Here is a 144,179-nt window from a genome sequence, read left to right as displayed (position 1 = left end):
ATCAGGCAGTACTGCGGGCGCCTCCGTGCTGCTGCCTCCTCCCTGCTCCATGCAACTCCTGTTTCCCTCTTGGCCGGCGGGTTCAGAGGAGGAACGAGGCGAGGTGGAGACGCAGCCAACAGTAGTGGTGGGCTCAGGTTTCGCCCGCCTTGGCTCGTGTTTTCTTTAGGAAACACTTACAGGGGCTCACGGCCGCACCAGAGGAAGCGCTTGTCTACATCTCTTCCGGGTCAGCTGGCTAAGGTCACACCGAACCCCCCCGGCGCGGGGAGTGGGGGGGGGGGGGTCCACCATCAAAACACATGTGGAATGTGTTTAATGTCACCAGCAATTACTCCTAGGAGTAACCTGCCAATGTAAGAGCCCTCAAATGAAAACCCGGTGGAGGTGCGAGAGGAACTTGAGGGATTTGCTTTTCCTCTCCACAGCTACCGCATGCTCCTGCACGTGTTCTTTTACTATTGCTGCTGTTATTCCTATTAAAGCCTGCGTTTTCAACCTGCTCCCCTATAGCACCGTCCCCATCCGGGTCGACCTGTGTGTGTGTGTGTGTGTGTGTGTGTGTGTGTGTGTGTGTGTGTGTGTGTGTGTGTGTGTTACAGTATGAAAGCTCTCTGAAGAGCTAATGATATTCCGGAGGAAATGAGAATATGAATAAACAAAGCTGAGGCAATTTCCTGGCATAATGCAAAGAGAGAGAGTCGTAGGTGGTGTTGTTGGTGTGTGTGTGTGTGTGTGTGTGGATGTGGCAAGTGGGAAGCATCACACATCCTCTAGCTTCTGTTCCTTGAGAGAGGACCTTGGACAGCGCGCACGGGAGCCCTGGAAGCTACTGGGAAGCACTTCAAACTAACAGTCGCTTTCTCAGTGCCAGCAGAATACACCCAAAAGGCAGGGTGAAATTATTCTCACACACACACACACACACAACACACACACAGAAGAAGAAAAAAAATTATTCCTCACAAATAGATATATATAACCCTGTATTTACAAATGCTTCAACAACATAAGAGAATATATATATATATATATATATATATATATATATATATATATATATATATATATTCATTCATTCATTCATCTTCAGCTGCTTCTCCGGGGTCGGGTCGCAGTGGCAGCAAGCTAAGTAGGACACTCCAGACATCCCTCTCCCCAGCAACACTCTCCAGCTCCTCCCGGGGGATCCCAAGGCGCTCCCAGGCCAGACTGGACATGTAGTCCCTCCAGCGAGTTCTGGGTCTACCCCGGGGTCTCATCCCAGTTGGCTGTGCCCGGTAAACCTCCAAAGGAAGGCGCCCAGGAGGCATCCTGACCAGATGCCCGAACCACCTCAACTGGTTCCTTTCGACACGAAGGAGCAGCGGCTCTACTCCGAGCTCCCTCCAGATGTCCGAGCTCCTCACCCCATCTCTAAGGCTGAGCCCAGACACCCCACGGAGGAAACTCATTTCAGCCGCTTGTATCCGCAATTTCACCCTTTCAGTCACTACCCAAAGCTCGTGACCATAGGTGAGGGTTGGAACGAAGATTGACTGGTAAATTGAGAGCTTTGCCTTCCGGCTCAGCTCCCTCTTCACCACAACGGTCCGCAATACTGCATTAGAACGTCCGCATAACTGCTGATGCTGCAGACGTTGTACCGTTGTATATATATATGTATATATAATAGCTGTGACCAGTTGCAGCTCTGGGCTTGCAGACAGTACGTGTGCTCCCTGTGATTGCCAGGAATAGAAGAAGCACGAGCAGACAGCACTTCAAATGAAACATAATTATCGTCTTCTCCTGGAGCAAGCGTTTCAACTCTTTAGGAACAACCCTATACCGTCTACCCTTGTACCATAATAACAAACCCAGCCTTTGTTTGAAAGGTTCTCTTCCCATCCTTCCCTACTAAATATGGAACAGTTAACCGATGTTTAGATGCAGTGCTCACCAAGAGACAATGTACGGATGCTTGCCACTCTGAGGTTGACGATTTGAATCTCCGGACCGGTTGCGAGAACGTCACAAGGGGAAAGCAAAGGAGTATCGCTTTCAATAAACAACTAGCGTCGAGGTGACCTCTGAGCAAGGCACTCAACCTCCAGTTGCTCCAGTGGAGCTGCTCGGTGGCCAGCAGCAGAGGAGCGAGGAAGCTCCTGGGTGAAATGGGGTGTGCATGATCGTGTGGGCGGGAAGCAGGGCATTGCTGGACACCATCAGCTCTGCTTGATTAAGAAGAACCTCTTTTGCAGACAGTTCAGTCTGCAGAGAAAGTCATTGGTGTCAACCTGCCCTCGATTCAGGACACCAACAGGCAGGCAACATCACTGCAGACTCATCACACCCTGGTCACAACCTGTTCCAACTCCTCCCCTCTAGTAGGCGCACTGTACAGAGCACTGTACCCCAAAACAACCAGATATAAAAACAGTTTCTTTCCACAGGCTATCATTCAAATGAACGCTTAACACTGTCAAATAAATCCAACCATGCTGTGTATACTGTACTGTACATTGTACGTATACTGGTACACTCTGTCATGTACATCTACCTCAGGCATGTGTGTAAGTAACCTGCTAACATCTATTTCAGCATCGCTGGTATATTCTCTGCACCACTGCACTTTATCCCCTCTCATTTCACCTGTATAAGTCAATCCTGTTGAATATATCTGAGGATTGTTGTGTTGTAGTGTTGTTATTCTATAAAACACCGAGAGAGCCACGAAACCGCAGTCAAATTCCCTGTGTGTGCAAACCTACATGGTTTCACCAGGTTTCACCCACCTAAGGAACTACAGAGCAGGAGCCATCTCTTTGCTTTCAGAGCCCCCCCACCCCCCACCCCCCACCACCACCCATCCCACCCCTACTTGATCAGGTCAGACAAGTCCCTCCATTCAGAGCTATGCGGTAACAACCGATATCCCCACAGAGGGGGAAAAAACAGGGAGGGAGGAGGTAGAGCGAAAAGGAAAAGAAGGAGAAGAAGAAGAAAAAAAATCCTATCTGAGAGATTAACTCTCAGCACCCAACCGAGCCAGAGCCAGGTTCACTGGCTGGCTCGCTCCCATCCTGCCCACTAGTCTCTTGTTTTGAGGAAAAGCATGTCTTTGATACTCGGCTGGAAGGAATCTGGAGGCGTTACAGGTTTCTTTTGTGCTCGTTGCTGCACAGAGAGCCTATATGCATGTGTGTGTGTGTGTGTGTGTGTGTGTGTGTGTGTGTGTGTGTGTGTGTGTGTGTGTGTGTGAGTGCGCCAAAGCTGGGATATCTTCTCTTCAACCCCCCCCGCCCACTCCTCCTCTAGCTTCTCATTTTCTTCCTCATTTTGCCCTCCCCCCTCCCCAAACACTGATCAGTGAATCATAAAACTCTCTTTATTGTTCCAAGTACGGTACGAAACGCTAAGAAATCTGCCATGAAAGTTCATATTTTTTTAAAAAGAAACAAATAATATTAAAAAAAATGGAAAAAAGAAACCTGAAAACAAACTGACCTCCGTGTGTTTTTGGGGATCATATCTTCTTGGGTGGTGACAAAAGCAGGACTTCAGATGGATTATGGAAGGTGGAAAGGGGCGGGGTTTGGAAAGACGGAGGGAGGAGAGGGAGAGGAGGAGGAGGAGGAGGAGGGGAGGGGGGTTGACTCCCCTTGGAGATTTTCTTAAACTCATTGCATCAGCTTTTTTCTGCTTCATGGACTCCGAGCCCCAGGGGCTTTTGTAGGGGTAGAAAGTGACCTAAATTGACACTCAGTGTGGTTGTGGTCAGTTGATTGTGGTTAGGCATTTTTGGCATAAATAAAACAAGATTCCTGAGGCCTTCCTAAAGCCCCTTCGCGAACAGTGCCTCTTTCTGAGCACTGCTTCACGTGAATGCAAAGTAGCCATGGCTGAGGCCATGCGAGCATGCTGGGATACGCTCACACCCTGTAAGGTTAAGAAGAACAAAGAACTACCAAGGAGCGCAGTACACCACGGCTGGGTTTGGACAGCGGCGGGAAGTGCAGTGTCATCAGTCAAAGTAAATAATGGCCAAGAGGAAACACAAGAGATTCCCACTTGAATTTTCTGGAGACGAGGAACCCAGCGTGGCACTGGTGCGTCACGTGGAACTCGGCCGAAACGCCGGTCGGCCTCGGCCGTGGTCGTCGTGAAGACGCTGTCAAAAGGCCGCACGCAACTGCTGACCTTTCCTCCTCAACAGCACTCATTTCTCCTCAGATATGATAACGACATCGAGTGGGGTGGGGGTGGGGTAACTTGGGAAAAGGGGTCTTTTCACATGGGTATGAAGGGCGAAAGGAAAGTGTGAAATAAGCAGTGATGCAGCGACCCTGCAAAGCTCGACCCACGCATGCGACTCAAAGGGCTGCACAATGGCGGGACCGAATTAAAAAAGGAGAAATCTCTAAAAGAGCACGACTGGTGCCATGCAAACTGATCAGCACCAAACAGACTATCAAAAGCTCCCGGGAGTATCAAAAGCACCACAGGTCTCTCCCTCTCTCTCTCTCTCAAATCGGACTCCCTTTTCTCTCTCTTTCCCCTAATGTGATCAAACGGGGATACTTTCCCCCAGAGGAGGCTGGAGAAGAAGAAAGACTGGGGGAGACGGAGAGCAGGAGCTTTTTTTTGCACCATAGGAAGCCAGCCACCAGCCGCACAACCACACAGTGAGCACAAAAAAGGACCCCCCCCCCCCCGCTCCACAAAAAAAGAGGAAAAAAAAACACACCATGCTGTCTCTCAAGCTTTCTTGGAGTCCGATGGCGAGGGGTGCGGAAAAAGAGAGAGAAGAGGAAAAAGAGAAGCAAGGCAAACAGCAAGGGGTAAAGGGCCACAAAGAAGCTTGGTTGCCTGGGAGAAGAGAACCCGCCAGGCCAACAATGTCCATATCAAGCGAACAGCCACATCCCGAGCCCAGTGGAGGTGCACATCCAACGCGCTCGGAGGTCAGCGGAGGATGGATGAAAAGGAGTGCAGTGGTCCTGTCCTGGCAAGGCAGCTGGGCTCAGTGCACAGAAGCATGGCACTTGACGAGAGGTGCGTGTGTGTATGTGTGTGTGTGTGTGTGTGTGTGTGTGTGTGTGTGTGTGTGTGTGTGTGTGTGTGTGTTAGGCGGTATGGACAAGGAGCAGAGGACAGATTTGGGCTTTCAACTCCCTTCAACTCACTCACCATCTATAAATCTATAAAGCAAAGTTCAACTTTGGGAAATTATATGGACACCGATCAGCCAAAACATTAAATCCACCTGAGGCCACTGCCATCAGGGAACACTGCTGCCATGAAGGGGGGGGGGTGCCTGGTCTGTAACAATATTTAGGTAGGTAACATCCACATAAATGCTGGGACCCAAGGTTTCCCAGCAGAACATTGCCCAGAGCATCACACTGCCTCCACCGGCTTGCCTTCTTCCCATAGTGCATCCTGGTGCCGTCTCTTCCGCAGTTAAATGCAACCAGCCGTAAACATGATGTAAAAGAAAACGTGATCCATCAGACCAGGCCACCTTCTTCCACTGCTCCGTGGTCCAGTTCTGATGATCATGTGCCCATTGTGGGTGCTTTCGGTGGTGGACAGGGGTCATCATGGGCTCTCTGACCGGTCTGTGGCTACGCAGCCCCATACGCAGCAAACTGTGATGCGCTGTGTGTTCTGACACCTGTCTGTCATAGCCAGCATTAACCTTTTTCAGCAATTTGAGCTACAGTAGCTCTTCTGTGGGATCAGACCAGACAGGCTGGCCTTCGCTCCCCATGCACATCAATGAGCCTTGGGTGCCCAAGACCCTTTCACCGGTTCACTGGTTGTCCTTCCTTCGACCACTTTTGGTAGGTACTGACCACTGCATACCAGGAACACCTCACAAGACCTGCCGTTTTGAAAAAGCTCTGACCCACTCATCTAGCTATCACAATTTGGCCCTTGTCAAGTCACACAGGTCCTTACACTTGCTCATTTTTCCTGCTTCCAACACATCAACTTCAAGAACTGACTGTTCACCTGCAGCCTAATATATCCCACCCCTTGACAGGTGCCATTGTTTATCAGTGTGTGTGTGTGTGTATATATATATATGTATACACACACACACACACACACACACACACACACACACACACACACACACACACACACACACACACACGCACACACACTGTAAATATCATCCCAACAACAATGGAGACGATAGGAAGAGAAAAGGCGGCAAACTAGATGGTGTGGCCCCACACCAGTGTAGTCCGTCCAAGGCCTGCATGACCCCTACAACCTCCTGGCTCAGAGAAAAAGTGCATGTTTGTACCCTGGGCCAAAACATTTCCCACAATACCACAGGTGGAAAATAAATAGTCTGCATGAGGGCAAGGAGAGAGAAATGCAAACTTTAATTGGTGTGCAAGTTATTCCATGACAGTATAGTTCCAAATAAAGGTGCAATTTCTTCTTTTGATCAGCCCTGCCAGTGTTTATGGAGTAGCTTTTAAGGTCGACCCAGGCCTCGGGACAAGGCTAGTCACCAGAATTTTTCCCAAACATTTGTTCAGTGGCAGGCGTAAGTGCTAAGCAGTACACAAACACAGTGTTGACTCCACCCTCTAACCCACCCACCCACCCACCCACCCACACACACACACACACACACACACACACACACACACACACACACACACACACACACACACACACACACACACACACACACACAACACTACCACCCATCCACAAACCCGACTAGCCACACTGCCAGAGGTAGGAGCTGAGTGAGGGAATGAAGGAATTGAGATGCTGAGTAGACTGAGCCAGGCCCCAGGAACCCAGCCACCCCTGAAGAGTTAAATATCAAACCTGTTTTACACACAATCACTTCCTGCCATCGCTGTTACTAGGTGGTTTTGTAAAGTAAAGGTAATGGACAACTTCTAAAGTTCAGATCATTTCCCAGTCAAGAGGGCTGTTCCATCAATGAGCAGATAGAGCCCCCCCCCCCCCTCGCTCTTTCCCTGCCTTTTGCATGCTGTGGCCTGTGGTTCATAAATTACACAAATCAAGACCAACAAAACCCCTCCCTTAACCATGAACCTGTACACGGATATTTTGGAATAGATTTTTTTTCTGCCCGTGAGTTCATGACTGGTGTTATAAACCTCCAGGGATCCACGTTATTTGATTTGTTTTTTATTAGAAACAAGGAACCACTTAGCTGGCGGTAACCTCTGGGGCATTTGGCTCCACATCTGACAGGATTGCAGGTCGCAAAACCCCTCTCCAGAGAGGGGACAGCCGCAGCCAATACTGCCTCTGGAGGTAAAAAACAAGCTGGCGAAACTATGCAAAGTTAATTCAAACAGGATGTCACAATAATGCCAGCTAGATCCTTTTCTGGCAGGCTAGTGAGGGGTGTACAGGAATTTACAGATTTGGCAACTTGAATGACAATTAATGTGGTCAAGGCAATGCCCCAAAATGTTCCAATCCACAAAATATAGTGTTCAGCTGATTTCTAACATTTTTGCGATAAGCATTTCCTTAAAAACAAAACTAAGTCTTGGTCTATGCCTTTTCTGTACTTTTTTTCTGACTTCATTTCCATCATGTTTGTATTGAACAATGAGCTAATGGTTGGTCCAGACCATGACCGATGATGCAGGCTCTTTTAAAACTCAAACTCTATGTGATGAAAATAGCAAAATAAGATTGGTATTCAGTCAGAAAATGTGTCTTTGTTGCAAAGGGTCATCAAGTTACCATCTACCCTGACTCCTTACAAGATGATTAGCCAATTCTGAGGATCACAAGATGAATAGCCAATTCTGAGGATCCAAAGATGATGAATAATTAAAAAGGGGACAAACACATCTCCTTAGAACATTTATACAAGCAGACAAACTTGGTTTTGAATACTGAATCGTTTCCAACAAAAGGTCAAAAACCCCAGCGCAGAAGCAAGGTCAATCGTTGTCTTCTCTGGTCCCTGAGGAGGGAGTGTAAAACTTGAATTGGAAGAGCAAAGGGCCCTGCTCGCATTCACTTGCCTTGATCCCAGCAGGGAGGATGGTGTATGGATCAAAGAAGAATGGTGGGTCCTTTGAGGAACAAATCTGGACCAGCTTGGAGGGCGAGTGAGAGTTTTTCAAGAATTCTTCTCCCATTCCATGTGGAAGATCCATCTTTTGCCTAGTCCATAGTCCATAGGATGTTTCTTCATGTTTCACGAATAACTCAAAAAGCAGGTAAAGAGCACAGCTAGCCACAGCTATTAGAATCCCTTGGGTGCACTAGCATGTTAGTGCCTATGGCACATGGTCCACTGAGCACCCCATCAAACACCACCGTTGGGTGGGAATACATGACTGGGGAAACCTAGCCAGAAATGATTTTGACTTCTGTGTGAGATAGGCATATCTTTTACCAACTGCTCATAAACAAAGTCATACATACACAGTATATTTTCTGAGCAGAAGTTTCACATCCTGCCTTTTCACATGCTTGTGTGAGCCTTTCCAGATGTAGCATTCTTATTTTGAGCTGTTGTTCGAATGGTAGCTTAGTAAAGTCATGTTTCACCAAAAACCCCAAATTGCCACACACCCCCCCATACCCCCCCATAACTAACCCTAAATCAGCTAGCTGAATGAAGCTAACATACTGAAACCAAGCTAGCTGGCTTCCTTTTGGAACCATCTGACCATTCACATAAAGCATAGCCTGGCCTGATTGACGGAGAGTCGTGATAATTTTAGAAAATGCCTTTATAGAGGCCTACACTTTTTCATCATTCGCTTGACAAGATGAGGAGGGAACATGAGAAAGTGAGCTTGGCACTTGCAATGTAATGAGAAAACATAGCTTAAAACTAGAGGAGTGCAGTCAGGAGAGTGCAGATCTCTGTCAGGTGTACGTATCTCCCCTTCGCCGTACACGCAACCACCGACAGAAAAAAACTGTGTTTTTCCTGTCATACGAATTTTGCACAGCGCTCAAGTCGATTGAACGGGAAAAATGGAAAAAAAAAAGAAAAAAAAAAACAGTTTTCAATATGTAGTGCTCAAGCTACAAAATCTACCTAATAATTAAGCTGAAAAATCACCTAATAAAAACGTTTTACCTGTCAGTCTCTGGATGTGCAGCCTCTTAGGCAGACCATCGCATGAAAGCGACCAAGTGGAATATGAAATGACAGAGATCAGGCTATCGTAATTTCAAAGCCATTTTTAAAAGGCGTCAAATGTGTTAAACCGTTGCGGTTCTCATGATATAAAAAAGAGTGAAGGCAAATGGCTGCTCTGCTGGTTGACTTTCATTCATTCTAAAGCAATAAAACAATGGCAAGAAAAGACTTCAAATGTGTTTAACTGTAGTGGGTTTCATGATATAAAATGAATGTAGGTGAATGGCTGCTCTGCCGATTGACTTTCATTCATAAAACAACGGTAAAAAAACATAGCTCAGCCATGTGAAAGGTTTTATTGCAGCTTCTGAGGTGATCTCCAGCTGTGACTGTGATTAATCCTACTCTTGAAGTTGTACCTTCATAGCAGAGTTTTAACATTGGAGACTTTGGCACTTCCATGTGGCTGCGAGGCGAATAAGGTGAATTATTTTTGGTTCATTCTCCGGTTCTCCTGTGCTGAGCTCAGCAGTGAATGATTTGCTGGCTTGCCAAATACGTTCGACTTCTCTTTTACTTCTAAGACTCACCCGAATACATCATGTTTTGGTTTTGACACTGTCTCTGCCCAATCTGACTCAGCCGTAGATGTGAACAGCACATGTGCACGCTTGACTCAGATCAGGCAGTGACAGAGAGCAGCGTTGGTCGAGCGAACTAGAGAGTGAATGAAGAGAGGGAGTGGTGGTAGCGAGAACAAACGTTTTTCAAAGGTTTTTAATCACCACAACCATGAGAGGTTCTTCATCATACAGTCATAACTGTGCATAAAAAACGTTAGGGTGATAGGGCCAGCAGTTTGTGAGATTAGCCGTGGTCACACACACACACACACACACACACACAATCTCCTCCAGGCTACTTCCTGGCAGAGATAATGAAATAAACAATCTACAAGTCAGCTACTACTACTACTACTACTTTTGGCTGCTCCCGTTAGGGGTCGCCACAGCAGATCATCCGTTTCCATCTCTTCCTGTCCTCTGCATCTTCCTCTGTCACACCAGCCACCTGCATGTCCACTCTCACCACATCCATAAACCTCCTCTTTGGCCTTCCTCTTCTCCTCTTCCCTGGCATCTTCATCTTCAGCACCCTTCTCCCAATATACCCAGCATCTCTCCTCCACACATGTCCAAACCATCTCAATCTTGCTTCTCTTACATTGAAAACACAATCTATAAGTCTATATTTTTTTTAAATAGGGGAAGCCAGACAAAGGAAAATGCCTGTGCTGAGCGGTACCTTTATGTGCTGCACTTCCCTCAGGTTTCTCCTTGGCCAGCTGTTCTGCGCTACAGGGAACCAAGAGTGATTAAACTGTTTGTGATGGCCAAGGTTGTAGTTTCACTCCTGAAATGTCTGTCCTTACTTACTTGGTGACCACAGCAGCCAGGTTGGAGATCCAAAGGCTGAGTCAACACACAATGTCTCAGCTCAAAGACCAACTGGCAGCAGTTGACAGTCAAGACTTCTGGCTTTCTTGTCACTTTTTATCCTCTGTCCACTTGTAACTTTGTAACATCTGTGCAGAATAACAACCTGGAATGCTTTCAACGAGCAAAATTCCTTAACAAAGCGGCTTTGTTTAACACTGCCTAACTCTATCCATCAAATGAACATTCACAGAGATAAAGTTCGATGAAAAAACACTTATCTTATGGATGCCCAAAGAAGATAGAGCTCACTGACAGCCCACTATCATAACGCTCTGCCCTTACCTCGTACACCACGACTATGTCAAAACATTCAAAGCAGGTGGGTGGATATTGACCTAGATGGCTCTGCGGGCCCTCAGCGCTAAGCTAAACCTGTGTGTGTATGTGTGGGTATACCTGGCTTGTCAAAATAACAGGGGTTGACCATAGGCAGAGAACAGAGTGTCTTTTGTAGGGAGAGCCAGGGCAACCAGCATCCCCTGTCGGGCTCTTGCCCCTATGAGAGCAAGAGAGAAAGAGAGAGAGAGAGAGGGCGAGCAAGTTAAAGTCTCCTAACCTCCTGCACCTTGCCGTCCAGCCATCCAGGGCCCAGCCCGGAGAAGCCTGTCATCACTATCACAGAGGCCTCTATTCATTCCAACAAAGACAAAAGCCAAAAGTGTACAGCAGACATCCCCGGCATTTCAAGCATCCAGATATCCAAGAGCGATATCATTTCAGGCTTTCGTGTGCTCTCACTTTGGTTTCCCCCAACGTTTTCTGCACTGCGTTCCGTCCACGTCCTAAATTCAGCAGTCACCGCAGTTCCTCGCACCCTCGAAGCCACCGCGGAACTGCTCTGTACCTTGTCGTCTGCTCTGTGAGATGGTTGTTACGGGTTCGGCATGTCGTTTCATGTGACTCTTGACCTCTATTGTTCAGCGTCGTCGTGAACACTAACAACACATCAAGCAAACAAGACGAACAAATTGGTGTCAGGTACATCGCACATCTGCTGACGTCTGCCATTTTCTAGCATCTTTGGTAGATATCATTGCCTGCGATTGCAGAGTAGCTTGCTGAGGACTGTGATTGTGTTGGGTTTTTTAAGAGGTTGGAGTGTCAAACATCAAGAAGAAAAGCTGCTGTATTTCTGAACGCAGAAATCTGGGGAGTGGGCAGCCGTGAATCATTTACTTTGTTTCAGTCAGTACCAGTAACCCCTGCCAATATTTACCAGTCATACAATGCTTCAGCAAAGCTTGAAATGTTACGCATAGCATCTTCAACAAAAGAAAATAAAGGGCAAGACTTTCTGTTGAGGGTGAAGCAGATAAGTGTTTGCCTCGGGAGAGTGGCGAATGTAAACGGAGACCCTCCGACAGTTCGCACCACACCCACCCAGTTAGGCTCCACCTGGTTGGGCCCTCCTGTGGCCCCTGACCTCGAAGCGAATTTTCAACCTGCAGATAGCATCAGCCTCCACCCTCCCCCCCACCACTTCACCCTCTCTCTGTCCCTCTGTCTAGCTCTCTCGCTCTCTCTCCTGGGCATGTGTGGCGGTCACAGATAAAAGAGGTAGGAGATAAGAGGAAACCCAAGCCGTGATGAGAAACACATTGCTGCCAGGAGAACAAGAACAGCCGACCAGGGGTAGGGAGAGAGGCAGGAGAGGAGAGAGTGGGAGGATATGGGATATAAGAGAGATAGAGAAAAGATGGGAGAGGGTGAAGGGGATGAAGGGGTGAGATCCAGACAGTGAAACCCAGAGAATGACAGAGAAATACAGAGAGAGGGAGAGAGAGAGCGTTGGCAGAGAGAGAGAGAATCCGAAAATGATTAGAGGAGAAAACTGGGTAGAGGGAAAAAAAACAAAACAAAGCTGTTCTATAACCCCAGGCTAAAATAAATGGGAGAGAAGATCAGGCTCTGTCAAACAGAATGAAAATAAATACAAATGGCAAAAGAGTTAAAGGGCAAGCTATTCCTGAAGGGGGAATGCCCCGAAAACTTGCTTTGAATTTACATTTCTGAGCCCTTCTAGTTCCTTGCGAGAGTCGGTATGCATGTGGTTTGGAGCAAGCAAACAAAAGAACGTGGCCGCAATTAAGTTCACAGGCTCTCGCTATAAATACAACACAACGGCTAACATGGATGCAGAGCGATACGTCCAAACAACAAAAATGCTATTGTACTGGTTACCGTTTGTTTTTAGCATCCATGCTGGACTTTTGAACATACATGTAGAGTCCAGCAAATCCCTGAACTCTAACTCTAATTCCATCCCAAAATCCAGAAAGTGACCATCTGCCATTTTCCGTGAAGTTCCAGCGGAAAACAAGAGTGAATGTAAATAAATCTGGGCTGTTGACACAGGCCCAGAGTGGAAGGGACAGGTGCCACAATGACACCGGTGACCTCCAGGGGACATATGCATCCCATAGCGGTGTCCCCTTTCAAGATGGATGCCAAGAGGGGAGGCGGAGGAGGCAGCGGCGGGGTGGTGGTGGTGGTGGCTACAAACCGGTCGGTCCACCTGGTGTGTGACTGCCACAGCCGGGTCTCTCTGCCGAGTCCAGGGAACACCCAGGGCTTAGGTGACACTTAAGTGCGCATTGTTTGGGAATCTTTGGGAAGGGTCACAATTCTCCTCGTCTTTCATCCTAGGATGAAAACTCAGTTACACAAAAGGGGTACCCGGGGTTTACTTTCCACAAGAATCTCCCGTGCATTTCAGTTTGTCAGCCAAGTAAGTTTACACGTGAACAGACTTCGATGAGCTGGGGTTGCTCGCTTGAAAATCTTGAAAGGTAGTGAGATTACAACAACAGGATATCCCAGTCAATGTAGGCCAAAAAGGTCATCATACTCTTAACCATTTGCAAATAGTCAGCAGAATTTTAGGAAAGTATCAGGTGTGATCTAACAAGTTCGCATATAGGAAGAATTTTACATATAGTTTGTCTCTACTACACGATTTTCACCCACAAAACATTTTTGGAGACACTATAAAGTACACAACTAAAAACCAAGTTAACATCTTTTAACTACAGATCCAGTGTGAGCTGAAAAACTACACGGTGGCAGCTATCTGTGCCGCCATCTTGCAGAAAAATACTTCTCGCCACCAGAACCATCTGCTCACACAAGTTGTTTTTGGTTCCTATGGTGGGTAGTCATTACATATGATCAGAGCCACATCACTACACCCATTTCAATCACACTATGGCTCCAATCCCTCGGCCCGCTTAATATTTCTTGCTTTGTAATTTCAATAATCAAGAAATTAAAAAGCCTTTTCCACTGTAATACTCAGAAAGCATCAGCTAAGCTCCTGAAGTGCCAAATGTCATCTATATGGCTCGACGATAAATCAGAAACAAAAATCCAGTGGCCTGAGTGCTGAGTCTGACCGAGTAGGTCCCGCCGCTGATTGGGCTGCGTCCCATTGGCTTGGAGTCAATGCACAATGTTGTGCTAATCCAACAGTTGTCGGCCTGCACTGAAAGTCACCTCTGAGAGGACGCTCTAGCACTCTGCTCCGGCATCCATAGGCTCTTCACATACCAAGCAGCTGGATATCCTCTAGTTAAAGAGGCTTTTCTAAGCCAGGGCCATGTGTTAGCCAGTTTGGGAGGGTAGGGGGAGAGCAGCAGGGATGTCACAGGCAATGCTTAAAAGGCTTCCAGAGTGACATCAGCGTCACTTTAAGGTGACACATATTGGCGCAGCAAGGGCCGACTATTCCAAGTCCAGTAGAAACCAATCTATTTTCCTAAGGCCGTGCATTCCACAGGCTAAATGCAGTTGCTCCTGGGCTAAATCCCACCGAACTGGGCATCTGTGAGTGGCCTTTGTGCTGCTGCTACTGCTGGCACACAACAAAGTCAATTCATGTTACCGCACTCTTGCCCGTTACTGGCCCATATTGTCTCTTCATTATTACGGCAAACATTGACACAGCATGTGTGGTCTCGAGTCCAAACCCTCCTACCTACCTAACCCAAGCTTAGAAGAGAGAGAGAGAGAGAGAGAGAGAGACATAGACAGAGAGAGAGAGAGAGAGAGAGAGAGAGAGAGACACCACCTCTCTCTCCCTGTAGGTTTAACTAATGAGTGACAAACAGCTGCTACACCAGCATCAGTCTGCAATATGTGGTAACCAATGTGAGGGGTGACGCAACATAATTTAAAAATTTGATAATCCATAGCAGAAAAAAACAACAAAACACAACCCATCTCCACAAATGCACATTTCAAACACACAAACAAACTCAAATACTGCAGCTTTTCTGTTGTCCAATTGATTTTTAATGTTTATGTCAAATATATATATCAGTTGCTTACCAAAATCCTCTATCTAAAGCCTGGCTTGAGGCAAAGCTGCAGAAAAGCTGACCCAAATATGCTGTGTGGTTTGCACCTAGGGACCTGCTCACAGTCACTGGCAACAAATAAATAAGCATAAAAAAAACCTCTTTGAACTTTTCTTTGAAAAATTTTGGGGTTTTGGAGTTTTAATTTCTGATGAATTGGATCCAGTGTCCTGTTCGCTTATTTTAGCAATGCTTGAGCAAATGAATTAACGTCAAAAATCACATTTAGCCTAAGTCGTAAAAAATATCTGAGTTTGCCATTTTTACTTTCGAGCACCCTAAGGGGGGCGGGTGTTGATAAACTGGCTATCAGTAGGACAGATTATTAAATAACTTGAGGCCTTGGTGTGACCGAATCACATTTTGACAACATGAGCGGTGGGAGTGTGAAGCTCCTGTACTACCAGCAGGGTTACAACAGTACTTCATCGTGCTGCAGTCAACATCTGCAGAGCGCTGTGGCTTAAAGGAGTGTAGCAAGATGAAACAGATGTTGGGGGAAAAAAATCCTTAACATGTCAAAGTGGGTCAATGAGCAATGACACGTTTCATAAAAGCTCGATTGCCATAGACGATGTACTTACAAAAACAAACAAACTCTTGAGACTCACATCTTTGGTAGGAAAGCAGGGTGGCTCCTACTCCTCGGTGAGGCCAGTGTCCAAATCACATAGCCGCATTCTGTGGGAACGTTAAATTGGGAATGGCTGCGGGATCTGTGTCACCCCAGGAGTGACAATTTGACTTTTGTCACATGCCTGTGGGATGCGAACGGAACAGCAAGGGGCTGTTTGGGCCAGTCGTTCCCTTTCGTTTCCCTCTCTCTGTCCATCTCTCCTTCCTCTCTGGCCAGTCTTCTGAGGAATCACACCAGCCAAGAAGGCTCCCTGACATGTCCAAGGACAAGTTATCATTACACAGCCAGGCCTGGTTGGACAGACTATCTGCAGGCTGATGGGCAAAGAACTGCTTGGAAGGAGGAGATTTGCAGCCTTACAGTGAGATGTGACAAAGAGGAAAACGAGAGGCCCGAGACCACAATGACACTCAACCCCCCCCCCCCAAACAGGAGGTTGGTCAACATCAGTCACCCCCCATACAACCCCACCTGCAAATAACAATCAAGTCAAACAGTAGGTCATCTGCATATAAGCTGATGTGAGATCCTTGACCTTCTTCTCTGACAGAAACATGCAGAGGCAATGAGGGGTGAATAGATGGAAGGCACGAGGAGAGATATGGGCCCAGTTAGCCTGCCGTAAATTCTCCTGACCTTTTCATTTGAGCCCAGGTTCAAACTAAACTGATGGGAGGACGGCGGCCAAGCAGTGCTAATCTGCATGGAGTAAAATGCCACCAGCTTAATCCACTGTGGTCAGCACAGATAGTGACAGGACATCCTCGTTCATCCTTACTCTCATCTTCCGTGGCTCAGTCCAAAACAGATCTAAAAACGAGGGAGGTATACATACAAATTCCAACATGTGATGAGGGGAATGATCACAAATATATGATATGAATCTAAAAGCCACAGTCTGCCTTTTTTTTTTATTTCCCCCTTTTTCTCCCAACAATTGTACTTGGCCAATTACCCTACTCTTCCGGTCGCTGCTCCATCCCCTCTGCCGATCCAGGGAGGGCTGCAGACTACCACCTGCCTCCTCTGATACATGTGGAGTCGCCAGCTGCTTCTTTTCACCTGACAGTAAGGAGTTTCACCAGGGGGATGTAGCGCATGGGAGGGTCACACTATTGCCCCCAGTCCCCCCCCCCGAACAGGCACTCCAACCGACCAGAGGAGGCGCTAGTGCAGCGATCAGGACACATACCCACATCCGGCTTCCCTCCCGCAGACACGGCCAATTGTGTCTGTAGGGACGCCCGACCAAGCTGGAGGTAACACGGGGATTCGAACTGGAGAGCCCCGTGATGGTAGGCAATGGAATAGACCGCCACGCCACCCGGAAGCCCCAATCTGCCATTTTCTGTGCAAAAGCTTGGTTTCAAAATGACCAAAGTGGCAGCAAAGCAACCTCTAGTGTGTGCAGCACCGGGAGGGTCACAGCTCTGTATCTACCACACATCCAACCTTAGGGGGGGAAGGAAGAAATGTGGTATAAATTTGCCTTCTTTTTAACCACAATACTTTGAAACTGGACATTCACTAGGTGGTACTATGATCTTCAAGAATGCCGCAATCTGTAAACTGGAGACCAGGAGATCTCCCCCCTTTACAACCAACAACAAAGGGTTCATGCCATAACCCTAACTTCCAGCTCCAATTCAGGAGGCCGGAGTTAAAAGGTTGACCTCCGCATGAACTCCAAATAAATGAAACCACAGCTGTTTACTGCTCATTGAACATCAAAGAGGACATTCTATCAGGAAACAAGGGAGAAGGGAGAACAGGGCTTCAGTCAGGGGCATGCAAATAACCTCTGCAAACCGAATCAACAGCGTTGCATTTATTGCCATTCACTCTAAACAAGGGCGATACTATCCTACAGTGTGTGCCTACCAAACTATCATGGGAGCTGTCAATGAGTTATCAGCCAGATGATCGCGGCGGCGCTTTGAAAGGACTCATGGTCACGCTTAGTGTAGCACACGTTAAGATTCTCTCACACACACACACACACACGCACATGCATGCATGCGTGCATGCACACACACACACACACACACACACACACACACACACACACACACACACACACACAGAGGCCCTGTATAAACTTTACAAAGAACAGAGTCAACTTTGTTCCACCTGTTGTGTACTTTAGAAACGCCCAGTGGATTTACCTATCTGCTCGAATCAGATAAAAACCCCGCTCCCCGTTCCAAGTCCTCCATCAAAAATGTAAATAAAACTTCTCACATTTTGGAATCGTTGCGTTCGGAAAGCGGCGGGAGATGACCCCGGCGCCTGTGCACGCTCAAAACTTGCTAGGCTTCAAACAAATACCCGATAGATTTCTTGTCTTTCTTTTTTTTTTCTTCTGCTGTGCTTGAACAAGGGAACACCTCCACCTTTATTTGTATGGGAGCGGATTTAGCCCGGAGGCCTGCAATTACATCATCGTTCAGTTTTGCAGAGCCGCATATCAGAGCCGGCATTAGTCACAGGGCCCTTTGAAGAGTTTAGCCAGGCCCAGCTTTCTCTGTCTCTGGCTCTCTCTCTCTCTCTCTCTCTTTCATTCTCTGTCTTTCTTGCCCTCCTGCCTTCTCTCTGCTCCCTCCCTCCAAACTCCAGTGCAGCCTTTGAAGTCAGCGCGTGGAGCTGCGCTGAGCACAGCGGCCTCGCAGGCCTCCCCGCCTCGCCTGATCCTATCTTCTAAGGCAATGCATTCATGTGGTTTACACCCGCAGTCAGACTCCCGACGGCTCCTCGCCCGGCCTTGCAGGCCCCTCCCTGTTCAGGGTCCAGGGGCTGCGGAGGGGGGCGGCATGCGGGGGGGGGGGGGGTGCTGTGCAACAGTGCTCTTTAGTGACACCTCATACTAGCAGGTCACACTGTGCGTTTTCACGGAAGGGAAAGTTCCACCTGACCCAGCCGGATTTTGAAGAGTTCTGACAGAGTCAAGTCTAAACATGTGGCGTGGGAAGCAGCGGTTTGTAGGGAACGGTACTCAGAGCTGCCGAAACGGGGGGCCCAAGCTCGCCCAGTTGCATTGGCACAGCGTGATCTGAGCTACCCTCCAGAACAAAACAATTCAAATTTAGAAACTTTCAGTTCAAAGAACTGAAAGTTTCAAAAATTCTCAGTACATCAAATGTCTACTATACTACAGTAGACACTGGTACAGTAGAAACAATTAATTTCCGTCATTGTTTACTGCAGAGGGTGACACTTCAAGTCGAATTCTTGGCATGTGAAAAAGTTGACTTGGTAAATAAAACATTCTGAATCAGACTCGACACAACACGATCAAATTTTGGACTAGGTCGGTTTTAAATATACAACCGTCAGGAGGAGGAGGAGGAGGAGGAAGGCGCTCTGTCTCCTGGATCTACAGCCACGACATGAAAACACAGCACCTAGAGAAAGCAGCCGTCTCCCGTCAAAGACCTCAGGAAGCATTTCAGCAACCACTGCCTTGCAGAGGAGGAAGAGGTGGGGGTAGGAAAGCTAACTTTATACATCTTCCCCGTGGACCCAAGGGACCCACGGTATTTTGGCAACGGAAAAAAAAAGGAAGCGCAGAGATAGATAGCCCAGCGTGCTCTCATCTGACAAGCACACCACATCCATCATCCCTCTGGTCCCGTCAAGTAGGATGGAGCCTCTGGGTCTCCCTCATTACGAGACACACCACCCAACTCTGACTAGCCTGTGGGTAATGTGTATGTGTGTGTTGGGGGGGGGGGGCTTTCTTGAAGGTGAAGATGAATGTGGGGGGGGGGCTTCCACCTAAATCTAATTTGTTGTATCTGGTGCCCCTGGAAATGACCCTCGCCACGGCAGTATAGGAATGCATTAAGAGACACGGCAAGAAGGGCAACAAAACGGGAGCGCTGTGACAGAGGGCCGGTCTCTTCAGCTGCTGAAAGACCTGCTACCTTCAAAACCAAGCATTCAGATTTGGAGACGGATATTACGCACAAAGCCAGCCGTTAGCCTTGAGGGTGGAAATGGGGGAGGTCACACCACCTTAGCATGAACGAACGCAACAAAGTGCTCTTCTGACATTTAACAATGTATATATTTGGATAAACTGTAATAATTATATTATATTTACTCTATTGTGTTTTATTGTATTAGATATTATATTATATCATAAGCCAATAATTATGTAATGATGTACACAAAGGAGAGGACCTTGGACCTTGTGTTCTTGAACTTGGGTGAGTGGGACAGATCTCTGATAAGACCTTTCCTTTCATCCAAGCACAGGCAGACCAAAGTAGCTGCTGCACAGTGTGTGTGTGTGTATGTGTATGTGTGTGTGTGTGTGTGTGTGTCAGGGCTCAAGCAGTAAAAAAAGAAAAGGGAAAGAAGGGAAAGCGTGTGCTCGTGCGTGAACATCCTGGTCAGCGGTGCGAGGATGAGGCTGAAGTGACACCATGCACTTGGAAAGCGCTTCCATAACTCCCCGTACCGCCACCTACCAAGTCCATTAACGCAAAACAAAAAAAGAAGAGGAGGAAAAGAATAACAAAAGCGGCCTGGCGTTGTGGCCTTGCATGGTTAGTCAGCACATTCCTGGCCAACAACAAAGCCCGCCTCTGCCTGGATGAGCCACTGTGAGGGTTGTCATTTCATAAGCCATGCCCCCCCTTAGCCTTTCGCTTTCCCTGACCCGCTGTGTCAGAAGATAAAGACAAGGGATGAGGGGACGGATTGGGGCTTTCAACATTTTTCTCCTTTTTTTTATTTCATCATCAAATTCAAGATGGACACTGCCAGAATTTGACCAAAGTACTTTTGGACCCAGTTCCAAAAATTTTGCTGGATCCAAACTTTCGCTGTTAAGGTGTCATGGTAAGTGGCGCTACCAAGGCTTTCTCCTCAATACCTGGACATGGTCCATGTTTGAGTCCTCACACGGGCCATGCTGGCCTCAGGTAAAGCCTCACACAAGCCTCCTCACCGCTGACATGCAAAGACGGAGGACAAGTACAAGCCCTGCATATACATGCAGTCGGACAAACAATCAATCAATGGGGGGGGGGGATCGAGGAGGTTAGAGAAGTGTGGAGGAATAAGGTTCCCCCTAGGGGTGGGGAGGGAGAGAGGGGGGAAGAGAGGGGGAGGGAGAGAGTACCAGGGCTGACTGCTAATCTCTCTTGGAGTGGAACATCAAAGGCTTCGATTCCGCCACTCAGCCCAGTGGAAACTAACATAGCTACTGGGGCCACCAGTACCAACACGCACTTGTTCCAGGTGGAGAGTGGGAATCCGAGGCAGACAGGCTGAGAATGAAGAGAGAGAGAGAGAGAGAGAGAGAGAGAGAGAGAGAGAGAGAGAGAGAGAGAGAGAGAGAGAGAGAGAGAACATGAAGAGATCTTGATGGTCAAACATCCGAATTTCCCGTTAAGCTTCCTCATACCAGTCCCCAACTTCTTTGAATGTGCCTACACTTTCTCACAAACTAGCCTGGCTTTTTGCTCTCTCTCTCTCTCTCTCTCTCTCTCTCTCTCTCTCTCTCTCTCTCTCTCTCTCTCTCTCGCTCGCTCTCTCTCATTGGGAAGACTTTCTTCTCAGTCCGTCTGCCTCCGATTCCCAAAGGGCAGGCACATTAAAAGAAGTTGGGGACTGGTATGAGGAAGCGTAAACCGGAAATTCAGACATCTGACCGTCAAAGGGAGACTGTCACACACCTGGAGGCTCGTCTTCCCAGCTCTGCCAGGCGGTCTACGTTTACACGGGCACATTTTGTGTGCACAACCCAGCGCACTTCTCCAAAGAATCTAAGACTTGCGTTGGTAAGCCATCGGTATTTGAGTGAGTAACCCTCGTCCGGCGGTACATGCTGGTTTAGAAAAGGCCGATGCCGCCCCCTTGAAGTCATTCACATGCGCTATAGGACGCGTGACAAATTGTGTCTGCATGAAAGGAGCAGACAGGAGTGGTGGTGGGTGGGAAGGTGGAGGGGGTGGGGGGGGGACAGTCGAGTCCGTTTTATTCTGAAAAGGGGAGAATCGCAGCCTCAAATTACTTTGGCCGGGACATGAAAGTCAAGCGGGGTGGCGGTTACGAGACGATAGTGCTTAAAATACAGCTGCGACCGCAAGGGCCAATAAATGGGGAAACGCAGGAGAGCACACTTTTAACCTTTTTAAACCGGCGTTTGTCTGCTGCTACTGTTGCTTTTTGGTACTGGGAGTGGCTCCGGTCCCTGGTACCTCCCGTCTGGGACCGGCCTATTATGGCCTCTTGGGCTTTCCAGCCTGTGGTGAGAAAGTGCGCTGGATCCCTCAACCACTAAAGCGCTCATTATAGTCTAAATGCAGCGCAACACAACTCCTGCCAGCTCCAAGGTAGGAGCTCCAGCATTCAAGGCTCATCGCCGTCTCAGATAAAAGCCACTTGTGTTAGTGGAAAGCCACCATCTTTTCCCCAATTACACTTTGAAACAGAAAGGGGAAAAAAAACAGCAACAGTACAACAGCCATTTCAAAACGAACAAGACTCAAGTGTCGCTGATCCACTGACTGGCATTTCACATGTGCATGGCTGAATGTTCAAAACGTAAAAGAGCAAACAGGTTTTTTGGAAGGGGGTCTGGCAAACTAACGCCCTCCACTTCCAGTCACTTGACTAAGAGGATGCTCTGCTTCCCTCTTAAAAGAAATGGGCGAAAGTGCTACGAGTGCTGTCTGGTCCCCGTCAGTACCCCTGCCACATCCCGGCCTTGGCTCTGCTCGTACATGCTACAGGACAGATGACTCGGCATCGAGAGAGACAAATTGAGAGTGAGGAGTGGCAGATGCGCTCACCTTTGCATCAGACTCTGCACCGTCAGGAGGAACTATGCTTGCATCGTCAAGAACCAATGAGGGCGGGGAGGCTTTACTGGCTCTGCAACTGGAAGGCTGCATCTCTGTGTGCATATCTACCCCATCATTCCCGAGATAAGTGCATCAACAGGTATTAACTTGAAAATACAAGTTGGCATTGTGAATCCAAACTAGTCTAGCCATCACTAACACCTGGTCAACTCCATCACGGATGACTCGGCCACGCCACCATGCTGCTGCGGTACCATCTCTACCAATGTCAACATCAGTTGTGTAACCCAGACACATCTGCCTTTGTTTACAACCAGGCTCTGTTTTATACACCAGCACAAAAGGAAGCAAAGCCACCACAATGAGGCTAGACAGAATGATTAACTTCACTTTAAAGTTAGGAAGTCGGACCAGTGATTGGTTTTAGTGAGTGGCCTGCTATGATTGCACTCTTAAAAGGTTGTTTAAAAAAAAGTTGCTGAAAAGTTGGGAAGTGCCTGTTGAGAGAGCAATTCCATTACATAACAGGATGATCTGACAAGACATTAACTATTCGGCTTTTGAAATCTTGCAAGGAAACTGGCTTGGGGAAGCCTGGGGTTTGGCATCCAGGCCAGATACAAGTCTTCTTGCTTTCCTCCCCAGAGCAGGGCAAGTAGCAAATTGACTTAATTTATTATTTTTGGCCACGGCAGTTCGTGCCACTTCTTGCTCTCTTCAGACGGAGCCGAGTGCGTGTTAGCTTTAGGGAATTAGTGGAGGAGAGGTGGGAGTGGAGTGAACAAGCGGCGGTGGTGGTGGTTACCTCTTTGCTCAGGAACTCTGCCAGCCCCCCTTGTATCCTGTATTTCAGCCCCTACCTGCTGAGGTCTGGACACTACTGTACACAAGGGGGTAACACAGACGCAAACCCCTGAGGGGCCCTGTTCAAACAGCAGGAGGAAGCCTACAAGTACCCATAAAAACCTCAGGGCAGATCAATTGCGCCTTTCACTGAGCAAGGTGAGGCGAAGCTAGAGGCTCGACTCCCAGCCGATGCACAGGTTAATTAAGAGGGGCAGCGGCTACAGAAGGCGACGTGGAGAACATAAACCCTGAAAATGTTCGTAATCAAACTTTCCAAATCAATTCCAGTAAAGGTATCCATCTGACACAACATACAGTCCCTTCCAGTCCACTAAGACTGATTTTGTAAGTGGGCTGAGGGGGCCTGTGAACTGGTTGCTGGTTTAAAACTATAGCACACCCCACAACCTGTATAGTCGTCTTCTCGTCGCATTCTTTCTCGTTTTTGATGTTCATAAATCTTTCAGTAAAGCGCATAGGAAAGCTCAAGACAGTGTGCTGCGCTGGACAAACTGCCCCTCATTATAGCCTGACAAAATATAAGTTGCCTCGGAGTGGTCGGGCTATGTTAGCAAAGAAAGCAAACCCAAATAGATGTGGTTTTCAATGTAAAGCTGAGGTCCGACATTTCTTTGTGGTTAGCGAGTGGCGCCAAATGGCCATTGCTATGTATAAAACAGGGGCCACTTCTGTGCTGAATATCCACTTCCTTTGATCCCCACATATTATCTTACTACTCTCAAAATAATAATTGTCTGCACACTGAGGAAAACACAAACACTTGCATTCCTCGAAAAGGGTCCAATTGCATTTGTTTCAAGATCCTGTCGTCAAGTGGCCATTATCCGTACATTATCCTCTCCGTGTGGTAGGATGGATGGAGTACATAGCTTGTGCTGACTGTAAGGCTGCGCTTTGTTGATGCATGCAGCTCCATAAACAGGAATATGAACATCCAAATGATGCTCTGTGGCCATTCGTTGCCTATGAACGGTTTCTAAAACATACACCTCTGCAGTGTGATTACACACCTGTGGTTTCTTGTGATATCTGGCGGTAGGTTAGGTCTTGCAGCCCACCAGCTGGAATTGAACCATAACTGGTGAATGCGTTTGCACTCACAGCACGTCAAAACACTGATCCTAGGACGGCGTGCAACCCCACCGCAGCATTATGGAGGCTAACCCGGATTCGTTAAGCTGGGGTCTCACGCTTTGACTTTAGATTGGACAACGCACGACCACTTGGCAAATGTTGTGCTGCAGCTTGTATACGGTGCAAAGACGGCGAAGACAAGCCGAGCTTCAATACGAGACCAACACAGAAGAAACCGAAATCCGACCAGGTTCAGCCCAGTTTCACATCAAACGTTAAAGACCACACAGAAAACGGTCCAACTGGTTGGCCGAATCCTTAAAGTGTTAAAGGGTCGTTATACTATTACCGAGGAAGGGAAACGGCGTGTCAAACACACGAGGTGGGTCATTTCTGCAGCACCTTGTTGGCTGTGAACGTCCGAGCTGCATGTAAGTAAGTGGTGGGGGGGGGGCGTGGACAAACTTCTGAGGAGCCCCGGCCGCCGAGGGGACGGCGCGGCGTGAGGCGGCGGGACATGTGGACCGATTTCCACGCTGGTGCGGCTCATCGTTCCACCAGAAGACAAAAATACATTCGACCCAGAAAGGGAACGTTTGCAAATCAAACACGATGCTTGGTGGAAACGTGTCAACAGGAGGCTGATCAAACTGCCACCATTTAGACGAGGGAACTCGTGTGTGAGTTCGTGAGCCGCGTCGCCTGCGATTCGGCGAAATGCGCAGAGCATGTTGTGCGGGGAGAGCTCTGCACACTTTAAAACCAAGTGTGGTTCGTTCCTTCCTTTGCCGGAAAGCGGTTTTACAACGGCCCGGGCCGGGATACGAACCGTTTTGGACAAAAGCTCCGACCCGTAAGTCGCAAAGCATCAACCAAAACAACCTGCAAAGAGCATGTTCCCCCTGTGAATGAATTCCACAAGATAGAAGCCATCTTGTGACCGCATATGCTTGAGAGCTTAGTGCCATCCTCACATACACATACACGAACACACACGCTCGCTCGCTCACACGCACGCACGTACACACACACTGCAGCTCTTGTCATCCCCCACCCCTTGCAAGAGAAAAAAAGTTTGGAGAGGGGAAACTTCGGAACATAAAGCGGGAGGCATATCACCGCTCGCCGCAGAGACACAGCCGGGTTGTCATTCCTATAGGAAAAGGCAGTTAGAGTTGTACATACTTGAACGATCTCCCCCTCCGCGCTAATAGTGGCTCCTGCTTTAGAGAACCGTCCCTGCAAGCCGGTCGTGTAAGTGGTGTAATCTCCATTTGGACTGGACTCAAACAGAACTACTTCCACAAAGGCGGTATCCTTGGCGAAAACGGTACCCAGAGAGGTGGTGACCACGAAGATCACCAACACCACCGAATCGGGTACGCGATCTGAGCAGCCTCTCCTCGGTAAAATCATCATCTTGCCGGCTGGATCTGCGCCGATCGGAACATAATTTCCAAAGATTCTGCGGTGGGAGATGACGAACCCGAAAACGTGTGCGAAATTAAGCGATGGGTCCAAAAAAAAAAACAACAACAACAACAGAAGAAGAGGCGCCGTACAGTGGGAATTGTGCAATAAAAGGAGAGAGAGCCCGGTCTGAAGCGTGTTTATTTCACCACTGCAGCCTTGTCAATTACATTGCTCGCTAACGCGCTCTCTCTCTCTCTCTAACTCCCCCCTCTCTCTCTCTTTCTTTCTCACCCCCCTCTACAAAGCGGATCTCCTTTGATCTCTAAACACGTGATTTTTTTTAGTTTTTTTTTCTCCCTCTCCCAAAAGGGTTATCCCCACCCACCAGTCTCTGTGACCCTCCGCTTTGCACTCCCCACTCTGAAGTGCCAGCGCTCCGTTAAGGAGGCGCGGTCTAGTTCCCCATACCCGCAGCGTTCATCACCGCAAATGTTTTTTTTTTCTCCTCCTCCTTCGGTTTGGACTTCATTTCACCGGGTAATTACTCACGCGCTCGCTACTATCGCGTCTATTTGGGGGGGGGGGGGTTAACCAAAACGGCGCGGTAGCGGATGACCTTTTTTTTGTAAGCGAGAGCTACTTTCTTTTTCAACCAACGCGCGTACGACCTTAAAATAAACATTACCCTCTTCAGAACGCTTCATTATTTAACCGGGCTAATTTTTCAATGTGTTTTTAGACCCCCCCCCCACACACACCCCCCCACACACACACACCCCAGTTAGAAAGCCATTTAACTGAACATGCACCGTTCTCAGTTTGACAGACACACACAAGAGAGTAATGTTGTGGCTTTTATGTGGACAAAAAATGACAGCTCGGTCAAATACGTTTTGTTTTAATCCTCCAGATTTACTTTCTCTCTTTCTGTCTCTCTTTCTCTCTCTCCTTCTATGCGGGACTCAGTTCAGTCGCGAGCAGTTGCATTTCACATTCATTAAAGGCAATTCATTCGGCAAGCATAATTGCACACTAGTTCTCAGACAAAGTACCCAACTCCAATTAACTTGGTCTCTTTGATCTTTAAAGTAGTTGTCCTCGTTCAGACAGGCTCAACAAGCTAATTATAGATCATTTAGGTCATTTTACAAACAGCTGCCTCTTAATATCTCAAAATGTAGCGAGGCATGATTTCATCTCCGGGAGGCACGAGACATAAAGCGGAGCGTCTATGACATATCCTGCTGCATGAGGACGCAGCGCCGCGTGCCACGCCAAAATCACCATAAACATGCGTCTGGCACGAGGCTTATCGTTGGCTGCTTGAAAGACGCCTGTTAGTTCACCACATACAACTCTCTCACCACTGAAACCCACCGTGGGTACTGCAGAGAGAGAGAGAGAGAGAGAGAGAGAGAGAGAGAGAGAGAGAGAGAGAGAGAGAGAGAGAGAGAGAGAGAGAGAGAGAGAGAGAGAGAGAGAGATAGAGAGAGAGAGAGAGAGAGAGAGAGAGAGAGAGAGAGAGAGAGAGAGAGAGAGAGAGAGAGATATCTCGATAGATATCTCGATCTTTGGTTAACGTGTCCCATAAAGAAGAGAGGAACAATTATGTCCTTATGCAGAACACGACACGCTCAGCAGACACGTCCTCTGGCCGGACAGTTGCCTTTGCAGCGTGTTGCAGACGTGCAACTGTGGCTGCAGCTCCTGGTACACTGCTGCTGCGGGGGGGGGGGGGGTTGCTGCAGGGGCAAAGGGGAATGCAATGGAAAAAACAAACAAACAAACAAACAAACAAGTGCTTACACAATATCTTTTCATTCTTGCTAAACAGAGAAGGGTTCAGAGCTGTGTTGACTTCATTGTAATCCACAATTCCTAGAAGATGCACCCATTGTACCAGGCCAATGGGGACGGACACTGGGCTGCGCTGCTGTGGGCGGAAGCTGTGCTTGTATGACAGGCTGACACACAGCACAGTACCGTCTCCGTCTCCGAGTCCGAGTATGGTACTTTCTACATCTGCCTCCTCAGTGTTCACGATATAAAACGTTATGTCGAGTTTTACACACCGTGTTTCTTTGTCCATCCATCCATTATCCAGACCGCTCGTCCAGCTCGCAGGGTCGCTGGAGCCTATCCCAGCAGTCATTGGGCGGCAGGCGGGGAGACACCCTGGACAGGCCGCCAGGCCATCATAGGGCAGGCACACACACACACACACACACACACACACACACACACACACACACACACACACACACACACACACACACACACACACACACACACACACACACACAATCATATTTAGGGACAATTTAGTACGGCTGATTCACCTGACCTACATGTGTTTGGACTGTGGGAGGAAACCGGAGCCCCCAGAGGAAACCCACGCAGACACGGGGAGAACATGCAAACTCCACACAGAGGACGACCCGGGACGACCCCCAAGGTTGGACTACCCCGGGGCTCGAACCCAGCACCTCCTAGCTGCGAGGCGACTGTGCTGCCCGCGGTGGCCCAGTACGCAGTGCGCAGCACGGTGGCATTTCTCTGTCAGGTCTTATCTTGAAAGTCATTTGTAATGTTACGTTTTTAATTACATTATTTTACAAATGATAGCAAAGTGAGGACATTTTGACCGGTCCTCACGTCTTTAAGGGTCTGATTTGGAATCAGGACTCGGGTTCAGGGTTCGGTGTTAGAATTAGAATCAGGATTAGGTTAAGGTCAGGGTAAAGGATAGGGGATGAACATAGTCAACGAGAGTCCTCAGAAGTAAAGAATAACAAACTGTGTGTGTGTGTGTGTGTGTGTGTGTGTGTGTGTGTGTGTGTGTGTGTGTGTGTGTGTGTGTGTGTGTGTGTGTGTGTGTGTCCCAGGTTGACTATGACATCATGGCATCAGCTAACTGGGGTCCTAACAAAAGTTTCGTCTTTGTTTGATGGCCGGGAGAGGTGGCGCTGGACCGGCCGGAAGAGCGGGACAGGCTAAGCTAACTGCTAGCCCATGCAGACCGGCAGTTCCGACAACACCGAGGGCGGATCTGGTGTTTCTGATGTCGTCGTGAGAGCCTGGTCCGGTGGGCCCGGGGGACCACTGCCCCTGCCTGGAGCCGCGCCCAAGGAGGAAACGCCGAGGGCGGTCTGACTGGACACGGAAGCGGGGAAGGCTAAGCTAACTGCTAGCCCACGCAGAACGGCGGTCCTCCTGGCTGGCGCTGGTTCTCTGTACAGTGATGTGTTGTTTAGTTTGGCTGTATGTGTTAGTGTGGATATGTGTGTTGTTGTAATTTTTGGATGTTTTTGTGTTTGTGTTGCGCTGATGTGGGCTGGGGGACACGGCATTTCGTCTCATTTCATGCACGCAAGCGAAATGACGGATGAAGTGTCCCTGATTCCTAATAAAGACAGGACTCACTTCTGAAGCGTTGTGTTGATTTGTGGGAAGCTGTGTGAGTTTCAGAGCCCGCTGTTGTGTTGTGTTGTGTTGTGTTGTGTTGTGTGCACGCACGCTGATGTGTTCCAGCCCAGAAGGCGTGCGCGAGCGCTGTGCCGTGATAGATGTCCGAAGACCAGAACCCAGGTCTCATCTTGCTGTCAGCTGTGTGGCAGTGTGATTATGAAAACCAACTGTGAGGCCTTTTTAGGTCAAGAATGCGGCAGCCTTGGGAAGAAAGCACGACGGCCGACATGTGTTGGGACTCAAAACGCGGGGCTCACAAATCAAAGAAGTTTAGCGGAAACTTAAGAAGTTCTGCAGCACCTCAAGCATGTCAATAATTTACAGATCATATTGTTCCGGGTGACATCACTGTGTTTTATGAATCCTGATCTGCACCATATGTGCTATCTGTCTTATAACACTTACTCTCTCTGTCCCCCCCCTCTCTCTCTCCACACACACACACACAAAACATACAGACACATATATAACACACACACATCTATCTGTCTTATAACACTTACTCTCTCTGTCTCTGTCTCTGTCTCTGTCTCTCGCTCTCTCGCTCTCTCCACACACACACACACAAAACATACACACACATATATAACACACACACATCTATCTGTCTTATAACACTTACTCTCTCTGTCCCTCTGTCCCTCTCTCTCTCCACACACACACACACACACACACACACACACACACACACACACACACAAAACATACACACACATATATAATACACACACATCTATCTGTCTTATAACACTTACTCTCTCTGTCCCTCTGTCCCTCTCTCTCTCCACACACACACACACACATGCATCTATCTGTCTTATAACACTCTCTGTCCCTCTCTCTCTCCATACACACACACACACACACAAAACATACACACACATATATAACACACGCATCTATCTGTCTTATAACACTTACTCTCTCTGTCCCTCTCTCTCTCTACACACACACACACATAACACACACGCATGCATGCAAAAAACACACAACACGCACACAAACACACATACACATGCAAAACCCACATGCACACACAACACACACGCATGCATGCAAAACATGCACACACAAAACACACACAACACACATACACACATGCAAAACACAAAACAGACACGCAAAACACATACACATGCATGCATGCAAAACACACACATGCAAAACACACACAAAACACACAACACACATACATACACACACATGCATGCAAAACACACACAACACATGTGCATGCATGCAAAACACACATGCTAAACACATACACACAACACACACATGCATGCAAAACACACACATGCAAAACACATACACACACTACACATACACACACATGCATGCAAAACACATACACGCACACACACACACACACACACACACACACACACGAAACACACACACACACATGCATGCAAAGCACACACACAACACATACACACGCATGCAAAACACACACACACACACAACACACATACACACACACATGTAAAATACACACACGCAGTAGGTAGTAAGGTCGTGGTCCAGCAGGATCTTGGTTCTAGCTGATGCCAGGTTTTATTGATCAACAGGTGAGTTTGCACATGCAAGGAGTTAGACCAGGTGGGATGTGCACATTAAAAAGAAAAACGAAACCTCCATTCTCCATTCTTCTCCATTTGCTGCCATTTGCCTTAACACAAAGGTGCTCCAGTTTTGAAGCGGGGACCTGTTTTGGTCACCAGCAACAAGACTAACAAGAGATACCAGACAGGATAAGTTGGAGCGAAGTGTTTGTCCTGGATGTGACTGGTTAAAGCATGCAAGGCTTTGAGGCCCTGGAAGCACTCTGTCGCTCAGGGTCCTTCCCAGACTGCATCCGGATGTGGGCCACTTCAGGCAATGATGCAGCACTGATGGTCTTCTTCTGGCCCTGACAAAATGGATGTGAGCTTGAAGTGGCCCACATGTATAATAGCAAATATGGCCCAAGTATGCCAAATCAAATGTGGGCCTTTTTTGGCAAAGATGTGGTGCTCTCAGCAACATGTGATCTGGATGTGACCCTGAAGTGGCCCGTGTGGTAAATGGTGAATATGGCCCAAACATCACAAAACAAATATGGGCCACCTTTGGCAAATATGTGGCACATGCGACATTGCTATGGCTTGGTTCTGTGCCATCATTCCACGCGGTATGTGGGCCGGATGAAAGAAAGATGAAAGTTGGGTGTGGGACAGGTCCGGGCCACAGCAGCTTTGCTATCTGGGTTGGAGGGGCACCGGAGGGTCCACAGCAACTAGTTAGACTGGTACATTTACCATTGATATCCAAGTTATCACTGATCATCACTTAACTCACGAGAAATGATCACAAATGAGTTATTTGGAAGAATGATTATTCCCATTGTACATGTTTCTACCCCCACACCGACAGTGTAAACAGATGGGCTACACAACCAAATACCACACCAATAACGTCACACCGGTGCTGTGTGCTGCTGGGGCTGGTTCTGTCCTCTGACCTGCGGAGGCCAGGGGGCGAGCTGAAACAACACCGATCCCTCCCATAGGGACGGACAGCATCGCTTTATTAGATGAACCGATAATAACAGGCATTTTACACGTCACAGGCATCAATACCCCATCACGTGCCTGTAATGACGTGAGTTCCAGCTGCAGCAGAATCGCGTCTGCAGACAAACTTCACCGGTTCGGTCATGGAAAAGGGAGCGTGTTCCCACCGCAAGCCAACCGCGGTTCGTTCCCGTATAGGTTAAACTGAAAGCAGATGTTGCTTTTCTTTAGTAAGTCTGCCCTCTGCTGGTCGATGGAAGTTCTGCAGATTACAAAACAAAAAAGGCTCAATGAAACAAGAACAGCCGTTTGGGTACTTTTCCCTCCTCGTTAGAAAGGAAAATATACACGTTACATTTCATCGTCAGTGAAGAGAGTAGGCTTCTTGACTCTACGGATCCTTGAGAAGGACCCCCCCCTCCCCTTCCCTCCCCCCGGCTAGCTGTCATCAAATTACAGCGAAGTCTCGTGCAGCTGTGGATCTTCTCCGACCGCTCAAGTCTGACACAACCGAGTGTAAACGCAGTGCGGCCTGAGAGGAGTCAGCTGGCCTCTCCTCCCGAAGGTCACCATGACGGCGGGGCTGCTTCTTTCTACTATATACATGGACACCGTGCCATCTTTACACGAGCTTCCTGAGGAGACCAACAGGCTGGACTGACACCGTTCCATAAAAAAAGGCATGTCTTGATATCTGCTCACTCTCGGTACCAAAAGAGTGTGGTTTGGAAAGCAGATGATCCATTGGCCAGCTCGGCGGCAGCATCCGGACCCACGTCCTCTGTGAATCGTCCCTTTGTTGGGACGCTGCTGACGTTTTGGTTTAATGGAGAATGGAGATGATGAGGTAGGAGAGCCATTTACATCCATGGCTCCCAAAGGATCGCATCACTGCAGCTTATTATTACATAAAGCAATTAGGGGGCCCCCCTCGCCCCCCGGGCCATGCATGGGAGCTGCTTTCCCCATGCGGACACAAAAAGCCGCTCAACTCAACACAACACGCTGCGCGTTGACGGTGACGTCACCGCGACCTCCCGGTGGGAAACTCCCACCAGAGCCTCCCGCGCTGGCGAGGAACGACTGTCACGCCGAGAGCGGTGACGTTTCTGCTGTCAGGTACATGACACCGCGACCTGGACGGGGCGGGGACTGCACTACATCAGCATGTGTGTCCCATCATACAGACACACAACATATATCCTTCTATCCATCCATCCTTCCATCCATCCATCCATCCATCCATCCATCCATCCATCATCCAAACCGCTTATCCTGCTCTCAGGGTCGCGAGGATGCTGGAGCCTAGCCCAGCAGTCATTGGGCGGCAGGCGGTCAGCACGCCAGGCCATTAAAAAATAAATATACACACACACACACACACACACACACACACACACACACACACACACACACGCACACACACACACACACACATATTCACATATATATTATATTCACACACACATATATAGCAGAATATATATATATATATATATATATATATATATATATATATATATATATATATATATGTGTGTGTGTGTGTGTATATATATATATACACACATATATACACTACCGTTCAAAAGTTTGGGATCACCCAAACAATTTTGTGTTTTCCATGAAAAGTCACACTTATTCACCACCATATGTTGTGAAATGAATAGAAAATAGAGTCAAGACATTGACAAGGTTAGAAATAATGATTTGTATTTGAAATAAGATTTTTTTTACATCAAACTTTGCTTTCGTCAAAGAATCCTCCATTTGCAGCAATTACAGCATTGCAGACCTTTGGCATTCTAGCTGTTAATTTGTTGAGGTAATCTGGAGAAATTGCACCCCACGCTTCCAGAAGCAGCTCCCACAAGTTGGATTGGTTGGATGGGCACTTCTTGCGTACCATACGGTCAAGCTGCTCCCACAACAGCTCAATGGGGTTCAGATCTGGTGACTGCGCTGGCCACTCCATTACCGATAGAATACCAGCTGCCTGCTTCTGCTCTAAATAGTTCTTGCACAATTTGGAGGTGTGTTTAGGGTCATTGTCCTGTTGTAGGATGAAATTGGCTCCAATCAAGCGCTGTCCACTGGGTATGGCATGGCGTTGCAAAATGGAGTGATAGCCTTCCTTATTCAGAATCCCTTTTACCCTGTACAAATCTCCCACCTTACCAGCACCAAAGCAACCCCAGACCATCACATTACCTCCACCATGCTTAACAGATGGCGTCAGGCATTCTTCCAGCATCTTTTCATTTGTTCTGCGTCTCACAAACGTTCTTCTTTGTGATCCAAACACCTCAAACTTGGATTCATCCGTCCACAACACTTTTTTCCAGTCTTCCTCTGTCCAATGTCTGTGTTCTTTTGCCCATCTTAATCTTTTTCTTTTATTGGTCAGTCTCAGATATGGCTTTTTCTTTGCCACTCTGCCCTGAAGCCCAGAATCCCGCAGCCGCCTCTTCACTGTAGATGTTGACACTGGTGTTTTGCGGGTACTATTTAATGAAGATGCCAGTTGGGGACCTGTGAGGCGTCTGTTTCTCAAACTAGAGACTCTAATGTACTTATCTTCTTGCTCAGTTGTGCAACACGGCCTCCCACTTCTTTTTCCACTCTGGTTAGAGCCTGTTTGTGCTGTCCTCTGAAGGGAGTAGTACACACCGGTGTAGGAAATCTTCAATGTCTTAGCAATTTCTCGCATGGAATAGCATTCATTTCTAAGAACAAGAATAGACTGTCGAGTTTCAGATGAAAGTTCTCTTTTTCTGGCCATTTTGAGCGTTTAATTGACCCCACAAATGTGATGCTCCAGAAACTCAATCTGCTCAAAGGAAGGTCAGTTTTGTAGCTTCTGTAACGAGCTAAACTGTTTTCAGATGTGTGAACATGATTGCACAAGGGTTTTCTAATCATCAATTAGCCTTCTGAGCCAATGAGCAAACACATTGTACCATTAGAACACTGGAGTGATAGTTCCTTGAAATGGGCCTCTATACACCTATGTAGATATTGCACCAAAAACCAGACATTTGCAGCTAGAATAGTCATTTACCACATTAGCAATGTATAGAGTGTATTTCTTTAAAGTTAAGACTAGTTTAAAGTTATCTTCATTGAACAGTACAGTGCTTTTCCTTCAAAAATATGGACATTTCAATGTGATCCCAAACTTTTGAACGGTAGTGTACATATAAACATATACAGATGTATATTTGTACACACACACACACACACACACACACACACACACCTTCAGAACCAGTGTCCTGTGTCACGGTCACAGGCAGCAGCTCGGGCGTCCTCCTCCATTATGTTCTTGTGTTGTCTAACTTGATCTACACCGGAGTGTGCACACAACCAGACAAAATATTTAGGTGCAAAACAAAAAATGGCAAAAATCAGTGGAAAAGTCAACGTTATTTGTGTAGCCCCATATCACAAATTACAAATGTGCCTCAGGGAGCTTCACAGCAACACAACATCCTGTCCTGACCCCTCGCATCTGATACGGAACAACTGCCTAAAATCCCTCTAAGAGGGAGGAAAAAACGGGAGGAACCGCCAGGCAGCGCAACAGAGGAGGAGCTCTCTCCCAAGACGCACAACGTGCAATGATGTTGTGTTTACACAATTTACACAACACAACACTGAAAGAAGATAACACAATTATAATGGACTTACAAAATATATGACGAATATGATGAGCAGGACGCCAAGCAGCGTCCTGATGCCACCGGAACAGCTCAGGACCACGCGACCACCATCACCATGGAGACAAACAAAAAACAAAAAACAACACGTTAGTCGCACGTCTGCGTGAGAGAAGGATACAACACTGGAACAGGATAACAAAATTACATGGATTGATAAGATATATAAAAAGAAAATGCGATGAGGGGGATGCCAAGCAGGGTCCAGGTGGCGACCACCGTCACCATGGGGACCTGGGAGGAGGACAGACTGCACGTGCACACAAGGGAGACTCACATCACACCATTCACACACACAGAAGAAGAGATGGGGGGAAGACTCGTTCAGAGAGGAGAGAGAGAGAGAGAGAGAGAGAGAGAGAGAGAGAGAGAGAGAGAGAGAGAGAGAGAGAGAGAGAGAGAGAGAGAAGACACGTGGGAGAGGAGAACCGCGAGGTCTGCACGCTGACATCCAACAGACGAGTTGAGAGAAATAAAATAACTTCTGGAAGCTTCTCAGCGTGCCGCGCAGACTCTCGCTCTATAACCTGATTTGCATATTATAAATACACATGTTGTACCAGCCGACACACAACGACTCTGGTAACACGCCAAAACACAACACCTGGACAGCTAACACTTCTTCACAGTACACAACTCCTTATGGAGGAAATGTAAAGACTTACCCATACATGTACTTCATCCTGTTACCCGTACGTGTACTTCATCCTGTTACCCGTACATGTACTTCATCCTGGTACCCGTACACCGTACATGTACTTCATCCTGTTACCCATACATGTACTTCATCCTGTTACCTGTACATGTACTTCATCCTGTTACCCGTACATGTACTTCATCCTGTTACCCATACATGTACTTCATCCTGTTACCCGTACATGTACTTCATCCTGTTACCTATACATGTAGTTCATCCCGTTACCTGTACGTGTACTTCATCCTGTTACCGGTACATGTACTTCATCCTGTTACCCGTACATGTAGTTCAGTAAAGTCTGTGTGTGTATGTGTGTGTGTGTGGAGAGCAAAACTCTGCATTCCTGTTTACTCTGATTCCTCACCAAACTCACACCACACACTCACACCACACACTCACACACCAAACTCACACTACACAACAGTTTGGCTGTCACACAAGAAACACAAATTAGTGATCCAATTGCAAATTCAATTGCTCAATTTCTTGTCTGCTGTGATGTGTTGTGGAGTGCTGTGTTGTGTTGTGTTCTGTTGTGTTGTGTTGTGGTGTGGTGTGTTGTGTTGTGTTGTGATGTGGTGTGCTGTGTTGTGTTGTGCTGTGTTGTGTTGTGTTGTGCTGTGTCGTGTTGTTTTTTTGTGTTGTGTTCTTGTGCTGTGTTGTGTTGTGTTGTGCTGTGTCGTCTTGTGTTGTGTTGTGTTGTGTCGTGTTGTGTTGTGTTGTGTCTCTGGTTGGTTTGGCCTGTCTTCAGCGTTCCTCTCAGAGTAGGACCACATCTGAACAGCTGCTATAATGTTGTGTTGTGTTGTGTTGTGTTGTGTTGTGTTGTGTCTCTGGCTGGTTTGGCCTGCCTTCAGTGTTCCTCTCAGTGTAGGACCAGGTCTGAATAGCTGCTATAATGTTGTGTTGTGTTGTGTTGTGTTGTGTTGTGTTGTGTTGTGTTGTGTTGTGTCTCTGGTTGGTTTGGCCTGTCTTCAGTGTTCCTCTCAGTGTAGGCCAGGTCTGAATAGCTGCTATAATGTTGTGCTGTGTTGTGTTGTGTTGTGTTGTGTTGTGCTGTGTTGTGTTGTGTTGTGTTGTGTTGTGTTGTGTTGTGTCGTGTTGTGCCGTGTCTCTGGCTGGTTTGGCCTGCCTTCAGTGTTCCTCTCAGTGTAGGACCAGGTCTGAATAGCTGCTATAATGTTGTGTTGTGTTGTGTCTGGTTGGTTTGGCCTGTCTTCAGTGTTCCTCTCAGTGTAGGGCCAGGTCTGAATAGCTGCTATAATGTTGTGTTGTGTTGTGTCTGGTTGGTTTGGCCTGTCTTCAGTGTTCCTCTCAGTGTAGGGCCAGGTCTGAATAGCTGCTATAATGTTGTGTTGTGTTGTGTCTGGTTGGTTTGGCCTGTCTTCAGTGTTCCTCTCAGTGTAGGGCCAGGTCTGAATAGCTGCTATAATGTTGTGTTGTGTTGTGTTGTGTTGTGTCTCTGGTTGGTTTGGCCTGCCTTCAGTGTTCCTCTCAGTGTAGGACCAGGTCTGAATAGCTGCTATAATGTTGTGTTGTGTTGTGTCTGGTTGGTTTGGCCTGTCTTCAGTGTTCCTCTCAGTGTAGGGCCAGGTCTGAATAGCTGCTATAATGTTGTGCTGTGTTGTGTTGTGTTGTGTTGTGTTGTGTTGTGCTGTGTTGTGTTGTGTTGTGTTGTGTCGTGTTGTGCCGTGTCTCTGGCTGGTTTGGCCTGCCTTCAGTGTTCCTCTCAGTGTAGGACCAGGTCTGAATAGCTGCTATAATGTTGTGTTATGTTGTGTTGTGTTGTGTCTCTGGTTGGTTTGGCCTGTCTTCAGCGTTCCTCTCAGTGTAGGGCCAGGTCTGAACAGCTGCTATAATGTTGTGCTGTGTTGTGTTGTGTCGTGTTGTGTCGTGTCTCTGGCTGGTTTGGCCTGTCTTCAGCGTTCCTCTCAGTGTAGGGCCAGGTCTGAATAGCTGCTATAATGTTGTGTTGTGTTGTGTCTGGTTGGTTTGGCCTGTCTTCAGTGTTCCTCTCAGTGTAGGGCCAGGTCTGAATAGCTGCTATAATGTTGTGCTGTGTTGTGTTGTGTTGTGTTGTGTTGTGCTGTGTTGTGTTGTGTTGTGTTGTGTTGTGTTGTGTCGTGTTGTGCCGTGTCTCTGGCTGGTTTGGCCTGCCTTCAGTGTTCCTCTCAGTGTAGGACCAGGTCTGAATAGCTGCTATAATGTTGTGTTATGTTGTGTTGTGTTGTGTCTCTGGTTGGTTTGGCCTGTCTTCAGCGTTCCTCTCAGTGTAGGGCCAGGTCTGAACAGCTGCTATAATGTTGTGCTGTGTTGTGTTGTGTTGTGTTGTGTCGTGTTGTGTCGTGTCTCTGGCTGGTTTGGCCTGTCTTCAGCGTTCCTCTCAGAGTAGGACCAGGTCTGAACAGCTGCTATAATGTTGTGTTGTGTTGTGTTGTGTCGTGTCTCTGGCTGGTTTGGCCTGTCTTCAGCGTTCTTCTCAGTGTAGGACCAGGTCTGAACAGCTGCTATAATGTTGTGTTGTGTTGTGTTGTGTTGTGTTGTGTTGTGTCATGTCTCTGGCTGGTTTGGCCTGTCTTCAGCGTTCCTCTCAGAGTAGGACCAGGTCTGAACAGCTGCTATAATGTTGTGTTGTGCTGTGTTGTGTTGTGTTGTGTTGTGTTGTGTCATGTCTCTGGCTGGTTTGGCCTGTCTTCAGCGTTCCTCTCAGTGTAGGACCAGGTCTGAACAGCTGCTATAATGTTGTGTTGTGTTGTGTTGTGTCATGTCTCTGGCTGGTTTGGCCTGTCTTCAGCGTTCAGTGCAAGACCAGGTCTGAACAGCTGCTATAATGTTGTGTTGTGTTGTGTCGTCTCTCTGGCTGGTTTGGCCTGTCTTCAGCGTTCAGTGCAGGACCAGGTCTGAACAGCTGCTGTAGTCTGAAGGTCATCGTCTGCTCTCCATGGCTGGACAGATGACAGCATGGCTCCAGGTTGTTTTCCAGCATTCTCCCATCTTCCAGAAGCTCATAACTAAATACTGCCGTCTTTGAAGCTGTAAGTGTTGGGAGGGCCGTGCAGAGCGGCCTGCTGGCCTGGCTGCAGGGGGAACGCGGACTTTGAAGTGCACAGTGGACCAGTGCACTTATTTCTATGGCCTCTGGTTCAGCGGAGGAGTAAAGTTGCAGCCATAAAGCCGGGGAGGGGGGAAATGAGAGAGAATAACAGAGGTCTGACTCTTTTGAAATGAGGCACCTGTATCTTTGAGGCTTGCAAGGACAGGTATGCTCCCAGGGGTTAGGGGCCGGGAAGAATTCAAAGTCATTTCAGTCAGCCGCAACTTATCATCTTTTCTGAGACATGAGCAGGCGAGGGGGTATATGATGGATATGAAACTCCTACACCCACACACGTATCAACATGTCCTCAAAGGACTGCATGTACGACAGCTGGCTGGACAGGTGGAGAGACACATGGCTACCTGGAAGCTACACAAACTCACTGCTAAACACCAACAAGTTACAATATGATCCACGAGTGACAACATGATCCATGATGAGTGATAATATGATCCACGATGAGTCACAATATGATCCATGATGAGTCACAATATGATCCATGATGAGGCACAATACGATCCACGATGAGTCACAATATGATCCATGATGAGTCACAATATGATCCACGATGAGGCACAATATGATCCACGATGAGTCACAACATGATCCACGATGAGTCACAATATGATCCATGATGAGTCACAATATGATCCCTGATGAGTCACAACATGATCCATGTAAGTCACAACTTGATCCATGATGAGTCACACTATGATCCATGATGAGTCACAACATGATCCATGATGAGTCACAATATGATCCACGATGAGTCACAATATGATCCACGATGAGGCACAATATGATCCACGATGAGTCACAATATGGTCCATGATGAGTCATAATATGATCCACGATGAGTCACAATTTGATCCATGATGAGTCACAATATGATCCATGATGAGTCATAATATGATCCATGATGAGTCACAACATGATTCATGATGAGTCACAACATGATCCACGATGAGTCACAACATGATCCATGATGAGTCACAACTTGATCCATGATGAGTCACAACATGATCCACGATGAGTCACAATATGATCCATGATGACCAGACGAAGGGTGCCGGTGTATCTTCTGGACACACAAACCTCATCCAGGGCAAAGGCACCAGGCTGAAAGGCATGATAGATAGATAGATAGATAGACAGACAGACAGACAGACAGACAGATAGAGACAGGGAAAGAGAAAAAATCAATAGTTCACATCTCATTCACAGATGAAAATTAGAAACGTGAACTCTGACAGATGGGAACATGTCAGCTGAGTGAATAAGAGAATTGACCATAAGAATTATAAGGAAGGGGACAATACCTGCAGTGTGAGGGTGTGTGTGTGTGTGTTGACTTGTACTTGACAAACTTCCCCCCATTCTAAATTATTCATGTTTTCTCTCATCACTCTCTTTTCCAACCACTTGGTGCAGCCAAAAGCAGCAGCAGCAGCAGTAGTAGTAGCGGTAGCAGTAGTGGTAGTAGTGGCAGTAGTAGTAGTAGTAGTAGTAGTAGTAGTGGTAGTAGTACTAATAGTGGTGGCAGTGGTGGTAGTAGTAATAGTAGTAGTAGCAGTAGGAGGAGGAGGAGGCTGACATCTGTCTCTCTCACCCTCTCTTTCGTCTTACAACATTTGAATTCTTCTTCACCTCTCTTTCCTCTTACGTCTCCAGTTCACATCTCTCCTCACCGTTCAGTCTCACTTACTCCCCTCCTTCCTTCTCTCTAGGATGAGGAGAGCCCAACATGTTCCCAAGCTTCCCATACACATTCCCATACTGTGTCCCCAGCTGCTGCGGCACCACAGGCTCTGGTAACCAGCTGCAGGAGGAAAGCATGGCATCAGCCGGAAGAGGCTGGCACATCAGCGGGGCCACAACACTCTAAACAACTGGTCTGGGACGAAAAATCTGCTCCAGAAATCAGCAAGACGTCTTTCTGACTGGTGTCAGATAGACGCTAGGCTTTGCGTGAGAGGGCATGCTGACATAGGGCAGCCGCCTGTGCCACATGTGCCACCCTGTGGTCAGCGTGTTGGCTGGGGGTTGGGGGTGGGGGCAGCTGACATGGAGGACCTGACAAGCTGGTCTGAGACACTGCACCGTGACTGGGAACAGCTTCCACTACTGGGCCTCTTCTGAGGTCTGAGACTTATTTGGTTTTCTGCTGATTTCACTGTGGTCATGTGTGTGCTCGAGTCCAGGACCGCCTGGAATTGACTCGGTCCATCTGTGTGTGTGTGTGTGTGTGTGTGTGTGTGTATCTAAGTTTGTATGTCTGTTTGTAGCGCTGCCTGTGTAGGTCCATGTTCTACCATGTGTTGGAGCTGACACACACACACACACACACACACACACGCACTGTCGCAGTAGTGACGCCGGTGTTTGATCCAGTGGAAGAAGACATCAAAGGAGCTTCCGTGGAAATTAATAGCCGGTAGGCACAAATTCAATTTCCCTGCAGAATTAGATTTTCACATGAACTGCTATGAGATGAAGCCATTATTTTTTTAACCTTCTCAGATCATGAGAAGTTAATCAGATTTGGAGCTGGGGTCATCACATCTATTGCCAGACAAAAACCCGTTTCGTTGTTGGATGCCCATAATGCTGACATTCGTTATGATTCAGGATTTATGTGCGACGAGACCCTGAGAGCAGGATAAGCGGTTCAGATAATGAATGGATGGATGGATGGAGTTATGGTGTAGGTTTCTCTTGTAGCCATTTCTTGAGGTGTCACAGGCTTAGTTTGATGAAAAATCTGGGATGAACGTTCGAAACCGCCCGACATTGACCGCCCATTTCAGGATCAGGATCAGGAACAGGATCAGGAACACTTTGTCATTTCATCTACGCAACTACATGAAATGAAACGAAATATAGTTTCCCCCAGCCCACAGCAGTGCAACACAAAGACAAAAACACATATCTAATAACTACAACAACACACATATCCAAACTAACACATATATCTAAACTAAACAAAAAAATCCCTGTCGAAGGGAATGAACGCCAGCCAGGATGACTGTCGGAACTGCCGGTCTGCATGGGTTCGCAGTTAGCTTAGCCTGCCCTGCTTCCGCGTCCTGTCAGACCGCCCTCGGGTTTTCCAGGCTCCCACAGCCGATCCAACGCCAGCTCTCCCAGCCAGACACCCTCGACACACCTCCCCGCACTCCACACAACGACACCAAAAACACCACAGTCAACACCAGGCAAGGCCACCGCCAGACCGCCCTCGGCATTATCGGAACTGCCGGTCTGCATGGGCTAGCAGTTAGCTTATCCTGCCACGCTTCAGCATCCGGTCAGACCGCCCTCGGCGTTATCGGAACTGCCGGTCTGCATGGGCTAGCAGGTAGCTAATCCTGCCACGCTTCAGCATCCGGTCAGACCGCCCTCGGTGTTACCCCTTCGGGCACAGTTCCACGTAGGGCCGTGGTCCCGGGGCCCACAGGACGCAGCAGACCAAGCTCTCCCTGCCGATCCAGCACCAGCTCTCCCAGCCATCAAGCGAAGACAAACGAAGACGCAGACGTGGACAAAGACACTGCATGGACGGTACTGGGTGAGGCCGCCGCAAACGTGAATTCGCGCCGCCATCCTCCCATGCCGGAAGCGGAAGCCATTTTGTTTAATATCAAAGGTCAGATTAAATAGATAGACCGTGTGTATCAGACCCTGTGTAGGAAATGAACACTGCCGGTCACCTGCAGCATCTTTAAAACCCAGAGCTGTGGACTGCTGCTTATATGAATAAATATATTGTAAATGGAGGACGAGGGCCAGCCCGTGTATTTATAAAAGACATTGGTAATTTCTCCACACGGAGGCAGCATTGAGTTAGAGTTACGTAATGTTTTACATTAGCTTTTTATATTTTCTAATTTAGAAGACGGTTTTATCTACATCTGACTTGCAAAGGAATCAGCTGTTAGCACAAGTCAAAGTACATGCATCTTATACCATTAAATATTAATCGCCTCATAGTCAGGAGGGCATGTTATTATCCAGTGTAATTAGTGTAATGCACAACAGGTACAGATCAATACCTGCTCTCATCAATATTAGAGTCCAAATTAGCTGGACAATGTTTCAGATCAGCACAACTGTCGTCCTTAAAGACCCTCTGTGGATTAAGGCTGGAAGAGGAAAGTTTTTTTGGCCTTTCTTGAATTAGATAAGGTAGTCTGTAGCTCCGATGGAAGACAGGATTCCCTCCAGGATTCTGGGTCCAGGTGAATGAAGTCTGCATCGACTACTCGGCCCCTTCAGAGGCAGGATGACGAGGGAGGTGGAGAGCAGGAGTGCCGCATGTTAACACGGGTTTGCGAGCACGTCAGTGCACTTCCCCGAACTGGTTTTCGAAGGTTTTGAGCTTGATGTGGGAAGCAACCGGGAGTCGATGTAAGGATACTAAGACAGTGTGCAGCTTGACTGGCTGAACGCCAAAGCGTGCAGCATAGTTCTGCATTCTGTGAAGCTGTTGGATTGCGTGGGCTGCAAGACCAAGTGCAACGCAGTAGTGGATACATGAATACAATTTATTCACTGAGAAAAAAGATTTGACATCGCCCTTTGACTTGAGTGTTGAAAAACGAAAAAAAAAAACCCAAAGTCTTTTGAAATTTCTCTTCGGTGCTAAAAACCAGTCAACTCGGATTCAAATCGAAGTTCTCATCCCAGTATGGAGAGCTGTCTCATTTGTTTTAGGGAGCAGAGGGTGGAGAACTTCGAGGCGTCAGTAAATGGTTGCATGGAATGGTCCTACTTTTTGTTCAGTTTGGCGTTTCTGGCGTTATTTCTGAGATCATAATTAGTTCACACCAACGAGAGAATCGGTTGGATTCTCTGCTATTAGTAACACCAGAGGGCAGTAAGAGACCAAATTTTTCAAGAGGGGGCGTCTCTGCCACAGTCCGTCAGCAGGCAAGCGAGTTAGTCAGTTTATGCTTAAATCCTACAACGCCATCACCCTAAAAACCCAAGTCTGCACCTCACACATCTAGATCCAAAACAGAAAAGAGGAAACTCTAATGACAGTTATTACGTAAAAATGAAAAAAATAAAAATAAAAATAAAGATGGTAGTAACGATAGGTGTGAGATAAAGCTGGGTTTCATCATCTGGTGGGGGTCTGGACGTGCTTCTTTCCACGGTATTGCATCAGATCGATGTTGCATCATCTCAGAGTCCATCACGATCTCTCCAAGTGGTGGTTTCCGGTCCAGCTGCTTGTAGCTGGTAATTCACAGATACATACACGATCTCTTCATTCCTTGCTTCAGTGTTTTCAAGGACCCCTGCTACCTTATTGTACACAGGGATGATGTGCAGAGTATAACCTATTTTTGTGGATAGAAAGGTTCCACTGTTTTTTTCCCTTTTTATATTAGCAGATCAGAGCAGAGCAGATCAGATAGATCAGATCAGATCACGTGACCTATGTGGGTAAATATGCAACACTGCAGCAGCAGCATATCATAACCGAATAGTCACTGTTCCAACAATACACAGAAACTAAGATAACTTTGTAGATAGACTTAGAGACACAGAATAAAGGTGCCTCATCACAGCTGGAGATATGCAGTCTCTGGATTTTACAAGGTTAAATTGACATGTTAGTGTAGATCACCAGCTGCTCTCAAATTGGGGGTAAGTAGCTATTACACTATTTAAGATCCCGCCATCCTTTCACCAATGCTACCAAAATAACAAAAGGGTGAATTTGTTGTACTTGTTGAATGAAGTGAGTCTAACGTTGTACTTCTATTACTTTCATAGCGTATTTTTGTTTCAAAGTACAATGCAGGGTTGAGGCTTGTACACAAGTGGCATACAGTGTGTGGTACATTGTAACTGATTCTTATTCTGCAGGCACATTTTAGGGGGACACACAGACATAAGAGAAATGAAATGAGCTGCTTGTCCATGTTGAATGTAACAACCCAGGGAACTAACTGAATGGACAATAGTCAGGGCTAAACAGTAACTGGGAAAAAGAGGTTGACGTAGGCCTGATGAAGGCTCCTGTGAGTGAGTAACAAGCCATCTTCTCAGTAGCTCTAAGATCATCATGCTTATCGCCAGCCACAAGGACAGATACCTTCGCTTCTTTTAATGTTCAGCATTCAAACATGCTCTTCAGGCACCGTGTTGGGTCAATGGATGAAACCGCCATTTTGTTGGACTGAGCGTTGCTTTTAAAGCGAAGATCCTGAAGATTGTCGTTTTTGTTTAACTTAACGACATCTTTAGTGGATTGTGGTAACTGCAGTGGCGACCCCAGAGATGTACAGACCTTTACAGTTTTTTGTCACTTTGGGGCTCTCAGACTACACCCGGATCCATTTATTTTTTTACCAATGGCGAAAATAAACAGGGTTTTTGAATCTTGTTTACCAATCCCTCGCGTTAAAATATACTGAATAAAACAAGAAGAAATGACATGTGACCAGGTTGATATCTAACATGTTAGTGGATTTATAAGAATAAATCTCTAACAACCATCGTATGTATAGGCTGTTACATCAATGGGCTACAACAGCGTGCTTTTGATTCATTTGCCGCTTGAGAAAGGGGCAATTTATGCTAAGCTAACAATTGCTAGCAATGTCTTAATACGTTCAAAACGGATCAAAACACACTTCAACCAATCTAGAAATGCAGAAGAGAGCAATCATCTAAAGTGAAACGCATCATCATTATTACTGTTGTGGGCGTTAAAGGTAATTATTTTACACGCCTATGCATTTTTACATTGGACTGAAACACAGCTGGATCCAGAACTACTTATCTAGACATGAAATTCAAATCACTCACCTCCGATCGGGCCCTCAGCCAGATCCCGATCATATCAAAGATGTGTAATTTTTACGCCTGGGATGTAGGCAAATCTGACAAATCATCGCTGTGTGTGCGCCTGTATGACTCAAGTTAAAACCTGCTCATTTTCATTACAAATGTGTGAAAGTCAGTCGTTAAATGTGTGACGCCAAGCCTTTTACCAGTCGATTAGGACTTTGAAAGTCTTCCAGTGTGTTTTTGGTTTTATAAAGAGGGAAGATTATGACCGCTCAACAACAGCTAGCACAACGGCTAACAGTTGCTAACTCCCAGAGAAGCGAAATGGTTTTTAAGATGTACATGCTATGAAGTTTTGAAATAAAAACTCAAATACCATGAAGCTGCGTTTTGGAATCTTTAGTGAAACATTTGCATAACGACAACGGTACATCTGCTAGTGCATCTGCTAGCCATGGATGCTAACGCTGTTCACCAGCTCCGCTACTTCCGGGCTTAACGTGAACCAAGAGCGTCTCACATATACAACACGTAACCTAGCGCGCCCCCTTGTGACCAGAATAAACACAAAAACTAACACCAGAAACATTACTAAACATGTTACAAAACATGGACATTACAACCCTCCTTTCCTTACTTTTTTTAAAAATAACTATTAACCAGTCCAACTCAAGCTTTCTCTTGCGTTATACCTTTTAGTCAGTTCACTTTGAAGTCAGTGAGGTAGGACGGGGGTCTTCTGTTTACTCTGACTGGGTATCTCGGAACAGGTGACTGCGGGGGCCCAGGGGGGTTAGGGGCTAAGGGCTCTGGGATTTGTGCAGGGTGGATTTCTGTCTAGTCCATGCCTTTCAAACCACATTGCTGAGAGTGGTGACTTTCAGCCACCGTGAGTATCTTGAAGTGGAATGAGTTTCTGGTGATGACATGGTTATTGTGTTTGGCTGTCACCATGGAGCCTTTGATGGCGATGACCCTGTATGGGCGGGGATTGTAAGCAGGGCATAACTTCCCTTCCTTCTTTTGACGACACAGGACCCTGTCGCCTACTTTCACAGCCAAAGGAGCAGCATGGCTCATCCCGTCAGCATTGTGTTTCGTCCTGGTCTTTGCCACTGCATCTGCTTGTCGTAGCTTTGCATCAGCCTAAGACTGGAAGGGAAGAGGAGATTCAGGCAGCTTGATTCTGAGGGGCCTACCGAACAGCACATCTGCAGGCGCCATTCCAGTTGAGCAGTGAGGCGTGTTGTTGAACACCGATGAACACTGTCTGTCTTGAATGCCCTTATGCTGACGTCACTGTGCAGAGGGGGGCGGGTGATTACTCTACAGGTGCTGCTAATTATGCTTTTCAATAAATAAACGGCCGGTTGCCCTTGTTTGGCATTCCGATGAGACCAGAGATCCGATGGTTACCGTGTATCAGTTTGTCCCCGTTAATAGTGTTTTCTGCTAGCTATATGTTACCTACACAGTCCTGATGGCAGCTGCAACAGGTTATGGGCCCAGGAGGGACGTGGGAACGCGTTGGAGCAGATTGTTTTTTGACGGGATAGCGAACGTTACCTGTTTTTCCTGCGGGGAGAGGGGTCACATTGCCCGGGCCTGTCAGCAAAACGACCAGGGGGGCCAGCGGCCCAGGCAGTGGTGCACTCTCTGCAGGAGCACAACACACAGCGACGCCGCATGCAGACGGAGGAGGAGGGATGACGTGAAGCGCGCCACCATACTTACCGCCGACGAAGAGGAGCACGAGTTCGCATTCCGGGTCAGCGACGGACAGCGGGAGGGCTCCGAAGGTGGCCTGATGGTGGACACAGGAGCGACATCCCACATCATCACCGACCAACGCAAGTTTAAGAGCTTCGACTCAAGTTCCAGCCAGCGAAACACACCCTGGAGCTGGCTGACGGGACCAGGACAACGGGTGTTGCCACGAGAAGAGGAGACGCGGAGGTGATTCTGGAGGACACCAACGGCCGACGGGTGAAAGCGACGTTGAGGGGAGCGCTGCACATTCCCTCCTACCCGCAGAACATCTTCTCCGTGAAGACAGCGACTGCAAACGGTGCCTCAGTGGCCTTTCAACAAGGCAGAGACCAGCTCGTCCATAAAGACGGTACCAGGTTCGACATCAGCGAGCGCAACAGGCTCTACTACCTGAACACCTACGACAATGGTGAGCATGAACTCGAGAATGATGAAAATGATGAATGTCATGCATGCTATGATATACAGACTTGGCACGAAATCCTTGGTCACTGCAATTATGATGATGTGTTAAAATTGGAAAGTGTCACTAAGGAAATGAGAGTTAAAGGCAAAACTAAGTGTAACTTGGTGCCATGTGAAATATGCATTCAAGGTAAATTTGCCCAAAGCAGAAATAGAGAGGCAGATGTAAAAGCTAAAGTCGCACTTGAACTGGTGCACACAGATTTAGCTGGCTCTATAGAGCCAACAGCCAAAGATGGTTTCAAGTACATTTTGGAATTCACTGATGATTATTCAGGAGCAATGTTTATGTAACCAGGTTAAAATTAATGTTTTTATTTTATTTTGTTCTAGTATGAAATATCACCAAATCCTGTCTGTGTGCTGTTATTTGTGTTTACTACGTTTTATTTTATGTCATTATTTACTTTTATGTATGTTTTATAACGACCGTCATATACTTGTACTGTTGCTTTAAGAGAGAGGTCTTGTGGGTACACGGAAGAGGGAACGCGGGAGAGGCCATTTTTGTTTTGTGGGAGGAGTCTCAAGCAGCGATCGAGCCGAGCCACGCGTGTTTCTTACCGTAGCACAGTTTTGCTGGTTGAGGAGAACGTAACCGTGAGTATCCCTGTAAGAAGATACTGCAAGCTGTGGGATAAAATACTTGTTTATCCTTTCTTACATCGGAGTCCCGTGGACGGTTTCTCCTTCTAACGCACACGAGTGAAGTCCGGGCAGTGGTTGAGCTTCGACCCCCCACGTCCGTAAGAAACACCGCTCCAGCTGGAGGACTGGACGTTTGTCGAAGGGTTTGAAACCAAAATAAATGGCAAGGTGGGCCAAATAGAGTCCTGTGTGTCCCCCCTCCTTCCTTGATCATGATGATGATGAGAGACTGAGGGTCCCCCACAACACCTGGGGCCCCACCCAAAATAGAACACAACGCAGAGCTAATGATGAGAGTGACGGGCGTGCAGCAGGCTGACCAGCATAGGACTGCCCCCGTTACATTGGTGCCGTGACTCTCCTGGATCCTGAGAGTGACATCAGATGCTCGCCGCGGGAGGCTGCTGTCGTCATCAAGCCCCAGACGTCCTCAGGTATTTCTATAGACTGTACACTCATGTTACAGTGGACTGGAGTTGAGCTGTGTGGACACTGGACAGTCATAGCTGTGGTTACCATGGACTGGGCTTGTGAACAGGACATTTGTATATATTGAAGGAAGAAAAACACACGGGAAAAAAAAGGAAAAAAAAGTTAATGTTGATGTGATCGAAGGACTCGTGTGAATAATCTATTGATGTAAACTACTAGATATGTGCATATGTGATTAATCTATTGGTGAATTTGTTGATTGTATGTGATTGTTTCAATCTCTTAAGTGCTTTCTAGATTCAATTATTTAAATGAATTGAGCTTGTCACGTTTTTATTTTATCTGAGTGTTAGAGGGAGGAACATGACAGAGGGTGGTTCGTACGTAGGTGGGGGTAACATTGCTGATCAGGATCTTTTGGATCGCCAGTGTGCTATGGAGAGGGGGTACCAGTTAGATGTGGGTGGGGGTTTACGGCTAGGTGTAGGTAGGAGTTTCGGGCAGCTCTTAGAGGGCGGGGAACCAGACACCAGAGCACCAGGACCTAGAGACCAGACCACATTTGGCACTCCTCAGTTCACCTCGACACGCTACGTAGAACGGGCCAGGCCAGGTATCAGCGAAGGGGCTGTGCTAGGTAACAGCAAGCAGCCAGTGGGTGAGTTAGCCATGCTCATTACTCAGTTAGCAGAGAAGATAGGAGAGTCAATCACTGCTAAGCTACAGGAAAAACAAATGCTTAGAAACACACACACAGACAGTGCTAGGTCTGCTGAACAGTGTTCGGAGACAGTGCCTAGTGTTAGAGTAGTAATGCAGACAGACGCTAGGGAGCCTCCTATTTTCAGGGGCGATAGCTCTGATAAGTTTACAGTTCATGAGTGGGAGAGCCTTATGACTTTGTATTTGAGGAAGCGAGCCATTCCAGTTAGTGAGCAGTCACATGAGATTCTAGCTAAGCTTATGGGGAAAGCAGGGGACGTGGTGAGGATAAAGCTGCGCAACACATCTGTCGACCACATAGCGAACCCCCACATTATTTTTGATGTACTGAAGCAACACTTTAGTGACCTCACATACTCGAGCATGCCCCTGGCGGACTTTTACAGTACGCTGCCCAAGCCAGGTGAGGATGCTATGGAGTATTGGATTAGGCTTAATAAGACAGTGGAGGTGGCTGACGAATGCTTGAAGCGGCAAGGCCGTAGTATTGAAGAGCCAACCCACGAGGTGAGCATGATGTTTATCAAACACTGTCCAGATCAGTCTCTTGCCAATGTTTTTAAGTTCAAGTCCGCAGGGAAATGGTCTGCTAGCGTGATCCAGGAGAGGCTTGATGAGCACATGCTGGAGAGGAAGTCCCGTGTTGCTGCAGGTGGACAACGTGAAGCAGGCGTGGTAGAGCGTAGGTTCCATTCACAGGTTCATGTCCCTGTAGTCGACATGGCTCCCGACTTGAACACGACCGTGCCGGTGGTGCTATCTCCCGTCCCGGCTCATGCGTCATCTCCTACACCATTTTGTGCAAGGTCTCCCGCACCTGTCTCTGGCGGTGATGACTATATGAGGAGTTTGGTGAGCTTGCTAGACCGTTTGGTCACAATGCAGACTCAGGTTCCAGTTAGCGCTGCGGTCCGGACACCGACGCTGACTCAACCGCCAGCTAGCGCCGCAGGGCGGGTGCCAGATGCACCACAGCGGTTGTGCAGGGTTTGTAAGTCTCCGGATCACTCCACATTTTCCCACTGCAGCCGGGAGAACCGATGTATAAACTGTTTGTCTCCTGGTCATTGGAAGAGGGACTATCCTCACCCTCTGCCGCCCAACCAGCTCTGTTCTCAGCCTGGTGGAAGAGTTGGTCGTCAGTCTCGTCCGTTAAACTACTAAACCCACACCTAGAGAGGGATGGTGTGGGTAATGTAGATGTATCCCTTACTGATGTCTCTGACCTGGCTCACTTGTATGAAGACAAGTGTGCCAAAGCACCTCAGGGTTCGCCAATGGTAATTCAGGCGACACAGAGGATTCAGGCTTTCAGTGACTTGTTCTATGCTCCTGTTCTTGTCAACCAGAGTGTGCAGCTTAATGGCATGTTGGATACTGGCTCTATGTCATGCAGTATCAGTGAAAATGCAGTAGAGAAGCTCCGCTCTGGGGGTGTTTTACCTGAGAAGCAGCAGCCTGAAGAGAACATTGTCTTGATTGGCTGCGGTGGTCTGGAGACTAGGCCTGATGCTTTTATAGTGTTTCCTTTGTCATACCCACTCTGGTCGTGCCCGGTCAGCAGGATGATCTGATAGTCGGCACAAACGTCATTAAACATGTGGCCCATGTACTCGAGTGGTACTGAGTACTGGGACATCGCGTCCAGACAGGAACATCCGTCTAGTCCTGACGTTGAACAGTTCCTGTCCATGTTCACGAATGTAGAGCGCTGGAGGGGTGGTGCAGTTCCTGAGAAGATGGATACTGTTAAGCTCACCCAGGCCGTGACACTCTTACCGAGGCACGAGCACTTAGTCTGGGGCAGACTTCCTGCTAAGGTGCCTATGTCAGCTGGAAGCACTGTTGTTGTGGAGCCGACAGACTCCAAGGCCATGCCACGCGGTGTCCTCGTAGGTCGACTTGTCACACCGCTCTGGGGTGATGGGTGGGTACCCATGACTGTTGTCAATCCGTCTGACAAAGCCATCACGCTGAAAAGGAACTGCAAGTTGGCTGATGTGTTTCCATGCTTGGCGATTGAGGACTTTAATGTTTTCCAGGGACTGCAATCAGTTACGGGGAGGCACGAGTCCAACGCCACAGGTAGTGCCTGTCCCCCTGTCCAGCCGGCTAGGAGTTTGTCAGAGCTCGGACTCAGTGACATTGACCTCAGCTCCTGTCAGGTTAGTGAGGCATGCAAGTCCCAGCTCACTCAACTGCTCACCGAGTACCATGACATCTTCTCCAGGGACTCTCTGGACTGTGGCGAGGTCACAGGATACACACATCGCATCCATCTGGTGGATGAGCGCCCCTTTCGCTTGCCCTACAGGAGGGTTCCCCCAGCCCACTATCAGAAGTTGAGACAGGTTCTCACTGATATGGAGGAGAAAGGGATTATCCGGAAGTCCTCGAGCGCATACGCTTCACCGCTGGTTATGGTGTGGAAGAAGGATGGCGGGCTTCGGATCTGCACTGATTTCAGATGGCTGAATGCTCGGACCTTGAAAGACGCTCATCCCTTGCCACACCAGTCGGACTGTCTTGCCGCGCTGCGTGATAACTGCCTCTTTAGTACGATGGACCTCACCTCTGGCTTCTTCAACATCCCAATGCATGAAGATGACAAGAAGTACACTGCTTTCACGACTCCCCTTGGGTTGCATGAATACAATCGCATGCCACAGGGCCTTTGTAATAGCCCTGCAGCCTTCATGAGAATGATGATTGGGATCTTTGGGGATCTGAGCTTCACGAAGCTCTTGTGCTATCTTGATGATCTTCTTGTCTTCGCGCCGTCAGAGGTTGAGGCTCTGTCGAGGCTCCGCACTGTGTTTCAGAGGTTGAGGGAGAACAACTTGAAACTGGCTCCAAAAAAGTGTCATCTGCTGCAGAAGCAGGTGCGGTTTTTGGGCCACGTGGTTGATGGCGGAGGTGTGTCTGTCGATCCCTCCAAAGTAGAGGTCATCTCCAACATGACAGTGCAGGATCTCATGGAAGGTGATGGGTGCACGCCTTCTGTTCGTAGGATGAAATCTTTCCTTGGTATGGTATTTTACTACCAGCATTTCCTCCCGAACTGCTCCTCCGTGGCTAAGCCCCTGTTCGCCCTTACAGCTGGACAAAAGAGGAGGGAGAGGTCAGCTAAGGATAAGAATCCCCATGGCAGCTTCCGTAAGCTTACCTCCGCAGACTGGACGGTGGAATTTGGGGAAGCATTTGATCTGTTGAAGACGATGTTACTGGAGTGTGTGTGGTGCTTGCCCATCCAGACTTTGAGGTGCCTTTCATTTTGTCGGTCGATGCGTCTTTGGACGGACTCGGCGCGGTGCTGTCTCAAGTGCCCCGAGGAGAGTCCAAGGCCAGACCTGTTGGTTTGGCGAGCAAGTCCCTCAGTGCCTCACAGCGGAAGTATCCAGCTCATAGACTGGAGTTCATGGTGCTGAAGTGGAGTGTTTGTGAAAAGTTCAGCCACTGGCTGAAGGGTCAAATCTTCACCCTTTGGACAGATAATAATCCGCTGACTTATCTCCTAACGAAGCCGAAGCTTGACGCGTGTGAGATCCGCTGGGTGTCTAAGTTGGCGTCTTACACCTTTGATCTCAAACACCTGCCAGGGAAGAAAAACGTGGTGGCGGATGCGTTGAGTCGCGACCCTTTTTCCAAGCCCGTCAGTCAGAGGCTACTTAGGAGCCCTACCCAGCCCTTGTTCAGGAAGCCGACGGGGTTGAGGGGCACTCTGTGCAGGATGTTTTCAGACTCAGCTGCCAGTCCCAAACAGTGAGCAGTGCGCGATCTGGGTTTGCTTGTGATGCAGCTGAGGTCAGGGCTTTTTGTCAAGCCAAATGTGACTGGCCTGATGCATCAGTATTCAGAGCACTCAGTTTGGTCCAACACGTTCAGCATCTGTCGGGTGGTCAGGATACACTGCCGATGTTATCCACCGAGGAGCTCAGGTTGAGTCAGAAGCAGGACCCCTGCATCTCCAAGGTGTTGCCCTTTGTCGCTGTTCGGAAGCGGCCATCGAGGCGTGAGAGGCATGGTGCTGACCAGAAGGTCCTCAGGCTGTTGAAACAGTGGGAAAAGTTGGAAGTCAATGATGGTGTCTTGTACAGGGTGACAAAGGACCCAGTGTCCGAGCAGAGGAGGTCTCAGTATGTTTTGCCTCTGAGCCTGAAAGACAAGGCACTGTCTGGCATCCACGATCACGCTGGTCATCAGGGCCAGGACCGTACTCTCTCTCTTGCAAGGCAGCGTTTTTATTGGCCTGACATGGAGAGGGATATCAGAACATATGTCAGATGCTGTCGGAGATGTGTGTTTGGGAAGACCCCAGAGCCAGCTGCTTGCGCGCCCCTGGAGAGCATTAAAACCTCCGCACCGATGCAGCTTGTGTGTATGGATGTCTGGTCCGCTGAGGACAGTAAGCAGCGGTCGGTCGATGTCCTAGTGGTTACTGACCACTTCACTAAGCTTGCTCACGCGTTCCCCTGCGCCAATCAGACAGCGAAGCAGGTCGCCAAGAAACTCTGGGATCATGTATTCTGTGTTTACGGGTTTCCGGAGAGAATACATTCTGACCAGGGCACAAACTTTGAGAGCAACCTGATTGCAGAGCTTCTCAGGTTGGCGGGTGTAGCGAAGTCACACACGACGGCCTACCATCCTATGGGTAATGGCGGGACAGAGCGGTTTAATCGCACGATGGGGAATATGCTCCGTTCCCTTCCGCTTCAGCAGAAGCAACAGTGGCCTCAGCAGATCCATTCTCTCACGCTCGCGTACAATGCCACTGTTCACGAGACCACGGGTTACGCGCCTTTCTTCCTGATGTATGGGCGTGTCCCAAGACTGCCGGTGGATGTTATGTTCAGGCAGGTTTTGCATGACCCTCACGTTGTTGACTATGACTCTTATGCTCAGTCTTTGCTTTCCTGTCTAAGGAGTGCAATGGAGATCGCTCAGAAGCACTCCACGGCTGAGCAGCAGCATCAGGCGCGACAGTACAACAGACACGCCAAGGGCACTGTCCTGTCTGTCGTGGATCGTGTTTTGGTTGCGAACCAGAGTGAGCGAGGGAAGAGAAAGTTGGCTGACAAATGGGAGAACGGAGTGTACACGGTTGTCGGTGTCAACCCCAATATCCACGTCTACAAGATTCAGGATGCAGAGGGGCACACCAGGGTGGTGCACAGGAACCGTTTGTTGGAGGTCAACTTCTTCCCCCTTCCTGAGTTAGATCAGGGTGAGGAGTCCAGTACAACCAGTCAGTTGCTTGACTGCGCAGAGTCCGATGAGGAGGACAGTGCAGATAGCCTGACGGTCTCAGGGGATGCAGTGGGGCTAGCAGTCTCATCACTTGGAGACTCGCCTAGATCTGAGTGGGCAGAAGCGGAAGAGTTCATTCCGTCTAGTCTGGTAGTCAGTCCTGTGGGGGCCACTGCTCAGTCTCCACCCAACACACACGCACCACACAACACACATGCACCACACATAGAGGCATCACACTCACTCGATGTAGGTGTTATATCTCACACTGATTCGCACACGGGCACCACCCTCACTCGATACAGATGTTGCAGCTCGCACTGTCTCACGCACACAAGTAGAGAGCCATGGTTTGGTTAGGACACACACAGGGAGGGTGATGAGGTCAGTGAACAGGTTAATAGAATCTATGGCTCAGATGCCATTTCTACGGAGTGTGAGGGTTTGAACTTTGATGGAGGTTGGAGTCATTCAAACTAGTTTAATGTGAGTTATTAGGTGTCTATCAGACAGGGTTGTTTTGGGCCAAGTGCATGGTGTGGCGTATCAGGCGTCGCATTGATCTAAGGGAATTCTGAGACTTGATCAACCTCATTATTTTCTGGACCTCGTAACCGAGGTAGCTCCTAAATTGACTGGAGGACTAGGTCCTTCTTTTCACTTGTGCCAGTAGTCAGTGATGGGCTTTTCCTTTCCTCTTTCTCTTTTTATCCTGCTTTCAGGATGTTGGTGAATTTCAGGAGGGGTGAATGTAACCAGGTTAAAATTAATGTTTTTATTTTGTTTGAGTATGAAATATCACCAAATCCTTTCATTTGTGTTTACTACATTTTATTTTATGTCATTATTTACTTTTATGTATGTTTTATAACGACCGTCATATACTTGTACTGTCGCTTTAAGAGAGAGGTCTTGTGGGTACACGGAAGAGGGAACGCGGGAGAGGCCATTTTTGTTTTGTGGGAGGAGTCTCAAGCAGCGATCGAGCCGAGCCACGCGTGTTTCTTACCGTAGCACAGTTTTGCTGGTTGAGGAGAACGTAACCTTGAGTATCCCTGTAAGAAGATACTGCAAGCTGTGGGATAAAATACTTGTTTATCCTTTCTTACATCGGAGTCCCGTGGACGGTTTCTCCTTCTAACGCACACGAGTGAAGTCCGGGCAGTGGTTGAGCTTCGACCCCCACGTCCGTAAGAAACACCGCTCCAGCTGGAGGACTGGACGTTTGTCGAAGGGTTTGAAACCAAAATAAATGGCAAGGTGGGCCAAATAGAGTCCTGTGTGTCCCCCCTCCTTCCTTGATCATGATGATGAAAGACTGAGGGCCCCCCACAACACCTGGGGCCCCACCCAAAATAGAACACAACGCAGAGCTAATGATGAGAGTGACGGGCGTGCAGCAGGCTGACCAGCATAGGACTGCCCCCGTTACATTTACTTATTTTTTGAAATCCAAGAGCGACACAGTGAAGGGCACAGAAAAGTTCTTTGCTGACGTTGCACCTTATGGCAAAGTCAAATGTAACAGATCAGATAATGGTACAGAATTTATGTCGAGAGATTTTCAGTCACTGCTTAGCAAAAATGTCATTAGACACGAGACCTCGGCCCCTTACTCGCCTCATCAAAATGGGACATCCGAGAGAAGCTGGAGAACATTGCTTGAAATGTCTAGATGTATGTTGCTTGAGAGTGGCCTACCGAAAGAACTGTGGACATATGCAGTTCAGACTGCTGCGGTTATCCGTAACAGATGTTATAATGGGCATGTAGGGCAGACTCCATACTACATGTTGACCGGGAAGAAGCCTGATCTTTCCAAAATGTATATTTTTGGCTCTGCGTGCTATGCATACAAACAAAATAAGAAAAAGCTTGATCCCCGATGTGAAAAGGGTATTTTTGTTGGTTATGACAAGAACAGTCCTGCATACTTGGTATACTATCCAGACACAGGGAAAGTGTTTAAGAACAGGTTGGTGAAGTTCATTACAAAGAGCGCTACTGAATGTCAGACTCAGACAGACCAGGAAACCAGTGAATGTGTTCTGCCCAGAGAGGGCGCTAAGACCCAACCACAAATCGAGATGACGAGTCAGAGTACACAAGATGTAGAGCAATGTGAGTCAGACACCAACATGAGTGGGGAAGGTAGTCGTCCAAGGAGAGACCGGAGACCTCCCCCGTATCTAGATGATTATGAGTGTGATGACCAGGTTTTAACGAGCATTGACTACTGTTACATGGTTATTTGTGATGTACCCCAAACCCTGAAACAAGCCCTAGGCTCACCAGAGTCCTCACTATGGGCTAAAGCTATGCAGGATGAGATGCGTTCCCTGAGGGAAAATGACACTTTTACCCTAACAACATTGCCAGAAGGTAAACATGCAGTGGGGGGGCAGATGGATTTACAGCGTTAAGGAAAACCCAGTTGAAACCACATATAAAGCAAGATATGTAGCTAAAGGCTATAGTCAAATTGAAGGGATAGACTATAGTGAGACCTTTTCCCCAACCGCTGATATGACCTCTGTACGCAGTTTAATGCAGGTTGCTGCACAATATGGTTTGGAGCTGCAACAAATGGATGTAAAAACTGCATATTTATATGCTCCCATTGACTGTGAGCAATACATGGAACAGCCAGAAGGTTTTGAGGTTAAGTCTCAAACTGGTGAGAGACTAGTCTGTAGGCTCAACAAGTCACTCTATGGCCTGAAACAGTCAGGACGAAACTGGAATAAAATGCTGCATGATTTCCTTTGCCAAAATGGTTTTGTTCAGAACCCAGCTGACCACTGTGTTTACAGCAAACAAACTGGGAGTGAGAGAATCATTTTGATTATCTGGGTCGATGATCTTCTTATTGCAGCGAGTGACAGTCAAACCCTCAGGAATGTGAAAGAGCTATTGGGAGACCAATTCAAGATGAAAGATCTTGGTAAACTAAAACATTTCCTTGGTATTGACTTTACACAGGGAGATGGTGAAATAAAGCTGAACCAAAAGAGGTGCATCACAAAAATCCTGGAGAGGTTTGACATGACTCACTGCAGACCAAGATCGACCCCATGTGAGAACAAACTGAAATTTGATGATGAAGGTAACCCTGTTGATTCGAGGAGGTACCGAGAAATGGTTGGCAGTTTGATCTATGTAATGACAAGTACTAGACCAGACCTTAGCTTCATTGTAAGTAAACTGTCACAACACCTGTCTGACCCAAGAGAGCAGCATTGGGTAGCTGCAAAGCATGTGCTCAGATATTTGAAGGGAACTGTTAACCATGAATTGTGTTACAAGAGAAGTGATGTGAACCTTAACCTTATTGCATTCAGTGATGCTGACTGGGCCGCAGATCAGAATGACAGAAGAAGTATTACTGGTTATTGTTTTTGCCTCTCTGAAACGGGTCCTGTTATCTCTTGGAAGTCTAAGAAACAACCCACTGTTGCTTTATCCACATGTGAAGCTGAGTACATGGCTTTGGCGGCTACTACACAGGAGAGTATGTATCTTGTTCACCTGTTGAATGGGATGGATATGGGGTGTGATTATATACTAGTGACTATCCATGAGGATAACCAGGGTACCATTGCTCTGTCCAAGAATCCTGTATGTCGTCAAAGGTGTAAACATGTTGACATTAAATATAATTTTGTTCGGTCTGCACTTAGTGATGGAAGGATAACTATTGAGTATTGCCCCACATCAGACATGGTTGCAGATATTTTGACTAAACCTGTAACTAAAGCTCTGCTTGACAAGTTTGTTTCTTTTGTTTTTGGTATGTAAGATGTTTTTATTTTTTTTTTGCTAGATGTACCTGACAACTGCATACTGTAATCAGCCTAAGAGCAAGTGGGGGTGTTGAACACTGTCTGTCTTGAATGCCCTTATGCTGACGTCACTGTGCAGAGGGGGGCGGGTGATTACTCTACAGGTGCTGCTAATTATGCTTTTCAATAAATAAACGGCCGGTTGCCCTTGTTTGGCATTCCAGTGAGACCAGAGATCCGATGGCTACCGTGTATCAGTTTGTCCCCGTTAATAGTGCTTTCTGCTAGCTATATGTTACCTACACAGTCCTGATGGCAGCTGCAACACGTGTAGTGATATAATGCTATGTATATCCACTGGAACTACACTAGGTGTTATGTACTACCCGGACTGTTATTATGGTTACACCACTACCATGTATGGTTATTACGTCTGCCTACTGAGCCACGATTAAACCTGAGTTCTATAACCTGGTGTGGTCATTGATCCTCTACTAATACTACCCCAAGTATTACTTCATGGTGGCAGCGGCAAAGTACTCTCTATGAAGAATGAAGATAGACTGTTAAAATTGTCCGTGGATAATTTCTGTCATCATTCAAGCAAGAGTGCGCAGGAGCTGAGCTAGCCGCAAAGCTAACTAGCTAGCTAGCAACAGGAGACGTCATGGCATCGCATCTACCGACGATGAATTGGTCAGACCCGGACCTGGGTGAGGCAATTTCACGGTATAAACAGAAAATGACTCTGTATTTAGAAGATGAAGAAATAAATGGCGCAGCTAAACAAGCTAGGAAAATATGTCGTGGAATCGGAGATGAAGGATTAAAAAGACTGAACGCCAGTGGTCTCACCGATGATGAAAAGGAAAAAGCCTGCCAAACTATGGGACTTCTTTGAAAAACAGCTAAAGTTGAACGTAAATTTCAGAATCCATAGACTGCAACTGATGCAACACAGACAGAAACCAGATGAAAATATTGATGATTGTGACCAGAGCCAGAACACTAACACAGAAATGTCAGTTTTCAGACGAAGAGCTTAACGAGCGTATGATTGAGCTTATTATTGCGAGCACTCCCCATGATGCCCTGAGGAATGATCTATACAGCAAACCAAAAGGATATTCCTTAGCAGAGGTTCTGGCCGAGGGACGAAAATATGAAGCCCTGACAGCAGGCAATGAACAGTTAGACAAACTTAGCCTGTCACACAATGAGAGAATCCATGCTGTGGACAGGGACCGCATATGTCGTAACTTTGGGAGAAGCCACGTCGATGTCCTGCATATGATGATGAATGCAATGCGTGTGGTGCAAAAGGTCACTGGGAGCGGTGCTGCAGGAAGGCCAAACGAGAGCGCCAGGAACACTCCAGCCAGAGCAGGAGCAGGGGAAGTAAGTCCCACACACCACAAGACAAACAGCACAAACGCAAAACCCATAAAGACAAAAAGCAACAGAGCAGGACTCGCATACATGCTGTAGAGAGTAGCAGTGAAACGGACAGTGACAACGAACGTACCTACCAGAAACAGTTCCACTCCATAACTATCAGTGAAAAGTGCATGCATAGCACAGACAGCAAGCCGGCCAGAGAGGAGGCGTACACAGTCCTGAAGGTGACACCACCTGACCTACCTGGTCGTGGATACACACTACGTCTGAAGATAGACACAGGTGCGTCAGGCAACACACTCCCATTACGTACCTTCAAGCAGATGTACGGGGAAAATGCATGCACCCAGAAACGACTGAAAAAACCAACAGGAGGCTATCTGCATACAGTGGTCACGCCATCCCCTGCCTAGGCACCATTGACATTCCATGCCAGTACAAAGAATCCAAATGGATCAATGCAAAGTTCTATGTTGTAGACGTACCAGGGCCAGCCATAGTTGGGCTGCCAACATGTGAACTGTTAAACCTAGTGACTGTCAATGTAGATGCAGTGACCGAGAAAGGAAATGCAAACCAGAAAAAAGTCAACACAAGACAGACAAAACCCAAAATGACCATATCTAACAGTGCAGACCTAAAGACAGCATACCCAGACCAGTTTGACAAAATTGGCAACTTCAGTGGAAAGGCCAAGCTCTTCCTGAAAAAGGATGCTGAACCATTCATAGACCCACCACATAAGTGCAGCATTCACATCAAAGACAAACTGAAAGATGAACTGAATAACCTAGTCGAACAAGATGCGTTAAGAAAAGTAGAACAGCACACAGACTGGTGCTCGAGTCTGGCATACAGCACAAAGAAAGACGGTTCCCTTCGTATATGCTTAGACCCCCAAAAGCTTAATGCCAGCCTTAGGAGATGCCCACACAAGATTCCTACTGTGGAGGAACTGAACCCGAAGTTTGCAAATGCAAAAATATTCAGCAAACTTGACGCAAAAGCTGGATATTGGTCAATACACCTAGAGGAAGAGTCACAACTGCTAACCACATTCCGAACTCCATTTGGTAGATACTGCTGGAAACGTTTGCCATTTGGTCTCAGTGTCTCTCAAGATCTCTTCCAGGCAAAGATGGACCAAATCCTGGAGGGGCTCGACGGTGTTGTCAGCATAGCCGATGATATCGCAGTCTACGGAGCAAGCGAACAGGAGCATGACAGGAACCTGACCAACCTGATGCAGAGAGCAGCTAAGACAGGTATTGTGTTCAACAGTGACAAGTGCACAATCAAACAGACAAGCATCTCATTCTTTGGCAACCTGTACACAGACAAAGGTATCAAACCTGACCCAGCCAAAATCAGGGACATCCAGAAAATGCCGACACCCCAGAACAAAGATGAACTGAGCAGATTCTTGGGGATGCTGACCTACCTGTCACCCTACATCCCAAAGTTCGCAGACAAAGCACACACACTGAGGGTGCTGCTGAAAAGTGACGTGCCTTGGACATGGGACACTGACCACCAAAAGAGCTTTGAGGACCTGAAATCAGTTATCAACGAACATGACTGCCTGAAGTACTATGATCCAAGCACACCTCTGACACGTCAGGTCGATGCATCACAGAAAGGACTGGGCGTGGCATTAGTGCAGAACAAAAGACCCATAGCTTTTGGCTCAAAGACACTGGACGACTGCCAATCCAGGTACAGCAACATAGAGTGAGAAATGCTGGCCATAGTCTATGGAATGCAGCGATACCATACCTACCTGTATGGGAAGTCATTCATTGTAGTTACAGACCACAAACCCCTCGTTACCATGTGCACAAAGCCACTGCATGCCGCCCCGCCACGGCTTCAGCAAATGCTGATAAAAACACAAGGTTACAACTACGAGGTCACGTATCGACCAGGAAACCAGATGGTCCTGGCAGACACACTCAGCCGACTACCCAACCCTGACGACAACAGCAACATCGAGCTGGACGAGCGCATTGACGGAATAGAGGCAGAAGTCGAGGATCCAGAGATGCTCGCTGTTGCAATGATAAACTTCTCTCCCGAGAAACAGGACGCACTCCGCACGGAAACAACCAGCGACCCCAGACTCAATGCACTGAAAGAGCTGATCCACCAGGGATGGCCAGACAACATCAAAGCTCTACCAAGACAACTACGTGAGTACTGGTCATTCAGAGATGAGCTCGCAGTTGAAGCAGGAGTCATATTCAAAGGCATACAGGTGCTCATCCCAGACTCCATGACTGATTCTATACTCAAACAGCTGCATGTAGGACACCGGGGCATCGAAAAGACATGGCGACTGGCGAGAGAAAGTGTCTACTGGATCAGAATGAACGATGACATCGAAAGAGTCTGCAGGTCATGTAGCGTATGCGTGGAACATCAGGATGCAAATCCAAAGCAACTCTCAACCCACACAACACACCGTCAAAACCATGGCAATCCCTAGCTTCTGATCTAATCGAGATCGATGGACATCAGTATTTACTGATTGTGGACAGATATTCTAAGTTCCCTCTAGTGGATGAAATGCCCATGCCTGTGTCCAGCCAGGCAGTTGCACAAAAAATGGAAATGTACATGTCTCTTTTTAGAAGGCCTGACGAGATACTTACAGATAATGGACCCCAGTACATAGGGGACGCGTTCCAGAAATTCACAGCTGACTGGGGAATCAGGCACGTGACGAGCTCACCCCACTATCCAAAAAGCAATGGATTCATTGAGAGGCATGTGCGACACATCAAATCCATTGTGAAGAAAACCACGAGACAAGGAGGTAACATACAAGTGGCCTTACTCCAGGTCAGAGCAACACCCATCGACAGTAAATTACCATCACCAGCAGAACTGATCTTCGGAAGGCCATTCACCACCCTGCTGCCGAGTTGAGGAGACCCAGGCAAGGAGGAAAACCGACTCCACCTGGAGCAGAGAACAGCACACATGAAGGAACATCATGACCGCAGCAGCGGCAGAGAACTACCTCCACTTCGTCCCGGACAGCACGTATCTGCCCTAAACAAGGAAAAGGGGACTTGGTATCCAGCCACCGTCATACAAAAGTGCGATGAGCCAAGGAGCTACACTGTGCAAACATCAAATGGGAACAAACTCAAACGTGGCACGAGCCACCTGCAGGAAATTCACCACCCCCATGCACTGAGGAGCGTAAGAACCCGCTTCACAGAACCTCAACGGGACACTCATGCAGCTGGAACTTCTTCCAGCCAAACCTGTGAAACACACAAGACCGTACGCACAAGATATGGAAGAGCTGTTTCCAAACCAGCTCACTACAAGGACTATGAGTAGAGACAATCACACAGAAAAGGAGGGCTCTGAATATGAATATGTTTATTGTTTTTTGAGATGGACAATTCTGAGTGTGTTGTCTAAAAAAAAAAGAGAAGGCAACCTTTGTGTAATGACTGTACAATGCTGATCAATGATTGTACCACATTGGTATTGTGTGATATGTTGGTTTATATAACCGAATGTTCTAGAGTATTTTGATACTGTAAAAATTGAAAACTAAACAGGGGGGGATGTAGTGATATAATGCTATGTATATCCACTGGAACTACACTAGGTGTTATGTACTACCCGGACTGTTATTATGGTTACATCACTACCATGTATGGTTATTACGTCTGCCTACTGAGCCACGATTAAACCTGAGTTCTATAACCTGGTGTGGTCATTGATCCTCTACTAATACTACCCCAACTATTACTTCAAGGCGTGGCACGGCAGTTGCGGAGGAATGCGTGCAGAGTCTGTTTCCATTGGCGACCTTCAACGTGGGCAGCACATATGGTCTTCTCAAGGGCACGCATGAAGCATTCAGCCTCAGCATTGGCCTGAGGCCACATCGGAGTTATCTTCCTATGCCTGAAACCCAAGTATGTAGCGAAGTCTGCCTATTCCGAGCTTTGGAAGGGTCGGCCGTTGTCAGTTTTAACCTCCACTGGAATTCCCAGTGTACAGAATATTTTGTCGAGTTTAGGGATCGTGGCTCTGGCTGACGTGGACTGCAGAATCTCTATCTCTGGATACCTGGAGTATTCATCTATGACTACCAAAAGGTAATCACCAGAAGGGAATGGACCACAGAAGTCCACACCAACTTTTCCCCATGGTGATAATGGTAACTCAGACATGCGGAGAGGTTCTTGCGTGTGATTAGGTGCAACAGCCTGGCATGGGATGCAGCCAGCTATCATGGTTTCTACTTGTCTGTCAATGCCAGGGAACCAGACCTTCTCTCTGATCAGCTTCTTAGTTTTGACCACCCCCTGATGGCCTTCGTGTGGCAGTAACAAGGCCGTGATTTGTAACGAATAAGGGGCAACAATCCTTGTACCTCGTAGCACAGTGTCATCCGTAGCGGTTACAGTTAGTTCATCTTTGATTTTCTTGAATGATTTTAGAGCAGCAAAATCCACTCCGTCAGCAACATCTTGTTTTTCGGACAGTGACTCCCATGAGCCTTCTTTGATGAGTCGAATGACTTTGCACAGCGTGGGGTCAGTTTTGGTAGCCTCTTGAATTTCACTCAGTGTCATTGCCTTAGAGGCAGCATTTGCTGTAACAAAGTTGACATATTCTTCCGCTCATCTTTCATTGTCTGAAATGTCATGAGAGATACAGTGGTGTGAAAAAGTGTTTGCCCCTTTCCTGATTTCTTATTTTTTTGCATGTTTGTCACACTTAAATGTTTCAGATCATCAAACAAATTTAAATATTAGACAAAGATAACACAAGTAAACACAAAATGTAGTTTTTAAATGAAGGTTTTTATTATTAAGGGGAAAAAAATCCAAAGCTACATGGTCCTGTGTGAAAAAGTGATTGCCCCCTAAACCTAATAACTGGTTGGGCCACCCTTAGCAGCAACAACTGCAATCAAGCGTTTGCGATAACTGGCAATGAGTCTTTTACAGCGCTGTGGAGGAATTTTGGCCCACTCATCTTTGCAGAATTGTTGTAATTCAGCCACATTGGAGGGTTTTCGAGCATGAACCGCCTTTTTAAGGTCATGCCACAGCATCTCAATCGGATTCAGGTCAGGACTTTGACTAGGCCACTCCAAAGTCTTTATTTTGTTTTTCTTAAGCCATTCAGAGGTGGACTTGCTGGTGTGTTTTGGATCATTGTCCTGCTGCAGAACCCAAGTGCGTTTCAGCTTGAGGTCACGAACAGATGGCTGGACATTCTCCTTCAGGATTTTTTGGTAGACAGCAGAATTCATGGTTCCATTTACCACAGCAAGTCTTCCAGGTCCTGAAGCAGCAAAACAGCCCCAGACCATCACACTACCACCACCATATTTTACTGTTGGTATGATGTTCCTTTTCTGAAATGCGGTGTTATTTTTACGCCAGATGTAATGGGACACACACCTTCCAAAAAGTTCAACTTTTGTCTCGTCAGTCCAGAGTATTTTCCCAAAAGTCTTGGGGATCATCAAGATGTTTTCTGGCAAAACTGAGATGAGCCTTTATGTTCTTTTTGCTCAGCAGTGGTTATCGTCTTGGAACTCTGCCACGCAGGCCATTTTTGCCCAGTCTCTTTCTTATGGTGGAGTCATGAACACTAGCCTTAACTAAGGCAAGTGAGGCCTGCAGTTCTTTGGATGTTGTTGTGGGGTCTTTTGTGACCTCTTGGATGAGTCGTCGCTGCGCTCTTGGGGTAAATTGGTCAGCCGGCCACTCCTGGGAAGGTTCACCACTGTTCCATGTTTTCGCCATTTGTGGATAATGGCTCTCACTGTGGTTCGCTGGAGTCCCAAAGCTTTAGAAATGGCTTTATAACCTTTTCCAGACTGATAGATTTCAATTACTTTGTTTCTCATTTGTTCCTGAATTTATTTGGTTCGCAGCATGATGTCTAGCTTTTGAGGATCTTTAGGTCTACTTCACTTTGTCAGGCAGGTCCTATTTAAGTGATTTCTTGATTGAGAAGAGATGTGACAATAATCAGGCCTGGGTATGGCTAGAAAAATTGAACTCAGCTTTCCAAAGATGTGATAAACCACACTTAATTTATGTTTTAACAGGGGGGGGGGGCAACCACTTTTTCACACAGGGCCATGTAGGTTTGGATTTTTCTTTTCCCTTAATAATAAAAACCTTCATTAAAAAACTGCATTTTGTGTTTACTTGTGTTATGTTTGTCTAATATTTAAATTAGTTTGATGATCTGAAACATTTAAGTGTGACAAACATGCAAAAAAATAAGAAATCAGGAAGGGGGCAAACACATTTTCACACCACTGTATGTGATACTCGTGCAGGGTGGCGTGACATATAGTCTGCCGGGTTGTCCTTACCAGATTTGTAGCGGACTGTGTAGTTGTAAGGCTGCAGACGTAGACTCCAGCGTTCTATATGAACAGGTGGCTTGGATTTGGGGTTGTTGAAAATCCGTTCCATACTTAGAGCGACAGCATTTTGTGAAATGTCCTTGTTTTCCACACGCGCTGCATGTTTTCCCCCGTGCCGGGCACGGCATTTCTTCACGGTGGGGAAAGATACCAGAGCAGCTGTAGCATCTTTTCTTTACAGCTCCCCTCCTCACATCTAATGCCAGAAAAAATTCCCTTCGATTACTTTGAGCTGCACTTTGTTGTGTTTGTTCCATTCCTGATGCTTGAATCTCCGCAAGTGCCATGGGTCTACCGAGTGAGAGGAGTTCGGTCAACGTCATCTCTGATTTCTGTAGCGCGTGACGCCGCAGGTTATTACATGTGCACGCTTGAATGATCATAGTTTTGATCTCTCTTTCAACATCAGGAAAGTCGCAAGTTGCTACTAATTGCCGCAGCCTGGTGTGATAGGAGTCGAGTGTTTCCCCTGCTAGTTGCTTGGCTTGTCTGAATTTGCAGGTCTCGTGGGCTATGTTGATTTTAGGGGAGAAGTACTCACTCAGTTTGTCTTTTGTTGGTTTATAGTCATTTGCTTCCCCGGTGTCAGTGAGTGTATCAAAGATGTCCTGTACACTTTCCCCTGCATAATGTAGAAGAATCGCACGCTTTCTTGTGTCATCCTTGACATCTAGAGCAACTACCAAGTTTTCAAAGCGTTGTAGCCACTTTTTCCAACGGACAGCAGAGTTCTGTTCGTCACTTATATCAAAGGCAGGGAACGACGGCAATGCAGCAGCTATGTTAGTGGAATATTTTTTTAATCCTCGTCGCCACGGTAAAGTTTTGAAATAAAAACTCAAATACCATGAAGCTGCGTTTTGGAATCTTTAGTGAAACATTTGCATAACGACAACGGTACATCTACTAGTGCATCTGCTAGCCATGGCTACTAACACTGTTAACCAGCTCCGCTACTTCCTGGCTTAATGTGAACCAAGAGCGTCTCACATATACAACACTTAACATAGAGCGCCCCATTGTGATCAGAATAAACATTAAAAGTAACACCAGAAACATTATTAAACATGTTACAAAACATGGACATTACATATGCCATTGGAGGAGTTATCATTCTAATCATTCACACGTTGTTGGAAACATAGCTAGTGAGGGTTGCCAGTGCTGTAGCATCAGCAATATTTGCCCTTTCTATTATATCTATCATTGTTAGCCACAACTTTGTTTCATCAAATGGACAGCTACCTGCTGCACTCATCTGCATTTTAATGCTAAGGCGAAGATGAGAAACAAGATACATGTAGAAGATGTGAGCTGGCTTTTCCAGCGACAGAAGACCAGGAAAGCACCAGATCCTGGCAATGTCTCCCTATCCTGTCTTAAAGCCTGCGTTGACCAACTGGCTCCAATCTTCACATAGATCTTCAACAGATCCCTGGAGCTGTGTGAAGTTCCCTCCTGCTTCAAATGTTCCACCATCATCCTGGTCCCAAAGAAACCCTCCCATCACTGGACAGGCCTGTCACCCTGACATCTGTGGTAATGAAGACCTTCAAATGACTGGTCTTGTCCCACCTGAAGAACATCACAGGACACCTGCTGGATCCCGTGCGGTTTCCCTACTTGGCAAACAGGTCAGTGGATGATGCAGTCAATATGGGACTGCATTATAAATGCTGCAACACCTTGACTGCCCAGCAACATATGCAAGGATCCTGTTTGTGGACTTCAGCTCTGCATTCAACACCATTATTCAAGAAATCCTCAACTCCAAACTCTCACAGTTCACTGTATCCCCCACCATCTGTCAGTGGATCACCAACTTCATGACAAGCAGGAAACAGCAAGTGAGGCTGGGGGAAGTCACTTCTGGTATACAGACAGTTAGCACTGGTGCTCCTCAGGGATGTGTCCTCCCCCCACTAATCTTCTCCCTCTACATGAATGACTGCATCTCCAAGGACCCAGCTGTTCAACTACTGAAGTTTGCAGATGGCACTACGGTCATCTGACTCATCCAGGATGGCGACAAGTCTGCATATCAGCGGAAGGTTGAGCAGCTGGTGCTCTGGTGGAGTCAGAACAAATTGGAGGTGAACATCCTCAAGACTGTGGAGATGACAGTGGACTTTTGGAGACCCCCCTCAGCACTGCTCCCCCTCACAATATCCAACAGTCCCGTGTCAACTTTGGAGACTTTCAATTTTCTGGGAACTACCATTTCCAAAGACCTGAAGTGGGGGACCAACATCAACTTCATTCTTAAAAAGGACGAGGAGAGGATGTTCTTTCTACGGCAATTGAGGATATTTTGGTCTGGTAAAGGAGTTGTTGAGCCAGTCCTACACCGCAGTTATTGATTCTGTCCTGTGCACATCCATCATGGTCTGGTTCAAAGCAGCAACAAAACAGGATAGGAACAGACCGCAGCGAAAAGTAAGGACAGCAGAAAAAAAAATCACTGGTGCTCCCCTGCCCACCCTGCAGGACTTGTACACCTCTAGAGTTCAGAAACGGTGGGCAGAATCAGCACAGACCCCCTCACCCACCCACACACCCATACATACAAACACACCCAGGTCACAGTCTGTTTCAACTCCTCTGGCAATTGCTACAGAGCAATGTGCACCAAAACCACCAGACACAGGAACAGCTTCCTCCCACGTGGTGCATTATTGCACCATGCTGTCGGCATGGTGCAATAATGGACACTTATGTAAATAGTCCCCTCCGGTCAAGACGTCTCGCTTACATATCTACAATTTGCACCACCTCTTTCAACCAGATGTGCAATACAACGTACAATTGTAAATACACATTCAACTGCTGTATACTGGTTACAATTATTGCTGTTATTGTTGTGGTTGTCTGTTGCTGTTATTGTTGTGGTTGTAACATAGGTATATAATATAGTATGTAGTTGTGAGGTGGATGGTAGGTGAATATATAGTTGATACTTCTGGTACATAAGATAATATAGTGTAATACAGTGTGAGTATATAGCATTGTATATGTGCATGATGGGTTGTGGAGTTGTGGTATGGTTTATATGGGCAACATAATATGGTATTGTGGTGGACACGTATTGGGGACAGAATTCAACCCAGGAACTAAGGGTTAAGTCATGGTTGCCCTGGCAGGTTAACGCAGGGTTAAGTTATGGTTGTCCAGCCAGTTTTCTGGTTATTCTTGCCACCTCCGCTCAGTCGAGTTGTGGGTTTTGTTTGTCTCGCTGATTTACCGTGGATTAAAGAAAGTTGCCTACACGGCTAAAGTGTGAACCTACGGTCTTCTCCGTTACTTCGACTCTACACTGGTGACACCGACGTCGGTTTTCGGATAAGTTTTCTGAAACCACACACATTATGGCTACGAACGCCGTTGCAATTAAACTGCCGGAGTTTTGGGAGTCTTCCGCGGCTACATGGTTCGCGCAGGCTGAGGCGCAGTTCGCGCTCAGAGACATAACAGCAGACGAGACCAGGTACTACTACGTAGTGGCAGCGCTGGGGTGCGCTACGGCTTCCAGGATAAGCGGTTTCATAACCAACCCACCGGCCGATGGTAAATACGCCGCACTTAAACATCTCCTCCTTGAAACTTTTGAACTGTCAGCAACGGAGAGAGCACGTCGCCTCTTCGCAATTCAGGGCTTGGGAGATGGCAAACCATCGGAGCTAATGAGCAGGATGTTAAACCTACTGGGTCAAGAAAAGCCATGTTTCCTGTTTATGGAGCTGTTTCTGCGCAACATGCCGCCCCACGTCCAGACTGCGCTCGCTAACTCCACCATCACTGATCCCCGTGAGCTGGCAAAGGAGGCTGACCGATTCTTCGTCGCTACACAACGTTCCTCTCATGCCGGGGTGCTGGCTCCTACCTTCACTGGCCCCCCGCCGACATCGCGGGCGTGGCCCGACGGTGGCGCCACAGCATCAGACCGCTACAAGCCCTCTGGACTCTGTATGTACCACGCTCGATTTGGTGCGAAAGCTAAACGGTGCCGTTCCCCCTGCAACTACAGGCCGACGGGAAACGAGAGGGCCAACACTCAGTAGTGGCCATGAGTGTTGGCGATACGAGCAGGCTACTCTTCATCCTCGACACCATCTCCGGTCGGCGATTTCTTTGTGACACGGGCGCACAGAGAAGCGTGCTCCCTGCTACTGACGTCGACATCATGGGCGGGGAGCGGGGCCCCCAGTTGGCGACGGCTGACGGCAGCCCTATCCACACCTACGGCGTGCGGTCTGTAGAACTGTGTTTTGGTGGACAACGTTTCACGTGGGAGTTCGTCATGGCCAATGTAACGCTTCCCCTCCTCGGAGCTGATTTTTTGTGCGCTTACGGTTTGCTAGTGGACATTCAGAACAGCCGTCTGGTCGATGCCTTAACCTTCTCCTCCTTCGCATGTACGCGGAGGGAAGCGGCCTATGCAGGTCTAGCCAACTCTCTCTCAGAGGCAGACAAGTTCACCCGCCTCCTCGCTGAGTTCCCTGACCTCACCCAGCCTACCTTCTCTGCACCCACCGCTAAGCATGGGGTGGAGCATCACATTGCTACGAAGGGGCCCCCGGTCTACGCCAGAGCCAGGCGTCTCGACCCCGCCAAACTCGCCATTGCCAAGTCTGAGTTCGAGCACCTGGAACGCATGGGGATCATCCGCCGCTCTGACAGCCCGTGGGCGTCCCCACTCCACATCGTCGCTAAGCCTGATGGAGGTTGGCGCCCATGCGGGGACTACCGCCGACTAAATGACGCCACCACGCCTGACCGCTATCCTGTCCCGCATATCCAGGACTTTTCTGCAAACCTGTCTGGCAAATGCGTCTTCTCAAAAGTCGACCTGGTCCGTGGTTATCATCAAGTTCCCGTGCACCCCTCAGACATCCCCAAGACAGCGGTGACAACCCCATTCGGCCTATTTGAATTCCTACGAATGCCATTTGGACTCAAAAACGCGGCCCAGTCCTTTCAGCGGCTGATGGATTCAGTGCTCCGTGGCCTTCCTTTCATCTTCGTCTATTTGGACGACATACTCATCGCCAGCGCCTCCGAGGAAGAACACCTGTCCCATCTTCATGCCCTCTTCACACGCCTCAGCCAGCATGGGCTGATCGTCAACCCGGCGAAGTGCCGGTTCGGGCTGACAGCCATTGATTTCCTCGGGCACCGCATCACTGGGGACGGGGCAGTCCCCCTGCCCTCAAAGGTGGAAGCGGTGGCGGCCTTTCCGCGCCCCCAAACAGCTCGTGCGCTCAGGGAGTTCATCGGGATGGTGACATTCTACCACCGCTTCATTCCTCGAGCCGCCTTTATCATCCGGCCACTGTACGAGGCGCTGAAAGGCATGTCCCCCAACCAGGTGGTCGACTGGACAGCAGAGCGGGACCGTGCGTTCACCGAGACTAAAGCTGCGCTCTCCCAGGCTACCCTGCTAGCGCATCCTTCACCTACAGCGCCTATTTCCATAACCACGGATGCATCGGACTATGCTGTTGGTGCGGTTCACGAACAGTGGGTGGGGGGGGCTTGGCAGCCTTTGGCCTTTTTCAGTCGCCAGCTTACACCCCGAGAGCGCAAGTATAGTACTTTTGACAGGGAACTCCTCGGTCTCTGGCTCGCCGTCCGGCATTTCCGTTTCCTGCTAGAGGGCCGCGAGTTTACTGCGTACGTGGACCACAAGCCCCTCACGTTTGCCATGTCCAAGACGGCCGAGCCATGGTCCGCTCGCCAGCAGCGACAACTCTCCTACATTTCGGAATTCACTACCGACATCCAGCACGTCGCTGGTAAGTCTAACCAGGTAGCTGACTGCCTGTCTAGGGCAGTGATTGGAGCGGTCCACCTAGGCCTTGACTATGCACAGATGGCTGCTGACCAGGCCACGGACCCGAGCATCCTCCGTCTCCGGGCCTCCGACACGGGGCTCCGCCTGCAGGACGTTCCTTTCAGCGACACAGGTGTCACCCTCCTGTGTGACGTCTCCACAGGACAGCCCAGGCCCATCGTCCCGCACAGCTGGAGACGCCCCGTATTTGAAGCTGTGCACGGCCTCTCTCATCCAGGCGGTAAGCCATCCGTGCGCCTGACCTCTGCTAAGTTTGTGTGGGAGGGACTTAAGAGAGACGTGAAAGCGTGGGCCGACTCGTGTGTTGCCTGTCAGCGGGCTAAGATACACCGCCACATTAAGGCGCCCCTGGAACGCTTCGCAGTGCCGGAGAGACGATTTGACCATGTCCACGTCGACCTGGTTGGTCCCCTACCCCCCTCCCATGGGTTCACCTACCTCTTCACTGTGGTGGACAGGACTACGCGCTGGCCTGAAGCTGTTCCCCTGGCATCCACGACGTCTGCTGATGTGGCCCGGGCTTTTATTGGGTCGTGGGTCTCACGTTTCAGTACGCCTTCCGACCTTTCATCTGACCGTGGGCCACAGTTTACCTCAGAGCTATGGAATGCTGTGGGTGAGGCTCTGGGCGTCAAGCTTCATCGCACTACCGCCTACCACCCTCAGGCGAACGGCCTATGTGAGCGCTTCCACCGGTCCATGAAGGCTGCGCTTCGGGCTACTCTCAAGGACTGCAACTGGGTTGACAAGCTCCCATGGGTCATGCTGGGCCTGCGGACTGCCCCGAAGGAAGACCTACAAGCCTCCTCTGCGGAGCTGGTGTACGGCACGCCGCTGCGAGTCCCAGGCGATTTCATGCCCAATGCAACGCGTTCCTGGTCAGCTGTGGACCAACGAGCCTCCTTGCTGGACGGGGTCAGAGCTTTCACACCCGTCCCTACCGCCCAACACGGCGCTCCGGTGTCCCAGGTGCCCCCAGGTCTGCAGTCAGCGGACTACATGTTCATCCGTCACGACGCACACCGCCCCCCTCTGCAACCCCCTTATGACGGCCCCTTCCGCGTCCTGGAACGGGGAACTAAGCACCTGGTGGTGGATTTTGGGGGCACGGCCGAGCATGTTTCAGTGGACCGAGTTAAACCCGCACACCTGGACTTGACGCAGCCGTTGGAGTTAGCCCAACCTCCTCGTCGCGGTCGTCCCCCGGCTCCGCCTCCTCCCCCCGTGGAGGCCCGAGCTGCCTCTTCTGCTCCTCAGGCCGACCTCCACAGGCCCGCGTCAATGCCTCCCACAGACACTCCGGCCCCTGTTATCCGGAGCCGCCGCGGACGGCCTGTCGTCCACCCGCGCCTGCCTGACTTCGATTACTAGGGCGAATTCTGGGGGGGGCTCATGTGGTGGACACGTATTGGGGACAGAATTCAACCCAGGAACTAAGGGTTAAGTCATGGTTGCCCTGGCAGGTTAACGCAGGGTTAAGTTATGGTTGTCCAGCCAGTTTTCTGGTTATTCTTGCCACCTCCGCTCAGTCGAGCTGTGGGTTTTGTTTGTCTCGCTGATTTACCGTGGATTAAAGAAAGTTGCCTACACGGCTAAAGTGTGAACCTACGGTCTTCTCCGTTACTTCGGCTCTACAGTATGATATATGGGCATAGGTTGTTGATTAGTCAACCATAACAAAACTCGCTATGGTAGTGACTCACCTGTTGTGCATACATGCTTGCCTCCAATATCCTGTTGTAGTTCCATTTTTTCTTCCGTTTTTTCCCCTTCTTTTTTTGTTATTGTTTGTTTTCTCTTTTTTGTGTGCAAGTGCTAGAAGCTGCAGTGAACCGGACTCAAATGTCTTGTGTGCACAGGGACACCTGGCCAACTACGCTGATTCCGATATAAGTGACACCGTTTTTCCTGGGAAAATCCTACCCAACAATGCCATTAAGATAAGTAAGTAAATAAAACTGATTTGATTTGAAAAAAATATATAAGTATAAAAGTGTCCATGATTGGGTAATAATGATAATAATAATTTTATTTATAAAGCACTTTTCTAAAACAATGCCACAAAGTGCTACACAAAAAATAAATAAATAAAAATAAAACCAGACGAGGCAAAAAAATATTCAAGCTATATAATATATTGAAAAAGACATTTTATGCATGTAGTTTTTCAGATTGTAGCGGTACTTGGGTGTGACTTCTTTAACGTGAGCAGTATTACAACCAAAGCAGTGATTTTTTAAAGGCACCACATTCAGAGCTTGACCTTCAAGACAGCAAGACAACATCACCAGTTTATTACAGGGGGGCCCGTAGGATCTGATCCGCCCTTATTTGAGCATTATTGTCTTTTTGCTGATAATTGTTGTTGTTGTTGTTGTTTTGCAAGCAGACGGCACAGTGACCGCAGAGTAAAATATAGCGTGGCCCAGCGAACAAAGCAGCTGCGCTGTCAGCTCTCTGCACAAACAAAGCAGGGCTTATCTGGGCTACCATGGTGCTTGCAGAGACCCCAAGACAATTATGGAGCGCAGTGACAATGAGCACTGTTTCACCGGCTGGATGTAGGTCAGTTTGCACTGTGAGACAGATCTGGCTCCATTCTACACCACTTGTGCCCCAGCACCGGCTCCGGGTAAACTGCAAAAAAAAAAAAGAAAAAAAAAGCCCTTTTGTGCAAAGACGAAGGCTATTATTATTATTATTATTATTATTATTATTATTATAGTATTACGAATGCTAGAGGCATTGTTGTTAATTTGGTTATATTTGAAAGAGAGGCTCCATCAAGACTGCACGTGGGCACGCGTTCCTCCGTCAACACCACTAAGAGCTCATGTTGTCTTGTTAAATACTCCTCACTTTCCAAGTACTGAGCGTATATGCAGAAGTGGTTAGTGGTGAGATTCTTATCTCCAGAAATGGCTGACACGCACACACACACACACACACACACACACACACACACACACACACACACACACACACACACACACACACACACACACACACACACACACACACACACAGCGAGAGAGAGATCGAGCGAGATAAAGACAGAAAGAGACAGAGCAAGAGAGAGAGAGAGATCGAGCGAGATAAAGACAGAAAGAGACAGAGAGAATGCTTGTCATGCCAATAAAGCAAATTTGAATTTGAAATTTGAGAGAGAGAGAGAGAGATAAGACAGAAAGAGAGAGAGCGAGATAAAGACAGAAAGCGAGAGAGAGACAGTGACCACAAGCGAGCCCCGTGGTCAAGGAGTGGTGGAGACAGAGCTCCACTTCTTGACCATGTGACAAATACAGACAAGAATTCACAAAAATAACAAAAACACAAATACATGTTGACTCTGCCCACGCAATCCCCTACTTATTAGGTGAGAAAGCCCAATGTTCATGGTGGCAGCAAAGTATGTAGCAACCTGCCACAAAGTGAGGCACAATGAGTGACTAAAATCAGTTCATTAATATTTGTCTGTGTGGGAGTGCAGGACTGAGGAGACGGAGAGATCGAGTAGAGTCAATTCCGTTTACTCGCCACACAAAACGACACCGATACAGCTCAATCTCTCCTGGCAACCAGCTAACCGCTAGGCTGCTGCAAACACGGCTCCACTCCGGAAACCCTAAGCAGTGCCTACGTCACACTCCGAACGTCTGCTTTAAAGGAGCAGCAGCCCCTGGTGAATCTACCCTCAATTGCGTACCACCACACAGCCCGCCCCCCCCAGAATTCACCATCACGAAAAAATGCAAAACAGTAATGTAACACAAAAATACTCAGTGAAACACAAACAGCCAACAGGCGAACAGTCCTCAGTGAAACAGTCAACGTCTCGGGGGGTGGACCAGGTGGCCAAAACGGCTGCGCTGAATGGGTATGGGGGCGGGGGCAGGGGCAGGGGACAGAACCGGGGCCTGGGCAGGGACCGAGGCTGGGCCAGGGGCCCGAGAAGGGGGGCGTCCACGCCGCGAGGGCAGGGCCAGTTCGACCGGCCCACCCAGGTCCAAATGGGCAGGCTTGAGACGGTCCACCGAGACCCGCTCTGGCTTGCCCCCCCATGTCCACCACAAAGTTCTTAGGCCCCGCTTCCAGGACGCGGAGGGGCTGCAGGGGGGTACGGTGGCTGTCATGGCAGATGAAGATGTACCTGGCCGACAGCAGATTCTTGGGGATGTAGGACTGACAGAGGCAGTGGTGAGATGTAGGGATCGGAGCGAAAGCGTTGGCACTGTCCCAGGCCACAGCGTCCGGGAGAAACTCACCCGGGACATGCAGCGGCTGGCCATAAACCAGCTCAGCAGACGAGGACTGGAGGTCTTCCTTGGGGGCAGAGCGACAGCTGAGCATGACCCACGGGAGGCGATCAACCCAGTTGCTGTCCGTGAGGCTGGCACGAAGAGCGGCCTTCATAGACCGATGAAACCGCTCACAAAGTCCGTTGCCCTGCGGATTGTACACTGTGGTGCGGTGGAGCTTCACCCCCAGCCCCTCCACGACTGCAGTCCAGAGCTCCGACGTGAACTGCGGGCCCCTGTCAGAGGTGAGGTCAGCCGGCATGCCAAAACGGGCCACCCAGGATCCGATGAATGCCCGGGCCACCTCAGTAGACGTGGTGGATGACAGGGGAACAGCTTCCGGCCACCTGGTGGTCCTGTCCACCATGGTGAGAAGGTGAGTGAACCCGTGGGAGGGGGGCAGGGGGCCCACTGGGTCCACATTCACATGGTCAAAATGCCTCTCGGGCACCAGAAATGGCGCCAAGGGAGCGTTGGTATGACGGTGTACTTTGGAATGCTGGCACGCCATGCAGGAGTAAGCCCGGGCCTTGACGTCCTTCCTGAGGCAGGGCCAGACGAACTTGGCCCCCACCAGCTTAGTGGAAGCCTTCACACCTGGGTGGGAAAGGCCATGGATAACGTCAAAAACAAGGCACTGCCAGCCGGCGGGCACCATGGAACGGGACTGGCCCGTGGAAACGTCGCAGAAGAGCGTGGCGTTGGCGCTGTCAAACACCACATCCTCCAACCGCAGCCCCGTAGCAGCCGTCTGATAGGTCTGGATGTCCGCGTCAGTGGCTTGGTCTGCAGCCATGGCAATGCAATCGAGTCCCAAGTGAATGGACCCTGCCACTGCTCGGGAGAGGCAGTCAGCGACCAAGTTGTCCTTGCCAGCCACGTGCCGGATGTCCGTGGTAAACTCCGAGATGGCAGAGAGCTGACGCTATTGGCGCCCGGATCACGGCTCGGAGGTCTTGGCCATGGCAAATGTCAGCTGCTTGTGGTCGACGAAGGCAGTGAAACGGCGGCCTTCCAACAGGAGCTTGAAGTGTCGGGAGGCGAGGAAGCGACCCAGGAGCTCCCGGTCGAAGGTGCTGTACTTCTGCTCGTTGTCCTTAAGCTGTTTGCTAAAGAAGGCAAGGGGCTGCCAGGCGCCGCCGACCCCTGCTCGCACACCGCCCTGACCGCATAATGAGAGGCGTCGGTCGTGAGGGCAATCGGGGCAGTGGGGGATGAGTGCGCCAGCAAAGCGGCATTGGCCAGTGCAGCCTTGGCGTCGTTGAAAGCTTCGTCCATCCCCAGGGACCAGTCTACCTCGCCCTTGGCTTCCTTGCCCCGCAGGGCCTCGTACAAGGGCCGCATGCGGTGAGCTGTGTGGGGAATGAACCCGTTATAAAAGTTCACCATGCCGAAGAACTCCTGCAGGGACTTCACAGTGCGGGGGCGTGGAAAACTGGCGACGGCGTACACTCTGGCAGGTAGCGGGACAGCTCCTTACGGGGAGATGCGGTGGCCGAGGAAGTCGATGGATGACAGGCCAAACTGGCACTTGTGTGGGTTGACTATGAGTCTATGCGTACTGAGCCGCTCGAACAACTGCCGGAACTGCATCAGGTGCTCCTCTGCGGATGCGCTGGCCACGAGAATGTCATCCAAGTAAACAAACAAGAACGGCATATCCTGTAGCACAGTCCATCAGCCGCTGGAACGTCTGCGCTGCCCCCTTGAGACCGAAGAGCATCCGCAGGAACTCAAAGAGTCCAAATGGCGTGATGACTTGGGCACGTCCCGAGGGTGGAACCAGTACCTGGTGGTAGCCCCGCACCAAATCTACTTTGGAAATGATGGTGTCCCCTGCCAGATGGGCGGAGAAGTCCTATATGCGCGGGACGAGGTACCAGTCAGGGGTTGTGGCATTGTTCAGTTGACGAAAATCGCCACAGGGGCGCCAACCGCCATCAGCCTTAGAAACCATGTGCAGGGGGGAGGCCCACGGGCTGTCCAAGCGGCGCACAATGCCGAGGCGTTCCATGGTGGCAAACTCCTCCCTGGCGATCGCGAGCTTAGCAGAGTCGACGCGCTGAGCACGTGCGTACACCGGGGGGCCGTCGGTGGCAATATGGTGCTCCACGCCGTGCTTGGCCACCGCTGATGAGAACGTAGGTGTGGTGAGGTCAGGGAACTCTGCGAGCAGTCGCTGATACGTATCTCCGGCGGCGAGCATGTTTGACGGGCCGAGCATCCCTGCACCTCTCAGTGTGCACGGGTATGTAGCGGAAGAGACAGCATCGATCAATTGACAGTTCGTAACATCCACCAGAAGCCTGAAGGCGCACAGGAAGTCCGGCCCCTCCTGGGCGTGGAGAGAGAGAGAGATAAAGACAGAAAGAGAGAGAGAGAGCAAGATAAAGACAGAAAGAGAGAACAGAGAGAGATAAAGATTGAAAGAGAGAGAGCGAGATAAAGACAGAATGGCACTACGGTCATCTGACTCATCCAGGATGGCGACAAGTCTGCATATCAGCGGAAGGTTGAGCAGCTGGTGCTCTGGTGGAGTCAGAACAAATTGGAGGTGAACATCCTCAAGACTGTGGAGATGACAGTGGACTTTTGGAGACCCCCCTCAGCACTGCTCCCCCTCACAATATCCAACAGTCCCGTGTCAACTTTGGAGACCTTCAATTTTCTGGGAACTACCATTTCCAAAGACTTGAAGTGGGGGACCAACATCAACTTCATTCTTAAAAAGGACGAGCAGAGGATGTTCTTTCTACGGCAATTGAGGATATTTTGGTCTGGTAAAGGAGCTGTTGAGCCAGTCCTACACCGCAGTTATTGATTCTGTCCTGTGCACATCCATCATGGTCTGGTTCAAAGCAGCAACAAAACAGGATAGGAACAGACTGCAGCGAAAAGTAAGGACAGCAGAAAAAAAAATCACTGGTGCTCCCCTGCCCACCCTGCAGGACTTGTACACCTCTAGAGTTCAGAAACGGTGGGCAGAATCAGCACAGACCCCCCCACCCACCCACACACCCAGGTCACAGTCTGTTTCAACTCCTCTGGCAATTGCTACAGAGCAATGTGCACCAAAACCACCAGACACAGGAACAGCTTCCTCCCACGTGGTGCATTATTGCACCATGCTGTCGGCATGGTGCTATAATGGACACTTATGTAAGGCGCACAGGAAGTCCGCCCCCCTCCTGGGCGCGGAGAGAGAGAGAGATAAAGACAGAAAGAGAGAGAGACAGAGAGAGAGCGAGATAAAGACAGAACGGAGAGAGTGAGAGCGAGATAAAGACGAGAGAACAGAGATAGAGCGAGATAAAGACAAAGAGAGAGAGAGAGAATTTTGAATTTTAAACAAGTCTTTATTTAACAGAAAAATATCTAAAAACAGCCTTGAAATCTTTCTAAACATATAAACAATATTTGTCAAATTACAAACACTCAACATGCATTTTTTAACAATCCCAAAAACAATAATTCAACAACTCAAAACATAAAAAACAGGTAAGACCCCTTTTATCCGAGCTCTGCAGCAAGAACCAGCTCATCCTTTATGGTGGAACACAGCACCCCTTTATAACACCACAAAGTTGTGAATGTGTCCATATCTTTCATCGCCTTGTAATAATTGAAGTCTACTCTTATCCTGGCCTTGACCACCCTGCAAAACAACAGTTCAACATGACATTCTTTAATTCTTTTTTTCCGGCTCACATAGATAGCCATTTTTGCCTGCCTTGCAATGAAGTTTAAGAGTTGACATTTATATTTTACATGTTGGCTGTATTTGGAACCAAAAATAAAATTCTGTTTGCAGAAACTTTCCCCAGATGATCTAAATAAGTGTTCTAGTAGCAGAAACAGGGGTGTGAGCCTCACACATTCTGAAAAGCAATGAAAAACTGTTTCTCTCTGGTTACAACAGGTACAGTTTTCATTCACATGAGGGTCTAGCACAGAAACAAAAGCATTGACTGCCACTATGCCATGCAAGACCCTCCACTGCAGATCACCAGCTTTTTTAATTAACGGTGGTTTGTATAAACCCCTCCAGACTGGCTTCACATTCTCCCCCAAGCCCAGCTGGGCTCTCCAGGGTGTATCAGTCCGACCACTCAGTTTTTCTTTATTCAGGATTTTTACCAGCATACTATACTACATGGTCTTACCTTTAAGTACATTCAACCTCTCATTAAGAACATTTCCCAAATCCAGAAGTGGCCCCATCCAATTTTTCGGATCAGGAACAACCTTTAAAACAGGAAATGCATCCTCACAATTGGGATGAGTAAAACCACTACAGTATGATGTCAAAAGTTCCCGTTCTTTTGCTGTGAGCTGACCGTTCCACTTAGATAGTACCTGACTAAGGAGGCATGTAGATTTCACTCCCAGATGAGATGCTAGTGCAGTAGCATTGTCCAGATTGAGCCCAGCCAGCTCCACCACCTGACCCAACGTGACGACCTTTGCCTGGCAGAACAGCTTTGATACAGTGGGTCCGATGTCGCAGAACATGTCCATATGCCCACCATACACCACCGGCTCTTTTAGAAGCCAGCTCAGAGAGTCAGAACAGCCCATTCTCTCCTTCTTGAACATATTCCACACTCTTATGAGCCCACGATAAAAACCGGGCAATCCGTTGAGGTTTGAGTTGTTAATAGCCATTAAAAACAAAGGCAAGTCTATTCCGAGTCCACAACACCGCTGAAGTATTGCACAGGCTGCTGGTCTCCACACTAAGTCTCTAGGCACAGTGAGCAATCTTTGAATGAACTGGAGGTGGAAGGCTGCACCCCTGCTGGCCAGATGGATCAGCCCTTGACCCCTTTCATCTTTAGAAAGGTACAGCACACTCTGAGGAATCCAGTGCAAGTTGTCCCAGAAAAAGTTCACCAGCACAGCCTGAATCTTGGCCAAAAGGTTGGTTGGAGGTCAACGCATGTTAATCGATGCCATAGCGTTGATGACACCAGGTTGTTGATTACTAACATGCGACCCCTATATGACAGTTTTGGTAGAATCCATTTCCACTTCCTAAGACGCCCTTCTACTTTTTCCAAAACATTCTCCCAATTCTTATTTGAAAAAGTTTCATTCCCCACAAACACTCCCAGATATTTCACCCCTCTCCTTTTTCATGTCAACCCCCCAGGTAACATGAGCTTACCGTTCAGTCCCTCTCCTATCATCAGTGCCTTACTTTTCCCCCAGTTTACCCTAACTGATGATATCTGACCAAACTTAACATTTTTTACGAAGACATCAACATCTCTTTGGTCCTTTACAAACACAGTTACATCATCTGCATAGGCAGAGAGCTTAAAAGTTGCACTGCAACAAGCAAAAGCAACTCCAGACAACTCACACCTCAATTTATGCAACAGGGGCTCAACGGCCAGAGAGTACCACATTCCAGACAAAGAACATCCCTGCCTAATTCCCCTTTGAACCTGAAAAGGAGCACTCAAACCACCGTTAATTTTAAGTACACTCTCAATGTCACTGTACAAAACCTTGATCTCAACTATAAAACCCGGGCTGAAAACGAAAGCTTTCATGGTTTGCCACAAGTGCTGGTGTTCAACCCGGTCAAAAGCCTTTTCCTGATCTATGGAAATAAGACCAGTTTCAACTCCCAATGAACTAGAGATGTCCAAAACATCCCTAATTAATGTAATGTTGTCAGTGATCAGCCTACCGGGCACACAGTAAGTCTGGTCAACATGGATGACTTCCTTCATCACCTTTCTCAGTCTGTTTGCTAACACCTTAGAAAAGCTCCTGTAATCAGTGCAGAGCAGGGTCACTGGCCACCAGTTCTTAACATTTGCAAATCCCCTTTCTTTGGCAAAAGAGTAATGACAGCCCTCCTGCAACTCTGAGGCAACCGCCCCTCAGTTGCACTGTTCCTCAGGACAGTCAACAAATACCATCCGAGCACCAGCCAAAAAGACTTATAGAAGTCAACAGGTAAACCATCCATGCCACTTTCAAGACTTTGCAGGGCATCATGAAGTTCTTCAGGGGACAGTTATGCCTCGAGCTCTGTATCGAGTGCTTCCTCAACCTTTTTTAGCCCGTCATAGAATGATTCAGCCCCCAGCACATCCTGTCTGAATTCACTCTTATAGAGATCACTGTAAAACCCTGCTGCGTATTTCAGAATCGCAGAAAAATCTGATCTGATAGCTGCACACCAGTGTTAGTACGCAGAGGTGAATGGTTTTTCTCAGCCCATTCTTGCGCTCTAGACTAAAGAAAAAGTGAGAAGGAGCACCCATATGTGTGACGTTCAGAAAGTGTGAACGGACCAGTGCCCCCTGTGCTGTAATACCCAGCAGGCTAGCCAAAGCAGACTTTTGGATTTGAGAGCCTCTATATGGCCTCTGTGAGATTGTAGTAGATGACATTTTAGTCTGGGAACGTAAAATGCAAGAACATGATGATCATCTGAGACTGGTATTGAACAGAATTTGGGCCATCAACTTGAAGCTCAACCCCAACAAATGCAAATTCAGAGTCCGCTTTTTCCACTATGTTGGCCACCTGCTAACCGCTGATGGTGTCAAGCCAAACCCTGAAAAAATTAAAGCAGTTTGCGACATGGCAAAACCGCAGGACAAAAAAGCCCTGCAGCAGTTCTTAGGTATGACAAACTGTCAAAGTTGATCCCTCAATACACTGCGGTTACTGGTCCCCTGAGACAACTGATACACCAAGATGTGGAGTGGACTTGGCATGAAACCCATGATGCGGCATTCAACAAGCTGAAACAAGCAGTGACAAACCCACCAGTTCTACAGTTCTTTGACATATCGAAGCCAGTGGTCATATCAGCTGATGCATCACAACATGGTGTGGGTGCGGTGTGTCTCCTGCAAGGGAGGCCTGTGGCATTTGCATCACGTGCCCTCACACCCACTGAGTCAAGGTATGCACAGATTGAAAAAGAAATGTTGGCTCTCATCTTTGCAACCAAAAAGTTCCATGATTTCATCTATGGACGTCCTGTCACAGTTGAAACCGACCACCAGCCTTTAATAACAATTCTGAGGAAACCGCTTCACACCGCGTCACCTCGCCTGCAGGACATGATGTTGAAATTACATCGCTACAACCTGGATGTGATATATAAATGCGGTAAGGAACTTTTTGTCGCTGATGCTTTATCATGTGCACACCTACCGATGACTGAGCCTGCACTTACTGATGACCTGTTGGACGTCATGACAGTCCATGTGCTCTCACGTCGCACAGATGAACTGAGAAATGCTGTGGAGAGGTATGTAATGTGTCAGTAACTCTCTTGACATTATCCTGCATGGCTGGCCTAACACCTCAAGAGAATTATCCCATGCTCTGCGTCCCTTCTTTTCAATGAAGGAAGAGTTGACTGTCGAAGATGGACTTCTGCTCCATGGACAAAGACTAATAATACCCCGTGCACTGCAAAAATTCTATGTTGGACAGCTGCACCAAGGCCATCCCGGTATTGATGCCACCAAATGCAGAGCTCGGGAGACCATGTGTACTGGTCCTCAATGTACACAGACATTGAGAGGGAGGTGTCTCGTTGTGCGGCCTGAAATGCTCTCACACCTCACCACACAAAGGAACCACTGCACCTTCATGAAATCCCAGACCTACCAGGGTCATTCACTGCAGAAGATACACTCACCGGCCACTTTATTAGGCACACCTGTCCAACTGCTCGTTAACGCAAATTTCTAATCAGCCAATCACATGGCAGCAACTCAATGCATTTAGGCATGTAGACATGGTCAAGACGATCTGCTGCAGTCCAAACCGAGCATCAGAATAGGGAAGAAAGGTGATTTAAGTGACTTTGAACGTGGCATGGTTGTTGGTGCCAGACGGGCTGGTCTGAGTATTTCAGAAACTGCTGATCTACTGGGATTTTCACGCACAACCATCTCTAGGGTTTACAGAGAATGGTCCGAAAAAGAGAAAATATCCAGTGAGCGGCAGTTCTATGGGCGAAAATGCCTTGTTGATGCCAGAGGTCAGAGGAGAATGGCCAGACTGGTTCGAGCTGATAGAAAGGCAACAGCAACTCAAATAACCACTCATTACAACCGAGGTATGTAGAAGAGCATCTCTGAACGCACAACACGTCGAACCTTGAGGCAGATGGGCTACAGCAGCAGAAGACCACACCGGGTGCCCCTCCTGTCAGCTAAGAACAGGAAACAGGCTACAATTCGCACAGGCTCACCAAAATTGGACAATAGAAGATTGGAAAAACGTTGCCTGGTCTGATGAGTCTCGATTTCTGCTGCGACATTCGGATGGTAGGGTCAGAATTTGGCGTCAACAACATGAAAGCATGGATCCATCCTGCCTTGTATCAACAGTTCAGGCTGCTGGTGGTGGTGTAATGGTGTGGGGGATATTTTCTTGGCACACTTTGGGCCCCTTAGTACCAATTGAGCATCGTGTCAACGCCACAGCCTACCTGAGTATTGTTGCTGACCATGTCCATCCCTTTATGACCACAGTGTTCCCATCTTCTGATGGCTACTTCCAGCAGGATAACGCGCCATGGCATAAAGCTCGAATCATCTCAGACTGGTTTCTTGAACATGACAATGAATTCACTGTACTCAAATGGCCTCCACAGTCACCAGATCTCAATCCAATAGAGCACCTTTGGGATGTGGTGGACCGGGAGATTCGCATCATGGATGTGCAGCCGACAAATCTGCAGCAACTGCGTGATGCTATCATGTCAATATGGACCAAACTCTCTGAGGAACGTTTCCAGTACCTTGTTGAATCTATGCCATGAAGGATTACGGCAGTTCTGAAGGCAAAAGGGGGTCCAACCCGGTACTAGCAAGGTGTACCTAATAAAGTGGCCAGTGAGTGTATATTCGAATGGCATGCCAAAGTGCATTTAGTGGTTGTGGACTCTTACTCAGGTGGTTGGAGCTGGACTACCTCCCTGATATGAAAAGCACCACAGTCATCGCAAAGCTGAAGCAACACTTCGCAACACATGGTGTTCCTCATACCCTCATGACTGACAATGGGACCCAATTCACTGGCAAGGACTTCTCAGACTTTACACAGATGTGGGACTTCAGACACATGCGGAGTAGTCCTCATTTCCCACAATCAAATGGCCTTGCTGAGCGTGCTGTACGATCCGCTAAGCACCTCCTGGAAAAGTGCTACCGTGCCATCCAAGCTGCTCTCCTCCATGCTCGCAACATTGCCCGTGATGGTCTCCCCTCTCCTGCTCAGCGTCTTCTGTCCAGGTGGACCAGAACTTTCATACCAGTGACCAAAGCCATGCTGCAGCCGGCTATCAACACTAATGTGAAAGCCGCTATCACAAAAAAAGAGGATGAGGGGGAAAGCATATCATGACCGCAATGCCCGGCACCTCCCTTCATTAAGTCCTGGTCAAAACGTCAGGGTGCAGACTGCACGTGGTTTTGACAGGTTAGCAAGAGTAGAGGGCCCAGTCCCTCAGCCTAACAGCTACATAATAACATCCCAAGGAACCAACTACATCAGGAATCGGCGACACCTTCTCCGAGTTGATGAACCCCCACCAGACATCTCTGACGATGACTTGCCACAAATTCCCGCTTCAGCAGCATCTGATAGAGAAGCTGTCCGTGCTGACACCGCACCACTCACACCGTCCATTGCCACACGAGAAATCCCCTCAAGTGATTCAGGTGGTAGACAACCTGTGGTGACTCACTCAGAAATCACCTCAAGTGATTCAGGGGGTAGACCACCTGTGATGACTCGCTCAGGAAGAGTCAGCCACCCCAACCAGCGTTATCGGGATTACATCACCCCTTGGCCCCAGTGACTGATAAAGCTAATGCGTGCACTCTGAGAAATATTGTTCTTCCAGTGACGATTACTGAGTTTCCTTGTTAGTTATTCTGTACCTTATTAGTTACACATGCCATCTCATCTTTTTCTTACGGGTGAGTTTGTCAGGTTGCTGTTATGTGCTGTACCCCACTCATGCTGTTGTGTTCAGGGATCTGTGCCACTCAAGTTATGCAACATAGCAGTTGTTTGTGTTGCTGTAATGTATCTTGTGTTACATCTTAAGAGAGGGAATGTAGAGTTATGGTGTGGTCACTTCAAATTACAGGCGAGTACTTATGACGTACACAAGTGGCGATCTCAGTGGTAACGTAGCACAGAGGGGTGATTGAGGCAGTTGAAGTGTGTACAACTTAACCGGTCTACTGTAGAGTTTATAGGCACGATACAACAGTCATTTAGCTGACGCTTTTATCCAAAGCGACTTACATTTAACATAGGAAATCAGGAGAACTACTAGTCATCTCTCTAAACAAGCATCTAAAAACAAAACTGGTATTAAAGTAAAAGCGCAAGAAAGAGACCAACAACCGCAAAAGGAATAGGCTGAAGCCCAAGGCTTATTGTTGCCTAGCCTATACAGCCTTAAGTTAACCTAGAATATCAAAGTTAAAAAAGGAAGAAGAAGAAAAAAAGTACATTTTATACTAAGTTGTAATCCTTAATTATTTTACATTTTAAAGATTTTCTGAAACTCAACAGCAAGCTACACAGTTTTAACTCATCATTAAGACCATCCCATAGCTTGACTCCCAAAACTGAAATACATTTGTATTTTACACTGGTTCTCACTTTACATGTTTCAAAAATACACAAACCTCTTAAATTACAGTTTCCTTCGCTCAATTTAAAAAGTTGTTGGATACAAACAGGAAGGCTTTTACTTCTAGCTCGATAATGTATTTCCAATGTTTTTAAATACACAATATCTAAGAAATTTAAGGTACAGGACTGTATAAATAATTGATTAGTAAATTCACGGTAACAAGCTTTATTTATTATTCTAATAGCTCTTTTCTGATGTTTAGTTATAGGGTCTATATTTGTTTTATAAACATTTCCCCAAACCTCAACACAGTATGACAGATATGGCATTATCAATGAACAATACAATATATGCAAACATTTCCTATTCAGCAGATCCCTTGTTTTGTAAAGAATAGCAATAGATTTAGATAATTTATGTTTAATATATTCTATATGTGGTTTCCAACAGAATTTATGATCTATAATCAATCCCAATTTGTTTCAAATACTCTTTCAATTTCAACTCCATTTAACTTCAGCTTTATTTCACAATTAACCCTAAAACCACCGAACACCATAAATTTTGTTTTATTTTCATTTAGTGATAACTTATTGATATCAATACATTTTTTAACACTCTCAATTCCCTTTCTACTGTTTTCAGCTATTCTTTCATATCCTCCCCAGAACAAAATAAATTTGCATCATCAGCAAATGCAACAAATTTCAACAATTAGATACCATAGAAATATAATTTAAATAAAGTATAAACAACTTAGGTCCCTTGTGGAACACCACAAGTTACTCTTCTTAGATGTGATTCAGTGTTTTCAATATTCACATATTGAAACCTATTATTTAAATAACTTCTTAACCAGCGTTGTGTTACACTTCTCATACCATAGCGCTCTAATTTCTTCAAGAGTAAGGAATGATTGATTGTGTCAAATACTTTACATAAATCAATAAAAACACCTAGTGTTTTGTTTTTATTCTACTGCTGTTGCTATATTTTCTACAAATCCATCACTGCTAAAGATGTTAATCGATTACTCCTAAACCCATATATAATATAATTCCACTCAAGTGGGAGAGCAACAATGAATGAAACCCAGATCTAGTTGTTCCTACTGGACTCTTCAGAGACAGAGGACACTGGCGTGTATGTCGCCATTTTTCAATCTGAATCAATTTCTGCTTTGTATTGCACGTAGGATCTGTTGTGGATTGTTGACTGTCTGTCACATCCTGTTTTATCCCAACATTTTGTTTTTGTGTTATCAGTGGTTGATCGTAGTACACCTGCAGTTTCTTTACTCACCTACTCTGCTGACCAGCTGTTAGCCTCCTAGCATGCTAGCAATCCAGCGGCGTACTCAACAAACCATGGATTATCCCCTCTGGTACACCCCGACCGGACTATACTCTGCCACTATCTCAGGACTATCCCTGACCTCTCTTTTGGACCCATCGTCCTGTTTTGGCTTCACTGCTGCACTGGTGCCGTGGTCCAGGGCTGAGTGCCTCCTCTCTGGCTACAAGCTTCAGTAGCTAGCTGCTGTGCCTCTGCTGCTGATATGGTGTTCATAAAATACTTAGCACTGGAATATCCAAACCTCAGCCATCACATCACTCCAAACTGCCTCGCTGACACTACTTCTCACAGACTCTAGCGTCGCCCCTCGCTATGTCCACAGGGCCTCTCAATCTAAGTTTGTTTACTCTGATCATGCTATTCCATCTGTGCTGTCTGATCAGCATTCTATCACACTGCGACATCGACGTCATCACAACAAACTACTCGTTCACTCTGGCAATATGAAGCCCCTGGTTTGTGTTGACAGTGTCACCACTCCCACAGTGCCTGCCTCAGCATCTATGAACAACACTGCAGCATTCATGCTACTGAACCCTTGACTCCTTAAACAATAAAGAACAATAAAGCATCCATGATAATCATGGACAGGAAAATTGACTACCGAGACATGGCAGAATCAGCAGGACTTTGTGACACTAAATCAAGCCACACTCCCAGGCTCTGTATACATACAGAAACCCTGCTCCATGGGTCATGGTGGTGGGCTGGCTATTATACTGAGATTCTAGTTAAATTTACAGTACTCAATGTCTCCTCATTTGAGTGTATTGCCTCCACATTAGCTGGGTCAGCACAGCTTCAGGTGATCCTTGTTTACCGCCCCCCTAAAGCCTCCATGTCTGAGCTATCTGAGCTACTCACCTGTCTACCCTATGTCTCCATCTTCACTCCTGTAAGGGGATTTTTTTTTTGTTTGTTTGTTTTTTCCCCATTTTTCTCCCCATTTGTACCCGTCCAATTACCCCACTCTTCCGAGCCATCCCAGTCACTGCTCCACCCCCCTGCCAATCCGGGGAAGGGCTGCAGATTGCCACATGCCTCCTCCGATACATGTGGAGTCGACAGCCGCACCTTTTCACCTTTTCACCTCGGGGGACACAGCGCATGGGAGGATCACGCTATTCCTCTCAGTTCCCCCTCCCCCCTGAACAGGTGTCCCGACCAACCAGAGGAAGCGCTAGTGCAATGACCAGAACACATACCCACATCTGCCTTCCCACCCGCAGACACAGCCAATTGTGTCTGTAGGGACGCCTGACCAAGCCGGAGGTAACATGGGAGGGAGGTAACATGGGGATTTGAACTGGTGATCCCCATATTGGTAAGCAACCTCTACGCTACCTGGACGCCCGTTAGGTGATTTCAATATCCATGTGGACGCCAGTAGCTGCACGTTTGCTGCTGAATTCCTATCCATTACTAGACTGCTTTAACTTCACAGCATGTTCAAGGTCCTACCCACACCAAAGGTCACACTCTGGATCTGGTGTGCTCTACTGGTACAACTCCCCTTCATTTTAAGTGCCTGGACCTTACCGTATCTGACCATCCTGCCATCATTTTGCGCTTCCTGTCCCCCTGCCCCGGCAGCAACCAAAACGTACCATCACATTCAGGAACATCAAGACAGTGAGTGCACCAGCCCTGACCGACATGATAATGTCAAATCTAACCTCAGATCACCATGATGGATGGCCTGGTAGCCCACTACAACACAGCCTTATCCCTCAGCCTTGACTCTCTTGCCCCCCTCAAAACTCAGTCCGTCTCCTTCTCCCATCCTGCACCCTGATTCACCACCGAACTCCACATCATGAAGGCGACTGGTCGTCAACTGGAGAGGCTCTATAAAAGGTCTGGCCTCACTGTCTACCTTGAGGCCTTTAAAGATCACGTGAAGACCCTATAAAGAAGCTCTCTCCCAGGCCAAAATGCATTACTACTCCAGTATAATTGGCAACCAGCAAAATCACCCCAGAATGCTGTTCTCTTCCATCAACTAACTACTTCGCCCTCTTGATGTCCACTGCCCTTCAGATGCTCCTGACCTCTGCTCCTCCAAGTTCCTGGACTTCTTCCAGGCCAAAGTGAATTCTATCCACCAGCAACTTCTGGTACCGCCCCCCCCCACATGCACCGCAGTTGCAGGGTGTTGTTCCCCCTGCTGCATGCCTACCTAAGGGCTGCCTCTCCTCTTTCTCCCCTGTGGAGGCTCCTCAAGTTGCTAAGTTGGTCACCATGGCCAAGGCTTCCACTTCTTCCCTGGACCCCATGCTCACCATCCTGGTCAAGGTATGTTTACCTACCCTGTGCCCCATAATTGTGGACATTATCAACTCCTCTTTGGAATCTGGCACGGTACCCTCCCGCTTCAAAATGGCTGCAGTCACCCCAATCCTCAAAAAACCAGGCCTGGACCCAGATGAACTCACTAACTACTGGCCGATCTCCAACCTTCAATTTCTCAGTAAAATCCTGGAAAGAGCAGTTGATGCCCAACTCCATCAGCACATGTCCAACCATGAGCTCTATGAACCCCTCAAAACTGGCTTCAAAGCACACCACAGCACAGAGACTGCCCTTATTCAAAATCACCAATTACCTCCTTATTGCTGGTGATTGCAGCAACATCAGTATTCTCCTGAGAAAAAGAGAACAAATCTCTCTGACCAAGGCACTCCGTGGAATTAAAAATGTCTTTATTGAAACTTAGACATATCCAAAAAGGACCTTAAAATGCCCACGCGTAGCGGCTTGGGCCTTCTTCAGGGTATAGTGAGACAAAACAGGAGTGAATGGTTTTTGTACAGGCACAGAGCACAGGTGTTAGTTGCTTGATTGGATCTAAAGCAACCAATTACTAAGACCCGCCCCTCACACAGATCCTAGAGAGCAATCACATGCCAAACACAGTTCATTGTAAAAAGAAAACAAAAACACAGATTAAGTGTACACACACCCACAACTATATCACAATAAAGGTACATGTTCACAGTGACTCGGAAAAACAGTAGACTATAAATTAGACATTTTTACAAAAAAGGCCTATAGTCTATCTCCTCGTTCAAACCTGGATATTCCATTGCCTTAAAATTCCAGATCCAAAAAGTTTCCTGCTGCAGCAACGTTTTCAATCTATCTCCCCACGTACAGATTTCTGTATCATCTCAATACCCTGGACTCTTAAGGATGGAGGGTCGCTATGGTGCATTTTAAGGCAATGGAATATCCAGGTTTGAACGAGGAGATAGACTATAGGCCTTTTTTGTAAAAATGTCTAATTTATAGTCTACTGTTTTTCCGAGTCACTGTGAACATGTACCTTTATTGTGATATACTAGTTGTGGGTGTGTGTACACTTAATCTGTGTTTTTGTTTTCTTTTTACAATGAACTGTGTTTGGCATGTGATTGCTCTCTAGGATCTGTGTGAGGGGCGGGTCTTAGTAATTGGTTGCTTTAGATCCAATCAAGCAACTAACACCTGTGCTCTGTGCCTGCACAAAAACCATTCACTCCTGTTTTGTCTCACTATGCCCTGAAGAAGGCTCAAGCCGCTACGCATGGGCATTTTTAGGTCCTTTTTGGATATGTCTAAGTTTCAATAAAGACATTTTTAATTCCACGGAGTGCCTTGGTCAGAGAGATTTGTTCTCTTTTTCTCATCTGAAACTACTAACCCTGGACCAAAGAGCACCCAACAAATATATTACTTAACTACAGAGAGGACTGAGCACGCCACTGACTCCAGACATATCAGTATTCTCCTCCTTCAGGACCTCTCTGCAGCCTTCGACACTATTCCCCACACTATTCTCCTCAACCGCTTGTTTTAGTACCTGGGCCTCACTGGTGTAGCGTTCTCCTAGTTCCAGTCATATCTCGCCAAGAGGAAACAGACTGTCACCATCAGAGACTCCAGTTCCACCCTGGCCCCAGTCAACCAATGCATGCCACAAGGCTCCATACTTGTACCCCTTCTCTTTACCATCTACATGCTCCCCCTTTGTCAGATCATCCACCACCATGGTTTAAGTTTCCACTGCTACGCTGATGACACAGAGCCTTATCTCAGCATTAGACCATCCTCTCCGTTCCCCCCACAATCCTTTGTCAACTGCCTCCACCAAATAAAAATCTGGACATGCCATCGGTGTATGGGTGTGAATTAATTAATTAGTTGTAAAGTGCTTTGAGTTGCACTTGCAGCTAGAGAAGCGCTATATAAAATGCAACCTGATTGATTGATTGATGTCATCAAATCTACTCAAGCTAAAGAGCAATAAGACTGAGCTCATGGTTGTGGCTCCCAAGACGCTGATTCAGAAGGTTGGAGATCTTCTCCTCGACATGAATGGCTGCTCCATCTGCCCATCCGTGGAAGTCTGCAACCTTGGTGTCCTTCTGGACTCCACCCTCTCAGTCACACATCAAATCCGTCACTAAATCTGCTTTCTTTCACCTCAAAAATATCTCCAGATTCTAGCCACTACTCTCAAGACTCTGTGGCAGAGATCCTCATCCATGCCTTCTTCACCTCCCATCTGGATTATTGCAATGGAGTCCTGTCTGGGGTACTGAGCAAAGCCCTAGACAGGCTTCAGTATGTGCAGAATTCAACTGCCAGGGTGCACACCCGCATCAAGCCCTGGCAACACATCACTCCCACCCTTGTCCATCTTCACCGACTCCTGGTCAAATCCCGCATTTCTTATAAAATCCTCCTCCTTACCTATAAATCCCTCCATGTCTTACCCCCAGTACCTATCAGACCTCGTAAACCCCTATATCCCGTCCCGGAATCTGCCGTCCGCAGATAATAATAATAATAATAATAATAAATCAATCTTATATAGCGCTTTTCTAGTACTCAAAGTCGCTTTACAATAAATGGAGTGAAACAAGACGACAGATGAACTTAACACAGACATACAGGGGTGGATGGGAAGGGGGCTATGAGAGGGAGAAGCGGCAGCCACAGACGACGCCAGCAGTACTCTTCGACAGATATAAAGGGAAAGAAAAACAAACATCATAAATCACATAAATAACAGATGCAGGTCAAGCGCTCAGTCCCCAGCCTGCCCCAGACCAGGGGTGTATGAGTGGATAGGGGGGGGGGGGCACGAGAAGGCAATAGAGAAAAGGTGTGTCTTGAGACAGGATTGGAAAAGTGGGAGGGATTCTGAGTCTCTAATGATTTGGGGAAGTGAGTTCCAGAGCCTGGGAGCTGATCTGGAGAGGGCTCGGTCACCAAAGCCGCAGAGCTTGGACCTGGGGGTAGAGAGAAGGGAGGCTGAGTTGGATCTGAGGGACAGAGAGTGTTGGTAGGGGGAGAGGAGATTGGTGAGGTATGGGGGAGCCAGTTTGTGAAGGGCTTTATAAGTAAGAATCAGGAGTTTGTAATTGATTGGGTGGGAGATGGGTAGCCAGTGGAGGTCTTTTAGGACTGGGGTGATGTGGTGCCAGGATTTGGTGAAAGTTAAAAGTCAGGCGGATGTGTTCTGGACCAATTGGAGTCTCTTGATAGAGATAGCACTGATGCCATAGAGGAGTGAGTTGCAGTAATCGAGGTGGGAGGAGATGAAGGCATGGATCAGTATCTCAGCAGCAGGGCGTGTGAGAGAGGATCTTATTTTTGCAATGTTGCGAAGGTGGTAGACGGAGGATTAAACCATTTGGCGGATATGTGGCTCAAGGGAGAGGGAGGCATCAAGGATCACACCAAGGTTAGGTGCCTGGGAAGAAGGGGAGACAGTGGCATCGATGGTGAGTGCAAGGTTGTTGATTTGGCTGAGAGTGGACTTGGGAAGAGGAGTTCAGTTTTGTCACTGTCGAGTTTGAGAAGGTTTTGCTGCATCCAGACTTTAACTGCAGACAGACAGGGGTCGATGTGAGAGAGGGATTGTGAGGGGATTTGGTGCTGAGGTATATCTATCTGGGTGTCATCAGCATAACAGTGGAAGTCCAAGTTGAAATGGCGGAGAATCTGACCAAGAGGGAGAATGTAGATGATGAAAAGGAGTGGGCCGAGTACAGAACCTTGGGGAACATCTTGTGTGACTGTGGATGGAACAGAGGAGTGGTTGTGAAGTGAGATGAAGTGTGACCTGTTGAAGAGTTAGGACTGGAGGCAGCTGAGTACAGCGCCTTCAATAATACCGACATCTTTCAATCTGGTGAGCAGGATGTTGTGGCTCACAGTATCGAAGGCTGAACTCAGGTCGAGGAGGATGAGGATGTTAAGGGCTTCAGTATCAGCAGAGGTGAGGAGGTCATTAAGTACTTTAAGGAGTGCAGTTTCCGTGCTGTGGAGTGGGCGAAAACCAGACTGGAGGGGTTCGAGTAGGTTTGTTGGAGTGTAGGTAGGTTTGGAATTGTGCGGCGACAATGAGTTCCAGGGTTTTAGAGAGAAAGGGGAGATTGGAAATTTGCTGGTAGTGGTTGAGGCAGGATGGATCAAGACCAGGTTTGTTGAGAATTGGGGTGACAGCTGCAGTTTTGCAGGCAGAGGGGACAATTCCATGGGACAGTGAGGAATTGCAAAGGTTGGTGAGGTGGGGGCATAGGGCAGGGAGGCATTTCTTCAGTAGGGGGGTGGGGAGGGGATCAAGGGAGCAGGTTGTGGATTTTGATGAGCTGATGAGTTCGGAGATAGTGGTAGGGGCAATTGGAACAAACCGGGAGAGGCGGTGATCAGGGGAAGGGGTAGGGAGGTCAAGATGAATGGGGAGAAGAGGGGCCGGAGTAGGTGCTGCTGAGTCAGATGCAGGGGACAGTGATTTGTGATTGCGGCAATTTTGTCTGCAAAAAATTGGAGAAATGAGTTGCATTGTTCAGCAGTAGAGTTGGAGAGGGCATCGGCACGGGGGCTTGAGGAGGTTGTTTACAATGGAGAAGAGGGTGCGGGGGTTGCGGTTGGAATCATTAATGATGATGGAAAAATAGGCAGACTTTGCAGCGGTGAGGGCATCTTTGTAGGCAGAGAGGTGGAGGTTGTGGGCTTCTTGATGTACAGTGAGAGATGTTTTCTTGGCGAGTCGTTCCAGTTGGTGGGCAGTCTGTTTAAATGTGCGGAGCTCAGGTGTGAACCAGGGTGCAGAGGTGTTGAAGGAGACTGTTTTTGTTTTGAGAGAGGCCAGTGTATTGAGGGAGGATGACAGAGTGGCATTGAGGTGATTGGTGAGATCATCACGTAAGGTAGAGGCTGGTTCCAGGGGGAGAGCAGATCGGAGGGTTGGAGGGGGTCAATAGATTTATTATTGTGGAATGTCATTTCTCTGAGGAGGTGTGGCCGAGGAGTTGGGGGTGGAATAGTGAACTGGATAAGATTATGGTCCGACAGAGGAAATGGAGATGGATGGATGTTGCGTATCGGTAGATTGACAGAGCAGACCAGGACAAGGATATGGCCTTTGACATGGGTGGGGAAAGTGACGTGCTGGGTGAGGTTGAAATTGTCCAATAGAGTGATGAATTCTGATGCAAACTTACAGGTGGGTAAATCAATGTTAAAATCACCAAGCAGTAGTAGGTGTGAGGAGAGAGATGAGGCTATTGCGAGGGGTTCAGAGAGGTCAGACAGGAAAGATGGATATGGTGTGGGTGGCCGGTAGATGAGAATGACAGCCACCGAGCAGGTTTTAAAGGCGAGGAATTCAAATAATGAGATGGTGGGGAGTGAGAGCTCAGTGGTCCTGAAATTCTGATTGAATAAGAAAGCAAGACCACCTCCACGACGGGAGGGACGGGGTCTGCAGATGTAGCCAAAACCGGGGGGGGGGGGATGCTTCGTTGAGGGAGAAAAAGTCGCCAGGTTGTTGCCAGGTTTCAGTGAGCAGGAGAAAGTCAAATGAATTATCAGTGATTGTTTCATGTAGGATAAGGGCTTTGTTATTTAGTGATCAGGTGTTAAGGAGGGCAAGGTTGATGGAATGAGAGGGCAACGTAGTGGGGGCATGCTGGAAGGTATGAGGTAGTCCAGGTTAGCAGTGCGGGGGGGTGCAGTGGAGGGGGGGGGCGGTGGGAACATAGGGTTTGGATGTGGGATATTGTATCGGGGTTAGTGGAAGGATGTAGATGACGGGAGTGTCTGGGGCCGCGATGAAGATAACGGCGGCAGCAGAGGATGCCAGCAGACAGAGCGTAGGTGCATGCAACAGAGGATAGCCGGTAGTTTTTGTTGAGGGACAGGAGTTCATCAGGAGAGTAGTGTAAGGGAGGAGGAGGGAAACTAATCAGGGGAGGAAATAAAAAGGGAAACCAGGGTATTCTATGTGGTCGTAATAAGGGGGGGGGGTAACATAAGTAAAAACAGAAGAGGGCAGAGTGTTGGTTCCATGAGACGGGTGGACTAATAACGTTGGAAACGTAAGAGGGATAGCGCAGAGCACGGATGGGATGAGGCTAGCTACTCACGATATGAAGGGGAGTGCCGCCAGGGATGGTGATGCCCAGATTACGCTAGTCCCAGTTGATGATGGCCCAAAGAGGGATAGTGTCCACTCAGTAAGCTCAACAGCGTCCTTCACAACCTTGCTCCACTCACGGTAAGCAGACGAGACGCAGCTGTCGAGGCGCTCCGAACACCCAGCCCCCCCCGTCTGGCTCCCTCGTCGCCGCCGTAATCAAATATGCAGAAACTCGTCTTCAAACTCCCAACGAAACACGGTTTTTGACTTGTGTTGTACAGGCTAAGCCGACGTTATAAGCCACTGAGGTGTTGCACTACAGATAGCGTAATTGACACACTAATTACTGAGTGTGATGAATCAAAGTCCGGGACAAACTTGCCAGTTGAACACTCCGTCCATTTACTGTTAGTGTCCATTAAACTCGAACGTATTTCCATGACAAACCAACAGTAAAATCCAGAACCACAAGTAACGACTGCAGCAACATACTGCCTCAGCATGTGTCTCTGGATGTGTGTGGTCAAAAACGATTTACCTTCGGGGTCTGCTTTCCATCTCCCACACCAGCCTGCAGACTTTTGGGGATTGAGCCTTTAGTGTGGCAGCCCCCACCTTTTGGAACTCTATCCCAGCAGAGATTCGCAATGCTGAATCTTTGGACAATTTTAAGACTACTGAAAACCTACTTTTAAAAAAAACATTTTTTTAACGAGGCCTATGGTCTGTAGTCTTTTGATCTTTGTTTTAGTCTTCGCTTTTAAACTTTCCTGTCTACCCTCAGTCGGCTTCCATTTAATGGATTTTTTAAATTTTATTTCATCATCCAACATAATCTCTGCCTCTTCCTCAAGTACAGACTCTGTCACTCTAACAGCAGTCTGCTGTATTTGCGTCCTCCGACCACAATTCATATCTCACCCAGCCAATTTGCTATGATCCCTGTTCTCACTGTTTTCATTTCCTGTTTCATTCTGTTCAACCTCCCCTACCTGCTCATCCTGGCCATCAGCTGTGACCTGCCCAAGTTCTGTTACCGTCTCATTGTGATCAACTTTTTTTAACCTGCTCAACCTGCACACCTCTTTCTCCTGCCTGCTCAGTCCGTCCATTTTCCTTATGTTCCCCAGCCTCGGTCTCTTCCTGTGTCACCACCTGGTCTATTTCTCCCGCCCCTCGCTTCCCAGCCTCCTGTCTGCCCTGTGCCGACTCGGCAGCGCCGTCTCCAGCCGGAAATGCGGCATCGGGGGACGATGGCGGCCCTCGAGGCTCAGACCTACCCTCACTCCTTTCGGGACAAGACCTTACTAAATGCCCCTCTGACCCACAGCCAAAACATTTCATCATACCGGATGTAACTAATACAATATAGTCAAACTCGTCAATCCTGATTTTCAGCTTCAGATCCAAATCCTCCGCATTATTTTTCAAAATAATGAAACCTTGCCTCCTATGGGACACAACGTGTCTCAAGTGAGGAGACTGACAACCGGAAGAGACCATTTTTATCGGGGACACTAGCTGTCCGTATCTTGCAAGCTCCTTCTCAAAAGCTGCATTCCTCATGAATGGGGGAGCATTGGAGATGGTGATTCTCTTGGCTGGGTTAACCAGCGGCAGAACGGGAGTCAACATGTCCCTAATCGCCACACCACTTTCCACCACCTGGTTGACTTTATCAATACTGTCAAGAAACATGACTACTGCACTGTTCATTCTGGGTGCTGATTTGACGCTTCCATATCCCACATGCTCACCTACCGCGAGGCAGCGCTCCTCCACCGAGCATGTGACCACCGGAACCGCTTTAATCGCGTGCAGGTGTGTCAACTTCTCAAACGCCGCTCCTCCACCTCCCACAGCGGCCATATTGCCCCGCTGGGCCGGTAGCACCGCTACCAAAATAAAACTCCGCTTAAACCTACCGCCGAAAAAAACTAACTAAAATAAACAAAAACCAACCAACAGAAGCACGTGAAAAGGACCAGACAAAAAAAGTCCACGTTTTAGAAACTCACTCACTCCGAAGCAACACGCTGCTACTCCGCACACTCACCCGCGCCTCCGCTCCGCTCCGCTCCCTCACCCGCACTTCCGCTCCGCACACTCACTGGCACCTCCTGTGCTTAAAAGTTAACGGGATATGCGGTGGTGTAGTGGTCTAAGCATCGGCTTTGTGTCGATGCAGTTGCCCACTGGGGACCGGGGTTCGCGTCTCGGTCTCGTCAGATCCAACTATGGCCGGACTCGATGAAGCAGCAATAATTGGCAGCGCTGTCTTCGGGAGGGGGGCGGAGTCGGCTTGTGTTCGTCACATGAATGAGTCTGTGTGTGAGGCTGAGACCCCCAAACCTGCTCTATTATCACACCTCAGGAACACAACACATCACCAATCAGACCCAATTGCATTACCAAACAGTTAAAACAAAACTACATTGCACACTGGCAAACATAAACAGAAACACGGCACAAAATGCAGTGCTGACTGGCTCTACATGGACAGTCCACCACAGCAGATGATGTGAGCATGGTAGTGCAGTGCTGACTGGCTCTACATGGACAGTCCACCATAGCAGATGATGTGAGCATGGTGACTCATGTACAACGAAAGAGAACCTTGACAAAGTACAGACTGGGTGAAGACAGCCTTGCTATTGAAAAGGGGAGACACAGGAAAACCTGCTCCCTGCAGAGCAAAGGCTGTGCTGTCACTGCACCTTCATCATCATCATCATCATCTCCATCATCACTGCACCCTCAGTGAGCCTGAAACAGAGCTACACTTCCTCACCACATGTGGACAGTATAAACATGTTAGAGAAGCACATTTCAAACAATCCCAACTAATTACAAAAGGTTTTCTTAACCTACCAGATGAAGAAAAACTACCAGTCCTACCAGGGGAAGACCCAAAGGGCCACAAGTTAGCAGCAGTCTATGTTGCTGCTTGCCATAAAGTGAGGCACAGTGAGTGTGGGTTAGCAGCAGTCTGTTGCTGCCTGCCATAAAGTGAGGCACAGTGAGTGTAAGTTAGCATCAGTCTGTTGCTGCATGCCATAAAGTGAGGCACAGTGAGTGTAAGTTAGCAGCTGTCTATGTTGCTGCCTGCCATAAAGTGAGGCACAGTGAGTGTGAGTTAGCAGCAGTCTATGTTGCTGCCTGCCATAAAGTGAGGCACGGTGAGGGACAGTCACCTGACACACGTTGTTGCTGTTATATTCAATGACGGTATATTCTTTTGTCTTGTATTATGTTTCTTTGCTGCTGTGTTTGTTTTCAATGGTGTTTTCCAACTGATGTTTGGCTTTTTTTATTTTTTTTCAATGTTTGGACGCTTGCTTTGGCAATACGTACGCTGTTACATCGTGCCAATAAAGCCATTTCAATTGAATTGAATTGATAGAGACAGAGAGACAGAGCAAGAGACAGAAAGAGAGACAGAGACAGAGCGAGAGAGAGACAGCGTGAGAGACAGAAAGACAGCGAGAGAGACAGAGTGAGAGACAGACTTCTGACACCAATGCAGTATTGTACACTGTTCTTGTCCTTTATGTGAACACGCTCTCTCTCTCTCTCTCTCTCTCTCTCTCTCTCACACACACACACACACACACACACACACACACAAACACACACACACACACACACACACACACACACATGCAGAGACTGACACATTCACACATCCACTCACACAGGATCTTATTGCCATGACGTAGCTGTGTAAGTTGTTTTATTGCATGTGTTGCTGTATATGTGTTGTGTATTCGTGCACTCTTATTGTCCTTTATGTGAAAATGCTTTGCAATACAAATGCATATTTGTCATGCTAATAGAAGCAAGTTTGAAATTTGAAATGACAGAAAGAGAGAGATAGAGCGAGAGAGAGAGAGGGAGACAGAGAGAAAGAGAGAGAGAGGCAGAAAGAGACAGAGATAGAAAATTGAATTGAATTTGAATTGAGAGAGACAGAGAGAGAGAACGACAGAGTGAGAGATAGCAAGAGAGAGAGACAGAGACAGAGAAAGAGAGAGAGTGAGAGAGAGCGAGAGAAACTGATCTCATGCACCTTATCTAAAGGAGCTAAGTGATTTGTCTCTACATCTTGCTAACCAGCTTCATACAGGATAGAGTTGATCAAACCTCTTCCTCCCCATCCTGCTGCGGTCTGTCAGTTCTAACACCCCTGCTGCATCAGACCTGACAAGGCTGGGAAATTAAAAGATGACTTGGCATTGACAACAAGACAAGCGTTAATCAGTAAGGAGAATGTTTTAACGTACAGAAAACATGAGGAGATAAAACAGACAAGAGCAAAGAAAGGGGTAAAGGCAAGACGAGAGATTAGGGATGGGGAATGGTACATGAGGAAATAGTATTATAAAAAGAACGGAGATATGACGGTACAGAAGCAGAAGCAGAACAACACAGACACGGGGGGGGGGGGGAGAGAGAAAGAGAGAGAGAGAGGAAGAAGAAGAGCAGAGAAGTACAGAGAGGGAGGTAGCGGGAGTGAGTCAGGGTGTGGGAAGGCTCCAGACCGAGTAAACACTTGTGCAGAGGGGGTGGAGTTTGAGATGTGTGATGGGGAGGAGATCAGCAAACACGCCAACCCCGTGGCCCCCTGCAGCTGGCCACAGTCCCAGGGTGTGACCCTGCTCACCCCTATTGTCCAGCCTGGTGCTGCTCCATAACACCAGCGGTCATGCCGGTATCTGCCCTGGTATGCACACACATACACACATGGCTGTCACTGTTTACCCTCTGCAGCTCTTGCATGCTGAGCCTCCACTGTAGTAACCAGGTCTTTCCCTCGAAAACAACACGTGTCAACAGCCGCTGAGCCAAGGGAGGAGAAAGGCTCCAATGGAAATCACTTACATTACAGGATCCCTGTTAAGCTGCAAATTTTGCTCCTTCAACCTCGATTCAGTCAATGGACTCCTTAAGATGTCCTTGTGGATTGCCCAGTTAACACCCATGGCTCATGATGGAAAACTGCCATGTGATGCATTCTGACTCTGACTCCTGACCTGTTTTGCACGTGTCAAGCAGGCCCTTCCCCCTTTTTTGGACTCAAGTCAGACTCAAGTCATAAATTTGATTATTTAAGACTTCATTTGTAGGGTGAGGAGCTCGGACATCCGGAGGGAGCTTGGAGTAGAGCCACTGCTCCTTCGCATTGAAAGGAGCCAGTTGAGATGGTTTGGGCATCTGGTTAGGATGCCTCCTTGGCATCTTCCTTTGGAGGTTTACCAGGTACGGCCAACAGGGAGGAGACCCCGGGGTAGACCCAGAACGCGCTGGAGGGACTACATGTCCAATCTGGCCTGGGAACACCTTGGGATCCCCCAGGAGGAGCTGGAGGGCATTGCTGGGGAGAGGGACGTCTGGAGTGTCCTACTTAGCTTGCTGCCACTGTGACGCAACCCCGGAGAAGCGGCTGATGATGAGATGAGATGAGACTTGATAAAATTGAAAAAGACTCGCAAATCGACTTTGTCTTTAAGTCCAACACCAATGACTCAAGACTTCACTTGGACTTGAGCCTTTTGACTTGAAAGACTTGATACCTCGTCCAAGCCCAAAGATAAAATGCTTTTAAAAAGTGTTCAGCCAATCAGCTCTTCGTTTCCATAATTACTGATCCACTTTGAATCATTCTGTAATAAATACACATTTTAAAAAGCAGTTGTGATTTGCATGGGTAATGACCACGGATGAATAGACTCACTAGCCCTTGGCTAACGGGTCGGACCCTTTAGTTGACTGGTTAGTGCAGTCGCCCCGGGTTCGCGTCCCGGATGCGGCGGTTCCCGGCTGCCCCTGAATTCGCTACATTGATGTCAGAAGTGGGATGGTGAGACCGTGAGGTCATCGGAAGCGCGTGCGCCCAGAGGCGTGAGGGAGCTGGTATGCTCAGGCGTGGGGACGCACTTCCCGAAGGACGTAACGCTAGTGTAACGCTCATGAGCGAGTAGACTCGCTAGCTGGTTGGCTAATGGGTTGGACCCTTGAGTTGACTGGTTAACGTAGTCGCCCGTGGCGCTTCCCGAAGGAGGAGAGGTAGTGTGACACCAATGTAACGAATTCAGGAGGCAGCCGGGAAGCAAACCTGGGTCGCCCACACCACGGACGACTACGCTAACCAGTCAACTAAAGGGTCCGAACCATTAGCCAACCGGCTAGCGAGTTACACTACCCCCCTCCTTCGGGAAGCGCGTCCCCTTCGGCATACCAGCTCCCTCACACCTCTGGGCGCACGCGCTTCCGATGGCCTCACGGTCTCACCATCCCAGTTCTGACACCAATGTAGTGAATTCAGGTGCAGCTGGGAACCGCCGCAGCCGGGACGTGAACCCGGGTCGCCCTCACCATGGGCGACTGCGCTAACCAGTCAACTAAATGGTCCGACCCGTTAGCCAAGGTCTACCGAGTCTACACATCCGTGGTTGTTATATGCTTTGTCGTTGCATTAGGATATCAAATATTACTCTGTTGTTAGAATGTTGCATGGCTTTAATTTTGATCAAGCTCATATTGACTTGTTAAGACTTGAAACTCAAAGTTTAGGATTCGGGATTTGATTTGGGACTTGAGTGTCAAGACTTCAGACTTACTTGTGACTTGGAGAACAGTGATTTGGTCCCACCACTGGAATAAAATGTCAAATATTAATCTTAAAAAATACACGAGAAGGCTGCAATTAAAACACGAGTCCCACACCCATCTGAATGGGTTTATGTTGGCTTTCAGTACGGGACTGTATTGACTGTTCTTCAGACATATGGAGTAAAGAGAAAGTACTCCACTTCCAGTGTGGGAAAACGGCGGCGCGGTCACGTTTGCGGAGGCCTCACCCAGTACCATCCATGCAGTGTCTTTGTCCACGTCTGTGTCTAAGTTTTTTCTTCGTTTGACGGCTGGGAGAGCTTAGTCTGCTGCATCCTGTGGGCCCAGGGACCACGGCCTTGCCCGGAGCTGCGCCCGAGGAGGTAACACCGAGGGCGGTCTGACAGGACATGGAAGCAGGGTAGGCTTAACTAACTGCTAGCACATGCAGACCGGCAGTTCTGATAACACCGAGGGCGGTCTGGTGGCGGCCTCACCTGGCGTTGACAGTGGTGTTTTTGATGTTGTCGTGTGGAGTGCAGGGGATCGGCTGGGAGAGCTTGGTCTGCTTTGTCCGGTGGGCCCAGGGACCACGGCCCCTGCTTGGAGCTGTGCCCGAGGAGGAAACACCAAGGGCGGTCTGACAGGACACGGAAGCGGGGCAGGCTAAGGTAACTGCAGCCTATGCAGACCGGCAGTTCCGACAGTCATCCTTGCCCCTTGGACAGTGATTTTTTGTTGTTGTTTAGTTTAGTTTGGATATATGTGTTAGTTTGGATATATATGTGTGTTCTTGTAGTTTTTGGATGTGTTTTTGTCTTTGTGTTGTACATGAAATGAAATGACAAATAAAGTGTTCCTGATTCCTGATTCCTGATGTGTAAACACCAGGCTCATCCCCATCCCACAGAATAACCTATCAATCAGAGATTTTCTTCTAGATTTTACAAGATGAACCACTCTCCAAACACACACACATTTTTTAAAATGTTACTGCTATGAATATATTTGCTTTTATTCATCCCCCATGACTGAAGACTTACTCATCAGACACTGCAGAACAGTTAAAACAGAAATACCCTGGCAGTATTGTAATTGCATTTTAAAAACGGGAAAATGAGCAGTATTGGGCAGGGGAAAGACAGCAGTGTGCAAAACTGCACAAAATGGGAGGCTGGCAGTTTTCTTGCGCCATGAAGCTAAACCGGGTTTCTCCCGTAAACTGAGACCGAGTAAATTGTACAAACAGTACTAAATATTACTCAGTTTCACACCCCTGTTTAGATTTAAGGCCAACACCAATGCAAGATTAAACAGACTTGTGGTTTGAACCCTTCTCACATTTGACAAAGTACTATCAATCAAATAGCATTAGTACATTAGTACATCAAAAAGACATGGATTTTGGGGTTAATACTCCTGCCTGGAACTGGCGTTGGTCCCCGGGCACTGCAGCTGTCCACTCCTCCTACACAGTAAGGATGCCTTAAGTGCAGAGAACACATTCTCTGCATTTAAGCCAATGATAAGAATACAAAATAATAAGAATAAGAATACAACTCACTGTAAGAATACAATGTCGAATAAAGTAGCTTTCATTCATTTCATTACATGCAACGTTAATGCAGAAAACTGGTGTCGGGCGTTGCATCACATCTGTATTACCATCTGGAAGACATAAGTGTCTGGGAATTGGATACACACCCTCGGTTCCTTCTCTGCACTCTGATCCACTTTAGGGAGTGGTATTTGTGCTCCGTCCCCCTTAATCACAGGCTCTCTAGCCCTAAGAGCCAGGGAGGGTCCCCATTTGTCTGTGTTTGTGTGTGCGTGGGTGTGTGTGTGTTTTCTTTGTGTGTGTACGTGCTAGCTGAACTAAGTCTAGCAAACAGGGTGGGGTGTACTTAGTAGTACCACCGAGTGCCACTCTCTAAATCAGATTAACTGATTCCAGGATCTGTAACCAATGATTTGGCCCCTCAGCTGCAGGACTAACTATTAACCATAATGACTCACTAACTCTGTTTATTTTCCATCTTGAAAATCTTGGTTTGCTTAAAGCAGGTTAAAAATATATACCAAGAGTGACACAATTCTAACTTGTCTCGATACACTTACATTTGTTAGAAACATTTTCTAGAAATAAACATTGATGTCTTGGGGTGGGGGTTGAGGGCCAGGATTCTATCACTGCATCAGTGTCGAGACAGTGACAATTCAAGTAAATTCACGGAACAATTTTTTTTAAATTTTGAGACACTTTATTGATCCTCGTGGGGAAATTATACTCTGCATTTAACCCATCCTAGTTGTGTAGCTAAGAGCAGTGGGCAGCCGCCGTGCAGCACCCGGGGACCAGCTTATCCTGCTCTCAAGGTGTCTCCCCGCCTGCCACCCTATGACTGCTGAGATAGGCTCCAGCATCCCCACGACCCTGAGAGCAGGATAAGCGGTTCCGATAATGAATGGATGGATGGATAGATTAAATGAGTTGTTATATAGGTAAGTCTTATAAATCTTAAGTCTTATAGTGAATGTATTGTAGTACTGTGGGTACTAAATGCCAGTCTCTACCTCTGAATGTGGCCTGAACGACCGGACCTCAACACGCATTGAGGACGCATTGGGTGCATTCACACCTGTTCTTAGAACTGTCCACATGTGCTCGGATCACCCAAGACGCATGTTAATGCCTGGTATAAACAAGCTCATAGTGTCAACAAGGAGAACTGGCATTTAAACCTTAACTTCGGTCTACGATGTCTACAGGTGTTGGACGAAAACTTGATTTCAAGGATATTGCCACCATGTCTAGACTTTCAAAGCTGTCTCTGAGGACAGATGAGAAAAGCTCTGTTCTTTATATGAATGGGACTTTCATATGTTGAATTGGCACGTCTTAAATATTAATAACAATAATAATAATGGATTACATTTATATAGCACTTTATCTAGACACCCGAAGTGCTTCACATTGAGGGGGGTAACTCACTTCAACCACCATCAATGTGTAGCACCCGCCTGTGTGATGCAAGGCAGCCATTTTGCACCAGAACGCTCACCACACATCAGCTTGAGGCGGAGAGGGAGGAATCATTGAGTGAATTCCATGGGGGGATGATCAGGTGGCCGACACAGTGAACCACCAGATCCTCCTCTCTACCCTCGAGGGGCTGGGTGTGACAGGCTCTGCACTCTCAATGTTTCCATCCTACCTGACGGGATGCTCCTACCAGGTGACATGGAGGTGATCTGTGTCAGAGCCTCACAGACTGACTACAGACGTTCCACAGGGTTCGGTTCTGGGTCCTCTCCTTTTCTCCCCGTATACGACATCCCTGGGTTTTGTTATTCGCTCGCATGACTTGTCTTACCATTGTTATGCCGATGACACCCAGCTGATCTTGTCCTTTGCTCCCTCTGACACAAAAGTAGAGACACGCATTGCTGCGTGCTTGACTGACATCTCGGAGTGGATGGCGACACACCACCTGAAGCTCAATCTGGACAAGACAGAGCTGATGTTCCTCCCGGGGAAAGGTTGCCCGCACCGAGACCTGCAAATGTTGCATCGGTTTCTGCAAATGTTGCATCGGTTGCTCGCTCCTGCAGATTTCTCTATAACATCAGGAGGATTTGCCCATTCCTCACCAACGAGACGGCACAGGTGCTCATCCAGGCTCTGGCCATCTCCCGGCTGGACTATTGCTACTCCCTCCTTGCTGGCGCCATCAGACCTCTGCAGCTTGTTCAGAAAGCTGCAGCTCGTCTGGTGTTCAACCGCCCTAAGTTCTCCCACACAACTCCCCTTCTCATGTCCCCACACTGGCTCCCAGTAGCTGCTCGCATCCAGTTTAAGACTCTGTTGCTAGCCTACAGGACAGTGAAACGAACAGCTCCTTCCTATCTCCAGACCATGGTCAAGCCCTACACCCCCACCTGACCACTTTGCTCTGCTGCCTTGGGACGCCTGGTTGCCCCGTCGCTCAGAGGCCCCTGCTGCCGATCGACCTGGCCACGGCTCTTTTCTGTCCTGGCCCCACAGTGGTGGAATGAACTCCCCACTAATGCCAGGACAGCGGAGTCGCTGCCCATCTTTCGGCGCAGGTTGAAAACTCACCTCTTCAAGAACTACTACCCTGTTACTTGTTCTTAGCACTTATTGTATTCACTCATTTAAAAAAGAAATCTTTCTTGTGCTTTTACTTTAGCACTGGTTTTGCTCTTAGATGCTTGTTTAGATGCACTTATGACCTCTGATGACTAGTAGTTCTCCTCATTTCCTACATTAAATGCACTTATTGTAAGTCGCTTTGGATAAAAGCGTCGGCTAAATGACTGTAATGTAATGTGGCCGGATGGAGAGAGCCAGGTTGGGAATTTTGCCAGGGCAATGGGGAACCCCCTACTCTTTGTGATAAGTGCCATGGAATTAGGAATCAGGAACACTTTGCCATTTTATTTCATATACTTGCGTACATGAAATGAAACAAAATGTAATTTCCCCAAGCCCACAGCAGTGCAACACAAAGACAAAAAACACGTATTGTCACGGCATTCTTATTTTAGTGGTAATTTAGTGTTATCTGTGGTGATTTTGCGCCATCTAGCGGCTTCCCTTAAAATATAAACGATTTCGTAAATACGTGGCTCTTACTTTGAAATACAGTCAAAGTTCATTCTAATTCCGGAAGCTGATTGACAGAAGTTTTGTGATTACACTGTTCTCTAGGAAATCTTTTAAATTTCCTATTAACGCTCTTGAAAGCGTCCATGCCTTGGGAAGGCTTTGCTTATTTATAGAAAAAAGAACAATACTCTATTGCTGAACTGAAGCCAAGTAAAAGCCTGAAAACTACATCTTGCGTCTGAAGTTCATTGGATGTGTTAGCTGTTAGCTGTCTGTCTATAGTTGAGCGAACGGGCGTGAAATTAGAACAGAACAGTAAAAAAGCAACCTCAAGGCGGGCAGAACTACCCAAGAAGAGTGGTCTTCAGTCCCAATGCTTCTCATCATCTTCACCACTGCTCACGCTAGGCTCACAGCAGCACTGAATGATGGAAGTAAAGCAGGGCTCTGAAGAAACACAGTGGTCTACTGTTGAAACCAGGTCAGTCGCCCCTATAACATCCAGTGGATCAACAGCTAGCAGAGCTGCTGCAGCTCACGCTAAAGTTGAAGCAGCTCACACACTGGCTAACTTTGCTAAAATGGAATCAGAAATCATGATTGAAAAAGCCCACATAGAAGCAAGATTGAACACACTGACGCATGAAAAGGAGGTGGCAGCAGCCATTACTGAGGCTAGTGTGCTCGAGGCGGCAGCAGAAGAATTTTAAAAAGGTGATAGACACTCAGTTATTGAAGAGGCCACTGAAAGAACGCACCAGTATGTTGAACACCAGCAACTGCCACCAGCTGAGAGCTTCAACCCTTATTCACAGCCCATAGAGCCTATTGTTCACGTAATGAGACCTGGGACTCGACCCAGACAACGCTTCACCATTCATGCAGGTACTTGTGTCTCCAACATGAGGAATGAGAGCACTTCTAGGCCAGCGTCGCCTCAAAGGTCAAATACCCTCTTTATCACCCTTCTCCGGCACCCTTCTCAGCCAACGCAGCTCAGTGCTCATCCAAATGAGCTATTCTACAACAGCCACTAGATGGCACAGCTGAGATTAGTGATGTAGCAAGACACTTGGCATGCAGAGATCTTATCACCTCTGGTCTCACAAAGTTTTATGACTGCCCCGAAAACTACTGGGCATGGAAATCTTCTTTCCTTAATGCGACTGATGGATTGCAGCTCAGCGCCAGTGAAGAGCTGGACCTCCTAATTAAGTGGCTGGGGCAGGAATCTGCAAAACATGTAAGGAGAATAAGAGCAGTGCATGTTAGTCATCCTCCTGCTGGATTAAGCAAAGCCTGGCAGCGTTTAGAAGAATGCTTTGGGGCTCCAGATATAATTGAGAAATCACTCTTTGACAGGCTCATGAACTTTCCAAAGGTCAGTGGCAAAGATCCTGTGAAGCTGAGAGAGCTTGGCGATCTCCCGCAAGAGGTAGAAGCTGCTAAATTAGAGGGTCGCCTCCCTGGCCTAAGCTGTCTCAACACTGCACGTGGTATTGCCCCAGTAGTTGACAAGTTACCGCACAATATCCAAGAACGGTGGCTCTGTCAGGGTATTGAGTACAAAGCTGACCATGGCGTGACCTTCCTTCCGTTCTCACTCTTCTGCAATTTCACCTGCAAAGAAGCACCAGCATGCAACGGCTCAGGTTTCAGGCTGACAACAGGTAGCACAGATCACCTCAAATCAGATGCGTCTGTAAAGAGACCATACAAAAGCCTAGTTTCTGCTCACAAGACTGATATACCACAGGAGAAGGAAAAGCAGGAAAGTTTTAGCTATAAAGCAGGTGACGATGAGAGACAGTGCCCTCTCCACAAGAAGCCGCATCCCCTCAAGCGCTGCAGAGGGTTCCGCAGCAAACCTATTGAGGAGCGTAAGGCCTTTCTTAAGGACAATGGTGTTTGTTTTAGATGCTGCTTCTCAACCAGCCACGTGGCCAAGAACTGCGACGCAGCCATCAAGTGTAGAGAGTGTGAAAGTGAGAACCACATCTCTGCTCTTCATCCTGGACTGCTGCCGTCTCCACTTCCTGGGCATGGCGGGGAGGGAACAGAAACAACACCTCAGCCTGCTGTCTTGTCAAACTGCACTGAAGTCTGTGGAGAGGGTCAGAGCACAAGGTCCTGCTCCAAGATCTGCTTAGTGAAGGTCTTCCCTAAAGCACACTCAGAAAGAGTGACAATAGCATGTGCTGTGCTTGACGACCAAAGTAACCGGTCTCTTGCCAGGTCTGACTTCTTTGACATGTACAGCATCAAGGGGACTGACTCACCATTTATACTCCGAACGTGTGCTGGAACAACAGAGATGACCGGGAGAAGGGCTATAGGCTTTGTGGTAGAATCACTAGATGCAGCTACGACAGTCACACTGCCTACGCTGATCGAGTGCAACAACATTTCAAGTGACAGAGCTGAAATACCAACTCCTGAGGCGGCACTACATCACCCTCACCTCAAGCCAATAGCACACTCTATCCTACCTCTCGATCCTAAAGCTAAGATCCTCCTCCTCCTGGGTCGAGACCTACTTAGAGTTCACAAGGTGAGAGAGCAACGGAACGATCTACACGATGCCCCATACACACAGAGATTAGACTTGGGATGGGCTATCATAGGCAACGTCTGCTTAGGGGACACTCACAAGCCTGCAGCTGTTCATACTTACCGCACCAACATCCTTGAAAACAAACGCCCTTCCTTCTTCAGCCCACGCCAAAACAAAGTTCGCGTCATAGAGAAGTATGGGTCCAAGTCTGAGCACAGACTTTCCCCCGTCCCTGAAATGCTTACACCCTATGAATGCACATTAGAGGAAACCGTCTTTAATACATCCAAGGATGACAACAAAATAGGGCTCTCTGTTGAAGACAGACTTTTCCTGGATGTCATGAACAGAGAGATGTACATGGACAATGGCAACAGCTGGGTGTGCCACTCCCTTTCAGAACACCCCGCCAGCGCCTCCCTCACAATTGGGACCAGGCCCTCACACTTCAGCGCACACTGGAGAGAAGGCCTGAGATGATGAACCAGTTTGTCACCTTCATGCAAAACTTCTTTGATTATGACCATGCTGAGCCTGCCCCTCCACTCCAAAAGGGAATTTAATGTTGGTATTTACCCTTCTTTGGTGTTTACCATCCGCAGAAGCCAGGCCAGATCAGAGTGGTTTTTGATTCAAGTGCAAAGTGTCATGGTGTCTCCCTCAACGATGTCCTCATGTCTGGACCAAACCTAAATAACAGCTTGGTAGGAATCCTGCTGTGGTTCAGGCGTGAAGTCATAGCAGTAACTGTGGACATAGAACAGATGATTCACAGCCTTGTCGTGAGAGAAGACCATCGAGATTTTCTCCGCTTCCTGTGGCATGAGCACAATGATCCTGCTAATCATATCTGTGAGTACCGCATGAAAGTTCATGTGTTTGGCAACAGCCCGTCCCCTTCAGTTGCTATATATGGTCTTCGTCATGCTGCAGCTCATGGTGAAGAAGAATTCGGGTTAGATGCACAACGCTTTGTTGAGAGGGAGTTCTATGTTGACGACGGACTCTTGTCAAGGCCCACAGCTAATGAAGTCATCGATCTGCTGAAGCGGACGCAGAAGATGCTCGCCACATGCAACCTTCGTCTTCACAAAGTTGCATCTAACAGCATTGAGGTCATGGAAGCATTTCCTGTCAATGACCATGTCAATGGGCTTAAAGATGTAAACCTGGATGCTGAAGCAACACCCATACAGCGAAGCCTCGGTCTTAGGTGGGACCTAATGAAAGACACTTTCACCTTTCAAGTTGCTGACTCAGCAAAGCCCTACACACGAAGAGGTGTCCTAGCCACCATCAATGGACTTTTTGACCCATTAGGATTTGCTGCACCAGTAACCATCCAGGGAAAGATGTTGCTCAGGGAGCTCTCAAGCAAGGCCTTAGATTGGGACTCGCCACTATTCGTAGAAAGGGAAGCAGAGTGGAATGCATGGAGAAGCTCTCTCAGTGATCTCAAACAGCTACACATTCTGAGACCATATGCTGCTGCTACAATTTCAACAGCCACCAGAAAGAGCTACATGTGTTCTCAGACGTCCCAGGCAAAGCCATTGCAGCAGTCACCTACCTCAAAGTCATTGACGCAGAAGAGAAGCCTCATGTAGGGTTTGTACTAGGAAAGGCCAAATTAGCTCCACAGTTTGCTCTTACAGTTCCGAGATTAGAACTGGGTGCTGCTGTTTTAGCTGTAGAGATTGCAGAGTTCATCACCAGCGAACTGGACTTCTTGATGCTACTGAATTCTACACTGATAGCCGCGTAGTCTTAGGATACATAAGCAACCAGACAAGGAGGTTCTATGTATATGTTAGTAACAGAGTGCAGTGTACCTGAAGAGCTTCAGAACCAACGCAGTGGCACTACGTCTCCACAAACTGTAACCCAGCCGACATAGGCACACACTCTGTGCCTACAGCTATATTGAGTGACAGCGCCTGGCTCATAGGACCTGGCTTTTTGTTACAAGCCAGCAGAAATCAGAAGCTGAAGCATATGACCTTGTTGACCCTGATACAAACACTGAAATATGAGCACTTGTCACTCACCTGTGCACTTATGACTCTCAGCTCGGATCTCAGCGTTTTGAGCGCTTTTCTTCGTGGAAGAAGCTGATAAGGGCCATAAGCTTGCTCATTCACATCGCTGAGTCTTTTAAAAGCAAAGACCAAGACCAGACTTGCAGTTCATGGCATCACTGCAAACAGCCGCGCACAGTCGAAGAGCTGACGAAAGCAGAGGTCGTCATCATCAAATGTGTGCAGTGAGAGGCCTTTGAAGATGAACTTACCTGCATAGCAAGTGGAAAAGATGTTCCTAAACACAGTGCTCTACACAAACTCAGCGCCTACTGTGATGAAGATGGGAAGATCAGAAAGATCGAGGTGAAGGTTTCCGAAGATGGAGCCATCAAGACTTATCTGAGACCTGTGTCCGAGACGGTGCTCCTCATGTCACCTAAAGACTGACTGTTGCATAACTGTGTTTGTGGTGACGTTAATGCATCATTAGTTCAATTAATAGTGGTATCTCACAATACCAGGCAGGGAGTGTCATGGCATTCTTATTTTTGTGGTAATTTAGTGTTATTTGTGGTGATTTTGCGCCATCTTGCGGCTTCCTTTAAAATGGAAATGATTTTGTAAATACGTGGCTCTTATTTTGAAAAGCTGTATTCACTTTTTAACGGTCAAAGTTCATTCTAATTCTGGAAGCTGATTGACAGAAGTTGTGTGATAACGCTGTTCTCTAGGAAATCTTTTAAATTTCCTCTTGAAAGCGTTCATGCCTTGGGAAGGCTTTGCTTTTTTATAGAAAAAAGAATAATACTCCATTGCTGAACTGAAGACAAGTAAAAGCCTGAAAACTACATCTTGCCTCTGAAGTTCATTAGATGTGTTAGCTGTTAGCTGTCTGTCTAGTTGAGCGAACGGGCGTGAAATGAGGACAGAATACATATCCAGAAACTACAAGAACTACAAGAACATATACGTATCCAAACTAACACATATATCCAAACTAAACAAAAAAAAAATCACTGTCCAAGGGAACGAATGCCAGCCAGGAGGACTGTCAGAGCTGCAACTGCCGGTCTGCATGGGCTACCAGTTAGCTTAGCCTGCCCTGCTTCCGCGCCCTGTCAGACCGCCCTCTGTTTCTTCTTTGGGCGCAGCTCCAGGCAGGGGCCGGGGTCCTTGGGCCCACCGGACGCAACAGACCAGGCTCCCTCTGCTGATCCAATGTCAGCTCTCCCAGCCAGACACCATCGAAACTCCTCCCCTCACTCCAGCCAAACCCACACCTGCTTAGCATCCGTCATGCAGCAGAACCAGGGCACAGTATGGCTGCTCGCGTATTCTGACTTCAGAGGTTTCACATGGGCAGCAAAGTTATTTGCTGGCTGATTGCTGAAACATGACAAATCTATATTGTGACTTACTTAAGCTGACAAATACTCATGTTAAAACTGACATCAAAATTAAAAGTAAAGAGTATCTGAGGAAACATTTTATTTCGCAAACCCCTTAATATAGTGTATTGGAACTTCAGTGTGTACTTTCTCAATTCAACATTTAAATCTTCCTAATGCATAATTTATTTACTGTGATGTAACCAAGAAGTCTAAACATCTACATTGTACAGTGCATTTTGTACTTACAGTGCATTGGTACATCATTCAAAATGTAGTCTTTATTTGGGAGATTTTTATTAAGTACTTAGAACTCTTTTCAAAAGCGTAATCCAACCTTTATGTATCCATGGTAGTACGCTAAGCATGTGTGCTCTTCTTCAGCAATGCCCTGCACATTCACACTGTTCCACACGTTCACAGCTGGGAGCTGCCCAGTACAACCACAGTCTTCACCGGTGGCCACTGAGCAGTTCCGCTGGAGCAGTTGGTTGGTTGGAGGTTAAGTGCCTTGCTCAAGGGGACATCAGCCATGGGTATTGAGGGAGGGGAGAGTGCCATTCATTCGCTCCTCCCACCCACATTTTCCTGCTGCTCCAGGAATCGAATCGGTGACCTTCTAGTCACAAGCCCACTTCTCTAACCTTTAGGCCAAGGCTGCCCAGATTTTCTTCTTCCACCCTACAGTGTGCATCAATGATTCCATCACAACATTTACACCCAAAGCAAACACCTACTGGCTGTATGCAGAGCAGATCTTGTGTATACAATGTGATGAGACTCAAACACAATATAAACTGTATGCAGAGCAGATCCTGTGTATACAAAAAGTGATGAGACTCAAACACAATATAAACTAAGATAAATTCATCTGGAGGCCACGGGGAATTGAGCCCTCTCGTGTACTTAACCCCTGCTTACATCAGCCACCACCTTCCACCCAGCACCCTGTAATTTTAACTTTAGTCATTTTTCGGGGTTTGCAAATATAGGAGGCTGCTTAAGTGTAAGGCAAATGTGAAACTAATTTCTTACCCGTGATGGGACCCCCCCCCCCACCACCACAACCTCCGACCGACATCCAAAGTAAAAAATAACCAAACAAGTCTTTCACCCAGAGGCAGTGAAATGACACGTGGAACCAACTGACTTGGCTTGCTTTCTTTCTTTTTGTCATTATATTGCTCATATAAAACAAACAAGGTCATAGGTCAGAAACAGACAGGCCCCTTTAAAGTTTTGTCACTTTCCCTTCCTCTGAATGATGAATTTGCTCACGAGCTATTTAGTTTTCCCAGATATGGATATGGATAAAGGCAAACTTATGTTTCAGAAAGCTGTTTGCTTTGGCTCCTCTACCAGCAACTGCTGGTGACAGACTGGAGCGTAGAGACTACAACCTGTAGCTCTGCAGTAATGTCAACGCCCCTGTGTTTGATAACAAACCGGTACCTCAGGAAATATGGCGTGATGGCGGCCTGAATGTGAATTTGCTTGCTGTGCCTGTTTTCCACAGGTGTCGGCTAGAATAATTCCAGCTGTGAAGAGACGCCTCCATTTTAACCAGAGGATGATTGCAGGTGCTGGCACAACATCACATACAAGAACACTCACTTTATACACAAAGGTGCCTGGGACATTTTATTGTCTGCATTTATCCATCCATCCATTATCTGAACCACTTAATCCTGCTCTCAGGGTCGCGGGGATGCTGGAGCCTATCCCACCAGTCGGTAAGCAAACATACAAAATACAAAACGGCCTAGAGATGCCCTGAGCACATTTGACAAGTAACAGCTGGAAACTTTCAGGGTACAGAAAAAACAATAATTCATTGTTCCTCATAATCCATAACTAGTAGTTGGCTTCCTCAAAATACTGTCATCGCTGTGTCTCAACAACCCTGTACAGGAAACAGCAAGAGAGAAATAAAACTGTTCAAGGAAAGGTAACAGAGAGGTACAGCCTGTTTGTTTGATGAAATTCCTTCAAGAGACAGGACAAGGAAGGAGCAAGACAAATAATTTCCAGTAACAACGCATTAGTTTAATTAGTAGTAGTTAGTAAGTTTAACTACATTTTTTGTCCAAAAGTGAACTGAACAAAATAATCGTTTTAACAGTCCAAATACCAGAAACATTAAAGTAAAAATCAATATGAATAAAACATCATAGAGCAAATCTGTTTTTTCATTGCCACTCTGGTATTATTATTATTATTTTGAGAACTGGGTTTTCTATTAATATTATTTCACAAAGGCTTAATTAAACTGTGTTGATGTGCACTGAACACAGGGTTGTGTTGAAATCTGATGCAACTCCTTGTAAGGGATGTTTTAAAAACAGTGGCCGACCACTGTGATAAGGCGAGAGCCACGACCGGTAAACACTGCGTCAACTTGTACAAATGTGTGAAGTTTACTTACTTGTCAAGTCGTCATTAATAATGTTCAGGGACACAGTAGAAAAGAATTCGTGAATTAATGCAAACAGACAAATCTAATCTCTACAGAATGCAACACTGCAATTTGCTGACGGGAAACAAAAACAAAAACAGAGGAAAATACCACTGATTCGCTGGGAAATTACACCTACAAGGAACAAGGGATTATTTCTCCGCACAGGCAGGGAGAAACTGCACACGCAAACGAAATCGGCCTACCGACCAATCAAGAGGATGCGACGGCATGACGTCATAACCCACGCTAGCCTATCAGATGTCACCACGACAGTTGAAAACGACCACAAGACACGACGCGCACGTCATTAGGACGGGGGGATCGAGAGACCAGGGATTTCCTAATTCTGAGTTTTTTTGTTTTTTTTTGTTTTGTTTTTAAACGTACGGATACCCCGATATTTCTAAAATCTTGTGTAGGATTTACAACATGGTCGTGGTAACAGCGGGGACAGGGGGCACCCACAAAGTGCTTCTGATATCGGGCAAACAGAGCGGCTCCGCCGACGCGGCGCAGGGCGGCTTCAGTCGGCCTATCTCTGTCGTCCTGCCGCAGGTTGCCAACCCGGCGTCGTCGGACTCCGACTCCAACTCGTCCGCCACTCCGCCCTTGCGTAAAAGACAAAGGCTGACGCATTTGAGTCCAGAAGAGAAAGCACTCCGCAGGTCAGTTTGATAAAAACATTTATATCTTAACCGTCTGTGGTTAGTAATGAGAAAACACCCAAAATAGATCGACCCCTCGATGAAACAATAGAGAAGCAATATGTCGTTAAAATCACTGGAGGCGAGAGAACTGACACATATTGCAATGCGATTACAATGTGCTGGCTGAAAAAAATAATAACCCAGGATTAGCAGAAGTTCTCAAGATGTCTGAAGTTAGATTTGCATCAGATTTGGCCTTTGAACAGGCTTGTCAAACTCTCATTACATTGATATGACTGAGTGGGCCCACCCCGTTTCACATATATGGAGCAGGACATGATATCCTGGTCTGCCTGCGTGGCAAAAATATGGCCGGTGATTGCGCAATGCCATGACTCCAATCTTGTCTTCAGCTTAGTCAGCATCTTGGGAGAAAAAATGCTTCAAATTGCACTTTCTCTCCTACCCCACCCCTTCTTCCTTCAGGAAACTCAAGAACAGAGTTGCAGCTCAGACGGCCAGAGACAGAAAAAAGGCCAAAATGGGGGAGCTTGAGCAACAAGTTTTAGAGTTGGAGCTGGAGGTACACCCCCTCCCCTTCCTAAAAACGTCCTTGCCGTAAACATTGGAAGCCATGCATCAATTGCCTCAAAATGGTTTTAAAAATATAAATGTCTGTTTTCCCCCTCACCCCTTACAGAACCAGAAACTTCATGTTGAAAACAGGACTCTACGGGGGAAAAACAGCGGCCTAATGACAGAGAATGAAGAACTGAGACAGAGACTGGGGTTGGATACCCTTGAGTCGAAAGAGAAGGTAAAGGAATTCTTGTAAAACGCGTGCTTGTGTGGTGGGGGTGGGGTTTGGGTCGGGCCCCTTTTTTCTGGCATTTTCTAACCCTTTTTTTTTTTACTCTGGTTCAGGTACTGTTGTCTGGTGGGAACGACACAGGTTTGGGGATCGGGTCTTCTGAGTCCGCAGCACTCAGGCTACGTGTGCCTCCGCAGAAGGTGCAGGCCCAGCAGTTTCTAAACCTGAAGACTTCCCAATGGATACAGACAGTCCTGACTCTACAGACAATGAGGTAAGGTTAAACAAAACATTGTTTTTTTTTTAACAGAAATCAGATAAGCACTACTAAAATAAGTCTGAAGCTTCAAGGCCCAAAGCTTCATAATGACGTTAACGGATCAACATCTCGACCCCCCGGATCTTAAACAAGGGGGGGGGCGGATGGGGGCCAGGTCATGGGTTAGTGGGCTAATCCATTTATCGTCTTTTCTCCTTTCCCTAACAGTCTGATTTGCTACTGGGCATTCTGGACATCCTTGACCCCGAGCTGTTCCTCAAGTCTTGTGAGTCGGAGTGCCAGGAGCCGCAGGTGCTGCTGGTCGGAGGGGGGGACCCAATATCTTCCACCCCACCTACAGCTCTGGGGGCCGCACCAGTTAAGCTGGAGGCCCTTAATGAACTGATCCTCTTTGACCACATCTATACGAAGCCAGTGGAGTTGGTGCACGACAGGCAGGATGACAACATGGAGAGCGTTGTGGAGGTCAAGATTGAGGATGCAGCATCCTTCCCTGCTACCGAGGTGGAGGTTGAGGCGGAAACAGTTTGTGTCAAGGACGAGCCGGAGGAAGTGGTCATCCCTGACTGTGACAACCACAGCAGAGTGGTAGACTTTCTCTCAGCAGCCTCTTCCCCAGCACTCGGTGGCCTGGATAATGAGGCCTACTTGGCGGATGTCTACAGGGACTCTGGATGCGAGCGATCCCCTTCCCCTTTCAGTAACATGTCTTCTCCCCTGTGCTCAGAGAGCTTCTGGGTTGATGTGAATGAACTTTTCCCCCAGCTAATCAGCGTCTGACCATGATCCCTTCAACCCAAATAAGTTATCCATATAAAGAGCTATTGTGTAGTGTTAAATAGCTATCAATCAACACACAATCCCTTCATATTGATCTAGAAGCACCATGGAACTCTTGTGTTTAGGATAAAGTTAAGCACATAATCTTTTATTTTTTTTTATACAGCAGGTCTGTACCTAAGGCGAGGCTGCATTGACTTGTGGGAAATGGACTTCTTGAAGGCATATTTAGCATCACTAATTGTTCTAGTGGTTTAAGATGCTTCTAAATCTTTCACTCACCGTTTCAAAATGAACTGTGGGTGAAATCCAGTATTGCTGTAAATTAATCTGAAGGGGAACAGGGACTGATCGTTTAAATGCAAATTTTTATTTATTTGTGTATTCGCTTTGGAGTCCTTGTATGTTATCCATTCACATGTATAAAAGCATTCTTTAATTTTGTTGGCGCTCTCCTTGTAGTCAAATTACTGCATTAAAAAAATTTTTTTTTGCATCGCACCCTGTCGATTGTTTTAGTCACTGCATCTCACGAAATGAATGTGTATTGTTGCACTCCACATGAACTGCATGAAGATGTTTTGAAGGCCACAAGCGTGTTCCATGCTTCATATTCCCTCCCCTCATACTAGGCCTTCAGATGTCACTGCTAAATGTCTTAAAGGGAGCTGGCATTTGCTACCTCAATTTCCAGTGCATATAAAAGAATCCCCCATTTGATACAGCTAGTGGCTTAAATGTACTTACCATATTCATGGTACTTTATTTAGCCTTATCCGATTGCACTGTTGACTTCAGTAATACTCAATGTAAACTCAAGTTTTACTGATCCCTGACTGACCCTGCACATTCAAAGAATTTTACTTTGTGATGCTGGGAAGAAAGTATGTAGTATGGATGTATATTACCTATCAGTTGAGAGAGGAATTGGACATGGAGTATCTACAGAGGACAAAATGAAACTCGCTACAGAATTTGCATGATAGAACATGCACAGCAAAATCTTACCGGTCCCAATGGGATTTTCAGTTCACGCTTTATTGATCGCAGTAATTTTGTGCATAGAATTTGACTTGTGATGCTTAAAAACACAAATGATGACACGATTAAGATCCACATTACACCAATGAGAGAACAATACAAATTAAAAAGTTTAAATGGTATACCTCAATATCCTTCATCTCAAATGGCGTGTATCATTGTCAAAACATCACATGACCTATTAGATTGATGACATGGAATCTTGTCACTTCTAGAAGACACTGGAGAGACCACGTGCACTGTACCGTTTCAAACGACTGGCACCGTTAACACTGCTAAATGTTTGCTGTTTGACTTTTTACATAATTCCTGTAGTTCACGATGACAGAGCAAAGGTCAGGCAGATAACGAGAGCATGACATGCCGAAGCTCTGATTATATCCCCTATCTCTCGTGTGAGCACACATACAAACTTGACAAATCGTGGCTGATGATATTACAAAACAGTTTCTAGTATAAGAGGGAGTACAGCCTGAGACACTGCCAAGTCTACTTCTCTTCAGAATTGGGTCAGCGGTAGTATCGTCTTTTTGCTCAGTGAATGAAAAGAGGCCAAATGCCTTACGCCCCCCCCCCCCAACGCACTTAATGTTATCACACTGGGGTCCTGTTATACTCTTGGAGGCACGAGAGTATGAGACAGGCATGGGACAACACCACTCTTTTTAAATCCCCCTGGGGCCATGACTGGTACAACCCTCTCTTTTAGCAAACTCCCAAGGCGTCGCTATCACTATACAAACTGATTAGATCAAGTTTCTTTTCTTAAGATGCACCTCTGATGTGATCGATCTCAACTCCCCCAGGGCCTGGCTAGCTGTCTCCATTTTCTCTTACTCCTCTTGGAATGCATTGTATTTGATTGGAATGCATTGTATTTGAAATGATGTTTAAGCACTGAGCCATGAGCTGCTTCTGAGTCAGTGTGGAAGTAGGTCTCCTCCTGGTCCACAGTTCCCACATTCACTCATATAACCCCTCTCCAGGGGTCTACTATTATAGTAGCATTCCATCAATTCCAGGTTCTCAGCCCTTGTCCATGAATGTCTTGTTCCAGTAGCCAATTTCTCATCAGGTTGCCCTGGTTCCCCAACACCTGACGCGGATCTTGTTGACCCAGGCGATGTCCGAGCTGATCTGATAGACTCTATTCATGTTACTAGTGCTCACATCCGAAGCAGCTAGCTTGTATAGCATTAGGAGTCTAAGCCACAGACTCTTACTCGATACTTGTTCCAACCGGAGTTTGAACCCCCAAAGAAAGCAGATGTTACCAATAGCTATGGAACAGAGGACAACAGTAATGATGGATGTAGCAATACTGAGTGACGGCAACATCAGGAAGAAAGCATGAGAAGCTAGAGATATACCAAGGGCTGAGGAAAGAACTAGATCAGATGTGGAAGGTGAAATCCACAGTAGTCCCAGTGGTAATAGGAGCACTAGGGACTGTAACACCCAAACTGGGAGAGTGGCTCCTGCAGATTCCAGGAACAACTTCTGAGGTCTCTGTCCAGAAGAGTGCGGTCCTAGGAACAGCTAAGATACTGCACAGAACCCTCAAACTCCCAGGCCTCTGGTAGAAGACCCGAGCTTGAGGAAGACAAACACCACCCAAAAAAGGGTGAGACGGAGATTTATATATATAAATAACTTTGTACTTTCTGGTGACCATTCCACTGCTGTCGACAATCCCTTATCTACATACCGACTAAGGTCTGTCACTGGTCTGCTTAATGTCAATAGTCTCAAACGGACCCATGTCAAATCTTTTTGTAATACACGTGTGAACAAGTTCATCATCGTAAATCACATTTTGATGGCCTTACGCATACGAAATAGGTAGCGATTATACAGAAAACATTTTGCGTTCTGTTATAACAGGTGTCTGAAATTCAGATTTGACCAGAAATGTACAGCACTTTGAGTGGCTGTTGCAACTAGAAAAGCGCTACATAAAATGCAACTTGATATATGTAGCGTTTTTTTCCCCCCTGGAAACCGTCAATGGTGTTGATAGAAGTGCTCAACTAACGAGGAGTGGATTATCAATAACATGTTTTATATACACACACACACACACACACACACACACACATACATACATACATACATACATACATACATACATACATACATACATACATACATACATACATATATATGCTTTAGGTTGTCCGTCGTGTCCGATGATGACAATCCTGCCTCTGTCACTTGTGAGTCTTCTTATGGCTGTAAAGCCCAATCCGCGATCCACAATGTCTGCCACAGACAGAACAGGTGAAATCACTGACTGGGGGTGTAGGTGTGGTACTGGCTTCATGTCTCTTCAGACGTCTTCTGGTCCGTCGATCACCGCGGTCCTTCTCGAGGTTTTGCACCCCTTGTTGACAGAGCTGCCGCCAGATGGAGCGTTGGGCGGCAGTGTCTTCCAGCTGGCTCGGGTTCAGGCCGCACTTCTTTATGATGGTCTTCAGCTGGTCTTTGTACCGTTTTTTCTGGCCCCCTGCCAAGCGGCGGCCAAGATGTAGCTGGCCATACAGCACTTTACGCGGTAAGCGCTCCTTTGGCATCCTGATGACGTGACCAAGCCATCGAAGTTGGTGCTGGGTGACGGTAGCCTCCATGCTGATGCAGTTGGTCTTGCGGAGTATTTCAGTATGGGGCACTCGGTCACGCCAGGTTATCCTCAGGATGCATTGTAGGCATCTGATGTGGAAGGCCTCAAGCATCCTGAGGTGGTGGCTGTACAGGGTCCACGCCTCACAGCTGTAGAGGAGAGTCGTGATGACAACTGCCAAGTAGACAGATATTTTGGTGTGGAGGTTGAGGTCTTTGTTTTGAAAGACCCTTCTCCTAAGTCTGCCAAAAGAGGATGACGCTTGTTTAATCCGGTTTTGCATCTCCCTGTCGATGCTGCAGTCGTCAGAGAGAAAGCTGCCCAGGTATTTGAAGGATTCCACTGTTGCAAGCGGTTTGTCGGAGATGTTGAAGGTTGGTGAATGAGATGGAGGAGTAGATGCCCACTGGCATACTACTTCAGTCTTTGTCACATTTATAGAGAGCCCCAGCCTACCATACGCCCTTGTAGCAGCTGCAAGGGTAGCTTGTAGTGCCTCGGGTGTGTGGGCCACAACTGCACAGTCATCTGCGTACTGTAACTCAATGATGTGCTCCGATGTCATTTTTGTGACCGCTTGGAGCCTACGGATGTTAAATAGGTTTCCATCTAGTCTGAAGTCCACAGTAACCCCACTGTCCTTCCTGATTTCCTTGTGGAGCAGCAATGTCACACACAGGAGGAAGATGTTAAAAAGAACTGGAGCAAGGATGCACCCCCGACGTACCCCGGTGCACACCCTGAAGGGCTCAGATTCCTGGCCTCCAATGGTCACACGTGCCATCATCCCCACGTGAAATCTTTGAAGGATGTTGACAAACTTTCGTGGACAGCCAAACTTCAGGAGGATGTTCCATAGGATGTCCCTGTTGACTGTGTCGAAAGCCTTTGACAGGTCGATGAAGGCTATGAAGAGGTTCTGATGTTGCTCCCTGCACTTCTCTTGGAGTTGCCGTGCTGTGAACACCATGTCCACAGTACTCCTATTCTTCCTAAACCCACACTGTGACTCAGGCAACAGCTCCTCTGAGATGTGTTTTACCAGCCTGTGTAACATGAGTTTGGCCAGGACTTTTCCAGCAACAGCCAGTAGTGAAATGCCACGGCTGTTGCAACAGAGGGACTTGTCTCCTTTGCCTTTATATATGGAGATGATGTTAGCATCCCTCCACTGCTGAGGGACAGTTTCGTTCTTCCATACGTGTGAGATGAACAGGAAAAGTGCACGGGTGCAGAGGTAGCCTCCCTGTTTAAAAATCTCTGCAGGGATACTGTCAGGGCCAGGGGTCTTGTTATTTTTCAGCGACCTAACTGCACAATGAACCTCTTCAAAGGTTGGTGGAAGGTCAAGGTCTTGGATGGTGGGGCGGACAGGTAGTTCATCCAAGATCGAGGGATCGGTTGGGGAGGGCTGGTTCAAAAGAGTATACATATATATATACACACATACACACACACACACACATACATACATACATACATACATACATACATACATACATACATACATACATACATACATACATATATACATACACACACACACATACACACGTACATATACATATATTCATATATATAGTATATATATACATATATACATATACATATATACATATATACATATACATATATATATACACACATATATATATATATACATATATATATATATATACATACATACATACATATACACACACACACACACACACACACACACACACACACACACACACACACACACACACACACACACACACATGCCCTGTGATGGCCTGTCCAGGGTGTCTCCTGTAGAATCAGGTCTTATAGGGCTAGGAACCTTAATGTATGGGAAGGGTTCCCGGGGGTGTCAATAAAGGTTGGACCGGACCAGTAAAGACACCGGTGTTGTGAGTTCTTCTTTATAAGTTAATGTTTAGTGTCAGAAGACACACTAACCGAACATGGTGTCAGACTCAGGATGAATAGCCAACTTAGTTTAAGTATATTTACCAGTGCAGTATATAGAGGAAAAAAATAGCCCACAGAGCAAACGTAATTGGAAGCTAGCTACGCTAGAGTTAGCCGTTAAACTAGCTAGCTGACGGAGAGCGCGAAAATGATTCAGTTTCAAGTTCCCCCGCCAGAAGTTCTCATTCAAAGCTGAAGACTGGGCAAAATGGATCAAACGGTTTGAAAGATTTCGGATTGCATCAGTATTGGAGACACAAGCAGACGAGAATCAAGTAACTACATTGATCTACACGATGGGAGAAGAAGCAGAGGATATCCTGACCTCTCTGCATTTGACAGCGGAACAAGCGAGTGACTACGCCACAGTTAAAGACAGGCTGGATGCCCACTTCATAGCACGAAGAAATATCATCTTTGAGAGGGCTAAGTTTAACCAGCGCCAGCAGGAGCTGGGTGAGTCGGCAGACTATTTTATCACTGCACTGCACTGTTTGGCTGAACATTGCGGATATGAAGCACTACACGATGAAATGGTGAGAGACATGCTGGTGGTTGGACTGAGAGACTCAAAGCTGTCAGAACAGCTACAGATGGACCCGGATCTAACCCTGGAAAAAGCTGTCACAAGAGTACGACAGAGTGAACAGGTAAAGAAACAACAAGACATGCTAAAGAGAAACTTCAAAGAGGACATGACGAACACACAGCTAGACAGCATGCAAGGCCAACCGTGGAGCAGAGGAAGGTACGGACAGGACAAGCCACAGAAAACAGCCCAGAAAGTGACCTCCAGGCAGACACAGTGTAAATGGTGTGGTGACATGAGAGGTCACACCATGCAGCAATGTCCAGCCAGGGAAGTACGGTGCAACCACTGTAAGAAACAGGGACGTTATGCCAGGGTGTGCAGAGCTAAAACGGCAGAAGGTGCACACGAAGCCACACTGACAAATGATGTGGAGGACTATAATGAGGACTATGTGGGGGATGAGGAGAATGCATATCTGGGAACTATGACTGTGGATGCAGATGATGTCCCATGGATGACGGACGTAAAAATGGACCAAGGCAACATTGTCTGGAAAACAGACACAGGTGCGGATGTGACGGCAGTGCCAGAGACTTTGTGTAGTCAGGATCAACTGTGGAGACTAGGAACACCAACAAAGTCCTTAAAGGGGCCAGGAGGACGACCACTTAATGTGAAAGGGAAATTCACAGCCACGCTTAAGAAAGGCAAAAAGCACACAAGACAGGATGTTTATGTGGTAGAGGGACTGGCTGTGCCACTGCTGGGCAGGTCGGCTGCCACAGCGCTACAGTTGGTGGCCAGCCTGGACGCCATCTGTCAAGCGCTGGACTCAAAAGAGGCTGTAAAATTAGAATTCCCAATGCTCTTCAGTGGTCTGGGGAGGATGCAGGAAGAGTACAACATCGTGCAAAAACCGGGAGCTAAGCCTTTCTCAATCTCCGCTCCCAGGCGAGTCTCCCTACCCCTTTTACCAAAAGTAAAGGAAGAACTGAAATGCAAGGAGCAACAGGGGAACAACCAACTGAATGGTGCGCGCCAATGTGTGCACCAGAGAGAGTGAGAATTTGCAGACCTCACAGGACTGAACAAGTCTGTTATGAGAGAGAGACACCCACTCCCCTCAGTGGAACACACGCTGGGACAGTTGGCCGGAGCCCAAGTGTTCTCCAAGCTGGATGCGAATTCAGGATTCTGGCAAATCCGCTTTCCAAAGAGTCTGCACTACTTACCACCTTCATGACACCATTTGGGCGGTACTGCTATAACCGCTTGTGCTTTGGAATATCCTCCGCTCCAGAGGACTTCCATAAGTGCATGACACAGATCCTGGAATGCCTGGAGGGTGTGGTGTGTCAGATGGACAATGTGCTCATCTGGGGTGCGACACAACGGCAGCATGATGAGAGGCTCCGCACTGCACTGACATGGCTCCAGGAGGCCAGGGTCACGCTCAATGAGAAATGTGAGTTTTCCAAGAGCAAACTCAAGTTTCTGGGACAGGTCATCAAGGCATTGGGGGTGAGTGCTGACCCTGACAAAGTGGAGGCGGTCAAAGCCATGAAAGAGCCTAGGAACGCAAGAGAAGTGCGGGGGCTGCTGAGGATGATAAATCATCTTGGCAAGTTTCTACCTCATCTCGCTGAGAAGACCCGTCCACTCAGAGACCTGCTGAAGAAATCAAACATGTGGGCCTGGGGGTCCGCTCAGCAGGAGGCCTTTGATAAGGTTAAAGAGGAACTGACCACACTCCCTGGACTGACCCTGTATGACCCAAACGCAGAAACCATGGTCTCCGCAGATGCCTCATCATATGGGCTGGGGGCTGTCCTTCTCCAGAGGCAACAGAAACAAGCATGGAAACCAGTGGCATATGCTTCACGAGCCCTCAGTAGCACAGAGCAGAGGTACGCCCAAATAGAAAAAGAGGCATTAGCCTCCACCTGGGCCTGCGAGAAGTTTTAAGAGTTTCTCATTGGAAAAGACTTCCATATCGAGACTGACCACAAACCTCTGGTCCCCCTGCTGGGATCAAGGACCCTCGATGACCTGCCACTGCGCATACAGCGCCTCAGAATGAGACTAATGAGATTCTCCTACACAATATCACATGTGACAGGCAAGAACATTGCAACAGCAGATGTGCTCTCCAGGGTTCCTGTTAGCACAGCGGATGGAGTACAGCAGGAGGACATGAACCTGTATGTCGACTCTATCATGGGAAGTCTGCCTGCAACCGAGAAACGGCCTGAGAGAGATCCAAACACACCAGAACAGTGACCCTATAGTTCGCCAGCTGAAGAGGTACTGTGTGGTAGGATGGCCAGATAAGTTCTCTATCCGTGGTGAAATTCAGCCCTACCAGCCGTTCTCAGGAGAGTTCACAGTGCAGAATGGTCTCCTGCTAAAAGGGGTGAGGATAGTCATCCCAGCGTCACTCCGTGCAGACATCCTGAACAAGCTGCACGAAGGGCACCTCGGGATAACAAAATGCAGGGAGAGGGCTAAACAATCGGTGTGGCAGCCAGGCCTCAGTAAGGAACTGCAAAATGCTGTGGAAAAGTGTGACACGTGCGCGCGAGAGAGTGAACTTTAGAGAGCCGATGATATCTGCAGGGTTCCCAATCAGACCGTGGTCCACTGTCGGAGCAGACCTGTTCCAAGAAAACAACCAAAACTACCTCGTCATTGTTGACTACTACTCCAGATACTTGGAAGTTGCTAAACTGACATCCACAACATCAGAGGCAGTGATCCAGCATTTCAAGTCCATCTTCTCTCGCCATGGAATCCCGGAGGTAGTATGCTCAGACAACGGACCTCAATTTGCATCCGAAAGCTTCCAGAAGTTCGCACAGGACTGGTGTTTTCATCATGTGACATCCAGCCCCCGCTTCCCACAGAGCAACGGGGAGGCGGAGCAAGTGGTGAGAACAGTCAAAAGTCTGCTTAAAAAGTCACAGGATCCCTACCTGGCGCTCATGGCCTACCGCGACACCCCGCTGGCGAATGGGTATAGTCCCACAGAGCTTCTCATGGGGCGAAGGATCAGAACTCAATTTTGCAATATTTCTCCAAATATGAACTGAAAATTTGAGAACAAAATTCTTTAAGTTTCCAATTGCACCAAAAGTAAAGGAAGTGCACTTTAAAATTCTTAATGGAATATATCCTTCTGGAGAATTTTTAAGACATAGATTTGCTTTAGACTGTAAAAACTGCTCATTTTGCAATGAACACATTGAAACAACAGAACACATGTTTTAAAAATGTCCGTTTGCTGGTGCCTTTTGGGAAGATCTGCATTACTGGGTGTTTCCTAAATTTGACAATTTCATTGAACTAAACAAAAAAGGATGTGCTTTTTGGTATGCTTGTGAAAGATGGAATACATGATTCGGCAATTAATACAATTATTATTCTTGGAAAGTTCTATTTACATAAGAACAGATTCCTAAAAATGCAGCCAAACTTATTCATATTTCATAGGGAACTGTGTCATCATTTCTCATCACAGGTTAATGGAGAAAAAGAATGCTATGGAACTCTGACTTGACAGAAGAACTTGAACTTGCAGAGAACCCCCTTGGACTCCCCTCCCTTTCATTTATGTATTTGATTTTATTTTCCCCTTTCTTTTGTTTTATGTGTTGTATGTAGAATTTAAACATGTCAATAAAAAAAAACGTCAAAAAAAAAAGTTTAAATGCCAGGAAGTACCACAGCTGAACCTGCCCCCATCTGAGTTTCACAACAAAGGGCGTGACCCACATCTGCTGACCCAGCTATTGAAACTCAGAGTGAAACTACCAAGTGCTCAGCCCAGCAAAGCCCGATAATGGCCTAAATCCTTGTGGATGTTCCTTGTTTTATCCTTGATAGTGTCAAAGCCACTATCGAGGATAAAACACTATCGGTGTATATAAATACACACTCACACTCAAGATGATGAGCAAGCCTGACAATATGAATGACTTTGACAAGGGCCAAATTGTGATGGCTAGATGACTGGGTCAGGGCATCTCCAAAACGGCAGGTCTTGTGGGGTGTTCCCGGTATGCAGTGGTCAGTACCTACCAAAAGTGGTCGAAGGAAGGACAACCAGTGAACTGGTGAAAGGGTCATGGGCGCCCAAGGCTTATTGGTGTGCAATGGGGCGCGAAGGCCAGCCCATCTGGTCTGATCCCACAGAAGAGCTATTGTAGCTGAAATTGTTGAAAAGTTAATGCTGGCTATGACAGACAGGTGTCAGAACACACAGCGCATCACAGCTTGCTGCGTATGGGGCTGCGTAGCCACAAACCGGTCAGAGAGCCCATGATGACCCCTGTCCACCAGCGAAAGCTCCTACAATGGGCACATGAGCATCAGAACTGGACCACGGAGCAGTGGAAGAAGGTGGCCTGGTCTGATGGATCACGTTTTCTTTTACATCATGTGAACGACTGGGTGCATTTCTGTTGTTTACCTGGGGAAGAGATGGCACCAGGATGCACTATGGGAACAAGGCAAGCTGGCAGAGGCAGTGTGATGCTCTGGGCAATGTTCTGCTGGGAAACCTTGGGTCCTGGCATTCATGTGGATGTTACTTTGACACATACCACCTACCTAAACATTGCTGCAGACCAAGTACACCCCTTGGTGTTTGCCATGCTATTCCCTGATGGTACTGGCCTCTTTCAGCAGGATGATGCACCCTGCCACACTGCAAAAATTATTCAGGAATGGTTTGAGGAACATGACATAAAGTTCGAGGTGTTGCTTTGGGCTCCAAATACCCCAGATCTCAATCCGATCGAGCATCAGGGGGATGTGTTGGAAAAGCAAGTCTGATCCATGGAGGCCCCACCTCGCAACTTACAGGATTTGTAAGGACCTGCTGTCTTGGTGCCAGGTGCCAGAGGACAGCTTCAGAGGTCTTGTGGAGTCCATGTCTAGACGGGTCAGAGCTGTTTTGGCAGCACGAGGGGGACCTACACAATATTAGGCAGGTGGTTTTAATGTTTTGGCTAATCGGTGTATGGTGTATTAGTGTGCTCTAGAGCAAGTTATTGAGCAGACAGGGTAAAAAAAAAAACATAGACGACATAGACGAACCGCTCTGTTATTTTTGAGTCTCTTGAATGTTCACTGTGTGCGGTAGTCAGCATGAAACCGCAGCAGGCTTTGACAAAGACATGCCTCTGCTTCCACCAAAGATTGTGGTGAGAAGTTCACCACTTCCTTTCTTACTCACAAAACCACAGCAAGCTAAGTACGCACCTACAGCTGTTCATCTGAAACTGAAAAAAACCCTTGACTACTTTGAGAGCATTTTGACTTTCAAATCCCGGTTTAACAATGAAACGGATCGCATTTGCTTTCTTTTCTGTCATTTGTTTTGCAGTCTTGTTTTCTGAACCCAATCCTTTTGTTTTGCTTTTGACGGTGGACTGCTTGTGACTGTTCATGAGAATCAGAATCAAAATCCATTACATCATGAACTTGACTCGGCGGCTTGCTCATGTTACTCTTGCACAAAATTAAAAGAATAACAAAATTAGAATTGTAACCGTACTGTCATAAATACAAAATCTATGGAGAAAGAAGTGCAAATATTTAGACTTAGACAATATCACCGGTCTATATGAACTATTACACATACATAGTAGCAAAACAAAATACAAGACAGCGGGTCACTACAACGCAGTACTTATATGATTCTCTATTCACATCACACAATACGGCACTGGAAGAAATAACGTAAACACGGACGACTTGAAATGTTCCCTAAACCTCAACTCTTTTACAAGAAGGCTGAAAATCTGTCTTTTCTCTAACGCCTTGATTTGAAGTTTCTCGTTTTATTCTTTTTTGTGTGTGTGTGTGTGTGTGTGTGTGTGTGTGTGTGTGTGTGTGTGTGTGTGTGTGTGTGTGTGTGTGTGTGTAGGGGGGGTTAGTGGTGTTTTTCCTTTTTCTGTTTTTAAATTCTTTTATGTTTCTTTTTTTTGGGCGGCATGGTGGCGCAGTGGCTAGTGCGGTCGCCTCACAGCAAGAAGGTCCCGGGTTCGAGCCCTGGGGTAGGCCAACCTTGGGGGTCGTCCTCTGTGTGGAGTTTGCATGTTCTCTGTGTGGGTTTCCTCTGGGTGCTCCGGTTTCCTCCCACAGTCCAAAGACATGTAGGTCAGGTGACTCGGCCATGTGAATGTGTGTGTGTCGGCCTGTCCAGGGTGTCTCCCCGCTTGCCGCCTAATGACTGCTGGGATAGGCTCCAGCATCCCCGCGACCCTGAGAGCAGGATAAGCGGTTTGGATAATGGACGGATGGATGTTTCTTTTTCACGTCTTCCATGTAAATTGGTACATTGAGTTTTCCGTTCTATGAAGTGTGTTGTACAAATAAAGTTTGTTTGATTGACTGATAAATAAGAATAGATACATAGGTGTTCATGTATTCTCTATACTGCTGGTGGGAGGCTCAATGAAAAACTGTATAAACTAATAATAGGGAGGAATAGATGCAATCTGCCAGCAGTAAAGCCATGTCCATGATGATGTTGTTGTCATCACTGTGCTACAAAATTACTGTAATATTACTACAACATTTCTGCTGTTTATTTGTACACTCATTATTCTAATCTTCATGGTGTCTGAGTTCTGTACAACAGCATTTACACTGTTAAGTAACTGAGGCCACATATTAAGGCCAAATATTATGACCCCCCCCCCCTCCCCAAGCATAGTCAGTGTTGATCCCATCCTGACCACACGGTCTGGTAGTTCTATCCATCCATCCATCCATCCATCCATCCATCCATCCATCCATCCATCCATCCATCCATCCATCCATTATCCAAACCGCTTATCCTTACTTGGGGATGCGGGGATGCTGGAGCCTATCCCAGCAGTCATTGGGCGGCAGGAGAGGAGACACCCTGAACAGGCCGCCAGGCCATCACAGGGCTATCTGGTACTTCCTCTGGCCTTTGATGCCAGCAGCCCAAACCTAAGGGCCATTGTCAGTCATTCTCAATGCCCATACAGAGAGGGATGTTTCCCAAGATGTCTTGGTCACTTGCATATGACACCAACCCTTCAGTTTCTTTCTAGATGATTTCATTTACTCTTAATTTGTTGGCTCTTTTTCTTTTGAATATGGTGCAGTTTGCTGAATGAAATGTCCCCCGTTATGAAGAAGCTTTCGGCTCTTTGGAAGAATAAATGACTGACGTAGGGGTCTTGCTGCAGTGATCCACCATGAGCAGCTAGTTTGTTAGAGTCCAAAATTAAATACAGACTTATTTGAGCTAGTTCCCCAACCAAGTGCTAGTTTCCTCTCACACATATGAGCTTTGTTATGGTGAACAAGAACATCCTTTTTGCAGTTGACCGAGTTCAACATCCAACATCCAGTTCAACATCCTCTTCAGAGTGACAGATAACAATGACATATGACTTCTTTCACTGCTGTGTTACAATTATACATACATTATAGATCTACTGCCCAACTGAATTGAAAGATTGAATGCAAGATGCCACTAAGAAGTTATCAGAACATTGAAACGTGTAACCAAATATTTTACTTGGAATTTTATAGAAGTGGGCATCATGTAGATGTCTTTCATTAGCCTGCATGACGTCAACCTATGCTGGTTGTCAAAGTTCATGCTTAAATTAGAGCCAGATTTGTTGCGCTAACATGACACCATCATCACCTATGGGTGGATTTGGATAAACCCCACTGAACGACTCGAGTTACTACACTCAGCAGTATTATAAAGAGGATTGCTAAACCTATACCGCCAGCTGTCACACTAATGTGAAGGACAATTTCCATACAACAAGAATATCAGGCTGGCATTCAAAAAAAAAGAAAAAAATCATGTCTTCATGAAACATGTTCAAGGCATGGAAAGCACCCTTGATCAAAAATGTCAAGAGATGAAACGCGCTTGTGACACTGTACACAACATCCCATAGAATTCACTTATTCATTTCTGGAAAGTTGAACCAGTTGACAGAAAAAGGTTGCGGCAGAACCTTGAAACTGGTGGCAACATTTGATTGGTCAATTTAAAGGTGGCGTTTACAGTGCCTTCAAGTGCTTTTTGGGAACATATTTACGAGTTACAAGCACATGAACACCCCTAGAAGTTGTAATGTGGGAAATGGGGTAATACTGATGATACCTGTGATGTTTCATGTTAGCAAAAATCGCATGCGGGAGTGTGGGAAGGATGTCACCAGCTGTTGGTCACAAAATAATTTATCTTTGTTGTGACAAGCAAGCAAGCAGCCATTTTTACAATGAACAATGTCAACAATTGGCTACATTTTGCAAACTAACAATTTGTAAAGTAAAAAACGTGAAAAAGAACATAATTATGCCTGATGCCCAAATATCTGCCTTTTGAATCAAACCCGCAGGAAAAACATTTGAGTTGAAATCATGTTGCTATGGTTACCCATCATTTCAGACCAAAACACTTTAACAATGTCGTACAGCTTCCGAAACACAAGGTTCTGATATGTCCCCGGACGCTGCACGGCAGCTGCCCACTGCTCCTAGTTACACAGCTAGGATGGGTTACATGCAGAGGAAGAATTTCCCCACGGGGATCAATAAAGTCATGAAATAAAATAAATAAATACTTGGAGACTGAGCTAGAATGCTCACAGTTTAGTCGTTTTTTTTCCTACGCTTGTCTAGTTTGCTAGCTAACACGTTACAGCAGTTAACTCATGAGCTGGCTAGCTAAAAAGGTGATTGATTTGAGAAAATATTTGTAAATGCACGCCTTTATTCAGCCTCACATTGAGTCTTGAATTGTGCTTATACTTCTTTTTCATTTTTCTTAACATATGAATTCGTTTATTTGTTAATTCTTTAAAACCACTCAATTCAGTTCAGGGTTGGCATCCCAGTATGTATTTGCTGGGAGGTAGGGAGACACCCTGGACAGGTTGCCAGTACAACACAGGTTTCACTGTGAAACCTGTGATGCACTGGCATCCTGTCCAGGCCCGGGGACGTGCGTTGTTTGGCCTTCAGCGTGGATTTACCTCCACTCACTTTCATGGCTGTCAGTATATCAATAGTCTGCTGAATGTGGCGACTGGCAACCACTAGAGACGTGTCTTTGCGGAAGTTTCAGTGAGAGGCCCTACAGCTCACGGACTATATATTTCATGCAAGCCAGATCCAGTAAAAACCCAGAGTTTTTGAGGTGTTTGTGTAGCCCCAGGAATTTCTCCCTCTCGGTGTAACTGCAAGATGCGTCCTCGCTTGCTGTTTTGAAGTGGCATGCTAAAGCAAGGTAGTTATTCCAGACTGCTTTTACAGTATTGAAACTACTCGTCACACACTTGATGTTGAATATCTGTCCAATTCTCCAAATTTGCATATTTAGATCTGCAGCTGCTTCCTTGAGCAATCTCGTGTTCTTTGCAGACTGGTGGTACAGAGTACAGCTTGGAGATAAAAAAACTCGAAGTGGTTACATCAAGCAACCTCTTTGAGAGAGTCAAGGACTGCAAATGCAAGGCGGTGGGCCAGGCAATGTATGGATTGAATGTTTGTGAAATCGCGTTTAAGCTTTGCAACCACCACCAGTTCTCACTGGTTTTGCCAGTGAGAACTGAAGCCCCATCTGTGGCGATGCTGATGAGGTGTTTTCCCCAAAACTCATCATCTAATCCCATGTGGTGAAAACTCTGTCTCAAACTGTTGTAAATTGATTCTGCATCTGTGCCCTGTGTCAGTTCTGCAATGTCTAAAAATACATTGTCCACATCTCCTTTCCCACTCACATCACATCTCATGTATATAACGATAAGCACGTCTGTGTACTGTACTTTCAATGGTGATGCTGATTTTTGAATTGATCTCTTTAATATTTGAAACAAACTTCTTCCACATTTGCTGTGCAATATGGCATGCGATTTCAGCACACAATTGATCTGACTTGTGCACAGTGCCTGCTTTTGCGATTAAGCTCCTGAAGCTTCATTAAAGGAGGGAGCTTTTTATAAGCCAGCCTTTCCTTGGCCACCATCTATGTGGATCTGAATGAAGCTGGTATTTCTTCCATTAACTTGGAATGACCCTCTTATTTCACAATGTTCAATTTCTTGCTGGTTTGAACCCGAGGCCTCCTCAGCCTCTGGTTTACATGTGGGGTCAAAAAGACTCTGTTCTGCCTCGATGTCCCCTAGTTCACCTTGGTAGTCATCAGCAACTCCCATTCCAGCCTAATATGCGTATTCTGGTTTACAGGTCTCTCTAGGCAATAGCCTTTCTGCTGGTTACATTCAACAGACTCACTGGGTTGGTTGAGCTTTGTTTGTGTTCTCACATTATCAGTGTTGGTACATGGGTTGGCTATCCTAGGCCAGAAAACCTCCTCCCCGCTGACGGCTGTGGTCAATTCATGCAACTGGTCATCAGACAGCTGGAACAGGAGTTTCTGGATGCTCCACACTTGCTTCTTCTGTGTATTGCCATCAGCCATCCTGCCTGCGTTCTCTCTGGACCCATCTGTGACTGCTATCTGTATCAGACACCTCTGCCCCTGAAGACCTGCAGGTTGCTTTCATCTCTACATGTCTATCATCGTGGTTCTTTCAGGATCTACAACATGAGAAGTTGCAGATCCCAGACGAGCCCCCAAAATGTTACCACCTGTGCCATGGTGATGTGATAAAGAACCCGCAAGACACACAACTCTCCTTCAGTGCTTTACTGATTGGTCTGCAATCACAGTATAATAGGCCAAGGGTGATGAACATCAATGCATTCTCATATAACAGCTTTCGCTCTGTCTCTCTCAGTCCCAAATCCGACCTGAGGGAGAACCGCGCATGTACCCATACCAACGTGCAACAGGTAATGTCACATTTAAGATGCTTAACAAATGAGATCTAAAACTACCTAATTTATATTGACTGCATTAACCTCTTTTCAACAAAGACAGAACAAGTGCTCTTTGTATTGTAAACATTATATGGAAAAGCAAAAATGAACAAATGATCAATACCTTATATTGTTTCACCCCTTTCATCTTCCTCTAGTGTGACCTTCTGGCCCAAACCACTTCATGAGCATAGAAGCTCATCATTTGGAGGGGTCAATCTGACCACAATATTACCATTATTACATTTACCGCCTCTAGTGAATTAAATGACCCCCTGCCAGATCCATATTTAAGCTAACTTGCTAGCTAATGTTACATCGATTACCCGTAAAACTTCCAATAACAGCCCGGGTGTGTACTTGTTTGAACAGCACAGAGCACCCAGCCTTTGTTAGAGAAAGACCGTTATTTGAGACAGGCATTTATACTGTAGTTATATCAATTTAAAAATTAGAAGGCTCATTCCAGTTTCTGCTGGTTACTGTTTAAAGTGGATGTGGAGGAACTACATCTTACACAATAATGATCGTCTAGCTCAGCGTTTCTCAAACCTCTTCTGGCGGACCACTTGTCCTGCATGTTTTAGATCTCTCCCTGCTCAGACACAGCTGATTTAAATGGTCAGTTTTGTTATTAGGCAGTTTCAGGAGCACATAACGAGTTGATCATTTGAATCAACTGTGTTGGAGCAGGGAGAGATCTAAAACATGCAGGACAAGTGGTCCGCCAGGACAGGTTTGAGAAACGCTGGTCTAGCTAACATAAGCGTTTACTTAGCTATTTAAAACTAACATTAGCTAGCTACTGTGAACTTATGCTAAGATTATAGCCTCCAGTAGCCCACATTAACACCCATTGCTCACTATGGCATATATTAACGTTCTATTAGAGTTAAATTAAAGTATATTAATTCCTTCCATCAACCTGCGTCATTTGTGTGTATGTGTGTGTGTGTGTGTGTGTGTGTGTGTGTGTGTGTGTGTGTGTGTGTGTGTGTGTGTGTGCGTGTGCGTGTGTGTGTGTGTGTGTGGCACACCCAGGTTAGGGTTTACCAAGACATGGCAGACAAAAGAAAAAAGGTGGACATCAGCACATTCTTTGTGCGCCTATAACGCCACCATGTAAGTAGAAAGACCCATGTAAAACTACAAATTGTAGTTGATAAAGTCCTCATTGAAAATGAATGAAGTGCTTCTGCAAATGTTCAATAATTGTGCCATTAGAAAACAACAGTAAAACAATCTGTGGAGGGCAGCAGCTGCAACACACAGAGGGACAGAGACGGGGAGTCTCAGGTAGAGTTTCACAGCTGTAGTCTTGAGAATATTCCATGTTTGTGGTCCCTCCCTAAATTGTAATGCGATCTGGACTCTTGACTTTACTAATCAAACTTGCCACCTTTCGGCAACACCCCCACCAAACAAGAACCAAAGAAAACAATGACCCAGCTGGTGGTGGTGGTGGGGGTTGCAGAGTGGGGCTAAAATTCTCTGCAGGGTTAACTGAGTTGTCATCTGACCTAGATGAGAGAGCAGAATGAAAATCGTCTGGGTCTCATATTTATTTTCAAAAGGTGAGCGAGTGGCTGATCACCAGTTGTATAGCAGATGAGACCCTAATGCCGGTTTCTGGGGCAGTTTATAAATGATTCAAGGTGGAAAGAGTGAGTCACTGCAAAGTCACAGCAGTTCAGGCAGCATCTGTCCACCTCCCCCGGGTGACGCCTCTGTTGTGGACGAATACGAATTGCAAGAGAACACGCAGCATGTTTAAATGACAAATGGTGAAGGCTGTGCTGCGTTGAGCTGTGTATTCATATTCAGATGAAGCAGGCTAATTCTGCTCCCCACCTGTGGTTGGTAATCAAGTCTTGCTTCTGGGTCTTTGTGAGATGTACCGCAATGAAATACTTCACAAATCAGAATCAACTTTAAAAAAGAAAACAAAAGAAATAAATGGAATAATAAATAGAATACTGGAGGCAAGTATGTATGCATGACAAGGTATGTCACAACTACTCAGGGTTTTGTTATAGCTGAATAATTAATAACTTATTATACTTATATATTACATACTAATAACATGATATGATATTGTGGAGGATGACAGAAAGGAGACGAGACCACTTCTCCTTTTGACCACACTGCTGTGGGGTCGTTTATCTCCTCCAACATACTTCAAGTGCACAGTTCACAATCATCAAAACCTCAACCTTGCGTCTATCCACAATCCCCCCGATAAGCCCTGAACCCACTGTCTTAAAGGGCCAGTCTCTGGTCCACATGGTGAATATCTAACATGCCTCCGGTCGGTCATTACACACGCCGCCCCCCCTCTCCAGAATTCACCATGACAAAATAAATAAATAAATAAATAAATGTGGTGGGGGACGAATAATGCGGTCAAAACGGCTCCTCTTCAAGGGTGTAGGAGCAGGGGGGCATCCATGCCAAGGGGGCTGGGCCAGTTGAACTGGCCTGTCCAAGTCGTCCAGGTAAGCCAGCTTGAGGCGGTCCACCAAAACCCACTCTGGCTTACCTTCCATGTTCACCACAAGGTTCTTAGCCCCTGCCGCCAGGACACGGATAGGACCATTGTGTGTGTGTGTGTGGGGGGGGGGGCACAGGGGGGTATGGTGGGCGTCGTGCCGGATGAAGACATATCCGGCTGACCGCAGGTCCTTAGGGACGCAAGACTGAGGGAGGCCGTGCCGCGAAGTGAAAATGCCAGCGCTATCCTGGAACACAGCCCATTGGCGAGCAGCAGACCAGGGTGCTGCACCGTCCAGGGGAAATTGACCTGCAGTAGCAGGTTACGTCGGGGTCACCAATGTGGAGGATGACAGAAAAGAGACGAGACCACTTCTCTTTTTGACCACCCAGCCATGGGGTCATCCATTTCCTCCAACAAACTTCAAGTGCACAGTTCACAATCATCAAAATCTCAACCTCACGTCTACCCACAATCCCCACTGCTAACCCCTGAACCCACTGTCTTAAAGGGACAGTCTCTGGTCCACATGGTGAATACCTAACCTGCCAAAAGTAGCTCACTACACAACACTAAATAAATATGCTATATATTTATCTGTTATATATGATATAATTATATACTATATTATACCTATGTTACATCCACAACAATAACAGCAATACATTTGTAACCAGTATACAGCAGTTGTATGTGTATTTTCAATTGTACATTTGCATTGTACAAACATTTGTATTGCACATCTGGTTTAAGGAGGTAGTGCAAATGTAGGTGAGACGTCTTAATCAGTGGGGGCTATTTACAAAGTGTTATATTTACATAATAAGTGTCTATTCCTGCACTATGCTGTTAAGTGTTCATGAGAGAGATGGCCTGTCAGTGTTGCAGTCAAGTCACTAAACCTCGAGTCCGAATCGAGTCTCGAGTCCGCAGTGTTTGAGTCCGAGTCCCCAAAGAAGAGTCCGAGTCAAGTCCTTATTACATGAGTGCGAGTCATCAAGGTTGAGTCTGAGTGGAGTTCCAAGATGGGCTCCAGTGCTCCACTCTGGCACCGTAAAAAAGTATATGTATCTTCAAGATACATACCCTACAATTTGTATGTATCTTGAAGATACATATACTTTTTATGGTGCCAGAGTGGAGCACTGAAGCCCATCTTGGAACTCGACTCAGTATATGTATCTTCAAGGTACATACAAATTGTAGTGTATGTATCTTGAGGATACATATACTTTTTTACGGTGCCAGAGTAGAGCACTATATGTATCTTCAACAGACATGACAGATGTCTGTTGAAGTTTGAGGTTGTCCCGGTCTTCTCCTCAATAGTTTGTTTACATATCAAACATCTAGTAGTGCAGTTGCCGGAATTTGATGTAAAATCCATGTAAGCAAAGTCCACAATTCCGGGTGTCTCTTTAGGCATCTTAGCACTAACTGTTACTGAAGATGAGGGTATGCACGTGAATCCGTATGTAGGTGGAACACACGTGCCTGCCCTTGCATGAAATTGAATAATGTTACGGTATTAATATAGCTATCAATATCTTATGCCAAATTATTAGGGCCTCTTACAAAAAAAACATAACAAAACTAACAAAAACAAAAAAACAGCCTTTATCAATTAACAAGTCCAAGTCCTCATCTTCAACTTCTGAGTCCGAATGCAGTCAATGCTCGAGTCCAAGTCCAAGTCCGAGCCATCAGTGCTCAAGTCAAAGTCGAGTCATGAGTCCTGAAAATCAGGACTCGAGTCCGAGTCCTGGACTGGAGTACTACAACACTGTGGTCTGTAGGAGGAAACGGTTCCTGTGTCTGGTGGTTTTGATGCACATTGCTCTGTAGCACTTGCCAGAGGGTAGGAGTTGAAACAGACTGTGACCTTGGTGTGGGGGGGGGGTCTGTGCTGATTCTACCTACCTGTTTCTTGAGCTCTAGAGGTGTACAACTCCTGCAGGTTGGGCAGGGGAGCACCAATGATTTTTTTTCCTGCTGTTCTTACTGTTCCCTGCAGTCTGTTCCTTTCCCGTTTAGTTGCTGCTTCGAACCAGACTGTGTTGGATGTACACCAGACTGATTCAATGACTGCAGTGTAGAACTGGCTCAACAGCTCCCGTGGCAGACCAAATTTCCTCAGTTGCTGCAGAAAGAACATCCTCTGCAAGCCTTTTTGAGGATGGAGTTGATGTTGGCCTCCCACTTCAGGTCTTTGGAAACGGTAGTTCCCAGAAACTTGAAGGTCTCCATGGTTGACACAGGGCTGTTGGATATTGTGAGGGGTAGGAGTGCTGAGGGGTTTCTCCTAAAGTCCACTATCATTTCCACAGTCTTGAGCATTTTCAGTAAATAAAATACTTTAACCTTTTAAAGACACTGACAACGTAATCTACCATAGCACACCCAATATGCATACACACACCGTGATACGAACACTGAGCATTGGAATAAATACCACGCTGAGTTGCTCCATCATCTTCCTGAACATAATTTCTTTCAGTTGCATACATTGCATGAAGGCGGCACGGTGGCATAGTGGTTAGCACGGTCGCCTTACAGCAAGAAGGTCCTGGGTTCGAGCCCCGGGGTAGTCCAACCTTGGTGGGTCATCCCGGGTCATCCTCTGTGTGGAGTTTGCATGTTCTCCCTGTGTCTGCGTGGGTTTCCTCCGAGGGCTCCGGTTTCCTCCCACAGTCCAAAGATATGTAAGTAAGGTGAATTGGTGGTACTAAATTGTCCCTAGGAATGAATGGGTGTGTGTGTCAGCCCTGTGATGGCCTGGCAGCTTGTCCAGGGTGTCTCCCTGCCTGCCGCCCAATGACTGCTGGAATAGGCTCCAGCATCAGCATCCCCGCGACCCTGAGAGCAGGGGATGGACACTGCATGAAGAAAACTGATGGGCTTCAGACAGGTCAGGCTGAGTGAGATAGACAGATAATACAAACTCTGCAACACCCAGCCTTCTCTTCCTGTGCCATTTCCATTGCATCAGCGTCTAAATGTGTGGAAACACTGAACTGGGAAGTTCTCCTTTTGATTCACAGCACCATGACTATTTGACGCACGCACGCACGCACACACGCACACACACACACACACACACACACACACACACACACACACACACACAGCCATACGCTATTCCTCTACTCAGTCAAGGTGGCTTATTTTCTAGCACCTTTTCACCGCCAGGGGCAGTGGACAAGAGATCCTTATCCTCAAATACCTCCGGCAACAAAACACCTTCAGTCTCAGCCTAACTGCAAGTCTTCTCCATGACACTGAACCAAACCACACACAGGAGCCTTACTGCAGCTTTGGACAGTAAGCCATGTGTTGCCTGGGTCATTGGCGTAGTACAAGTTTAGCAACAAGCCAGCCTCCTGTATAATCAGGTTGACTTTAATGTAAACAGGCATCACCTTTTTTTTTTCTTCTCTCCACTTTTTCATTCCAGTAATGTCTTACGAAGCCATAAATCAGGTTTCCCTTCAGTGAAGCGTTTGCCTTGAAAAGCCAGCAAACTGGCTGAGCCACACATGTGAAGAGAGCGAGCGGCTATCTAAAAGCTGATAAATAACGGAAAAACACACACATACACACACACTTCTGAGAAAAGCGGTCCAGTCTATCAGGAGCGTGAGACACAGCACATGAGCCATAAGAAGGGACCACATTGCCATAACTGGCCTGTAGAGAGAAAAAAACATCCCTTGAGGAGTGAGGGAAAGAAAAGCAAAAAAGAAATGTCTTGTAATGAGTAAAGAAACATAACAGCAACAAAGAATTGTCCTGTAATGAGTCTGTAAAGAAACATAAAAACAACATAGAAATGTCCTGTAACGAGTCTGTAAAGTAACATAAAAACAACATAGAAATGTCCTGTAACGAGTCTGTAAAGAAACATAAAAACAACATAGAAATGTCCTGTAACGAGTCTGTAAAGACACATAAAAACAACATAGAAAAGTCCTGTAACAAGTCTGTAAAGAAACATACAAACAACATAAAATGTCCTGTAACGAGTCTGTAGAGAAATATACAAACAACAAAGAAATGTCCTGTAACGAGTCTGTAAAGAAACATAAAAACAAATACTGTCCTGTAACAAGTCTGTAAAAAAAACATAAAAACAACATAGAAATGTCCTGTAACGAGTCTGTAAAGAAACATGAAAACATCAAAGAAATGTCCTGTAACGAGTCTGTAAAGAAACATAAAAATGTCCTGTAATGAGTCTGTAAAGAAACATAAAAACAACAAATACTGTCCTGTAACGAGTCTGTAAAGAAACATAAAAACAACATAGAAATGATCTGTAACGAGTCTGTAAAGAAACATAAAAACAACAGACTGTCCTGTAACGAGTCTGTAAAAAAAACATAAAAACAACATAGAAATGTCCTGTAACGAGTCTGTAAAGAAACATACAAACAACAAGGAAATGTCCTGTAACGAGTCTGTCAAGAAACATAAAAACAACAAAAACTGTCCTGTAATGAGTATGTAAGGAAACATACACACAAAGACTGTCCTGTAAAGAGTCTGCAAAGAAACATACAAACAACATAGAAATTTCCTGTAACGAGTCTGTAAAGAAACATAAAAACAACATAGAAATGTCCTGTAACGAGTCTGTAAAGAAACATACAAACAACAAAGACTGCCCTGTAACAAGTCTGTAAAGAAACATACAAACAACATAGAAATGTCCTGTAATGAGTATGTAAAGAAACATACACACAACAAAGACTGTCCTGTAACGAGTCTGTAAAGAAACATACAAACAACATAGAGATGTCCTGTAACGGGTCTGTAAAGAAACATAAAAACAACAAATACTGTCCTGTAACGAGTCTGTAAAGAAAAATAAAAGCAACATAGAAATGTCCTGTAACGAGTTTATAAAGTAA

The 144,179-nt window shown here is 47.2% G+C and overlaps 1 protein-coding gene and 1 long non-coding RNA gene across 2 annotated transcripts; both read left to right on the top strand.

The window, feature by feature from the left end:
- The first annotated feature begins 44,833 nt into the window (after positions 1 to 44,833).
- Positions 44,834 to 117,324, top strand: LOC130124477 (uncharacterized). Its single transcript, XR_008811366.1, has 3 exons — positions 44,834 to 44,957; positions 74,663 to 74,793; positions 117,256 to 117,324. It is a non-coding gene; the product is annotated as an uncharacterized LOC130124477 (long non-coding RNA).
- A 183-nt stretch (positions 117,325 to 117,507) lies between these two features.
- Positions 117,508 to 120,240, top strand: xbp1 (X-box binding protein 1). The gene is given in 6 exon segments (XM_056280624.1): positions 117,508 to 117,886; positions 118,355 to 118,451; positions 118,569 to 118,685; positions 118,793 to 118,876; positions 118,879 to 118,953; positions 119,167 to 120,240. Coding segments are annotated over 6 exon segments (1,182 nt in total). The 5' UTR covers positions 117,508 to 117,650; the 3' UTR covers positions 119,740 to 120,240.
- Positions 120,241 to 144,179: the final 23,939 nt, after the last annotated feature.

The sequence above is a fragment of the Lampris incognitus genome, chromosome 1 (assembly GCF_029633865.1).
Source record: "Lampris incognitus isolate fLamInc1 chromosome 1, fLamInc1.hap2, whole genome shotgun sequence".
NCBI classification, from domain to species: domain Eukaryota; kingdom Metazoa; phylum Chordata; class Actinopteri; order Lampriformes; family Lampridae; genus Lampris; species Lampris incognitus.
Note: the sequence above shows the minus strand (reverse complement) of the source record. Positions and strands in the feature narration are given on the sequence as shown.